The following is a 144,179-nucleotide window of genomic DNA, read 5'->3' as shown; positions in this document are numbered from 1 at the left end:
GTAGAAGGATGTCCAATCCTTTATTATTGAGGTATTTAGCTCACCAAACATTTTTTGTGCCATTTCTGGGGAAGGTTTCAATCTAATTAAACTCTAAAGTCATTATGTTAGATTAGATTTTGCATTACTTTGTATGCATAGAAGAAGAGACCCCTTTGGGAGATTTCTTCCCCATAATATTTGGGAAGACATTTTTAATCTTGAACCTAAAGAACCACATAGAAAGAATGAAGAAGAACCTTTTGAAAATCCATTTAGTGCTACTCAAGAGTGAATACCCTCATCCTCTGATGAATCCTTGTATATGAATGATCTCTTTTCTGAACCTAAATACCAAGATAATCCACTTTCTTTTGTCATATATCAAGCACTGTTAATAGTACCTCCTCCAGGAATGACTCAGCCTCAACCTCAACCAATGTTTCCCTTTCCTATCCCTCCTCAACAAAGCAACCAAAATTTGAAAAACATACTTGATATTATACTTCCTAAGTTTTATGGCTTGATCAATGAAGACCCTAAAACCTTTCTCTTTGAGTTTGACATACTATGTAAAAGCTATGTCTATACAACTGATACCCACAAATTGAAGTTGTTTCCTTCTACCTTTAAAGAAGCTGCTTTGAGATGGTTCATAGGGTTAGGTGCCAATTTTGTAGTAGATTGGCCTATAATGAGCAATTTATTTCTCACAAACTATAAGGAATAATGCAAGGATTGAGATTTAAAGGGGGGTTACATTTTCAAAATGTCCCAAAAGGATGATGAAACATTGGAAGACTATGTTTCTCAATTTATGTTTAACCTGTTGTGCAACACAAAACATCAATTGAATGAGAAATCAAAGAAACATCTTTTTCTAAGAGGTGCAAATGAAGGAAGCATTGAAGCTCTAGAGATTATGGTGGGAGGAGACATTACTCAAATGACTTGGACTAAGATCTAGAGTATATGTATGAATTATTCCAGAGGTACTATGAAGAAAGTTAGGGGACTTAGAGACTTACCACATAAATCTAATGGCAGTTCAAGAGTATCCAAGATGGAGTTAGTTAATTTTCTATCAAACTTCAAGAAAGATGTCATAAAAATGTAGCTACTTAGCTGGGAACCATGCAAGCCCAAAGAAAGAAAGATGAAGTTGATGCCATGTTGACTAAATATTGTTCACATTATAGAGAAAAGAAAAATCATTGTAGATGTAATTCTGTTGCAAGTATGGAGGCACAACCAATGCAATTGAGTTTAAAGCCACTGATGAAAATGGAGAGGTACTCTATGCCACTTAAAGAAGGTCATGGGATCAAAGACAAGGTATGCAACAAGATCCTCTTCAAAGTTTTCTTAATAATAATCAATGGCAAGATCCTCTTCAAAGTTTTCTTAATAATAATCAATGGCAAAATTTTCAAAATACTAGTTTTAGTGGTAACCATAGTTGGCAATAACTCTATTAGGGTTAGTGACAACCTCAATAGGTTTACAATAACCTCAATAGGGTTGGAAACAACCTCAATAGGGTTGGTATCAACCTCAAAATTGGATTCCCCAATCTAGTCAACCAACCTTATTGCTACCAACTCAACAACAAGTTGTAATGCCCCCTCATGTAGCCACTAATACTCCTTCCATGTAGACCCAACTACTAATTCAACCTAAACCAAATCCAAACAATACTAAATAGTAGACTCAACAAAAAAGCTATGCCATCTCATTGAATGATATTCACTTGAGATTAGGCACCACTCTTCTTGCACCCCAGAACCTACAATAATTGAAGTTGAGGATCATCCAATTAAGCATACAAATGAATCAAACTAGCATACCTCTCTTGTAGCCAAAGAACCTCTATTTCCCCATAGGCTAATAGAACAAGGCCAATCTAAAGAGAAGCATGCAGTCATTGATTTTCTTAATTAGCTAAAATAGATGACAATAAAAATACCATTGCTAGATGCTATTAAAGAAGTCCCTTCCTATACTAAAGCTATTAAGGAACCATGTAGCAAGAAACTAGGAAGGAAGAGGAAAGATGCACAAACCATTCATGTCCTAGGATAGTTTTCTGACTTAATGCTAGAGAAATTAGTTGTACCTAAATACTCTGACCCTAGGAGTCCTCTAGTTACAGTTACTATTTATGGCATCCAAGTTCAAAATTCTTTGGTTGACCTAGGAGAATCTATTAATGTCATGACAAAGGAGGTATTTTCTTGGTTGCATATTGTTGGCCACAAAGAGACACCAACCATCCTTTAACTTGCTGATAGTTGTACCATTAAACCATATGAAATGATAGAAGATGTTATAGTCACTTTAAATTACTAGGAATATCAAGTTAATTTTGTTGCTCCCCCCAAAAGCTAATATGGGAGGATATCCTTCAATCTTAGGGAGGCCATGTTTAGCCACTATAGATGCTTATATAGGTTGTTGATCTAAAAAAATGACAATATCTAATGGAGTTCATACCAAGAACCTGACTTTATACTCCCCTACTTAGCCATTACTACTAGATGATCAAGTAGTTTGGTCAAACTTGGGTGATGATGATCTAGAAGCCAATTCCATCCATCAATTGATGATGATAGGAAGAGAATTGTTCATAGCTAATCAAGAAGTTTGTGTGAAAAATGTGGAAAAATATGCAAACACACTTCTATGAATCCTTATAATTGAAATCCTTCAAAATAACACCACGAAAGCACAAGAATCTACTCATAGTGTCTTATCATCAATGCGCAAAGATCTTTAGAGGTTTGAAGTGTTGGCTCTCATATGAACATTAGCCTTGGTCTTCACAAGTACCTCCAATGAATGAAAGATTCAAATGATCATGAACATGCAAGATATCTCCAAGTCTCTAAGAAAGCTTCAAAAAATGTCTATCATAATGATAGCATAAGAAGTCATGATCTTCTCATAAGAATGCTCCAAGTCCTCAAGGAAATTGTAGGAAAACTCCAAATAATGGTGATAATAAAATTGCCTCTTTCCAAAATGAAGGAAGGAGGCCTCCTAATATACCAAAGCCAAGAGGCATTCCCAAATTGGAGGGAAAATGAAAATTAAATGAAAAGGTGTGACCCACATAAAAAAATGTGTAATTAGCATTTAATCAAGAGATGTGGAGGTAAACTCCATAAAAATGATAAGATGAGGAGTGTTTAATTTAATTTAAATGTAAAATAATCCCTTTTCTTATAAAATAAACTGTGTGACATTTATTTAATTATTTCTTTTTAAATAATAATTGTTGCACATAAAATTAAGTGAGGAGGGATTTTATATAATTAAAAGGGAGCAAATTCCTTTAATTAAATAATAGAAAAATCAAGATGATCCTACCATTTATTTAAAATTAATTAAATAAATTAACTCCAATTTAATCAAGGAAATTGATGTAATATAATAATGATTAATTAAATAATTCAAATAATTCAAATAATTTAATTTGCTCAAAGGAAATGGTGATGTAAATATGAATTTATCCTTGAGATAAATTATGAAATTGGGGCATATAGTCAAGGTGACCATTTTAGGGTGCATACAAGAAGAAGATGAAATAATTTCATCCATTATTATGAATGAATATGGAGCACAATCTCCAATGTGTCCTCAAGATGAGTGCATTTTAGAAACCATTGTGCCACCTTTGAATTCACCCAATCATTCAAAAGCTTCATATTTTCTCCACTCATTATTACTTCATGAAATGGATTCTTCTCCTATTTCTCCATTATTCATGCAAGATAAGGTTATTAAGATGGAAATTGGTCTAGTTAAGGAACTGAATGTAAACAATGCCTTATCACACTCCCAACAAGAAGAAATGTTGTAGTTACTGCAGGAAAATTAGAATGCATTTTCTTGGGATTACATGGACATGAAGATATTAGATCCTATCCTCTACACTCACAAGATCAATATCAGCTCTACCTTCAAACCAATTAGACACCCTTAGATGAGTGTCAATCCTATTTTAAAAGATATTGTTAAGAATGAATTGCAAAAACTAGTTTTACCCTTTTTGAACTTATTTATGGTAAGTTAGTTGTAATGCCTATTGAATTTGGATACAAAACATTGAAGACTACCTTGGAGCTCAGGATAGAACTCGATATTGTGCAACATGATAGAATCATGAGTTTAACCAATCTTGATGGATGGAGGAAATCTACATGGAACAATATTGAGCTTATTCAACACCAAAGGAAATAGTGGCATGATAAGTTTATCAAACAAAAAATGTTTCCTATAGGTGATTGGGCACTCCTTTATAACTCAAGATACCAACATAACATAGGAAAGTTCTAAACACACTAGTTAGAATCCTATGAGATTGTTTCTATATTTCTAAATGGTACAATTCAATTATCTACCATTGATCTTGTTCTCTTCAAACTACTTGTCAATGGGCATCGCCTCAAAATTTACCATAAACTAGCCAATCATGAAGAGTTCCTACAGAAATTCTAGCATAATGATGATATCATTATTCCTATAGCCACTGAGTTTGGGTCTTCTACACTAACTCCTAGTAGTTCTTGACTTCAATCAAGACATTCATAATAAAAACTTCTTTTTGAAGTAATTTCTTCGCATCCATTCCACTTTCACTTTTCTCTCTTCCATCTTACCATTTAATCCCATCACTCTGTCAATTTTGATGATCATTTTAGAACATCTTTATTGTACCAATTTCTAGGTACCTTTTGCATAACTCTACATTCATTTTATTTTATTCATGCTTTATTAAGATTTGGTATTGTTTATATTTTTTTCACTCTTGCTTCTCCTAGCCTAGTGGGACCTATGCCTTCATTTAGTTGGGGTGGGGAAACATTTAAATGGATGATTGATTTATTTTCTAAAAAGCATTTTTCAAATTGCATGTACCTTCAAAGTGCATTGAGATGACTAGAAATAAGTACATAATTAATATCACATGCTAGTTACTTGTCCTTCTAGGATTGCATCATTATACAATTAAGTACATTAAAAGAAGTTATTTAGCTTTTAATGATGATTTAGAATGTGTTCGGGTGATGAGCTTGCACACATGCAAAATTCATGAAATTTTATGTAAAGGATATATTATGAGATAAGGTGCATTTAACTCCAAATTGCACATGTCATTTTTCTGAAGCCATTTTTCTAAAAACCAAAGCTAATATTGTAAGCCTTGAACATCAGAGTTTTTCTACAATTCAACTATAATTGACCATGGGTAGAGGTATACAAAGAAATGATCTTGTTGATCATTGAGTTCTTTTGGGAGATGCAACCACCCATGAAATGTTTAGAAGAAGGGATGGTTGGATTATTGCCTCAATTTGAATGGATTTAATGAAGAAGTAGCTCTTCAATCTATGACCACCTTAAGAGATGGAGTTGCAGTGGTTAAAGGTTTGAGAATTGAGTTCTCAGAGGAGCTGATAGACAAAGTCATTAGGTTGCCACAAGAGGGAAAAAAACTAGGAGAGAGAGTTTGACTTGAAGATGGCTAGGGCATAATTCAGCCTACACTAGGCCCCTCCTTTGGACATTGATAAGAAACAAGGAACTTCAAGGCTATCCTTTTCAATGGAGTTTATTCAACCTAATACACTTATCATCTGATATTTCAGATGTGAGGGATGTTATAAATATCCACATGCCTTGCATTTCAAGTTGTTGGCTCACCTACGACATGATTACAGACAGGTAAACCTCCCCAACTCCCTATTCAATATTATTAAGAAACAAGCTTCTCTTAATTGAGTTCATACTTTATTGTATGTTTGTAAATACTTTAACAAGGTAGACCTCATAGTGCTTATTGCTCCTAATAGGTAAAATCACCAAAATTGTTAAATTGTAGGCTTTAACAGATTAACTTGATGCTACAATACTAAAGCTTGTGGGTATCATTCCCACCCTAGTTTTATTTTCTAATTGGAAGGTTTTTGGGGTACCATATCTTGTGTCAAATTTTTATGAATGTTTAAATGTGTTCCTTCTTTCATGCATGCAATTAGATCAGATTATTATATAATGGATTAATTGGAGAAGTAATATTAAGTTTTACTAGTTCCTAATTCACCCCCACCCCACCTCTCTTAGTAACCTTTCCTTCCTTATATTTCCAACACTTATTTTCTTAGAGAGGATAAATATTGATGGAGGTGAGTAGCTACAAAATTTAGAAGGTATTGAAGAGCTGAAAAGATTGAAATATCTACAAATTTCATCTCTAGGTCATGAAATAATAGAAAAATACATTTTTAAGTTGTAGGTAACAAAAATTTTCCTATTAGATGATTTATTAAGTATGTTTTCCATTTTAATGGAAGTGAGGATTTTTTTAATATGGACCTTGAGTTTTAGTTATTTCTTTTTCAAAATATTGATTATAACTAATATCCAACTCACACAATCTCAATTCTTTTTGCATCAATGGTGTTATGAATGTCTGTTCAAGGACTAAAATCTATTCTTTTTATTTTATTCAGAGATTGTTGTCAAAATTCACAAGTATTCCTAGTAGAGCAGCAAAGGAAGCCTCATTGACTTTGACAAGGAATTTTTTTTGTGACCTGATTAATGACGTAGGAGGCAAAATCAACATCTTTGAAAATGCCATGCTTGAAGAATCACTACAGATAATTGAACACTTGTGGAACAAAATCATTTTATGTGTTATAGTTCAAAGTAATTATGGGGAAACTATACATATTCCTCTTTTGGCTTCTAATTCAATGTAAAGTTATATTGGAGTGGGATAATGGATAGATATATTTGTAGTTACTACCATATTTGTTGGATCCCATGTATGTCATTTTCTAGGAAACTAAAGAAGGGTTGTCTAGTAATGGTAAATAATATTGAGTAAGGGACATCCTTACGTATAATGAAAAGAATTATTATTCAATTATATGATCCCTAATTTTCTTTTGTAGTATCCATTTTCAATTCATATTAAGGAGTGGAAAAATTGAGGGATGGTTTTGCAATCAAAATATAAAATTAATATGGATCAATCAATATATTGAGAATGAGGCTTTTGGACTTCTTTAATATTTTTGTAACATAGAATCATTATCCATTCCAAATTCTCTTATTCTCTTTAAATTTTGTATGTTAGGAGGTAGGCACCTTGCTTGCCCACCCATCCTTCATCATTCCCCAATAATTATTACCAGATTATGTGTTAGTCATTTCATAGTGACCAATGATGGCATCAATGTCTACTCCCTTAAGACACTTGATGAAATTAATATCCCAAGCCTCCAATTTTCATCATCCCTTGCTCTTTTTGGATTTTGTTTCCCTCCATATGGCTATTTGGATTGGTTCTTTTAGCATTTCTATCTAGGGATGTATTTTTGGTATAATTTGAGTTATCCTAGAAACTTGGAAACTTCTAGAACCCCATCCTTTGGCTTGCCATAAAATTAATGTTTGAGTTTTGATAACCCATTTGACTTCCATTCTCATGCGAACTTTCAATTTAAATTATTTAACACAAGCTTTATATGTTATGTTTCTATAATACATATATGCATCTTTATCCATGTTTTCATATTAATATTTAATATTTTTCCTATTGTTTATATAGTTGTCCTCATTGTTTTCCCCTTCTCTAGGAAGAGAATTCTATCTTAAAAACTTTTTTCCTTGTCCCCCTTGTTCCACAGACTTGGTTTAACATAGTTTTTAAACTACTTTATTTTGGTGATGCACTACTTCATTTTGTTTTTAGTGTTTTAGTTCTTTTATTTTAAATAATGATGTCAAGTTTTCATAGTCTATAATGGATTTGATTATGTTAGAGTTTTACATCAATGTTTTGGATCACACTACATGATCCATTAGAATAACAATGAGCTAAAGGTGAAGAAAAGATTAGTTGCAGATCAAAACAATCTAAAAAAAGAGAGGGGTGAGGGGGATGTTTGCACATGGTTTGAAGAAAAAGGATATGATTTGGAATAATAAAATAAATGCCAAAACATATGGAAAGGCAACAAAAGCCACATGAATTTTTTTGTTTCTTAGGATGCTTACTTCCTAGATTTCTCTTAACCACTTCTGTTAGTGTTGATCTACTTTCATTTTGTTTTTAGGAGTTTAGTTCCCTTATTTTGCTATCCTAGGATGCTCTCTTCCTAGAACTATATTAAACACTTTAAGCTACCTCATTTTTATCTTACTGCTTTACTTCCTTTATTCCTAGGATGTTTTCATTGTATAACTTCCTATTATCTAGCTATTTGTATTGGTTCCTTAACCAATTGTGTTGGTATTGCATTATTTATGTTTGTTCTTAGTTTCCTTTTAAAAAATACTCTCTTTCTATAATATTCTATTGTATGTACCATTTTCTTACAATGCTTTATTCCTAAAAATTTCTTAACCAATGTTACATTGCATCTTTTTTTTAATTTCCCATGGTTTACTTCCTTTATATTCCTTTTCTAGGATTATCTCATGCTATAACTTTCTTCTTATGCACAGATAGTGCCATTGAACTAACTTTAATTACCACTAAAAATTAGTATACCTATATGAGCACTCATCAAACCTTTTACTCAACTTTGGTGTAATTCATAACAATTGGCCCAACTTTTGACAAAGCATTGGCTCTAATCCTTTCCTTGATGATGGGATAGAAAAGAAAAAAAAATCAAAACCTTATTAAACTATAAAATTGGTCCCAAACAAAGAATTTAATAGAAAGCTTCCTCATGTTAACATTATCACCATACCTATGTGGAATTTGCAAGAAAAGAAAATGAATGTAATATAAATTTAATTCTTCGAGGAGAGCTTGCAACTTATAACTTTATCATTGAGTAATGTATACTTTCATGTTTAGTAAGTTGGTGGAGATGATTTGTCAAAAACATAACAATACTACTAAACGAAAAAAAATGCATTATTTGCAAAAACCTCAAGCACTTTGTGTCATCCTTACAGAGGAAAAATACTAGATTCATGGTTTCATTTGTTAAGAAATGTTGCTAATGTCAAGAAAAAAGTATGGCTTGCCTATGAACTTCTAGAATAAAATTCTATCTTATTTAAAACCACATGCAAAAACCTTCTTGTCATTCATTGCTACAAATTGGCCCTAATTTTCCTCTCCAATGTACTAGATTTAATCGCTTTTTAGGTTAATTCACAATAGACATTAGATGATATATAAGATGAGTTGTAGAAGAAAATTTAGCATTTAGTTTTTTGTCTTTTTGTTACTCTTTCCTCTAAATTTTCTACAAGATGCCCAAAAATAGCCTCCCACTATGGCATTTTTTGGGTTGTTGTTGGAGACTAAATGGGAATTATGAGATACAAGAATTATCAGGTGCTTCTTCATGTTAAGATTCAATATAATCTGTATATAAAACAAAATCAACCCACATTTTATGATATGTTGTTGGAAAATTAAACTTAGAACAATCACATAGAAGCTATGATAGGTACTGCACTAAGATACCCTCAACTTGTGCAAATACATCATGATTTAGAGATCTCCATGGAAAATGCTCAAAAAGATTATATCTAAGTATATAATGCTTTCTATGATGTTCTTTATGTTGATTCATGTTAATCAATGGAAAATTAAATATCCTATAATAGTTATAAGACAAAAGAACTCAAATGACTATACAATACAAATCATAGTTTTAAAACATAAAACTTGGTAAACCCAATTTTGTCATTGATTTAGCAACTAGGCAAAGCTCATCAAATTAAAAATTACTTATAGCTATTGATAAATGTAAATTTTGTGTAAAGTACATTTACAATAGATTGGAAACAAACTTTTGCAGTGTTGGAGAAGTGTTTGATATTAAATTTAAATTAAGAAAGAATTTTACAAAAAAATTGAAACAAACCTCTAGAGTGTTAGCCAAATATTTTATATTAAAATTTAATTAATAAATAATATAATCTCCTGTCATCATGTCAAAACAACAACCAATAGTATGTCATGAGTCCAATGAGGATAGGAAATCATTGTCAAAAAACACAATTTCATGCAATTTAGAACTTATATTTTTCTTTATCCCTATATAAATCTAACTAATAGTTGGGATCTTACTCAAAATTGGTTGCACCTCCACCCTCACAATAGATATCATCTAGTCCAATTCCACTTGCTTGTACTTAAATTTCTACTGCACCTTTCTCTACTTGCCTCTCAAATTACACAATCTTATCTTCTATAAACATAGGTCCCCATCAAGGACAGTCTAGTCAATGTATGGATTGATGAAATCCAAGTAAATCATCTCATAACTATATATACTTGAATGTTGATTTCATAGAGGTGACTTTGTGTCAATTTGTTTCATGGCATTAAATAAAGTCCAATAGTACTCAAATTCAAATTGAAGATCTTAAAATTCTACAACTCAATCTTGCCACCAACTGCAAAGACAAGATTTTGTTGCCAAGTTTTACTCTTTCCATTTAAAGGCTTAAAGTCATAGGTAGAAATGAGTGTGTGTCCAAGAGAGATGTGTCTAATTATTTTTTAGGCCACTTACTTCTCATCTTTCCCAAGTGCTCTACTTTCTTTATTTTTTGGGTCACCCTTGCATTACCTTTGCCTAATCTTTCTAAGCAAGTTTTTGGTTTTTCCAATGCGCATAGGGTTTAGGTGATCTAGGAATGGTTGGGGTGTGTTCTAGTGTTCTCTTGATGAGAAGTAAATTTTCCACATTTTATTCTCTGCTATCTTTCCTCAACATTCCATATCCCACAATTTTTGAGCTTTCAAGCTACTTTTTCATGTTGAGTGAACTCTATTAAGTGTGTATCCAAAGCATGAAGCCATGTCAATGATTAATAGGCTATGAAAATTATTATCTCATGTCCAAAGGCTTATGAAGATGAATCTCATTCTTATTCATGGAGGTAAGATCAAGTGAACACAAGTCTATGAAATATCTATTGCATATTCATGGAAGTGAAGTTGTTTTTCTCTACCTTTGATGTTGTATAAACTAGAGCCAAATCTTAGTCCCAATGATCAAATTGTGTGAGCACGAGGTTGAATGAACCATTTTTAGGTTTAAAATTAGTAAGACATGCTCAAGATCTGGCTTTGAGGCCATTACACTGAGGTAAAGGAATAAACTATTGTTTGCTATGCTTTAGTCTAGGAAATTTTACTAAGAAAAGAGTTTTCTACCCAAGGAAATAAAAAGGGCTACTTCTCTAGGGACTTTGAGAATAGAAAGTCAAGTTACTCTAGAATATGAATATTCTTCAGACATGCTCAAAAGATACTTCTAGAGATATTAGTGTTGGAGATGCAAACTTGTTATGGAGGATATGTAGTGTTAAAAGCTTTAAGTAGAAATTCAATGAACAAGGTGAACACGACATTTTAGGATAACTCCTAGTGCAACAATTGTAGATAGAAAGAAAATGGGTTTGCAGAAAAGGTAGCTCTCTCTCTCTCTCTCTCTCTCTCTCTCTCTCTCTCTCTCTCTCTCTCTCTCTCTAATGTGTTAAACTTATTAAGTATATTTTCATTCCAAACTTTGAAGAAAAGTAAGGTACGTCCCATAAAGCTAAAGCATTTGTGTTGTTTAGTGATTCTTAGTCATCTCATAATACTTTAAGTAAAGTAATAAATCTTTTGGGAATTTAAGATGTTACATGAAAATATAAAAAAAGTTTAAATAGTTCTTACTCATGGAATTAAATGCAAATCCCACCATTATAGTCATTGGTTGAACTTAATTTCGTTTGTGTGGCCCCAATGTTCTGATTCCTAAAGCCATTTCATCATAATTAGATGAAAGTAGTTTCTTCAAGTATATTTAAATGACTATTTATTGAGAACTACATCCTATGCAATCATAGTGGATGAGAATCAAAGATGTTGGTTGCGATTAGCTAATTGGCCTAGAGAGTTTGTTAAAAGAGCTTATAAAGACATCCTTCAAATTCTATGACCTAGGTGATTTTCAAGACTTAATTCTAGACCAATTCACCCAATCAATCAGAGACTTAAAGAGAGTGGACTAGTAAAAGTAGTCAATTTTCCAATGGAATCTCATGCACCTGATTTAGTGAAGCAATGCATAAAGAGATACAACCTAAAAACAAAGTATATTTTATTTCTTGACTACTCCATTCTCACATCAATTAACAATGCATTGATGTAGTCTACATTTGGTATCCATATGAAGGAGTATTATTGTGATGTTATTTTTAGTTTTTTGCATCCATTTTCAATGAGAGGAAGACCCTCAGATGGGAAGACATATAGAGGACACAGTTCCAGATTTTCTTGCTCAAAGAAGAGAAAAATTCTAAAGAATCTTTTTGTTACAAATCTATAAAGATAAATTGTAGATATCCTCACACTCCTTAGACTAAAATGAAAAGATGATAGTTTGGAATTAATTGAGCACCATTTCTTCTTAGTGTAAGAAATATCTTTTGAAGATATGTAGATTGACTACACATAAATTATTTGTGATGATCTCACCTCATGGTTGAATCGTGCCAGAGGATTTATGCAATTGTACATATCCTCTTATCTAATCTATGCTTTGGAAACTTGCCACTTGTGGTTCAACCTCCTTAGCATCCCAAATTATGATGAGTGCACCAAAGTCTATTAATTCTACCCACATCTACAACTACAATGAAGTTATGAGTACATAATTGTCAATGATGTTTTTACAATGATGCTATGCTGAGAATTGCAAGGATGCCCTAATAAGAGATTTTCATAAGAGGCAATTTTGGCCATAAGCCAATTTGGATGCTCATTCATCCAGTTTTTGAGTTTCTACTATTTGCAAATAAGATCTTATGATGGATTTCATAAGAGGTTACCAAGATATCTAGAGGACAAGGTGGTTGTAGTTGAGCTATGTCGATAGATACTTGAAGTGAACACCCTATTTTCTAGTGTAAAGAACATTGTAGGGATTCCATTTCCTATAGTATTTGTCATGTATTCGTGTACCTCTAGATAAGATGCACAAAATTTGGTAAAGAGCTTTGAGAGAAAGATTAAATTGTTAGACTATGAGATTCTTAGGCATTAATATGATCTAGTTAATTTTGTAAGGGATCATCTAAATATGGGATATGCTTACAGACATGCCTAGATATTGAAGACTTTAGGTTTGGGTGTCTGAATGAGTACTAGACTCAAGAGGGATTTTGGTCATAGCTAACCATTGATGAAATAAAATTATATAATGACTCTATTGATGTTTCTAACCTTGCAGATGATGGAGCCTATATGCACCCGACATCTTATGAGAAGATCAAAGGCACACCAATTTTGGCCATCCACCTATAGATCCAATCATTGACACAATGGAGGTTATTATATAGGGAATAATCAAGAGAATAGATAAATGGCTAGAGTGGACCTAAGAAAGGAAAAAGAGGATTGGGAATACTAGTTCTAAGTTGGTGGAGTATTAGTTGGGGCCACCCAGTCAACTACAACAACAACTATCACAACCACTACATCAACATTTGTAGAGTGATCGTAGTCTAGTGGGCAAAGAGGAGGCCAACCTCCATAAAAGAATGTGCCACTCAATCATACTTTTGAAGCTATCCCTCTTCCAAACATGAGGAAGACTAGCGAGAAGGAAGGTGACAAACATAAGGGGAAGGAACAAGAAAAATTAGTGGCCAAGCCATCTTCCCATGTTCAAGTCATCAATTTGGATGGTAATACTAACCACATGGATGGCTAGGAATAGGAAGAATCTCAAGAAGGGGATACTTTAGCCCTTTTCATAACCAAAATAGTTGCCATCCTAGTTGCTTCTTAGAGTAAGGCAAATCCACTAGTCTCGAGGAAGCTATTTGACTCTACTGCATTGTAATCTGTTATCAATGTTCTCTATACAAAGCCTTGGCTTAAAGAGATCATTGATAGGAATAAGAGAAGATACAAGGAAACATCCCCATCAAAGGACTTGATCACACAAGTCACCTCCTCTTAGCCATCCAAGAAGACAAATAAATATAAAACAATCACTACGCTAACCATGGATTCAATGACTAGCCACATGCTAGTTGAGATTTTTGAGCTACATAAAGAGGGTAAATTTCATAAGCTCTTAAAGGATGATTTCTAGATCAGGACAATGTATCTTTGCATCTCATTTCACAACTCCATGGTAAACATGTAGAAGTCTACCAATAAGAAATTCAAGAATATGCTAGAAGAGCTTAAAGAAAAGAAAGAGATATTGAAGACCTTGAATAGAGAGTTAGTAAAATACATAAGGTCTACACTTGGGAGCACTTATTTGAGTCAATTTGACTCAAATGTAGAGGAGAAAAAGAAAGTACTCTTGAAGCTACAACAAGAAAGGAAATTTGGGTAGGTAGGTCAAGCATGGGTAGGAAAGATGAAGGCTTAAGGTTCCCCACTAGATAAAAACTTTGGAAGCCTATTATTAGATGATCATAAGCTTAGGGAAGTGGTTCCACATCATTAGATAGTCACATAGAATAAAATAGAAAAGATGATAGAGCAATTGGCCCTTCTATAGGAAGTGATAGACATGAAGAAAAATGTGGCCATTGCTCACAGGATTCTAAAGGATGGCAAGGAGTCACTATTTTACTAGAAGAAATCCTTGGAGTGTGTCATATAAAGTTGTATGAGATCTAAAAATGAGCTTAAAGATGTGTAAAAGCTATCAAAAAAGGTAATTGAAAAGTTGTTTCAATAGTTGAAGACCTTTTACATAGAGTCCTTTGTGTCCACTAGGTTAGAAATAGATAATACTAAGAGTGGGGGATGGTGAATCAGTATATTACAAACTTTTTCCCACAACTGAATATTATTAATTGCTCTATATCTTGCATATGAAAGTAAACCAACAACATTGATTACTAAATATAACCATATACATAGAGAACTCATAACACCATTATTTTTTAACTAGGGAAACCTTGACCAAGGGAAAACCTCAGTGGGGATGATACCCACTAGATGATTCACTAGACAATAGGATCTTGTTAAGGATATTGACCCTATTAGGAGTTTATGAAGTACATATAATGTCTCAAGTCCTTGTTAGAGAACTAGGCCTTATTAGAAGCCTCAATCCTATTAGGAATCTCTATAACCCTATTAGGAGTTGTTAGATCAATTACAATGTATGCAAGAAGAGCCCACTGCCCTAACATGCAACTATATAATTTAATTCCTTGACAAGATAGATATAAATACAATACTTGCCTTGCTATTGTAACTCACTCTTTCTTTGATTTTACATCAAATTTCACATCACATATGGCTCATAGATGGCTCTCACAATATTTTATATGTAACATCTAGACAATATCTGCACATCACACGTATTCATTGTGCAACTCTCACACTTTATCTATGCAACATAAGATCTTTACTTATATCTTGTGCATTCACAAATTTTTTCTCAGTTAGCTTCCATGTCTTCACACACTTGACAAAATATAAAATAATATCCACATAGTTGGCTTAACATGACTTAGTAATTCTTTTGAAAACAAAGTAATTTCTAAAGTCATACAACTCTATTTTTTACTATACTATGTTCTGCATTGTTAAATATCCACACAATATGATTTACTCTAACTTGCATTATACTAACTATACACACATGTGCACTGGTACATGTCATCATGACAATGTCACAAACCTTTCCTCAACTATGCATAAGCTAACTCTCTACATGTTGTCCATACTATTAAAATATATTCACTGTACTATTATAAATTATCTAATAATTAAACAATTTTTTGTCTCTAAATGCATAAATAAAATACTAAGCATATGTTTCCATAAATGAAAACCATCAAGACATCTACTTGACCATATTATCAAATTCCTTTGTGTAGTAGGTGCTCCCACCTCTGACTACCTTCTTGCTTTCTCATAGCTTGCTTTTACATGTTGCACTTTTGCAACTATTGCATATGGTGCAATGGGAGCTTGTGCACATGGTTGTGCCATTGTTACTCCTTTTGAAGGTCCTACCATTGTAATAATTTTTTATTCCAACACTTATGTCTTCCCATTGGCCTTCATCTCTAGCACAATTCCCTTTAGCTCATTGAATTCTTTTCTAGTCATGCCAAATTCCTTGAGGATGGAATCTATCTCTTTCTCTACTTTATTCTTGCAACCTTGGTGTAGAGATTAGATTATACTATCCTTAACCTTTCATAATATGTCTCCCATCTTGGACATATTATGTCCTACTTAGATTTAAGTATAATATGCACATATGCTTCTATCAATTCTATGCTCATCTCATAGCCCATAGGCTGAATGAACTTTAATCTAGGTATCACTACTTCCATGCATGTGTTATCAGTATCCATAATGAAGCACAAATAATACTTATACTTTTCCACTATAGAGTGAGGTATCTTATACCTTAGTTTCATCTCAGACTGAATATTCTTCATCATCTTGTCAATTTCAATGTCTCTAACATTCTCAAGATTAGATCTATAGGTTTGAGTTACAATCTTCATTACACACTTGCTACTATCTAAATTTATCACTCTAGGAAACTTCCTTGTAACATAGAAGAACAAATGAGTCAATTGGGACTCAAATCTAAATATTGTTTTCCTTGTTTTCTTTATCTTTGCAATGGTATCCAATAGCTACACTTTGACAATATCTCACAAATTTACTTTTCTCCTTTCAATGACCATCACTTATGTTGTATGAAGGAATCTAGCTAGCCCAGAGTTTACACTTGATCCATGGTTCACTTGTACCCTAAGATTTTGGTCAATAGTTTGACTCCTTTATCCTAAATAGGATCAGTCCTCATATTCCTTTAGTCAAACTTGGTTTTTAGGTTTGTCTCCACTATTTTTCTGATGATTTTCTCATTAATAGGATTACAACCTTCATTGGTAAATCCTATGACCTTTTGGATTATGTCATTATCAATGACAATCTGTGCATCACCTAAGAAAAAAATATCATCATGTATTTTGCATAATATAATTTGTGTCCACTTAGGATTGTCAAATTCTACTTAGAACATATACTTCACAAATTCAAATCTTCAAGGTGTGCATACTCAAACTTCATGGATAAGTCATTATTACACATGACTCCTAAGTCCTTGTGAATATCCTCATCTCCTATACTCTCAATTTTGCAATGTATATAATTCCTTATATCTTCTACATGTAACTTTTCTAGAACTTGCAAAAATGTACCTATAGGATCATCTAGTAAAGAAACAAATGAATTTTTCTTAAAGTCATATCTTGGTCTATCACTAACATCATACACTCTTTGACTAGCCATTCCTTTATAATTATAAATACTTCAAGAAACTAAATTCAATATTCCATAAAATACCTCAAATTTGAGATTTTAGGGCTTCTACAACTTTCATCGTCACAAGATTGCTTAACACTTCAAGAACAAATGGTTTATCAAATCTTCTTCATTATCCTTAAATAATTTCAAATTGCACTACATAGTAAATGTGTCTACCAAAAACTTAGAATATTGTCTCTATTTACTAGTGACCTTGATCTTACAATTCCCACTTATTGCAATCACATCAAGACTTGTGCACTGAACCATAGATTTCTCTCTATGTCTCTACCTTCTCTTAATTGCACAATCTCTAACCCACTCTCTAACATTAGTTCTAACCATTGATGCTATTTTGTTTCTATAATAGCTTAATTCAAATAGATCAAGCCACAAACAATCTATGACTTCAACTTTCCATCAAGTACATCAAATAATTACTTGAATTCTTCCAATAATGTATGTGAACTCTGTAGATTACTAACCTTCACAAATGGTTCTTTGAATTCCTCAACATCCTCTTTAACTAGCTCTACCTAATTGTTATCACTTCCATTCTCATTCCTTCTATTATCTCTATTGTTGTTCCTCGTATGATTAGCATTCCTGTTAAAGTTCTTTCTATCCATTTTAAAAAATCTTGTTGTGTGTCCAAATTTATTGCATAATCGACATACATGTGCATTTTTCCTTTGATTATTTCCATTCTAAATTTTAGGTTCTCTACATTTTTTTGCAATATGTCCAAGATTGTTACATTTGTAACAAACAAAATACTTTCTCTCACCATTATGTTTCTCTCTATCACTAGATCTACTCTGAGATCTACCTCTTCCATTACCTATAGGGTTAGTATTCCTAAACATTCTACTATTCTTATAATCATCAAAAAACTCAAGTTTCTTACATTACACTACCTTATGTCCATAACCATGACAATTAGAACAATATAAATTCATAATAAATTTAAAAGACTTACTTTTACAATCTCTCTTCATAGGTCCAATTTTATTGCATATATAGTATCTACCTCTGAATTCATGTCTTACCTCTTTATATAAACCATCTTGCTTAAGTTCTTCAACTTGCTCTGTTGTTCTAGGATCATCAAATTTCTTTGTTACTTTAATTCTCTCAATTACAATGTACACAAGGAAAGCCCACTTCCCTAATGTGCAATTATACAATTCAGCTTCTTCACAAGATAGATATACATATAATACTTTATTTGCTACTGTAACTCACACTTTCTCTGATCTTACATTAGATTTTGCATCACATAAGGCTCGTAGGTGGTTCTCAAAATAGTTTTCATGTCACATCTAATCATGAAACTTCCACAATATTTGCACATCACACATATTCACTGTACAACTCTCACACTTTATCTAAGCAACATAAGATCTTTACTTATATCTTGTGCATTCACAAATTATTTCTCAATTAGATTCCATGTCTTCACATGCTTGACATAATATAAAATAATATCCACATAGTTAGCTTAACATGACTTAGTAATTATTTTGAAACCAAAATAATTCCTAAAGTTGTACAACTCTATTTCATGTTATGCTATGTTTTGCACTATTAAATACCAACATAGTTAGACTTACTATAACTTGCATCAAATTGATTGTACACACATGTACACTAGTACACATCATTATCAAAATGTCACAAACATTTCCTCAACTGTGCATAAGATAAATCTCTATGCATCACCCATATTGTTAAGATATGTTCACTATACTGCTACAAACTCTCTAATACTATAGTGCCTGCCCCTTAGTCGCTTTTTGCCGAACTCTTTCTCGAAGAATTTTCTATTAACTAAGCCTAATTAAAGGATTTAATTTAATAAAAAATTAATATGGTATTTTAATATTTATTTAATTGGGAAATTAATTAAATAAAATAATTAAATTTTGAGATAAAGCTATACGTTTAATTTTGGAACGAGACAATATTTATTTTAATAATAATATATTTAGTGTTCATTTTTAATAAATGATAAATAATATTATTATATATTTTAGCAATTAAGTCTCAAAAATGAATTTAAAGGTGGAAAAGATGTTAAAATTATTAAAAGATTCTAGATTTCATGTGATTAAAATTTAAATATATTAAGATTAAATAAGTGGAGTTATTAAAGTTAGTGCATGAGATTTAAAATAATAAATAAATTAAATTGGAAAGAGTAAAGTAAATATTAAATTAATTATGTGCATTATTTTAATATTTTCTCACATAGGAGTTTGCAAATTCTCAGGAGTTGTCATGTAGACAACACAGGAGTTTGCACTCTAAGTATGCACAAGTTGTCTATACTTAGGAGTTAGCGTATTATTTGAGCACATGGTGTCTACAACATTCTAGACACCTCATCATGTTCATCTTCTTATTGTGGAAATTAGATGCTTAGTTGTCATGCTCATCTCCTAGTTCTTTCTAGACACATTCTAGATGCATCTTAGAGGCCTTTAAATATAGACTCTCCTAGTGTGTTTACATAAGCTTATATGCATTCAAGAAGAACATATGCTTCTACAAGCACTTCTAGGCACTTGGAGGGAGGTTCGGATGCTGAAGGAATTGTGAATGTTGAAGAAGGAGGGGATTTACCTATGGACTCCAAAGGCATAGTGGTTTAGCATCAGAGTCCAGCTAAGTACCCATGATCATTCTACATATTCCATTACTCTCTCTCCTTCTACCTTCATCATGCCTTTTAGTGTTGGTAGAATAACTCTTTGTGAATGACTCTTCAGATTTCATGATATTGTTGGTTATAGGAAAATTAAAATATATATGTATCTATTATTTTATCCTTCCATGAGTAGAATTCAAATTGGCGAAATAAGTCAGAAATGAATTTAAGATAGAATTGAAAATTAAGTGATGAATTTCTTCTTTTTCCAACAACTCATTGAAACTTTATATCGCTGAATCTAGGATTGACCCGTAACTGTCATTAATCTTGATTGTTTATGGGAATGTAAGTGATTTCTTTAAATGATGTACTCAACAGTACTGCTCTACGATCCCAAATTAAGCAGAGACTAATGTAACAATAGACAGATTAATGAAGTTTATATGCTTCATTGTTTTATTTGATTTGAGGACTTAAGTGATACATTAGAACTAGCAGTGATGATAATAGATCAAGAAAGTTCCCATCCAAATTGTCGATAAACACATCTATGGTGAGGAACCTGTTATTAATATATCAAGATGTCAACTGAAATGATGTTGGGATTAAAATGTCCCACTCTCCTTTTTCCAAAGATATCTAGGATCTTCTCGCATGCTATAATACTAAATTTATATATATGAATATGAACTAGTTATCTCTGATGAATCACAAAATAACTTGAACAAAACAAAACTCACCTATACTGGATGAAACGGTTGAGCAGCGTCATGGTACATTCCACCGCTAGGAACCCTACTTGCGGGTGGCCCTGACTGTAGGTTTTGAATTTTATTTGGATAAGACTCTTCTACCACAATTTTATTGACTGCACAGAAACCCTTGGATGACAGTTTGGGCAGGTGAATGGATATCTTAAAACAAACTTTGAGGGTTAAATTCAGGCGAGTCATTTAGAAAAGCCTCAGATTATTTAATAGAAGAGGGGTATGGATATTCATATGGCAATAAGGTAGTTTCAAAAGGTGTCAGATAATTACTATGAACATATTCACTTTGAAGTTTTCTATAGCAATGACTGAGTAATAGAAATAAATGTCTGCACAGATCCAAGTTACATAATTGGCATTTTGAGGAAAAGGAAGCTGCAGTTGATTTCATGTTCTTTGTTAAGTAGGTGGAGAGAAAGATTCCTTGTGGACAGTGAATGGATAAATATGTTGATTAGCCAGCGGAAGCCCAACAAAATTTTGTGCTTGTTACCTTTGAGCTGATGACCATTTCATATATGAGATCCTCGAATGTGGTGACAAGTAGGTAGAGAGATTCGAACTGGTGACCATGAGATTACCTTTGACAGATTTGCTATTTTCATCTCCAAGTTTAACAACCATCAACTTTCTAAAGTCCATACAAAAATAAGTAAATTGAAATGGGATTTGGGAGGTTCAATTTCCAAGCCGCCCATAGAAGGAGGATCCCCATGTTCAGTAACATCAGATGGATGGCTGCAATTGGATGCGTTGTGGCCTTCCTTACTAGTGACATAAAGTTATGAGTCTCTGATGCCCGAGTGGGCCTTCCAATCTATACCTTCATCAGTTTCATCACTAAGAATTAGTGCTAGAGGAATACGAAATTGAGTTTATAAAGGAAAGAGGCAGGTGTCTAGTGGTGACATTGTTCTGCATTTATCTGTTATGGTCAGCACTCATATACCACTTGGTTGCATCATTTAGAAGGTTACCAGTGTATGTTTGGATTATACTCTCCCTGTTCCCACCACCATTTTCATCATTAGTTTTCATTCTGAGCAATTCTTTTCCTTTGGGACGAAAAGATACAAGATCTGGTTCGTACTACTATTTCTAGCAGCCTTCATCATCGGAATATGGAGATTCTGTGCGTTCCTCAATACAATCTGCAAGGTAAAGAAGAGGACGCCCTTTGGATCCTCTGTATAGATTCATTTAAGTTTCAATTGTATTCCAATTATCCAGTGTTCATGGTGCAATTATTGTTTTAAAATTGTATCCTTGAGATGCCAAGGGGTTGAGCAAAGATTAATATGCCATGCACCTTACATTAGCATATGAAATTCGGTTATCATATGAATGCGAACCATTTAATTATTTGAGTTGATAGGTTTCCTTTTTGATGGCACCAATTTATCAATACTGATGATTAATTATCGCTATCAGTTCATTGATTACCATTCTCATATTTAAAGATGTTTTTTTCATTAATTATCGCTAATCTTGTTAATAATTGAGAAGTCTAGAAGCTGTCTATAAGAGCTCATATGGGTCTAGGAATAATGTACAGCTATCTTAATAACATGAGGACCTGTGATTTTATCATTACTCGATGCCCTTGTAAGATCTCTACAAATCATTATTCTATAGAGGCTTTGATTTCAGTTGTTATAATACCTGGTAGATATACAAATAGTAGCTCTAGCATTATAAAACTTATTAGAGCATAATGAAAAGAAGTGATCGCACTTGTATTATCAGATGATGATACACAAGGATCAGCTTCACTCATCAGATACTTTAACACATTCACTCTTTGGACATTTTCCATCTCCAAAATCACTTCAATAAATAACATTCTGATGCCATAGAAATATACTCTGCACAGACTATTTGTTTTCGGGTTTGTTTCCATCATCAGTACATGAAGTGTCATTCATGATTTATTCTGATAATGGACTCCTATGAAATTTTGAATATACAACATTTACATTGGGAATTATCCCTACCATAAAACTTTGAATTGGCTTTTAAATCCGATATTGATATATGTTAAATACTGTTTGTTATTTAATGTATATGTTGGTATTACTATTATGACAACAAAGTTAAAATAAAGTATTAAGTAATAATAATTTGTTATTACTATCAAGAGAAGAAATATTAATAGAGTGATATATTTAGAATTTAATAATTAGCTTAATTAAGCGTAATTAAGTCTCAATTATTGTTATCAAAGCCTTTGGATTCATTAGATTTACAAATGGATTTATTTAATGGGATTGAATGAAAAGATAAGAGGTTAATAAGAAAGAACTCGATTTAACATAATCCATGATTACTCAGTGTTTTCATATATTGGTGAATACTCAGTGTTATTAGTTATTGATGATTATTCAGTATTTTTAGATGTTGATGATGACTAATTAGGTGGTTAATATCATATGTGTTTGTTTTGGATACTTACCCCACATTGCATGTGATTGTGTAAGAAAACTAAAACATGTATTTTTATCTTGCTTCTGCATGCTACCTGTATCTTGGGATTTGGGGTGGTCTTAGAGTATTCACAAGTTAGGATGTCTACCAGAGGCTTGGGAGTTATGCGAATGTGATGACATGTTGATCTTATTTGGTCTCGATCTTTCTAAACCCAACCATGGTTATGTGATGGAATGATCTATGAAATGTTTGTAATTACTGATTGTTATAGTTGAGATTCTTATGTATGAGACACTTGACTTAACCATTTTTGGGTCATCGATCAGTTATCCTTAGATTACTTTCTAGTCGCCATGATGGGACTGAAATATTGATATATTTCTTGATGATGTCATGTTGTGACATCTTTGACTCAACCATTTTGGAGTCTTCGATCAGTATGATTTTGAGATATATTTTGGTTATTGAGAACCAATGGATACTTTTGATTATCATTGATACCTTCAGTTGCCAATAGAGAACTGTTGTGGTCATGATTTTCTATGGATGCTTTTCAGATGCTCATGGAGATTTGATGCTTTTATTGTGGATATTTGATGATTCTTATTGTGGATTATCTTTTGGTATTTCTTTCTAGTCACTTGTATAGGACTGGGGTGATTTTATGATTCCATGAGCTTAGGGTAAGTTATCTACTTGTAGTGTCGGGAAGTGGCTTTCAATGGGGGTCGGGGCCCTAAGTGGCTGCCAGGGTAACTCATTGTAAGTTTTGTTAATAAGTGATAACATTTACACACTAAATGGGAATTAAATGAACCTAAAAAGATAATTGTTTTGGTTCGCACCCATGCCTCGAGTGCTTGTACAGACTAGGATGGGAGTAGAGAGAACACTTGGTTGCGACCTTACATTCCATAGTATGCCTCGTCAGTATGAGAGGATACTAGTAGCCACATGAGGATCAGTAGGGACCTGTGGAGTTTAGCTAACTGCCAGGGTAACTTCTACATGATATATGTGATGACACTTTCTCGCTTGCATAGTAGGTTTCCTACATGTCATTGTGTGCCTTTGGGATTAGATGTTGGTTTTGTAATTGGAACCTTTGAGTTCGTATAATTTTAGGATTCCTGGACTTAGAGAGTATCTTTGCTATGTGATTTTTGATAGCCTGTTTGGGACTTGAGATTATCTCCTTAGCATGGTGGGAGTGGACCACTTAGGTACCACACGATCAGGTGGTAGTGTTTATCCACTCTTATCATTTGTGATCTGTTCGAGACATCGTGGCTAGAGCATTCATGGTTGGTATTTATCTTCATTATGTTTTTGGATCATTATGATAGATGATATACCCTATGATGGATGTATTCACTGATATGTTTCCTCACATTGATGATTTTCATATGTTAGATGATGTTATCTTATGTTTCTTTTCTGCATATGATGTAGTATGATTTTAGGTGTGACATTCCTACTATGTTAAAAATGATGATCTCTTCGATGATTTGGAATGTTACGCACGGAGGGATGGCTAGGATCCACGATGGTCTAATGATGCTATTAACAATTGGGAGGAACCATGCACTTAGTTAATTATGTTTGATGGATGTTTATATCTTTTATGATGATGTATCATGTAATGTTTATGGTTTCATTTATGTTATTGCATCATGGATTAGAGTTAGTATGATGATGTAGTTTATTTATACGAATGTTTATTCTTTTAAGCCTTTCATACCTTGTAACATGTATAATGGATGATTGAGCTAAACTAAAATGTAATTACAAAAAGGACACTTGTATATTATTTAAGAACATTGGATGTATCATTGCTAAGGATGTGATGTTAGATGAATAGTTAAATTAGATGTGATACAACGTTAAGGGATTCATGAAGAATGTAATCTATTATGTATGTTATGTTTACTTTCAGTTGAATTGATGTTAATGCTTCCGTTACTATGTATAAGTTGTGAATGGTTTATCTTTCATGTTTTAAAAAAAAAATGCTACCAAACTCAGTGAAACTTTAGGTTAATTCTTTGGATCTCTTGGTGGGGCATTACAAATACTTAGACAACTTTATGTCTCTGAATGAGTAAATGAAATGCTGAGCATATGTTGCCATAAATGAAAACCATAAAGACATCTAACTAACCTTATCTCCAACACACTAATGATAAACTCATGGAAATTGAGAGAATGAAATCCAAGTTCTTATCATTTTTCGATGAAGCTGTTGACTTGCTCAACATCCAAGTGTCTTAGATTCAAGAACACTCAGTAATAGATGCAATAATATGGAGGGAAGTGCAGAAATTCTAGTCAAGGGTTGCCAAAATTGATGAATTGAAAAAGATACATGACTACTAGATGGTCTTAGCTAACAATATCATCATTTTAGATGTCGAAGAACTAGAAAAAGTAATCAAAGCTATGAAAACTTATAGAACTAAGTCAGTTACTTCTAAAAAGGCATGACGATTCTAATATTTTTCTAGACATTTTTCATTCTCCTTCTTCTCTTTCCTAATTTTAGCCAATGATTCAAGCTTTTCCTATTTTTAGTCTTTGAGTTTAGAGATGCTCTGTGATGCAATCATCCATGTAATCAACCATTTTGAGAATATCTATATATTAACCTTTTATGAAGTTAATAAGATTGGAGAAATTTACTTTGGGAAAACCCCCATAGCTAGAATATTATGCGTGACTTCAGCCTTGTTAAGCTTTTTTTATTTTTTCATTTAGTTCAAAGAATATTATATTGAATGAGTGTGAATGAACTTGGTTTTGTTTCCTTCATTCGATAGATTGTATGTCTTACTTTCTTTAGCATTAGCATTTCTTATGTTCTCTTTAATGTATGTCATAATTCATGTGATTAGAGTAGTTAGTTGCATTATAAGGAGGCTAAAAAAAAGTGTGTGAAGTAGTTGAGAGATAGATAATCTGAGTATTGTCAAAAAATTAGCTAGCTGTGTAATCTAGGAATTACTCACTTCATCATCTATCCCTTTATTCCTATTGTTGTAGCTAGTTATGCATGTTTCCAATCATTGCATTATAAGTCTAAATAGATTATATAGTGTGAGTTAGTCCCCCTTCATTTTCCTAGGTTGTTTGAAGTGTTGAACAACTTGGTTTTTGCCTCTTCTACTCTCTAGTTAAGAGCATACCCCCAAAAACCAAAAGACAAATTTATTGCATATCTTGCACTAATAAGGGAGCTATACCCTTCAATTCAGGGATGTTTGATAGATTACTATGCTAACTCATTCCTTTGTTGACTTCTTTATTTTCCAATAGCCATTGGGAAAGTCAAGAGTTAAGGTATAAACCAAAAATATCAAGACAAACTATTAACCAACACATTTTGACAACTCTTCTGGAGATTAAACTCATATGTCCTAAGTTATCTTAAGTAAGTTTATTCATGGCTTTATTAAGAAACTTAGAGATCATCACTGTGGATTCAAATAGTTGAGTCATGTATAACAACTCTTCAGGAGAAATGGTGATGACTCACGAGGAACAAATCCCAGTACTACAACCTAACCTTGGTTTCTAGGATGAACAAGAGGATATAATAAATTAGTTGAATAGCCTCACCTAGAAAAGTTGAAAGTTCCTTGACCAATATAGAAGAGTAAGCTTTGTCCTTAAAAGAGAGGAAGCCAATGTTGAATATTAAGAGGGAGTATTATGGAAATTAAGATTAAGAGAAGCACGCCCATTATGAGCTAAGATAGTTCATCCTAGGTTCTACATATACCTACAATGCTCATGGTAAAGGGCTAGTCAACCTTGTGTTTCAAGAATTGTAGAAAGCTAATTTCCCTATATTAGAAGATCCTATAGAAAGAGGGAGAACCCACTCTTGGGATCTAGTTTATCAAGGTATTTGTGCTGCTCTTTTTCTACCTCCTTGCCCTATTGCCTAGATACATAGCCATTCATCTCTACCTCCTATCTTCCACACTCAAATACCATCATTGTACAAAGCACTCACTCTTGATAGAGTAGTTACCCATACTGCTATCACTTTTTTGGGTTGTACTAGTAATCCTCCCTACCTCAATGATTTTTTATGTGGGGTAATGTTATTATCCCTTTGTGACTTGCTTGATGCAAAGGTAAGGGTTTAACAAGAACAATACTTAGTTATGCGAACACTAATCCAGTAGGACTGACAATTCTCCCAAACTTCTACACCTTTATACAAGAATGTCACTAAAGAACCATGACTAATCCATTCAACTTCAAACTTGGTAACCATGACTCTTACCCTCAAATGGTAGGTTCACACAATTTTAGATCCATCAGCATGTTAAGAGGTTGAATAAGTGTTTAAAAGAACAAATAACCAATGCCAATCAACAACCTAAACCCACTTTCACTATTCTATCCTTAAGCATAGTAGCCCTTCCCAAAGCAATTTGTGTTGTAAGTGAAAACTTCACCAAAAGACCCTAGGAAAAAATTAACATTATTGACACCCTTTATTGATTTTTTCATACTCCCAAAAATGTAGGTCCTGATGTCACCTTTTGACCCCCTAAGACAACAATGCTTAACAGACCTAATTGCTCCAATTAGGCCACCTTAACAAAGGAAGTACCAAAAATTCAATGAAATGGACCAAACCAATGCATGGAACATCTAGTTTAGGACAAGGAAAGAGGGATTCAAAGTGTTTACCGACTGGCTCAAACCCCAAGGCATGAAAAAAATCTCAAAATGTAGAAGAGTTGTCACATGAAGATGCCAACTCATTCTTGCTTGCATAGTACAACCACCATCTCTTCCTATCTTGAAACCTAAAAAATCCTATAGTACACTTGGTAATCTCCCATTCCACTAAAAATTAGATATTTTCAAGAGTGGAAATGTGAGATATTGCCATTTTCCTCCAAAACCCTAGGTATTTAGGGTTTGAAACCAAGTTTAGCAAAAATCCTTATACCTCCTATTTCTTGGTGATTCAAGAGCTCTAATTAGGCTCATTAGAAAGGAAACTCAACAAGCTTCAATAAAATCTAACTCTCTAGCCACCCTTATCTATATAGTCCATACAATGAATAAAAACTCAACATTTTCGTAGGAATAAATAGTAGTTTTATTGATTCAAAGGAAAAATATTACATTTTTGTCTTCCACCCACTTGTAAGGGCTTATTAAGACCTTCCCTCAACATTTCCAACCAAATTTTGAAGGTTGTGACTGTTGGAGGGAACCATTACAAAAGAAAATCATTAATATAGTGAAAATGTTGCATTATTGTTATTGTTATGCAACTTATTTTACTTTTATGACTTTATCATAACTTCTAAAAGACTCTAACACCTTCTAAGACTTCTAACAAGACCCTAGGAGACTACTAGACTCTTGTGACCTCATGAAACATCTAGTTTATACAAATACCAAAAGTTGTTCGAGGGTTCACACAATAGGATCATTAAGAAAGGAAACCTAAAGATATACTAGAATCAAAGATTGAAAAGGCCTAGAAGACATTAGACTACTTTGTTTGATGGGGTTCTCTTGCACCATGTTGCCTAGGCTATTTGAAACTCAAGTTCCCACTTGAGGCTAATTGATCCAAGGTGTAGCCACGCTTGATGATATCCTACTCTATCATCCAAGTGGCATCAATATTAGGAAGACCTTTCCACTAGACAAGGTATTGACAATAAGTTTTGTGCCTAGTCTTCTTGTAAATTTTAGTGTCAATGATCTTCTCAAATTGAAGGGGTTGGCTTGGTGGAAGTTCTTGAAACCAATCAACATGTGACTCTTCCTCATCATTGGTACCTATCATATCTTCATTTCCTTTAAAAGGAGTTAGATCAGCAATGTTAAAAATAGGAGAAATGGAAAGGGATGGTGGGAGAGTGATTTCATAAGCATTTTCACCAAACTTATGTAGTATTGTGCATGGTCCTATTTTCTTCATTTGAAGCTTGGTGTACTAATCCTTAGGAAGCTTCTCCTTTCTTAAGTAAGCCCACACTTTTTCACCTACCTTAAAATGAACCTCCCTCCTCTTCTTATATTTCATTGCCTTGTACTTTTGTGTTGATTACTCCAAACTATCCTTGACCTGTTCCTACTCCTATTTTATCATCTCTACCAATTCTTCCCCTTTGGCACTGATTTTAAAATCATTAGGTAGTTTTCTCAACTCCATAGGTACTTTAGGATGCATGCCATAGATTGTTTGGAAGGGTGTTTTACCTATGGATCTATTCAAGGAGTCATTGAAGGAAAATTTAGCTTGTGGTAACAAGAGATCCCAACTTTGAGTTTACTATTTTGTCAAGCACCTAAGGAGATTGCCAAAAGATCTGTTTATGACCTCTATCTACCCATCTATTTGAGGATGATAAGAAAAACCATATTACAAATTTTTTCCCAACTTCTTATGCAAGGTTCTCCAAAAATGCCCTTGGAACTTGGAATCCCTATCTGACACAATAGACTCAGGAAACCCTTGGATTCTAACAATTTCCATCAAAAATAATTGTGCAATATGTGATGCATCATGAGCATTCTTGTAGGTTATAAAGTGTGCCATTTTGCTAAAATAGTCCACAACCAGAAAAATGTTATTATAGCCCTATTTTGTCCTTGGAAGTCACATAGAAAAGTCAATTTTGATAGCTTTCCATGGCCTAGAAGGTATAGGAAGGGGTTGGTAAAGATCATGGTTAGTTGATGTTCCCTTTTCTTGTTGGCATATGACACAAGTTTCCACAAATTTTTTGACATCATTTTGCATCTTTGGCCAATGGTAATACCTTCTAACCACCTCTAATGTTTTAACCAAACCAAAATGGCCACTCATTCCCCCATAATTCATTTCTTTATCCCTCATTGAACACCTAGGGATACGTAACTGTTGTCCTTTGAAAAGTAAGCCATCTTAAATGAGATATTCAGAGAAATCAATGTTATACCTACCCACTAATGTAGCACATACCTAATAAATATTGCCAAAATCAATGTCATCTTTGTAAAGGTCCTTAAGGGAACTTATCCCAATGATTTTGAGTTGAATTTGTTGCACCAAAGTGATCCTCCTGTTCAATGTATTAGCCACCTTGTTGGCTTGACCCTTCTTATGTTTAATTCTGAAAGAATATGCTTGCAATCATTGCATCCATTTAAGGTGCCTAACATTTAACTTGTCTTGTGAGTTTAGGTAGCTTAATGCATGGTTATTAGTGAAAACTAAAAATTCTTTAGACAAGAGATAATGTCTCCATTTTCTAAGAGCTTGGACCATAGCATAAATTTTTGAGTCATAGGTGGAGTATTTCTTCTTGACATCATTTAGTTTATCTGAGAAAAATGCAACTAGTTTACCACCTTGAATTAGGAGTACCCCAATAGCTAGGTTGCTAGCATCTATTTCCACTATGAAAACCTTTTTGAAATCAAGGAGGGTTAGTATAGGATATTGTGCAATTCTAGATTTAAGGTATTCAAAGGCATCATTGCCTTGTTTTGTCCACACAAAATTAACCTTTCTTCCACCTTTAATGGTATCCAATGTTGGAGCACACACATGGTTAAAATTCTTCACAAACTTCCTATAAAATGTGGCTCACCCATGGAATCTTTTAACATCACTTTGAGTTTTAGGAGGAGGCCAATTAACTATTGCTTCAATCTTTGAAGGCTCAATTTTCAAGGTGCCTTGAGAGATCACAAATCCCAAGACTGTAAGTTCCTTTTCCAAGAAGGTATGCTTTTCAATATTGATAATCAATTTATGTTCCTACAACCTTTTGAATACCATGCTCAAACATTTAAGGTGCTCTTCTAAACTACAACTAAATATCAGTATATCATCAAGATAGATAACTAAGAACTTTCCATTATAGTCTTGAAAAATCTCATTCATTAACCTCATGAAGGTTAAAGGTACATTATTTAATCCAAATGGCATAACAAGCCATTCATACAAACCCTCTATTATTTTAAATGCTCTTTTCCATTCATCCCATGGCTTTGTCCTTATCTGATGATAACCTAATTTTAAATAAATTTTTGAGAAGTAAGAATCACTCCCTAGTTAGTCAAGAAAATCCTCTATTCTTGGGATTGGAAACCAATATTTCATAGTGATCTTATTGGCTTGCCTACTGTCAATAAAAAATCTCCATTTTCCATCCTTCTTTGGAGCCAAAACAACAAAAACTACACAAGGACTTAGACTTTTTTATATCAGGCCTTTTCCTAGCAGTTCACTGACTTGTTTAGCAATCTCAACATTTTGTGCAGGCTTCATTTTGTAAGGGACCTTATTGGGCAAAAAAAGCACTGGGTATAAAGTCTATTTGATGACTTAAATCCCTAATGGGTGGCAAGGAAGATGGTAAATAAATTGCTAATACCCCCTTGTACTCCTCCACAAGTTTTTGCACCTCTTTGGGGATTGGTTTAACTTTTTAAGAATTTTCTTCCTCTTTAGGCTTATGGATCAGTACATACCCCTAATCTAATTTAGTAATGGTTTCAAACATCTCCTTTTCATTCACCACAATAACTAAAGGCTCCTTTTCATGTTTTTGACTAGGCAAGGGTTTCAAGGTGTAAGTTTTGACATCCCTGCTTATGGTATAGGTATTCTTCCTGCAACTATAAGTGGCATCCATGTCATATTGCCAGGGTCTACCAAGTACTAGATGGCATGCATCCATCTCCACTATATCACATAGGACAGTATCCTTAAAGTCACCCAAAGAGAATTCCACCATGGTTTTTTTAGTCACAACGGTTTGTTGACCTTTAGTGTGCCATGAAACTTGATAGGGGAAAGGTTGAGGAGTCTTCACTAATTCTAACTTTTGCACCATTTCCTTAGAAACTAAATTTTTAGTAGAACTAGAATCTATTAATAGATTGCATACCTTCCCTTGGCATTTCAATCTTGTTCTAAACAAATTATTTCTTTGTGGAGGCTCTTGAGTATGTGGAAATTGATAAAATGCTTGTTTCATTATTGATGCTCTACCTTCTTCTGCTTCAAGGTCTCTTTCCTCATAGACAAGTTGACCGTTCCTTTTACATTCATTCTTGTTTTCTTTCTCTAAGAATTTGTTGGAGTAATGTCCTATTTGATTGTAGTTGTAACACTTTGGAGGCCTATCTAATCTTCCTCTACCCCTGCCAAAGGATCTTCTACCTCCTGCATATCCCTTTGAACTATATTCTCCTTGTTCCTTGGTCTCTTGATTAGAGGGCTTGTTTGATATATCTAACTTCCCTTTATTCCAAGAGTTTGTTCTTGATCTATCATTCCTTCCTCTACCTCTTCCACCTTGTTCACTCCTCCTTTTGAACCTCTCTTCTACCTTGGAAGCCAATATGAAACATTTTTGGATAGTGGTTATGGTGGTTAGGCTCAATTCATCTTGAATTGACAATTTCAATCCTCACAAATACCTTGCAACCTTCAAGTTTGCTGGTTCTATAATACCAGACTTCATCACAAGGTTGTTGAATTATTTAGTATATGTTGAGACATCCATGTCTTTTTGTCTGAATCCCATCCTCATTCTATGGAGTGCCACCTCATAATATGCAGTTATATAGACTTCTCAAAGAAAGGCCACCACTTTCTTCCATGCAAAGACTTAATTTTTGCCTTTCTTTGCCCTATCATCTTGGATAAAGTTCCACCATACCAATGCATACCCTCTTAGCCTTAAATTGGCTATCTTAACCTTCTAATTTTTTAGGGATAGTTTCACAATCAAAGAAACTAGTTAGGGCATTCACCCAATCCATGACAACATTAACATCCATCTTCCCATCATAAGTGGGCAAATCAAACTTAGCATCCAAGGATCTCTTTTCCATGGACTTTAGAGTCTTCACAAGCAACCTCTAATCTAGAGGGCATTCGTCTTCTTCTTCCTCCAAAGGGTTTCATCATCACTTCCTTGTTCAAGACCACCAAAGTTCCCACCACTCTTCCCAAGCTCTGCCTTAAGCTTGATTATCTCATCCCTCATCTGTGTTATCTAAGTAATTCTAACATCATCCTTGCTTCTTTTCTTAGTCTCCCTTTGTTTCTGCTCCCTCAAATACTTCACAATCTTAGCATTTTCATCCTTGATGACAATCCATCTCCTTCTTCTTTAGACATGATGAAAAACTTCAAGCCTTAGAGATATTAAGGATCTAATACCAATTGATGTAGAGGTAAGGGTTTAACAAGCATAATCCTTAGTTATGCTGACATCAATCTAGTAGGACTGACAATTCTCCCAAACTTCTACACCTTTATACAATAATGTCACTAAAGCAACTTCAAACTTGGCAACCATGAATCTTACCCCCAAATGGTAGGTTCACACAATTTTAGATCCATTAGCATATTAAGGGGTTGAAAAAGTGTTTAAAAGAATAAAAGACCAATGCCAATCAACAACCTAAACCCACATTCACTATTATGTCCTAATAATGTAGTAACAAGTCTAATAGCCCTTCACAAAGCAATTTGTGCCATAAATTAAAACTTCACCAAAGGACCCTAGGAAAAAATCAACATTCTTGAAACCCTTTATTGAGTTTTTTATACTCCCAAAAAGGGAGGTCTTGATGTCACCTTTTGACCTCTTAAAACAACAATGCTTAATAGGCCTAATTGCCCCAATTAAGTCACCCTAACAAAGGAAGTACCAAAAATTCAATGAAATGGACCAAACCAATGCATGAAACATCTAGATTAGGACAAGAAAAGAGGGATTCCAAGGTTTCATCCATTGGCTTTAACCCCAAGGCATGCAAATCAACAAATCTTAGAATGCAGAAGAGTTGTCACAGGAAAATGCCAACACATTCTTGCCCATACAATATGGCCACCAACTCCTCCTATCTTGAAACCTCCAAAATCCTATAGTACACTTGACAATATCTCATTCCATTGAAAATAAAAAATTTTCAATGGTGGAAATGGGAGATATTGCCATTTTCCTCTAAAACCCTAGGTAGTTAGGGTTTGAAACCAAGTTCAAAAAAATCCTTATATCTCCTATCTCCTAATGATTCAAGAGCTTTGAGTGGGCTCATTAGAAAGGTAAGTCAACAAGATTCAATAAAATTTGACTCTCTAGCCACCTTTATCTGTATAGTCTATACAATAAATAGAAAATTAGCATTTATATAGGAAAAAATGGTAGTTTTATTGATTCAAAGGCAAAATATTACATTGTTGTCTTCCAAACACTTGTAAGGGCTTATGAAGACCTTCTTCCAACTAGTCCAACTAGATTTTGAAGGTTGTGACTATTAGATGCAACCACTACAAACAAAAATCATTAATATAATGAAAATGTTGCAGTATTGTTATTTTTATGCAACTTATATTGCTTTTATGACTTCATCATAACTTCTAATATACTCTAACACCTCCTAAAACTTCTAACAAGAACCTAGGAGACAGTAGACCCCTATGACCTCATGAAAAAACTACTTTATAGAAATAACAAAATTTGTTCAAGGGTTCACACAATAGGATCATTAAGCAAGGAAGCCTAAAAATATGCTAGAATCAAATATTGAAAAGGCCAAGAATACCTTAGACTAATTGTTTTGATGGGGTGCTCCTATAACACTGCTTCCATATAATGACTTGCCTAGAGATTCTAGAAATTATTTCCCAAAATTCAATGGTGATGGGAATGTCTCTAGTTATGAGTACATTGCATCTTTCTTTGCTGCATGCAACGTCATTTTTCCTCAACATGAAGATGTAGTAGTTAGGATATTGTTGAAACCTTGGTTGACAATGTAGCTAATTACTTTTAGCACCTTATATTAGGATGTATCACAACCTAGAATGACATTCATAACTGATTTGAAGTGTGCTATAATAGTACAGAGGATAAGCATACTCTTTTGACACAACTTACTCAGATCAAGAAGGAACCTAGTGTTCCTATGTGGGATTTTACTATTAAATTCAATAAGTTGGTCAATAGCATCCCTACAACAAGAAAACCTATTGTTGACAACTAGAAGATGTTCTTCATTAGCTCCATGCACACTAACATAAGCTTTCAAGTTAGATGTGCATATGTGGCTAATGTATTGGTTACTTAGACCTTCATAATCAAGTTGGTAGATGATCTAATAACAGTCAAGAAACATAAAAGAGAGATTCATAGTGGAGCATCTACAAGCTCTATTCCTAGTATAACTAACAATAATAAAGAAATGCTTCAAAAAATCTCTAATTAAATGATTTCCATGAAGAGACAAATGGGAAAACTTGGCCCTTCACTCCAACAACCATATCAAGACATTCCTTGAAGGCTACATGAAGGTAGACCATTGCAATTTCCATCTACTTAGAAAAAGCTTGCCATTGAGGTCAAGAAGAAAAATATATGCATCTTTCATCTATGAGTAGATCATGATGATGATTCTTGCCCAAAAATGAATAGATATAAGAAGCTCAGTACTACTAACGAGCTAACCATCAAGTACCCTAAAAGTGAAGATGATTATGCTCTCCATGGCGACTTTGGAACATTATTTTTGGAGTATGAATTAAATTCAAAGGTTGGAGGTGACTACTTCACCACCTTACATGGAATTCAAATGACTTTGGCTATGAGAAGTCAAAGAGAAAAGAACTCATTGAACTCTATTTCTTCCTAGAATGCAGCCACTAGCCCTTCACCAAGTGTAGTCAGAGTATCCACTTCCTCATCCTGGAGGAAAGAGAAGTAAAGGTTTGACCCAAATGGTGAGTCTCATTCCTCATTTGATATAATACAATACTGTAAGAATTCTTGTATCCAAGTGTCTCCCCTTGATTATCTCAAAACTCATCCTATTGAATTACAAAATCTAGTAGATTATTGTAAAAGTGATGCTAATACCAAAACCTAGCCTAGTGTTGACTCTACCATTAGCAATGACCTACCTTAGTTGGATAGTGACCCATTAGCTGATGAAGAGCCTATTTTTTGTATTCTCTTCAAAGAAGAAGAAGCATCAATTTTAACTACCACCCCTTTTTAGAAGCTAGACCCATTCTATGTGTGCTTATACATAAATGTCCATAAGGTTAGTAACTACATTATTGTTTCTAAAGCCTCTTAAACATTATTTTTGGAGTATGAATTAGATTCAAAAGTTGGAGGTAACTACTTCACCACTTTAGATGGAATTCAAATGATCATGGCTATGAGAAGTCAAAGAGAGAACTTGTTGAACTTTATTCCTTCCCAGAATGTAGCCATTAGCCCTTCACTAGCTGCAACTGGAGCATCCACTTCCTCATCATGGAGGAAAGAGAATTCAAAGTTTGACCCAAATGATAAGCCTCATTCCCCATTTGATATAATATAAATATTGTAAGAATGCCTGTATCTAGGTGTCTCCCATTGAATATCTCAAAACTCATTCTATTGAATTACAAAAGCTAGCAAATTATTGTAAAAGTGATGCTTATTAGATTATAGTGACTGATTAGGAAAGTACTGTACATACTTCATAATTAGTGGGCCATGGCCAACATTGTAGCTAACATATGGCCGAAAAATGGTTGACATTATAGCCAACATATGGAAAACATATGGCTGACATGTTGTAACCCTAAAATGACATAAAATACTTGTAAATAAGGGTTTAGGGTTAGGTATTTTTCATTATGTTGTGATAAAAAATTGCTTCTTGCAATGGTATTGCACTGTAATAGATTAAACATTGTAATCACTAGATTGTAATAAGGTCAGACTTGTTGTTTGGTGGACATAGCCCAGGGATTGGGTGAACCACATTAAATCTTGGTGCCTTGTGTTCATTTCTGTGTGATCTATAATTTTCTATTATTGGTTATATTTGCATGTAGTTTTTATTTTTGTCTGTGGTTTTATCCTAACAAGTATTATCAGAGCAAGGTTGTCTTTAAGTTATCCTTTGCAAGAAAGTCTTACAGTTAAGTGGGAGTCTCATGATTGAGTGGAAGTGATGGCAGATGAGGGTAAGCTGAGAGTTGATAGGTTTAATGGGCAGAACTTCCAATTATGGAAGATGTAAATGGAAGACTATCTATATCAGAAGGATTTATGGAAGCCATTGGAAGGCAAAGCCAAGAATCAGGGAACTATGTCAAATGATGAATGGGATCTTTTGGATAGAAAGGCACTTGGAAGAATTCGATTATGCCTAGCACCATCAGTGGCATTTAATATTACAAAAGAAAAGACAATAGAAGACTTGATGAAAACCCTATTGACACTGTATGAAAAGCCCTCCACTTCAAACAAGGTATTTCTCATGAAGTGTTTATTTAATATGAAAATGACAGAAGGTGGATCTATTGCAGATCATTTAAATGAGTTTAATACTATTACAAGCCACTTATCTTCTGTGGGTATCAATTTTGATGAATAAATTAGGGCTCTCTTGATTTTGTGTTCTTTGCCTGAAAGCTGGAATGGCTTAGTAATGGCAGTGAGTAATTCTATTCTCGGATTTAGTACCCTAAAATATGATGATGTGATTGGTGGTTTTTTGAGTGAGGAAACTTGTAGGAAATCCTCCAGTGGATCTACATCAGGAAGTGCTTTGAATACAAAAAGTAGGGGCAGAACAACTGAGAGAGGAAATAACTCTAGAAATTGTGGGAAATCAAGAAGAAAGTCAAAGGGGAAGAGGTCTCAATCAAAAGGACTAAACGACTATTGGTACTATGGCAAACTAGGTCATAGAAAGAAAGATTGTTGGAATCAAAAGAAAAATGAAGGAGATAAATTAGATGGAGACAAGGAGGAAAATGTGGTAAGTAACAAATCTGAAGAGGATGCTTTGCTTTTGTCTTTAGAAAGTGTTGATGATTCATGGGTTTTAGATTCTGGTGCTTCATTTCATGCTACACCTCATAGAGGTTATTTCATTGATTATGTCCAAGGGGATTTTGGGGGATAATGAACCCTGTCAAATTGTTGGAAAGGGAAAAATTAAGATTAAGTTGTAGAATGGGAATTATTGTCTACTACATGAGGTAAGACATATTCCAAGGCTGAATAGGAATTTAATTTCAGTAGGGCAACTCGATGATGAGGGTTGTGTAGTTACTTTTAATGATAAAAATTGGAAGGTTTCAAAAGGTTCCCTTGTAGTAGCAAAAGGTGTGAAAGTAGGCACCTTATATCTTTGTACAGGTCATATTGTTCCTTCTACTTTGATTGTTTTAGAGAAAATTGAATGTTCAGGAACAATTGCTGCAGTTGAGCAGGGAGAATAAATAGCTGCTGTAGATTCTGATATAGGACTGTGGCACAATAGACTTGGGCACATGAGTGAGAAAGGTATGAAATTACTTCATTCAAAGAAAGTTTTACTAGGTTCGAAATGTGTTAATATGGATTTTTGTGAAAGTTGTGTGTATGGAAAACAAAAGAGAGTGAGTTTTGTAAACACTGGGAAGGAAAACAAAAAGGAGAAATTAGAGCTTGTGCATACAAACGTATGGGGACCAGCTTAGGTATATTCCCTTGGTGGCTCTCATTATTAGGTTACATTTATTGATGACACAATTAGAAAAGTATGGGTTGATTTCCTTAGACAAAAATATGATGTATTTCAAACTTTTAAGAAATGGAAATGCTTGGTTGAAAATGAGACTGGTATGAAATTAAAATGTCTCATATCTGATAATGGTGGTGAGTATTGCAGTCATGAATATGAAGATTATTTCTTCACTAATGGTATTCATAGACAAAATATTGTTCCAAGGACTCCACAGGAAAATGGAGTGGTTGAATGCATGAACAAGACTATAATGGAGTGCGCAAGGAGCATGAGGTTGCATGCTGGGTTGCCCTTACACATGTGGGCAGAGGCTATCAATACTATAGTATATTTGATTAATAGAGGTCCCTCTACTCCTTTGGGTTGTGGTATTCTAGAGGAAGCATGGACGAGTAAGAAGGTAAGTTATTCTTTTCTCAAGACCTTCGGTTGTGAAGCTTTATCTCATATAAACTCTGAAAGTAGAACCAAGCTAGAAGCTAAATCAAAGAAATGTGTCTTTGTTGGATGTGGCATTAATGAATTTGGTTATAGGCTTTGGGATTTTGAAAATCATAGAATTATTAGAAGACGGGATGTCATATTCAATGAGAAAGTGTTGTACAAAGATCTGTTGTAGCAACATGAGAAGAAAGAAGATGATTGTGTAGTGCTGGATGATAATCCAAAAGCTAATGTTTCAGCCATTCCTCATGATGTGCAACAACTGCAACAAAAAATACCACAAACACTAGTGAATGTTAGATGGTCAATGAGGCAAATTAGACCTCCACAAAGATTTTCTCCCTCTTTTTATTCTATTTTACTTACTGATGTTGTTGAACCTGAAAGTTATGATGAGCTGTGTAGGTGGATACTAAGATTTAGTGGGACTCTACAATGAAAGATGAAATGGACTCTTTGCTGAAAAATAAGACATGGGATTTGTGCAAGTTGCCTGGAGGTAAAAAGGCTTTACAGAATAAGTGGGTTTATAGGTTGAAAGAAGAGGAAGGAGGTAAGAAAATATTTAAGGCTAGATTAGTTGTAAAAGGATTTGTACAAAAAAAGGGAATTGATTTTGATGAGATATTTTCTCCTGCTGTTAAAATGACTTCTATCCGTATTGTTTTAAGTCTTGTGGCTACTAAAGATTTTCATTTAGAGTAGCTAGATGTTAAAATAGCCTTCCTTCATGGTGATTTGGATGAAGAAATATATATGGCTTAGCCACGGGGATTTGAGGTCAAAGGTAAGGAGAACTTAGTGTGCAAATTGAAGAAAAGTTTATATGGCTTGAAGCAAGCACCTCGGCAATGGTATCTAAAATTTAATAGGTTTATGCATGAGCATGGCTCTAATAGGTGTCATTCAGATTATGGTGTTTATTTTAAGAGGTTGGATGATGATAGCTACATTATTTTATGTTTATATGTTGATGATATGCTTGTAGCTGTGTCTAACATGGATCATATTATGAGGCTGAAGTGCCAGTTAGCACATGCATTTGCTATGAAGGATTTGGGGGCAGCAAAACAAATCCTTGGTATGAAGATTTGTAGAGATAAGAAGAATAGAACATTGATGCTATCTTAGGCTGATTATGTTGAGAAGGTGTTGCAACATTTCTCTATCGAGAATGCTAAAGCTGTCAGCACACCTTTACCTAGTCATTTGAAGTTGACTAAGGAGATGTGTCCCAAGACAAAAGAAGGGGAGGATAAGATGTCCAAGGTGCCCTATGCTTCAGCTGTAGGAAGCTTGATGTATGCTATGGTATGCACTAGGCTAGATATTGCACATGCAGTGGGGGTTGTTAGCAGGTATATGAGTCATCCAATATTTGAGCATTGGAATGTTGTCAAGTGGATTCTCAGATATTTGAGAGGAACATCTAATAAGTTTTTATACTTTGGGGGCTCTACTACTAATTTACAAGGCTATGTTGACTTAGATTTGGTAGGGGATATTGATACTAGGTGGAGCACTATAGGTTATGTCTTTATTGTTGGTGGGGCAGCCGTGAGCTAGGTTTCTAAGTTACAGAAGATTAATGGTCTATCCACTACAGAGGCAGAGTATGTTGCTGCTACAGAGGTAGCCAAGGAGATGATATGGGTTCAGTTCTTCTTGGAAGAATTGGGACATCCTCAGAAGGATAATTATTTGTTCACAAATAGTCAGAGTGCCATTCATCTTGCAAAGAATTTAGCTCTACATTCTAAGACCAAACACATACAATTGTGCTACCATTTCATTCGGTTAGTTTTGGAGGATGGATAGTTAAAGCTAGTGAAGATACGTACCAATGATAATCCAGCAGATATGTTGACAAACATTGTAACAAGGGAGAACCTAAACTCCTCTTCAGCTTTGGTTGGTCTTTTTTGAATGAACATGAATAAAACAACAACTGAGTCCAAGGTGGTTTAATCCAGTGGGAGCCCCATGTGGTAGTGGTATTGCTACAGGATTAGTCTCCAAGTGGGAGATTGTTGTTTAGTGTGGAGCCTGATCAGTCCCCAAGTGGGAGATTGTTAGATTATGGTGACTGATTAGGAAAGTATTGTACATACTTCATAATTAGTGGCCAACATTGTAGCTAACATATGGCCGACATGTTGTAACCCTAAAATGACATAAAATACTTGTATATAAGGGTTTAGGGTTAGGCATTTTTCATTATGTTGTGATGCAAAATTGCTTCTTGGGGCGGTATTGAGCTGTAAGGGATTATGGATTGTAATCACTGGATTGTAATAAGATCAGACTTATTGTTTGGTGGATGTAGCCTAGGGATTGGGTGAACCACATTAAATCTTGGTGCCTTGTGTTCATTTCTATGTGATCTATTATTTTCTCTTATTGGTTATATTTGCACGTAGTTTTTATTTCTGTCCGTGGTTTTATCCTAACAATGCTAATGCCAAACTTAACCCAATTTAACTCTACCATTAGCAATGACCAACCTTAGTTGGATAGTGACCCATTAGTTGATGAAAAGCCTATTTTTCCTATGCTTTTCAAAGAAGAAAAAGCATTAGTTTTAGCTACCTCCCCTAGTCAAAAGTCAGACTCGTTCTATGTGTCTTTGTACATAAATGGCCATAAGCTTAGTAATTGCATTATTGGTTCTAGAGCCTTTGATAATGTCATGCCCTCTTTACTTTCTCATGTCCTTGGCTTAACCCTTACCAAAACCTTCAAATGTTAGTATTCTATTGATGCAATGCAGGTCCCTCTAAGAGGTCAAGTGAAAGATGTACACGTAGCATTGGCTTCGCACCATACAAAGAGAATGAAGCTATTCATCCTGGTAGTAGACATTTTGGCTAGCTATGGTATGCTTTTAAGTAGAAGATTTTGTAGAGATATGGGAGGGGAAATCAAGATTGATTGGCCTCATGCCATAATTCTTGTGGGTAATTAAAAGATCAAATTGGAACTTGAGGAGAAGGTCAAGTTTACAGTTTTGAAATCTGATGACCCTAAGGCACAAGATTCTATATCAAGATATGGAGGTCATAAATTACATGATGTTCTCTAACTTTAATTATTCTAAGGAAAAATTAGTGCCTTCTAATTGTTAGGATGAAACCACAAACAAAAATAAAACTACATGCAAATATAACCAATAACAAAAAATAATAGATTACATAGAAATGAACACAAGGCACCAAGATTTAACATGGTTCACCCAATTCCTAGGCTACATACACCAAATTGCAAGTCCAATATTATTACAATCCAATGATTACAACCTGATTACAATCTGTAATCCCTTACAGCTCAATACCACTGTAAGAAGCAATTTTTCATCACACTATGATACAATCCCTAACCCTAAGCCCTTTTATAAGGGTATTAAACCACTTTAGTGAATAACATGTTGACCCAAATCTATGAATGGAAAATCTAAAAATCTTCACAAAATGATGGAGTATGTACAATACTTTCCTGATCAGTCACCACAATCTAACAATCTCCCACTTGGGGACTAATCAAGCTCCACACTAAACAACAATCTCCCACTTGGAGACTGATCCTATAGCAATACCACTACCACATGGGGCTCCCACTAGATCAAACCACCTTGGACTCTACTATTTTTTTATTTATGTTTAGTCTAGAAGACCAACTGAAATGAAAGAGGAGTTTAGCTTCTCCCTTCTGACAACCTTTGTCAACATATCTATTGGATTTTCATTTATATGTATCTTCTCAGCTTTAACTGTCCATCCTCCAAAATGGACCGAATGAAATGGTACCACAACTATATGTGTTTGGTCTTATAGTACAAAGCTGAATTCTTGGCAAGATGAATGGCACTCTAACTATCTGTGAGCAAATGATTATCCTTTCAAGGATGTCACAATTCTTCCAAGAAGAACTATAGCCATATCATCTCCTTGGCTGCCTCTATAGAAGCAACATACTCTACCTTTGTAGTGGATAGAGCATTAATCTTTTGTAACCTAGAAACCCAGCTCAGGGCTGCCCCACCAATAGTAAAGACATATCCTGTAGTACTTCACCTTGTATCAATATCCCCTGCAAAATTTGAGTCAACATAGCCCTATAAATCAGTAGTAGAGCCCCCAAAGTGTAAACACTTATTGGATGTTCCTCTCAAATATCTAAGAATCCACTTGACAGCATTCCAATGCTCAAATATTGGATGACTCATATACCTACTAACGACTCCCACTGCATGGGCAATATATGGCCTAGTGCATGCCATAGAATACATCAAGCTTCCTACAAGTAAAGCATAAGGTACCTTGGATGTCTTATCCTCCTCTTCTTATGTCTTGGGACACATCTCCTTAGTCAACTTCAAATGACCAGGTAAAGGTGTGTTGACAACTTTAGCATTCTCCATAGAGAAATGTTGCAACACCTTCTCAACATAATCAGCCTGAGATAGCGTCAATGTTCTATTCTTCCTATCTCTGCAAATCTTCATACCAAGGATTTTTTTTACTGCCCCCGAATCCTTCATAGCAAATGCATGTGCTAACTAGCATTTCAGCCCCTTAATATGGTCCATGTTAGACCTAGCTACAAGCATATCATCAACATATAAACATAAAATAATGTAGCTATCATCATCCAACCTCTTAAAATAAACACAATAATTAGAATGACACCTATTATAGCCATGCTCATGCATAAACCTATCAAATTTCTGATACCATTGTTGAGGTGCTTGCTTCAAGCCATAAGAACTTTTCTTCAATTTGCAAACTAAGTTCTCCTTACCTTTGACCTCAAAACCCCGTGGCTAAGCCATATATATTTCTTCATCCAAATCAGCATGAAGGAAGGCTATTTTAACATCCAGCTACTCTGAATGCAAATCTTCAGTAGCCACAAGACTTAAAATAGTATGGATAGAAGTCATCTTAACAATAGGAGAAAATATCTCATCAAAATAAATTATTTTTTTTCTGTGCAAATCCTTTTACAACTAACCTCACCTTAAAACTTTTCTTACCTATGTCCTCTTCTTTTAACTTGTAAACCCACTTATTCTATAAAGCCTATTTACCTACAAGCAACTTGCACAAATCCCATGTCTTATTCTTCAACAAAGAGTCCATTTCATCTTTCATTGTAGACTCTCACTGAATCTTAGTATCCACCTACATAGCTTCATCATAACTTTTAGGTTCACCAGCATCATTAAGTAAAATAGAATACAAAGAGGGAGAAAATCTTTGTGGAGGTCTAATTTGCTTCATTGATCATCTAACATTCACCGGTGTGTGTGGTATTTGTTGTTTCGGTTGTTGCACATCATGAGGAATGGCTAGAACATTAGGTTTTGGAGTATCATCGGGCACTACATAATCATCTTCTTTCTTCTCATGTTGCTACAACAGATCTTTGTACAACACTTTCTCATTGAATATGACATCTCGACTTCTAACAATTTTATGATTTTCAAAATCCCAAAGCCTATAACCAAATTTATTAATGCCATATCCAAAAAAGACACATTTCTTTGATTTAGCTTCTAGCTTGGTTCTATTTTTCAGAGTCTATATGAGCAAAAGCTTCACAACCGAAGGTCTTGAGAAAAGAATAAATCACCTTCTTACCAGTCCATGCCTCCGTAGGAATACCACAGCCCAAAGGAGTAGAGGGACCTCTTTTAATCAAATATACTATAGTGTTGATAGCTTCCATCCACATGTGTAAGGGAAACCCAACATGCAACCTCATGCTCCTTGTGCACTCCATTATAGTCATGTTCATGCGTTTAGCCACTCCATTTTCCTGTGGAGTCCTTGGAACAATTTTCTATCTACGAATACCATTAGTGGAGCAATAATCTTCAAATTCATGACTACAATACTCACCACCATTATCAGATCTAAGACATTTTAATTTCTTACCAGTCTCATTTTCAATCAAGCATTTCCATTTCTTAAAAGTTTGAAATACATCAAATTTTTGTCTAAGAAAATAAACCCATACTTTTCTAGTTGTTTCATGAATAAATGTAACATAATAATGAGAGCCACCAAGGGAAGATACCTGAGCTGGTCCCCATACATTTATATGTACAAGATCTAATTTCTCCTTTTTGTTTTCCTTCGGAGTCTTTACAAAACTCACTCTCTTTTGTTTTCTATACACACAACTTTCACAGAAATCCATATTAACACATTTTAGACCTGGTAAAACTTTCCTTGAATGAAGTACTTTCATACCTTTTACACTCATGTGCCCAAGTCTATTATGCCACAACACTGTATCAGAATCTATAGTAGCTATTTGTTCTCCCTGCTCAACTGTAGCAATTGTTCCTGAACATTCATTTTTCTCTGAAACAATCAAAGTAGAAGGAACAATATGACCTGTACAAATATATAAGGTGCCTACTTTCACACCTTTTTTTACTACAAGGGAACCTTTTGAAACCTTCCAATTTTTATCATTAAAAGTAACTACACAACCCTCATCACCGAGTTGCCCTACTAAAATTAAATTCCTACTCAGCCTTGAAACATGTCTTACCTCATGTAGTAGCCAATGATTCCTATTCTACAACTTAATCTTAATTTTTCCCTTTCCAACAATCTAATAGGGTTCATTATCCCCCAAATAAACATGCCCAAAATCCCCTTGGACATAATCAATGAAATAAATTTTATGAGGTGTAGCATGAAATGAAGCACTAGAATCTAAAACCCATGAATCATCAACACTTTCTAAAGACAAAAGAAAAACATCCTCTTTGGATTTCTTACTTACCACATTTGCCTCCTTGTCTCCATTTGATTTATCTCCTTCATTTTTCTTTTGATTCCAACAATCTTTTATTTTTATGACCTGGTTTTCCATTGTACCAATAGTCATTCAGTCCTCTTGATTGAGATCTCTTTCCCTTTGACTTTGTTCTTGATTTTCCACAATTTCTAGAGTTATTTCCTCTCTCAGTTGTTCTGCCCCTGCTTTGTGCATTCAAAGCACTTCCTAATGTAGATCCACCTAAGGATTTCCTACAAGTTTCCTCACTCAAAACAACACTAATAAAATCTTCACATTTTAGGGTACTAGATCCAAGAATATAATTACTCACAGCCATTACCAAGCCATTCCAGCTTTCAGGCAAAGAACACAAAATCAAGAGAGCCCAAATTTCTTCATCAAAATTGATACCCACAGAAGATAATTGACTAGTAATAGTATTAAACTCATTTAAATAATTTGTAACAGATCCACCTTCTACCATTTTCATATTAAATAAATGCTTAATGAGAAATAACTTGTTTGAAGTGGAGGACTTTTCATACAATGTCACTAGGGTTTTCATCAACTCTTCTGTCATCTTCACTTTTGTAATATTAAATGCAACTGATGGTGCTAGGCATAACAAAATTCTTCCAAGTGCCTTTCTATCTAAAAGATCTCATTCATCATTTGACATAGTTCCTTGATTCTTGGCTTTTCCTTCCAACGACTTCCATAAATCCTTTTGATAATGATAGTATTCCATTTGCATCTTCCATTACTGGAAGTTTTGCCCATTAAACCTATCAACGCTTAGCTTATCCTCGTCTACCATCGCTCCCACTCAACTATAAGACTCCCACTTAACCGTGAGACTTTCCTGTAGAGGATAACTAAAAGATAACCTCACTCTAATACCACTTGTTAGGATAAAACCATGGACAAAAATAAAACTACATGCAAATATAACCAATAACAAAAAATAATAGATCACACAGAAATGAACACAAGGCGCCAAGATTTAACGTGATTCACCCAATCCCTGGGCTACGTCCACCAAACTACAAGTTCAATATTATCACAATCCAGTGATTACAACCTAATTACAATAGGGCCCAAATTTTTTTTTCGGGGTGATGCCCCAAACCCCACAAAATGATGGAGTATGTATAGTACTTTCCTAATCAGTCACCACAATCTAACACTAATGACCTAGAGATTTAAATCCTAGATTTTGATGGAAGTTGTGCTACTACCAAGTTCAAAGCTGGTGTAATGCTTGTATCCCCAAGTGGAGATGTGACTAAGCTTGCCTACAAGCTACAATTCAAAAACACCAACAACACAATGGAGTGTGAAGCCTTGTTGTTAGGTATTACTATTGCAAAGTAGAGAAGAATAAAAGTTCTAAGAGCTCAAGGAGACACTAAGCTTATAGTGAAGCATGTTGGAGATTAGAATACTATAAAGAACACACAACTCAAGAATTAGAAAAATAGGGTTTGGAATGAGATTGAGCACATGGAAACCTTCTCAATTCAAGTTGTTCCAAGGGAGTAGAATGCAAGGGTGGACTTGTTAGCTATATCTTCCTCACTACTACTTCCCCATCTAGTTTTCATAGATAATTAGTATAAGGTTTAGGTCTTGTTCATCTCAAACATTCCTAAAAATGTTGAGACATGACAAGTGTTCAATGATGATAAGAAAATATAGTCTTTCTTAAAAGGATCTAAACCTTTTAGTGACCATTTTTTTGAAGGTATTGAAAATTCTTGCAAATATTTATCCCCTAACACCAAGAAAGAGATGGAGCTTGGAGTTGAACAACTAAAAGATAATAAAATCTCTCAACATCTTATTTCCCTTGAGAAACTATTTGATAGACACAATGCATTTATTATAAGGGAGAGGGGAAGAAAAGGTGGAACATCTGGAGAGTATGAAGGAATGAACATTGGCACTAAATATAAGCCTAAAATAATTAATATCGATAATTTTTTCTCAAAGGAAGAAAGAGAAAAAGAAAAATGACTATTAACATAATACCAAGATCTATTTTCTTGGGAATATGAAGACATAAATACCTTTAGGAATGGTGAGCTCAAGCACAAGATTTCCCTTAAGCCTAAAGCCACTCCCTTTAGGAAAAAGTAGCATAACTATAACCATATGGTCTTAGATGCCATCTTTAGAGAAGTTCAGAAGATGTTAGAAGCAATAATTATCTACCCCATACATCATTCCACATAGATAGCTAACATTGTCCCAGTCTAGAAAAGGAATGAGGAGATTAGAATTTATGTGGACTTCAAGAGTTTGAACCAAGAATCTCTAAAGGATAATTACACCTTACCCAATGTTGGTCTAATTTTTTATAGAATAAAATTCTCCCAATCTAGGTATAAAAAATTAGAATTTGAGTGGAAATTATAGCCCTAGTTTTGAGAATTTTGTAGATCAATCCCTATAAGCACTTTTAAATGAGTTTGTACCTAGCTGTACTTTTGAGGCCCAAGAGGTTTTTAATTCTTCTAGAACCTTTCATTTGACATATGCATGTGATCCACAATGTTATTTTTCCATCTTGAATCATTTAGTGAAGTACCATTTTGAGCTAATGTCAAAATTTGCAATTTTGCCCAAGTGTCAAATATTGATAGGAGCCTATGTTTGTAATTGAATATCTTGCATCCAATATTGTTTCATGACTCACCACTTTGGGAGTTTTTAGTTTCCATATCAGAGAGCCTATATTTCAGATTTCAAGTCATTTAAAATCCATTTGACTAGGTTTTGAATCCCTCAAAGTTGGTCATTTATTGTTGTCATGCTGATGCAAAATACTCAATTTTTGGGAAGCCCTGTATGACATGTTATAAATTTGACCTAGTTGACCAAAATGTGAAAATTATTTTTGTGTTGCATTTTAGACGTCAGAGACTTTGTATTTTTCAATTATGAGCTTATGAAAAATCCGTTTGATCAGTTTTCAAACATGATTCCAAATGTAATCGCTATCTTTTTACTGGTGTCAGCAAGTGTAGATTTGTTGGAACCTCTGTTCATGATATTATATCATGAGATCCATGATAGGTGAGATTGAATGGATTGTAGCACTATTTAGTACTTTAAAAATACTTTAAGTGTGCCAATTTTCAAATCCTAATGAATTTGTTTGCACACTTTCCCAAGTCCATTCCATTTGCAAAAAATATTTTTTTGACATTGTTTCTAGTCTACAAATTTGAGTAGTCCACTTTGACCACTTTCCATTTGCATCCAGTTATTCATAGTCAGACCAAATCCTATATCTCTACTCTCCTTATAATAGTGAACCAACACCCTAGTTTTTGTTTCCCTTACTGCTCATTTGCCCAGCTTTCAAAGCCAAATTTGAATGCAATTTATTGTTTTATGACATGTTTGTTTGTAGGCAATTCTAAGAGGGAAATTTTTTTCAACAAATATATTTTGATTAAGAATTTATCATGTGATGAGACTCATCAGGGTGCAAGTGTGCGAAACAAAGACTTAGTATCCTAGTTTACAAAGCTAGATCAGGTATTTTGTTCAGTTTTTAAGGCCAGTAAAAGGACCTTTTAGCACACATTTGATAGTTTGTAGATTAATAGTAAAATGAGTTTTAATGGCAGAGCAATGATTGAATTTGAATCCAGCTAATTTTAGATGACTTAGTAGGCCACTCTAAGATGTCAGTAATTTGGAAACAAATTTTTTTTTTAGCTGGACCTACTTTGGGGCCCAACTAATTATACCATATTGATAAGATTGATCAGATGTGAAATTGAAGATATTCAAAGATTAAAATGATATTGATCATTATAAGTGCCAACATTTATAAGGATTATCAAGAGAAGTGAAAATAGATAGCTTTAATGTTCTTTATATCATGTTGTTCTATATGATCAATGTAGGTTCATTTACTCCTAGGTGTCTTTGGATGTGTTTATTTGCAATTCCTTTTCTTATGTGGGGTGTCTTAGACGATGAAGATTCTGCAAAACTATGTTCTCACATATTGTCAATTCTCATAAATGATGCTCTTGGATTTCTCAATATTGTGACTGATCCTTTTTCTTACAGAGGCTACAATATTTAGAGCCTAGATGTGGGTCAAAAGGAAGACACCCATGCAGCTTGAATTTTTCAATTATATTGATTGATGCATTGACTTATCTTCATCAACTTCATTTGAGAATGGATTAGAGCTAACCATGTGGGAAGCATGCATCATCATTTGTAAAAATGTGTAGGAAACTTCAACTTTTGAGACTCCTAATGCATGCCAAGTCAACATGTAGGAGGTTGCTAATCTCCATGATATTTTTGTAGTTCATGATTCAACATCTTTATCCTTCGATTACTTAATGCTCTTTTGAATGAAATTCATCAAAACACGTTTCAATGATCTTTCATAATGTATTTTGGCAATGGTATGGTCATTTTATCAAACTCTTTGAAGTGTCATCCATCTTTATACACTTAGGTTAAAGCACATGAGAAGCAAGCCTCAATGAAAAAATGCATTCTCTTAGATAGTCAATGCGAGGTTAGAGCAAGGTGCACACACATTGTTTGGAGAAAGAGATAGTTAAGATGGTAAAGGAATATGCCATGAAAAATAGAGAAGTTGATTTCCAAGGAGACCAAGCCACTAAAAGTAACAAAGTCCATGCATTACAGAGAACATGCATATAAAAAAAGGTCTATTCTATTGAAAATATAGCTCGAGAATTGGGTTTATACTTTCACAAATATCAGTTTGGTCATTTGAAATACAAAAGGGAAAAACAAGTCTTTGTTTTATGCAAAGTTCCACTACCAAATTACCATGCAGACCTTGACATGCAACATGAAGTTCAAAGAGGTTACCTACATGGTTAGAGGGAGGCAACCCATGCTATGAAGGAAAGTACCCATGTAGTAGAGGCAAGGGAGATTGACGCCAAGTAGGGAGGATGCACCTTTAGGAAAGAAAATGTTGATTTAAACAATGAGCCATCGATTGAAGAATGAGAGTGGTTTTCTTTTTCAATCAGAGTTTAAAAAGGCCCAACCTAACAAAAAAGAAAGGAGAGTTCCAACAATTTGGATGCCAGGTAGATGCAAGGTAAGGGAGAATGAAGCATGTGGAAGAACAAGGCAATGAGAAAAGGAGCTCACACCATAGGTAGGGGATTTTGAAGGAACCTACAAGTAGAAACATTTCAAATGCTAGAGCTATGTGTTGGAGAAGGTGGTGGTTGGAAGGAGAAGGTCTAAATAAATCATGAATTTTACCTAATGCAATGTCAATCCACTAAGTTCAACAAGCTCAAGCTTCTTCCCCTTGGTAGCATAAGGATTGTGTATATGCTTGTCTATCCACACCTTCATCACATTCAATGCTTTCTCCAAAAGTTATTTTTGAATGATAGGGCCACCATTTTTTCCTCCTTAGATGTTTCATAGAAAGCATTACACAGATGGGTATTGTTGGTGTTGTCGAATGGTCTCATCTGTGAGACGGTTATGTGAACAAAGGGAGAGACTGGGAAAAGTATTTAGTCCCCCATTGAGTGGGTGTGGTCTTACTTAAGTCTTTAATTACTAATCAAGAAACCTCATATGATGTCTTAAAAACATCAAATTTTGCAAGCCAAGGAAGCTATACAATGCACAGTGGAGGATCCTAGTTGGCTACAGAGAAGGTAAAACTTTGAATAGGCAAGTGGATCGAGGTGCCCACATGGATGTGAGATACTGATGTGGAAGATGGAAATACTAGATTGTGCCATGTGTAAGATCTAATAAACATCACTACATCACTATAGGAAAGATGCACAATGGTTAGCAAAGGAGCATAGCGACTGCCCCGGTAGCACAATGAGATGGTGATGACATGGCTTCAGTAGACAGATGGAGTTTGCCAAAAAAGTTGCTAGAATTTAGTGGATGCCATGTCGCCACTAGAAAATGGTAGATTTTCTAGCAAGTGACATGGTAACTTATCAAAAAATCCAAAAATCTAGCAAAGTTTGTGAGAAGATATGTGGGTCTTGCTCGAGATTAGAGCCAATCTAAATGTGATGTGTGGCACTAGTTGTGTAAGTCAAAACCAGTAAAGAAGTGACACATGGCACTGTTCAAATGGTTTAAGGAGGAAAATGAGATTTTAAATATAAAATAATACGTGTGCATTCATTCAAGTAAAGATTTGAATTTTGTTTTAAAAATTTGAATGTTCTATAGTTTATACTATAGAGATTTTTTAATTTTTTCAAAATTTTCGCTTGTTAATGCAAACCATGGAGTTGGGAGCCCAAACTTCAAATGGGAATAACAAGGGCATTTTTTATGCAAAATGGGTGCTCCAATATACTGTCAAAATTTAGAGTATCTGAATTGTCTGAATATGAAGTCAATTTTTGCATAGGTTCTCACTAGTTTGCATTGTAAGCCTATTTGTGATTCCTAGGGCATTCTAAGCAGAATGAAAAAAAATTCATCAAGGAGCATCAAATTTGGTCATGAGGTAAATGTAAAGTCTTGTTGAAGTCTAAATGTGGACAAAATTGACTTTAATTAGTTTTCTTGCATTCTAGAGGCCATTTCAACTAATTTTCACTTTTTACCTTGAGTTCATTTTAACATCAAACATTAGTTATGTTCTTTCATCATCAATTTTTTGAGATATTTGATGCCTTTGAGAGCCAAAATGGAAAAAGATTTGATTCATCCATTGTAGAGAGAGATTACAAAGAGTCTTTTCATTGCTAGGAGAGGGAATATCAAGTGGACACATGTCAAATGCAGAACAGATCTAGGAATCCATTCTTCTATATCTTTCTCATCCTTTCTCATTGTATGGGTTCTAAGTTTTGGAAAAAAAAGGTTTCATTTCTATGATACCATTAGTGGTTCTAGTTTTTCATTGTGAGACCATTGGTTCTAGTTTTGAGAAGAAAATTAAGTCACTACTAAGACACCATACTTTAGCATTTCTTCTTGTATGAACATAAATTATGTGTTTATGTAGATAGTTTTCATTTGTTAGGTAATTTGTGAAATATTTCATACATCTTTTATGTATTTGGTTTCAAGGAAAAAAAATAAAGCACAGCAAAGGGATTTAAATTCAATTTGAATCTTGTCTCCTGTTCATGAATATATAATTTCTTCTAATTTGTGAAAGAAGAACATGAATTAGGTTGCATTCTATTTAAGGATGTAATTGACTAAAATGTCTTGCTTGTAGAAAAAAGAGACATGTAATTGCTTGGTGTTTATCATAGGGTTTTTAGATTTCATGAAAGGATAGTGTAAGTATGAGATTTATTATGATGCAGATGTCAATTCACAAGGTGAAAGATAGATTAGGGATCTTGATGTAGAAATATGCCAAAGATTTTTAGAAGATTTATTATTGTAATTCATTTAAATTTTCATAATAAATAAGGCACTAATTAGAGATAGGATCATTAGGTTTTGTTACTTATAATTGGGTCTTGTTGTTATCAACTTCATTAATCAAACAAATTCCCTATCATGTTGAAAGTTATTCAATGTTAACCCACACTTAGCTTACCAGTTTCATGGGTTATGTTCTTAGCTATTTTATGCTTGTGATTTTGTGGTTAAGTATAGAAGATTTAGGGGTTTCATCTACTATTCTAGATCTTGATTATGTTTATTGCATTGGTTACATAGTCAGATCTAAAGAGGTTTACCCACCTAGGTTTTGTAGAGCCTAAAGTAGAAGAAGGGTCAAGCCTTATAGTTGGCCCGATGTCTAAAAGGATATGTCAAAAATGGGAGTTAGCTGCCCCTAGACATGTCTTGTTCTCATCAGGGTAATTGGAAGCCTACAACATTTTCAAACACTAAAAAAATGGCAACTTTGCTAGGGACTTGTGTTGAGATTCATGATAGAAAAACCTTGAGAATTTAAAGGGATTCAATACAATAGAAGGAATGACATGGAGAAAATTTTTATATAGCAATAGGTTGATGTGTTTAGTCCATTTCCTTACTATATTTTCATGTTCCCTAGTAAGCTTTATTCTCTTATAGTGTAGTTCTTGAATTGGTTGTAAATTGTGCTAAAAAATGAGTATACCTTCAATCAGTTCAATTTTGTGAGTTGTTGTTGTAAAAATGAGAGTCAAGAATCTAAAAATGAAGTGTATCCTCTTTCCAAGGTGTTTGTGATCTGCAAGTTTTTCCATATTGAATGTCTAGTTCAGAATGTACAAGTGGTAAATTGTTTTAGATCTTTTCTCACTAAGCATGAGTGGTGATTCTAATCTAAATCTCTATTCTAGTGCATATTTTATTTTAAATATTAGAGGCTTTCAATATTTTTGAGTAGATATAGTTTTTTAGGAAAGAGGAGGAATAGATTTCTTAATTAATGGTTTATGTGGTTATTTTTATCTATTGAGGTAATTATTTTCAAAGGGTGAATCACTACTGTGATCTCATTTTCCTCTTCAAGGAGGTGGTGGCTCTACAAGGATTTTATTAGTGATGTGAAGGATTTCATATTTGCACCTATGCCAATCAATAGATCTGAGGTTTGAAATAGCAACACATAAAGGTATTTTTAAATTTTCATGTATTCTATGTTCATGAAAGTTGAATGGTAGAAATGGTTGCCTCCATCTAGTGTTTTAGCACTAAGAAAATAGAGGTAGGAGTTTTTAAAATTTCAACAGATGGATTTTGAGTCTAGATTTGAAAATGATGTACCAACTCTTGAAAGTGTTTGTGCAAATATTGCTTGGCTGAAAAGAGAAATTCATAATAAGATTGTCATTAGCATAAGAAATACAATTGGTAATATTAAGGGTCTTAATGGATTTCAAACTTACATGAAGTTTAAATTAGTAGTTATGAATCTTGATGAGTCCTTTAGACCTAAAAAGTCTTCATGGAAAATGGTACTCTTAAAAGTTTTTATGCCACATTCAATTGATTCGCTAGCCAAGTCAAGATTAGATAAGATTTGTGAAATCCAAGATTTTATTATGGAGGTTGAAAATGATTTGAATGCTAATGCATCTAATGATAGTAGAAATGAATATGCTACAAATTATAGTGAATGCAATGAGTCCATTGAAAGTGATATTGAATATGAAGATCCTTAGCTTTATAAATTAGAGGATAGTAATTAGTAATTTGATAACATGCATAATGTGGAACCATCCTTTTGTGATGGTGAGTATAAAGAAGAAGAAAAGAGTAACAATAGTAATAGCCTTTCTTCTAGTAATGAATGTGAATGTGTTATGATACTAGTTGTTGAGGTATTAACTAAGGAAGAAGATCTATGGGATGATCAAAATTTTGTTTTTTCACAATGTATTACTAACAAGTCTACTATCATAAATGTGCCAACGATCTAGAATATAATCATAGCCAAGGAGAAGAAACTAGGGATTAAATCTTTTTAAGTGTTGATGAGATTTCCTATTGTTGGCTCATGATTTTGAAAGGTATGCTAATCTATCCAAGGATGCTGGTGCTTTTCCACATTTTATAATTCCATATAGTAAAGTTAGTTCCCCTTAATTTGATGCTGAAGAGGATATAGTTTTAGAATATGTTATGTCAAATTTGGAAGGTGTATGTGATAGTAATTCATATATCAATGCACATGACAACTTCTATGTTGAGAATGAAAATCTAGAGATAAAGTCTGTTGCTAGTTCATGGTTTTCTTGTTTTCATGAGGTCAAGATACATTCAGATTGCTCATGTGATGAGGAAAGAAATAGTAATGAATTAATTCATTCTAGTGAGTTATTTGATGAAGAAATTGATACGTATTAGCATATTGTGAACATGCAATTATATGATGATTTTTGTGATTTGGTATCTAATCATTTGTTTGAATGTGAAGAAAATGTAGCATATGTTCAATCTAATTTATGGAGTACTAATATTGCAAATGAGGATAAATCAGATTTTACATTTTCTTCATATCTAGATGCACAAGGTGAGTTACCATCTGATTCATGTAACTTGTTGAATGAAGTAGAATACCTAGCTTTTGTGTTTTCAGTTGAAGGTGTTCATGAGTTAGTTAGTGATGATTAGTTTCACTTTGATATTAGTTTTAGGGACCATGCTGATTCATATTTTCATAGTGAACAAGACAAAGAAAATAATTCAAGTTTTTATATGCATTATGAGAATGATTTTGTTTGACTTAATTTGCTGATGAGAAAATCTAATATATGTAGTGAAACTAATGTAAATGAAAGTTTCAGTGTGCCTCAAGAATATGATAATGAAAATTAGGTGTATGAAAGAGGTAAGGAGTTTTGAAAACTTTTTAGTGGCTTGGGGCCATTGCTTCTACATAGTAGGAGTAGTTGTTTCCTTGCTTTCAATAAAGTTGTTTGAGAGAAGTTTTGGGACTGGTTTGCTTCTTCTAGACATTTGAATCCTTGCCATGCCCACAAGGGACATGCATCCCTAGAAAGATCCATTGTTGGTTTGATTTTTTATAGAATAAAATTCTCCCAATCCAAGTATAAAAATTAGAATTTGAGTGGAAATTGTAGCCCTAGTTTTGAAAATTTTGTGAATCAAGCCCTATAAGCACTTTTCAATGAGTTTGTACCTAGCTATAATTTTGAGCCCCAAGAGGTGCTTAATGCTTCTAGCACCTTTCATTTGACATATGCATGTGATCCAAAATTTTATTTTTCCATCCTGAATCATTTGGCAAAGTCCCATTTTGAGCTACTGTCAAAATTCACAATTCTACCAAAGTGTCAGACATTGATTTGAGCCTATGTTTGCAATTGAATATCTCACACCCAGTATTGTTTCATGACTAACCACTTTGGGAGTATTTAGTGTCCATAATAGAGAGCCTATGTTTCATATTTTGAGTTGTTTTGAATCCATTTGACTAGGTTTTGAATCCCCCAAAGTTGGTCATTTATTGTTCTCATGCTGATGCAAAATATTTAGAATTTTGGGAAGCCCTATTTGACATGTTATAACTTTGACCTAGTTGACCAAAATGTGAAAATTATTTTTACATTGCATTTCAGAGGTTAAATAATTTCTATATTTCAATTTTTAGCTTACGATGAATCCATTTGATCAGTTTTCAAATGCGATTCAAAATGTAATCTCTATCTTTTTATTGGTGTCAGCAAGTGCAGATTTGTCGGAACCTCTATTTGTGGTATTATATCTTGTAATCATGATAGGTGAGATTGAATGGATTGTACCATTATTTTAGTACTCTAAAAATACTTTAAGTTTTCCAATTTACAAATCTTGACAAATCCTTCTGCACACTTTCCTAGGTCCATTCCATTTGCAAAAAATGCTTTTCTGACATTGTTTCTAGCCTACAAATTTGAGTAGCCCGCTTTGACCGCTCACCATTTGCGACTAGTTATTTTTAATGAGCCCAAATCCTAGATTTATACTCTCCTTAGAACCAACACCCCAATTTTCATTTCTCCAAGGGCTCATTTGCCCAATTTTCAAAGCTAATTCTAAATGCAATTTATTGTTTTCTGACATGTTTGTGTGTAGGCAATTCTGAGAGGGAAAATTTGATAGGGAATATCATTTGATGAATAATTCATCATGAGATAAGATTAATCAAGGTACAAGTGTCTGAAATGAAGAATCAGTATGCCAATTTTTAGAGCCCGATTAGGTGTTTGTTCAGTTTTTAAGGCCAGTCAAAGGACCTTTTGGCACACATTTGACAGTTTGTAGATTAATAGTAAAATGAGTTTTAATGGCAGATAAGTGATCAAATTTAAATCTACTTAATGTCGAATGACTCAGTAGGCCACTCTAAGATGTCAATCATTTGGAAATGAAATTTTTTTAGCTGGCTTATCTTTGAGGCTGAACTAATTATACCATATTGATAAGATTGATCAGATGTGATATTGAAGATATTCAAAGATTAAAATGATATTGATCATTATGAGTGCCAACATTTATGAGTATTATCAAGTGAAGTGAAAAAAAATAGGTTTAATTTTCTTTATATTGTGTTGTTTTGTATGATCAATATAGGTTCATTTACTCCTAGGTGTCTTTGGATGTGTTTATCTATGATTCCTTTTTTTATTTTGGGTGTCTTAGAGGATGAAGACTCTACTGAACTATGTTCTCACATATTGTTAATTCTCATGAATGATGCTCCTAGAGTTCTCAATATTCTGACTGATGTTTTTAGTTGCAGAGGCTACAATATTAAGAGCCTAGATGTGGGTCAAGTAGGAGGAAAGAGAAGACACCCACGTAGCATAATTTTCTCAATTATATTTATTGATGCACTGACTTATCTTCGTCCACTTCATTTGAGAATGGATCAGAGCTAACCATGTGGGAAGTGTGTGTCATCATTTGTAAAAATGCATAGGGAACTTCAACTTTTGAGACTTCTAATGCATGCCAAGTCAACATGTAGGAGGTTGCCAATCTCCATGAGATTTTTGTAGTTCATGATTCAACATCTTTATCCTTTGATTACTTAATGATCTTTTGAATAAAATTCATCAAAACATGTTTCAATGATCTTTCATAATGTATGTTGGAAATGGTATGGTCATTTTATCAAACTCTTTGAATTGTCCTCCATCTTTATACACTTGGGTTCAGGCACATGAGAAATGAGCCTCAATTAAAAAATGCATTGTCTCAGACAGTCAACGCTAGGTTAGAGCAAGGTGCACACACATTGTTTGGAGAAAGAGATAATTAAGATAGTAAAGGAAGATGCCATTAAAAATATAGAAGCTGACCGCCAAGGAGACCAAGCCATTGCAAGCAATAGAGTCCATGCATTACGGAGAACATGCATATAAAAAAATAGGTCCATTCTATTGAAAATACAACATAAGAATTGGGTTTATACTTTCACAAATATCAATTTGGTCATTTGAAATACAAAAAGGAAAAACAAGTTTTTGTTCTAAGCAAAATTCCACTGCCAAATTACCATGCTAAACTTGACATGTAGCATGAAATTCAAAGGGGTTACATGCATACTTCGAGGCAGGCAATCCACACTATGAAGAAAAGTACCCATCTAACAAAGGCAAGGGAGATTCATGCCAAGTAGGGAGGATGCACCTTCAGGAAAGAAAATGGTGATTTAAACAATGAGCCATCAATTGAATAATGAGAGTGGTTTTCTTTTACAATCAAAGTTTAAAAAGGCCTAAGCTCACAAAAAAGGAAAGAGAGTTCCATCAATTTGGATGCCAAGTAGATGTTGTAATCACCTAAAAATAGTTACCTAGACCATAAACCCCCTTCTAGCATTTCTAGCTAATGTTATTAAGTGTTTGATCACAAAAGTTAAGTAAAATCAATTTATTTGATTTTAACCTATAATTTGACCATCATATTCTAAAAACATATTTGATTAAAAAAATTTTCTCCCTTTTATTTCAAATATAATTCTCCAAAATCCATCCCCACATTTCTTATTTCATAAATAAAAGAAATGCATTTTTTGTCTACAAATGAGCCCCCTATTTTGACAAAGTATTTTGTCTACACATGAAAGTGTAATTTTCCATGTGTAGAGCCTTCTATTTTGACAAAATATTTTGTCTACACATGAAAGTGCAATTTTCCATGTGTTGAGAAGCCTCCCATTTTGACAAAACAAAATCATTTTCTACAAAAATGCATAATTTTCTATGAGTGGAGCCTTTTATTTTCACTAAGGACATTTTAATGTCAAAAATTAGGCAAGGATTATTCTCCACCCTTGATTAACCATTTCTTGTCTTTTGATCTCAACCATCCAATTTTCTTTAAAATGAGGGTTCTCTCCTCATATGAGGACATACTCTTGAATATTGTTATGGTACAGGTTTTCTAATAGGTTTCTTGGAGCTTTGTGGAGAACTTCATTTTCTTGTCTTCATTCCTTCATACCATAGCATTTTAGCTTAGATTCATATTTGCATGCTAGTCTAGTTTCCAATTTGGAATAATTCTATCTCACATAGCTTAATAGTTGGTTTGTAATACTCTCATTATGGTTAGAGTAGTTGCTATTTGCATTCTCATCTTAGCTTAGTTTTTATCTTACATTGCATCTTTGAGGCATATTTGGTGGACATTTGCACTCTTGCATCTCATCTCTAAAAGAACCTCCCATTGAATGGTTTACTAGCAAGAAGCACATTTCTAAGACTCAGCTAAGAGCTTGCATATTCAAATTCTAACTTCTTGCACTCCATGGATAGGGAGCTCTAAGCTGGCATCTAAGTATTCCAATCTCATGGAATACCTTGGATAGAAGGGTTTAGAGTGTTACACAAATACAATGTACATTTTTGGCACCCACCGAGGCTAGAACAAATTTCTAGCTCCATGTTCTTGCTTGTATTTTGAGTAAATTATCATTTTTGGTTTTTTTTACAGCAACTTCTTGGATCTAACTAAGTGGTTTTGTAGGTTTTTTACTTTGTCTTTAAGGCTAACCTTTGTGTAGATTCATCTGAAGGCTAAAAACCTTGTTTTGAAAGATTCAAGCATATCTCCCAAACGACTTTGAGTTTGGATTTGAAATCTTTTCTACAGGTTGATGGTGCCTCACGCAGGTCTCACACAATTTTTGAGTTATTTTGACGCAATTTGTGTTAGTTATTATGTTTTCTTTGTTTTTCATAAAAACTCATTTTTTATCGCCAATCAAGGTCTTTTGAAAAAAAAATTACATTTCTAGAAATCTATTTAAATTTTAGAGGGGGTCCATTCTTTGTAGTTTAAATTTGGAAGTCATATTAGGGTCCAGTAATTTGATTTGATAAATCTAGCCTGTTTTGAAAAAATGGGTCCCTAGAGCACAAATGAAAAGATTTTTTTTAATTTCTTGCATTTTTGGAAAACTCTCTAGATTTTAGTAAGGGTCTATTCTTTTCACTTTCATTTTTTGATTCGAAATCATAGAAAACAAGTCCAATCTATTGACTAGGTCAAAAGAAAAGAGTGAAATTAAGGGCATTTGTGATTAACTTCCACTTTCTTTACATATACTTGGTTAGAGGATAACTTGGGTTTTATTGAGGCAACTAAACACTTTATGTTGTAGGTCTTACTTGGTTATTATGCTTTAACCTTGGTTTTTTTGTAAGGATTTTCTTGTTACTTTCTCGTTAAAAAAAAAACAAAGTGACGAAGAAAAAGGAATGCATGCCAAAGAAAAATTCTTAAACAAATTTGCTGAACATTCCTTGCAGAACACATGTCAAAGATTAAAAAAATAAACAAACAAGGTGAAGACCCTTAAAAATGCACCTAGCCTTTGCTAGCTTCGAACAAGGTAAGCCTAAACTTTTTTTTTTTGCTTACATTGCGGCATTCATTTTTGAAATCTAGCTTAAGTTAGGAGGGTTAATTCACTTTCATTTGTGGCACTCTACTAGTTTTTTTCATTTTTTAGGCACATAAAACTTGTGATTGAGGTTCTTTGGTGATAGGAGAGTATGCTCTTCACCCTTGTAGTGAATCAGAAATCTTGACCCATCTTTGGATTTTCAAAAGCAAGGGGATAATTGAATCTTTTTGACGTGTTTGGGAGAAACAATTGGAATAGGAGAGTATGTTCTTCCTCCTTGAGGTAAATTAAAAATTTTGACCTCCAAGAGTTGATCTGCTCAATGTTTAGTTAGAATTCTTTAGCGGGCCTGCTCTTGGACAACTTGAGAGGAATGACCCAAGTGGGGACAAGAAAATTACCTAGCTCTTCCAACCCACTATAAACTCAAGGCTACCAAGGACACAAAACTTTGGTAGATGTAGTATTTGTCTTCACCTAGTGTGATCACTTATGGGATTTTGACCATAGGGAGATCACTAGACAAGAAAGCTTAAGGTGTTCTTATGGCCGTGAGGCTTGTTACCCACCATGAGCTGGGGTGTCCCGTAATTGGGAGCAAGAGGAACACTATGAACGGAAGCCCTATCTAAACACCCTAGGCTAGTAGCTACCCTATTTATACACTCAACTCCCTGGTGCAAGGTTGATCCTAGGGGGTTACCTAGATCTCTCCAAGATTTTACACTTACCATGGGTTAATTTGTTGAGTAATGAGTCGTGACCTTTAGGTAGATCTAATTGGCATGCGTTTTCTATTGTGCATGACCTATGTAAATGTTCTTGAACATCAAACACAATGATAGCCTTCATAGGGTTTCATTATTTTCAAATATCACAACTGCATGTTGACAAGGTTGTTTTGTCCCTTGTTTAACTAATTGAGACATGTAATTATCCCTACTGTAAATTCTTGTTGATTACTGCTTGGTGTTACTATATGTCTTGATACAAAAACAAAACAACCTGCTAGAAAAATATCGTTCACAATATCATCCTACAAACTATTGCTTGGCTACTAAGTGTAGCCCTTCCATCGAGAAAAATATCACACCTTATGCAAATTTCTATCACGTGATACTTTATGCTGAACTTTTGTCACACGACCTCTAGGAAAATATCACCTAGTGTATTTTGGGTCAAAAACAGAGTCTGCAATTAGATTTTTTTGGTCTAAGGAGCATCACGTCGGTCACCCTTGATCCTAGCTATGTATCAGTGTGTGAAGAATTTTTCCTAGGTTGAGAAGATGGGTTCAGTCTGTCAAATGTAAGTCTTGAAACATCCTTGATGAATCACTTTTCAAAATCCAATTATTGTTCTATTCTAGCTATTCACCATTGAGCTTCTTGCTCACCCACTCAGCTCAAGTCACTAGTGCTGTAAGATCTTGAGCACTATTTGATAAGCCATCTATCACACTTTGACAAGTGACTATTCCTAGTTGTAAAAGCTTCAAATTTGGCTTGCTTTTTATCTAATCAATATAACACCCTTTTAGTTGCAGGATTGGACATCCCTTACCACCAAAGTACTATGCTGATTTTCATTAAATGTCAATCCGGGAGCGTGAACTTGAGATGATGTCTGCAAAGTATATGCTTTAGTTTTCAGTAAAAGTCACTACTACTTTGAATGCAATTACTATTAAGGAAATGTAGTTTATCAAAAGGAAAGACAACTATTAAATACTCAGAAGGAAATTCTAATTATTTAGCCATACATCTATGAACCTACTACTGCAAGAACAATGACTGGTTCTGTTTCCAGTGGCTGCAGGAACAACAGTTCTAACTTTAACTTAGAAAATTGAGTCTAACTTCTACTTACTAAAGTAAAACTCCACCTTCCACATGGGCCCCCATGGAAGAATGAAGGAAAGACAACTCAGATAAAAGTGTAGAAATTCAACAAAGGCATGCATTCATCAAATATGCAGTATTACAATAACTCAAGAAAAATAGTAAGATGTCTATCAACTCTGTCTATCTATTCACTACTACTTAACCTCATAGATACAGACAAGGTCTTATTTATAGAGAAGAACAAAAAACTCCTAAAACTATGACTTCCTCATGAAGGAAAGTTAGTTACAACTTTAAGACTGCAAACATGCAATTGGAAAGACATTAATTCTCCCTTAAATTCCCCACAAATATAGAGATCATAGCAAATGCTAGATTTTCTCATTTATCTATCTTCAAACAGCTTTCTAGGAATCCAAGTATCGTGCTTTGCATGTTTAACTAATTTCTTTTATGCTTACTTCCTTGCTCAGTTGATTTATCAAGTCCCACTTGGTTATTCATTAAAACAGGTCCCTTCTGACTTTGCCGCCAAGTCTTCTAGTTGCAACGGTGTCATAACGCTTCTCCTTAATGTCATCAATGCTTTAGCGCTATTCCTTCATAGTTTGTTTAACTTCCACTCAGCTTGTATCCTACGATCAACATTTAATACACACAAGACTTCTCGCAAACATTTATTTTCATTTATTAGTTTATAAAGAAAAGGCATTAATTATTCAACTAACAATTTTTGCAATCTCTTTGGCTGCAGGAAGATCTACCCATACCAAACATTCATGAAGAAAGATTTTTACCACAAAATGAATCCCTTTTTAAATATAATTTTGACTATCATTTTATACCCTATGTCCATACTTTATACATCAAAAGTTCAAAACATTTATACTAAAGGATGATAAAGTTTAGCATGTTATAAACAAATGTTCATAAAAAGCGCTAATAAAACTTCTATTTCTTCATGTCATCACTTTTCTTGTCCTACTAAAAAAAAAGACAACTCTTTACATGCCGGTCACAACTAGACATCAAGTTGGTAATGGTAACCACACACGTTTTGTTTTCAAACAATTGGGAACACCACCCAAATGACCTCGTAAGAAACATTGTGATCACAATCTTGAATCTGCCCAAACACAAACGGTCAATGTTTGACACAACCCACTTTATAGTTTTGAGAATCCATTTGGTACACCTTTTGAGACATCCAATGATACCAGCAGTATAGCCACTATGGTGCACCCTGATGAAATCAAATGTTGCTTAGAAGAACAAGGACATGAAACAAAAAGAATCTTGGATACTATGTATGCTACCAAAAGAGAAAACCAACATGTCAGCACTAAAAATCAAGCACACTGTGAAGGACATAATGGAACTTGTCCACACAATCCTTTTGGGAATGATGATGGCAACCATACACCACCAAGGACTCCTAGAGCCACCATGGGCACATATCCTTCACCACCTAAGCCTTCCCATCATGATAGTGATGAAGAAATAACCAGCGAAGATGTGATCAGGTTCCAACAAGATGGCCTTGCCAAAAAACTAATGCTTAGGGCCTTAGAAGAGAATGAAGATCAATAATTCTACTACATGGTAGAAAAGGGATGGAATCTACCCCAAGGTTTTGACGTAGAACCTATAATTCATAAACGGGAACCCACTAAAACTAAAATCTTGAGAAAACAAGTGCAAGAAATGATGAAAAAGTTTGCACAACTAAAAACATCAAAAAAGCCACCTAAGACTTCTTTCATTGATTTGATATGTGCTCTACCATTTGATAGGAGTTTATGCATGTAGCCCTTTCCTAGGGATATAGAGGTTCCAAAATATGACAAATATGATGGAGATGGTGATCCTCATGATCATGTGAGACATTTCTATGCTCTTAGCATGGACTTTATGCATGAAGACACCTTTCTTATGCATCTTTTTCCTAGAAGTTTGAGAGGACAAGCCATGTAATGGTTTACCAAATTGAGTCCCCCTCTTAAGACATTTGATGAACTTGCACAATGCTTTATCCAACAATATTCATACAACATCCAACATCTTGTGATTGTGTTGGACTTATGCCGAATCAAGAAAAAATTAGGGGAACCTTTTGCCATCTACCTCCAATAGTGGAGATCTCTATACTCATGGTACCCTTGGCAAGTTCTTGAAGCTAAAAAAATTAACATTTTTATCAACATGCTCGTACCTGAGCTATATTTCAATCTTAGAAAGAAACTATTCACATCCTTCAACACCATGGTTGAGAGTGCATATCGCATTGAGGATGTTGCTATCAAGAAAGGGGACATTGTCATAAACAAGGATAAAATTACCAATGGAAATGGTAAAGACAAAGGCAAACCTTGGAATAAAAACAAGTATGTTGTCAATAACAGAGTAGTGGACACTTGTAAGATGAAGGAGCCTACATTTAATCTTTCCAATGCCATCTATGCAATGAAACAACAAGAAGTTTCAAAGCCACAAACATTTGACAAAGGCTCTAAATTTGTAAGGAAGCGACATGTTTACACACCTATGGTTGAACCTTATGAAGTAATTTTAAAAACTCTAATTGAAAACAAGTTGGTTACATTGCTAGAAAACTCACATCCTTATGATCCACTAGTAAGACCTCCATGGTGGAGAGAAGATCATACTTGCAGCTATCACTAAAGTAAAGGGCATAACACAGAAAATTGCTTCAAGCTCAAAGATGTAGTTCAAGACCTCATTGAAGCTGGAAAAGTTGTCATAGATGGCCTTGTTAAAAATGTTGATCATAAGGCTTTCAAAAAACCATTACCTGAATACAAAAATGGTGAGAGCTCAAAAGCGACTGCCAAAAAGAATCATGATGTCAAAATCAATTATGCTTACACTGAGAATGATAATGTTATATGCATGCTTGAGCCCATTAAATACATATGTATGGTAAGCTCCAACAATGACAACTGGCCAAATTATGATGCTAAGGATGAATGACCAAAAGTGGTCTTAAGGACATGATATACTTCTCAAGACCATATTGATACTAGACCCAAGGTACTGCTCCAAGTGGCTAAGTCTTTGTCTTCTCAGAATGAACCACTTAACACTATTACTAGGGGGCAATCTAAGGTTTTCCTAAAATTTGCTCATGATCTTAAAAATGCTTCATCATCTAAGCAACCTATTACTTCCAAGATCTCTAACTATGATCTTGTTAGCCAACTACAATGCACACCAGCACAAATCTCCATTTTTGAGTTACTAGAGTTATCTCCTTTACACAAGGATATCCTAGAGAAAGCTTTATGCTCTGCCAACGTCCCCATAGACATTGATGCATAATGGTTCCAAGCTATGGTAAATCACATTTCATCACCTCACCACCTTACATTCTTTGAAGAATATGACCAAGCTCTCAGTCATCCCCATAACCTAGCTCTCCACATTGAAGTTCAAATCTTCCATACCTGTGTCCACCGAGTCCTGATAGACAATGGTGCAGGGTTAAATATTATCTCATTCCAGGTAATCCAATAGTTAGGCATGTAAAAATTCACCATTGACCCTAGGCGAAAGATCACCATCAAAGCCTATGATGAGGTTGAACACCCTTCTAAGGGTTTAATTGTGCTACCAATCTGAGTGGGTCTAGTGGAAAAGGATGTTGTCTTCCAGGTCCTAGACATACCTCTCACATATAACTTGTTGTTGGGATGACCATGGATTCATGACATGCAAGAGGTTCCCTCTACGTACCATAAATGCATCAAATTCCCATTTAATGGTACCAAGATGATTGTCCATGGTGACAACTTGATGTCAATCAACACATTGAACACTGCTGAAATGCTAATCCCACACAATCTCTCTTCTCATGAGCCAACATTATCTTTCATAGAGTGTGACCAAAAGCTAAAAATGATGAGACTTGGTATGGGCAAGTACACTTTGGACTCTATTGCTGCCTTACCAGTTTCCCCTTGGTCCTATGGGAAACAAACTACTACAAAGAAGCCTTCCGCTTCTGCTATGACACTTTTTGGAAATTTTGTACAATCTTTAGTACCTCTAGAATTAGAAAAGGAAGAACATGTCATTAAAGACTGGATCTACAAAGAAGAGGAAGATGAGGATGTTAAAATGACTACTCCTATCTCCCCCAAAAGATATGGAGAAGGCTATAAATTTTTGACAAAAATGGGCTATCAAGGCCATGGGTCCTTAACTGGTTGTAAAAATTCTCTAGTTGAACCTTTAAGTCATGTTCAAGGTCGTGATACTTGAGACACTGCTGGTCTAGGATTTGGGCTAGACAATGATATACCAACATGCGGTCAAAGACTGTCCACATCTAGTGAATCAAAGGATGACTACTCTCCCATGATTGCTACTAATTCACAAGATGAAGATTTTGTACCTCTCACTTCCCTCCTTGGGGGAGAAGAAATATTGACTATTGATAATGATGAGGAAGATTCCACTTCCCAACAATAGGAACCAATAGAATCTACTCCTGAGGACATGAACAGAGGACAAATTAGACAAAATATTACTTGTCTCATAACTAGGGATCAGAGTATAGATTCTCATGAGTATGAGTGGGAAAGTCTATCAAATGCATCTTGCAATTTAGGGGTGGATGTAATTCATGCCTGTACAACCAACCAAATGTATTTGAATGGTCTTGTGTCGGTTCAGATGAGTTTGACTCACAACATGTCTTAATGTATCATGCTAGTCCCTCTAGGTCTATTCTTGAGCTAGACTCCTTTGTGACATTCACTATAGGCTCAACTCCACAGGTCACCAAAGATGACTCCTTCCATATCAATCACATTGAAACTTCTTCCTCATTCTCACTAATTCACCCAAATCTCATAGATTGGTCTCTCCAAAATCAAAGACCTAAAATACAGTCTTTCCAGAATGACTATGAGATCGCTTGTTACCTGAATGCCATTGAACCTATCACTTCTTCCACCAGCAAACCTATGGTTAACATGACATAATCTAATATCAAGTACCTCAATCAAAAAATTAAAAGAAAAAATAAGCGGTCAGATGGTGAAAACCACATTGTGGTGATGTTTGATCCTTAAAAAGGTAAAAATAAAGATGTATCTAAGGGTGAAAACCTCCCTGAGGCACCTACAGATGAGGTACTTGGTAGTCTGCCAAGCTATTTTTAGGATAGATCTTTAGTTCTAATTGAACCTACACAGCCTATCAACTTGGGTACAGAAGAATGTCCTCAAATTATTCATGTAGCTCAATCCTTGTCAGACAAAGAAAAGACACAGTTTTCTCAATTCTTTCAAGACAAGAAGGTCAACTTTACATGGACATACTCTAATATGCCAGGGCTCTATACAAATCTCATCATGCATCACTTATCAATCTCACCCAATGTCAATCCTATCAAAAAGAAGCTAAGAAAAATGCATCCACATGTGGCTCTACTGGTCAAGGCTGAGTTGGAAAAATTATTGAGTACAAACTTTGTTAGGGCCATCGATTATGCAGAGTGGATTTCCAACATTGTGCTTGTCTCTAAACATGACAAATCCATCCAAGTTTGTACTGATTTTAGAGATCTCAACAAAGAATGCCCCAAGGATGACTTTCCACTACCAAACATCAATATGATAGTGGACATGACTTTGGGTTATGAGATGTAATTTGTCATGGATTGATTTTTTGGGTATAACCAAATCAAGATAGCCCCAACAAACCAAGAAAATACAACTTTTACATGTGCATGGGGTACCTTTTGCTGGAATGTCATTCCTTTTGGGCTTAAAAATGTCAATGCTACATATCAAAGAGCAATGAGAACCATCATTCATGATATGATGCATAAAAACATGGAAGACTATGTTGATGACACACTGGCTAAATCTAAAAAATGAGACACACATCTCGGAGACCTTAGTCTGATATTGAACCATATGGAACAATTTCAACTTAAGCTAAATTCAAAAAAATGTGCCTTTGGTGTCACTTCTAGGAAATTGCTAGGTTATATCATTTCAGCAAAAGGCACTGAGGTTGATCCTGAAAAATTCTAAGCTATCATGGATATGCCTCCACCAAAGAATATCAGCCAGCTTAGAAGTCTACAAGGGTGTCTAGAATCTATAAGAAGATTTATCTCTTAATTGTCCAATAAGGCTCAAGCTTTCAATAAAAATTTGCATAAAGGATCTACCCATGTTTGGAATAGTGACTGTCAATAGAGTTTACATCAAATCAAAGGCTACTTGGAAAAGACTCCAGTTTTGATGCCACCCATCTCGAGAAAACCTTTGATTCTGTATATTTCAGCTATGAATTCTTCTCTAGGAGCGCTCTTCACCCAAAGTGATGAGACAAGTAAAGAAAGAGCCATATACTATATCAGTCAAACTTTTGTAGCCTATGAACTAAACTATACAAGTATAGAGAAGGCATGCCTTGCTGTAGTATTTGTGTCTCAAAAACTCTGACATTATATGTTGGCACATACAATTCACTTGATTGCTAAGATAGATCCTTTGAAATATCTGTTAAACAAAGATGTACTTACTAGTCATCTCACTAAATGGATGATGATTCTTTCTGAATTTGACATTCAGTATGTCAAACGTAAGGCAATCAAAGGGCAAGCCATAGCTAACCAATTGGATGACTTTCCACTTGAAGATATAACACCTATGCAAATTGAACTTCCAGATGCCTTGATCATGTACATTATGGAGAGAACATGGAAGATGTTTTTTGATGGATCTCATACACAGAATGGAGCTAGAGTAGGGGTTTTGGTTGTTTCCCCTTATGGCTATACAATCCCAAAGTCCTACAAACTCTTGTTCCCATGTACAAACAATATGGTAGAATATGAAGCATTAACAAATGAGATCAAAATGGCTCTTGAATGGTGGATAACAGAGCTACACATCTATGGTGATTCTCAACTTGTTGTGAACCAAGTAAATAATGAATATCAAACAAAGGATGAGAAGTTGATCCCTTACAAAAGGTTGATAGATGCTCTAAGGAATTATTTTACCTTTTTAATATTCCAATAGATTCCTAGAGCAAAAAGAAAGGCTTCTGATGCTATGGCCACCCTAGCATCTATCCTCCAACTACAAGAACATGAATCACGATTTGAGTTCTTGGTGGAAGAACTATGTCATCCCACCTATGATTCCTCAGATAAACAGGTGATCTACACTATTGTAGGTCACAATTCCTCCCACTACACGGCTATCTTCTCCTAACTATGTGATCAGGTTATCCCTGAAACCCTCACACACAACCAAAAATGTCAACTCCTCCGTAATGCTTCACATTACACTTCGATCTCTGGTGACTTGTATAGAAAGGGTCTAGATGGAACATTGTTTAGATGTTGAGAGCTAGAAGAGTCTGAAAAGGTTCTTGCCAAAGTCCATGAAGGCATTCATGGGGCACATTCTAATGGCCTTTCACTTGCCCAAAAATTGCTTAGGATGGGTTATTACTGGCCCACCATGCAAGCTGATGATGTTCGCTATGTGATGTCCTGTCAAAAATGCTAGCTCTAGGGAAACTTGATACATGCTCTTGGGCGAGAATTAATCCCTTCTATGACATATTGGCCATTTTAGCAATGGGCCTTTGACTTGGGAGGAAAGATTCATCCAAACTCATCCAACGGTCATAAATTCATCATCACAGTGACAGAGTATTTCACTAAATGGGTTGAAGCTGTACCATTATTTGCTACTACGAGAAAACATGTTGCACTATTTATACTAAATGACATCATTTTCTGATATGGTATCCCATCCTCTATTGTTACGGATAATGGAGGGCAATTCAAGAATAAGGACCTAAAGCAATTGTGCAAAAGGTTTTGAATCAAACAACACCAGTCCTCTATTTACTATCCCCAAGGGAATGGACAAGTTGAGGCCTCCAACAAAGAATTACTAAAATTTTTGCATCGTACAGTTCATAAGTCTGGGAGAGATTGGCATCTACAAATAAATCTAGCACTTTGGGCCTATAGAACTACAATCTGTACTCCTACAGGGGCAATGCCTTTTTCTTTAGTCTATGGCACTGAGGCTGTTCTCCCATTAGAAGTAGAGATCCCCTCCTTGTGAGTCTCTTTACATGGGTTGATAACTGATGAAGACCATAGAGCTATGCAGATACATGAATTAGAGACTCTTGATGAGCGTCGTAAGGCAGCTTTTGATCACATGAGAGCTTATTAGAAGCGCATGTCTACTCAGTATAACAAGAAGGTTCATCCACATGAGTTTCAAGTTGGTGACCTCGTGCTTAGAGAAAATCCAAAAAATCAACAGCACAGGGAGCAGAAAGGAATGTTTGAACCTAATTGGTTAGGCCCATACATTATCACAACAACATTTGGGTTTGGGGCTTATCAGTTGTCTACTCCCGAAGGTGAAGAACTAGTAGAACCTATAAATGTTTTACACTTAAAGAAGTTTTATGCTTAAAGGTTCACTGCTCAACTATGTTTTACATATCTATGCTCCTGAAAAAATTCCTTAAAATTGCGAAAGGTCAAAAAAAAACTTAAAAATTGCCTAAAAATGCTAAAAAAAAAATTCAAAAATTGCCAAAAAATGTCAAAAAAATTCAAAAATCATCTAAGAACATCAAAAAATTCCACAAATAGCCCAATACATTCAAAAGGGGGTCAAAATTGCCAAGCATGGCCATAAAATCTTGAAACATTTCACACCCCTCCAAAATTCCTCTCAAATTTTGATATTAAGAAGAAGCATGGTAATGTCTTGAAACATAATTCTAGGCTTAGGAAAATCTAGCACAACTCAGATAGCAGAAGAGATGCCGCAAAGCTGACCATCACCTTCCTTCCATGTAGCCATTATCAATGTGAATCAAGAAGGATTTTTAGTCTTATTTAAGTTGTAGTAGCCACGATTAGTCTAACCACCTTCAACAAATATATGAATGCTATCTTGAAAGCCTCGATATCCATCAAATTCTTTCATCGTCATATAGTTGGGGGCACAAAATAAGTAGGCGTAAGTGTAAGAAGTTGGCTCCCCTTTTAGCGCCTTTTTAGGCCCAAAGCATTTTTTTCAAAGGCTCATGTGTCCTTTTTGGACCCCAAAGCACCTTTTTAAGCCCAAGCACCTTTTTCAAGGCCCATCAATTGCCTTTTTCAGCCCAAGTGCCTTTTTAGGCCCAAGCACCTTTTTCAAGGCCAGTCAATTGCCTTTTTAGGCCCAAGTGCCTTTTTGAGGGCCCATCAATTTCCTTTTTAGGCCCAAACACCTTTTTCAAGGCCCATCAATTGCCTTTTTAGGCCCAAGCGCCTTTTTCAAGGCCCATCAATTTCCTTTTTAGGCCCAAGCACCTTTTTCAAGGCCCATCAATTGCCTTTTTAAGCCCAAGTGCCTTTTTCATGGCCCATCAATTGCCTTTCTAAGCCATGTGCCTTTTTCAAGGCCCATCAAGTGCCTTTTTAGGCTCAAGTGCCCTTTTCAAGGCTCATCTAGGACAAAGCACCTTTTTCTAGGCCCTATTTCATCTTTCTCAAGGTCCTAGGCATCCTTTTGGGTCAAAGAACCTTTTTCAAGGCCCTATTTCATCTTTCTCAAGGCCCTAAGTGTCATTTTTGGATGAAAGCATCTTTTTCAAGACCTTATTTTTCCTTTTTCAGGGCCCAAGGCATCCCTCTTAGGCCCCCAAAACATCCTTTTTGGGTCAAAATACCTTTTCAAGGGCCTATTTTGTCTTTCTTGAGGCCCAAGTGTCCTTTTGGGCCCCCAAAATGCCTTTTTATAGAGCTTGAGAATGTTCATCTTGGTGCACACTTAGAGAAACATCCCAATGTTGGCCTTGTAATCATTTGTAAGGGCTATTAGTACATGTAGAATTATGCTTTACATACTATAGCTCTTCAAATGTTATGCAAATCTATAGACATTCAGTTCCCTACATACAAGTACAAGTTTTTTCATACTCTACGGATTGTATTACTCATACTTTTATGGAAATTACCTTTACAATAGTCTTAAAAAATTCCAAAAACATTTGCATATTCTTCAAAAATTTCAGAAACATTCACATATTCTTCAAAAATTTGAAAAAAATTTCCATATTTTTCAAAAATTCTAAGAACATCCATATATTCATAAAAATGCTTACAAAACATTTAAAACATTTTTCAATAACATCACAAGAACATCCACCTATAGCATGAGATTGCCACAATCCACTTGAACAAATACTTCCTATGACACGATACACAAAGTCACAACATCAGTACAATGCTCATCAATGTCCTCCTTATGGAGGTGGGGCATTTGGGTTTCTAGTTGGGGGTACTCCTATTTGTGTAATCCTAGATGATGAAGCTCTTGGTGTCGGTCTTGTACCTTCCCAGATTGTATCCATCAGAATCAAGATATGGCCACATCTCAACAAAGTATTCATCTGAGTAATAAACATCATATCCAAGAAGGATATTCCTCTCTTGTGCTCTGGAGGGACTACCTGATGGTACAATCCCATGTAGTACACTACCTCTCGTGCTAGATTCTCTAACTTCTCCCTCACTTCATTCATGTTTGCTTGCAATTTTTCTACCCCAACTACTATCATTCCCTATTGAGCAATTTCTCGTTCCGTCTTATATGTATTCGCGGTCATCTTCCATGATTCCCTCTCATGCTTTACTTCATGCATCTGGTTCATGAAGTGGGTGATCCTTGCATTGGCATCATTTAATTGATCCTATGATTGGTATGCTATGGCATTAGTCTTTGCCATGGTTTCTTTGAATGCTTCCACCTGAGCTTGTAGCAACACCATCTCATTGTGAATTTTCTCCAATGCTGCTCACTCTACTACCAAAGATGTCTCTGCAGTTTCTGCCCGTGCTTATTCTGCTGACAATGTTGCTTTCGCATGCTTTGCTTCCTCTCGTGCTCCATCTTCTCGAGCTCTTTCAATCAAACCTTGAAAGAACTCTGCATCCTTTTTTGCATTATCAGCCTGCTCTGTCTCCACTGCCAGTGCTTTCTTTAGCTCCACTTCTATTACCTTGGTTGCATTATGAACTAGTGGCAACAACACACTAGGTTGTGCTTCCTTAAATGGACGAAAGGCACACCTTAGAGCCCCACTTGTGTTCTCCTCGGGGATGTTTCTCATACCCCCTAAGATGTTTTTTTCCCACCTCCATGGTGATGCAATAGGCTTTAGCACTTTTCCTTGCTCCATATCTTGGGAAGGTTCCTCCATTGACATTTGCTCCTCTGCTTGGCTATCTATGAAATTGATATGCAGATTCACAGTATCACTAAGTCTCTTCGGGCTTGGTTATCTTATTTCCTCTGTTGGTTTCTCTTCCTCCACAAGTTGTGTTGCACTCTTCGCTAACAACTGAAGCAAGGTAGGGTCCTTTGCATTTTCCTCTACTAGACCCTAGACCGGTAGCTCCACTTGGCTTACTCCAACCACTTCTGGGTTGACTCTATGAACCCTTTGATGAGACGATGCTCCTCTTGGTTTTGACTACTTGCATTTTTCTCTTCTCTATCCCCTTCACCTTTTTCTGTCCATCAAGCTATCACTTTCCTCATCAATCCATCCCCCCTTTCCAGTGTCTACCATCTTTGGTTCTTGTTACACTTTATCTTGAGCGCTGACCATCACTATAAAAATTCACAAACTTTTTTTTTCACTCCAATTTCTCAAGACTGCTACTAATCTTGTAGACTTGTGAATTGGTTCACTCAATGTAGCTACTCATTTATAGAAAAACCTTCACATACATTGTTGCCTCTACATGTCATTTCACTCATCTTATCATTGCACTGTGTCAAAGTAATAATGGAAGTAGGTGAATTTTTCTATTGCTTTGTAAATATTAACTTGGGTAGTTGTGGATAGGTGTCTCATATATCCTTTGTTATTATACTTTTTGCTCAATTTGTCCATTGGATATTGAATTTTTCATGATACAACCTGATTTTTTGATTTCCACTATCCTTTAATGGTCCAAACCAACTCCCACTTTTGCTTTATTCAACAAGATAAGAACAACTTGCACTTTGTTAAATACTATCACACATTGTTTTACAATAAACAAAGACTATGTGATGTTTTTTTTTCTTTAGTCCCATGTCTCTTGCCCCTCAATGATGTTCAATACTAGAAGATGAGAGACTATGGGATATGATCTTTTATTTGTTTTTTTCTCCATGGTTTAGTTCCAATGATTTGATGCATCCATATAAAAGGGGTGTCTACTATAAGAGCCTCTATCTCATGTTGGATGGTTGTGTATACCTCAACTCATTTTGTATAGATGCTTTAGCGAGGTTGGTTCTTCTCCTTGTTTGTTGGAGTGAACTCTTCATGCTATAGTAAATATTGATACTCATCCTATTAAGTGAATGTATGGGTCACTACGAGTATCCTTCACAAACTTCTGTCTCAAGTGATGAACACAAGGGTCATTGCAGATAGAAAACTTCTTGATTACTTAGCATGAGAAGTATCTCTCATGTGTCTGGTGTGCTTGTCTAGAAGAAACATTCTAGTCATCCTAGCCTTTATGCTTTGATGCTTATGTTCCCTTGCTAAATTAAAAGGGATAGGTGTTCTAGTCATTCTGACTTCTTGTGCCTTAATGCTTACACCTCATCTCGACATCCAAATAAGGTCATATTCATATCTTCATAGCTCATGCTAGTGATGATTGTATGATCTTATAAAAGCTCAATGATGAAATTAGAGTCTACATGTTTTGTGCTCCTTGCTAGTAAACCAATTTTCATATTCATTTGTCTAGTCTTGCATTCCTTCATATGGGGAGAGCTCTCTCTTTATCTTTCTTTTAGACATCTTAGCTATCTCATCTTTTACTTTCTTCTTGATCATGTCTTTTCACTCTCTTGATCTTTGACTTTACCTCTTTGATATTCTGTCATCAAAAGGGTTAACCCTATCATCACATCTATCATCCCTTCTGTATCTCTTATTATTTTTTACCCTAGCTAATTTTTTCCATCCTAGATATGTTGTCAGGATCGAAATCAAAATTTGAGTTTATCTTTTGGGTCAAAATCACATTTTCATATTCTACCTTCTTCTCTGTAGTTAGCTAACTATTGGAGGTCTAGTCCTTGAATCTCTGCTATGGCATCTTCATTCCTCCATGAATTCACCATTACTATGCTTCATGTCTACTTCAATTCACAAATTTCGTGTCCACGTCATTATTTTTGATTCATTTGACCTCATTTTAATATTTCATCATTCATGGTCAACTCTTGTTAACTTGGGGCATTCCATCACTTCTTTATGGTCAAACTCTGCTTCTAATCACCTATCTATTGTTATGGACTCTGTTATATCTCAATTTTCTCATAGCTTGTTAGTTTTTGCACTTCCTCTCTACCATTTCAATTTCGATCCCGATGGGTCAGACATACTCTATCATTGCTATGCTTGACAAAATTTTCTCTTTTAGGGGCATATGCTTGACCATCTCCATTTGCTCTTGATCTATCTACTAGTGTTCTAGACTATTACTATTAGTCTGGTCAATCAATGCTTGCTACATCCATCGCTATTATAGTTTCTTTATTCTTTGACTGCATGTGTTGTCATATCTATCACACATTAGTTAGAGAATGGCTTCATTCTTTGAAGTTAGAACTATCTATCTATTTTCTATCATGGCTTCTTCATTTGATTTGTTCCCATATCGATCACATATTAGATAAATAATTTTAAGCTTTTTCTATTCTTTGACCACATGTGTTCCCACATCAATCACACATTAGTCAAAGAGGAGAAAATGTAATCACCTAAAAATGGTTACCTAGACCATAAACCCCCTTCTAGAATTTCCTGCTAATGTTATCAAGTGTTTGATCACAAAAATAAAGTAAAATCAATTTATTTGATTTTAACCTATAATTTGACCATCATATTCTAAAAACATATTTGATTAAAAGAATTTTCTCCCTTTTATTTCAAATATAATTCTCAAAAATCCATCCACACATTTCTTATTTCATAAATAAAAGAAATGCATTTTTTGTCTACAAATGAACCCCCTATTTTGACAAAGTATTTTGTCTACACATGAAAGTGTAATTTTCCATGTGTAGAGCCTTCTATTTTGACAAAATATTTTTTCTACACATGAAAGTGTAATTTTCCATGTGTAGAGCCTTCTATTTTGACAAAATATTTTGTCTACACATGAAAGGGTAATTTTCCATGTGTTGAGAAGCCTCCCATTTTGACAAAACAAAATCATTTTCTACAAAAATGCATAATTTTATATGAGTGGAGCCTTTTATTTTGACTAAGGACATTTTAATGTCAAAAATTAGGCAAGAATTATTCTCCACCCTTGATTAACCATTTCTTGTCTTTTGATCTCAACCATCCAATTTTCTTTAAAAAGAGGGCTCTCTCTGTTGCAATTATAGATGGAGTAACTGAGAGGGGAGGGGTGAATTAGTTACTACAAAAATAATACCACAGTTTCTTAAGATGTCTTAATATTTAATTATTGCTAAAACCTTGTAGATGTTCTATTAAGCATTTAAAGTGATCAATGTGCATAAATAAAAGGAAACACATGAACACAAGAGACACCAAATTTAATGTGAAAACTCAATATGGGAAAAACCACCAAGTAACTAGTCACCAATTTTCACTTTTCTAAAGTGATCCCTGTTAGAAGCCAACCCTATTAAAGGTTACAAAACACACTGTTAGGTGTGACCTTGTTAGAGGATTTAATCACCCTATTAGGAGTGGCCTTGCTAGAGGTCTTTTGAACAATTCAACTAAACTATCACCTTGTTAGAGGATTTACAAAATGGCTATTAAACCAACTCTGTAAAGAGATTCTGGATTCACTGTAACAATGATTAGAAAGCAAAAATGAAGTGATTTGAATGATATACAACTTATCTTTTTTTGATTACAGATCTCTTTTATGATTTACGAGATCCTCACTGATCGAATACAACTTTGCAGCTCCTCCAAGATATCTAATTCTTCATCAAATTTTGCCCAATATTCACTTCACACTTGAATTCACAACTTGAATATCTATATATACCTTTTAGATTATCAAGTTAGCTCAATTATAACAACTGGGAAAATCATTACATCAGTTGGCTATATTTAGAGATAATTCAACTTATTTTCAAAATAGAAAAATCCTTCGTTGGCCGACCCAGCTCAGTAACCACTACTCCAGAATGGTTTTCTAGTGTTAACCAAGTGAAGCTTGGTGAACACTGCAAACCCAGTAAAAGAATCCTTTGGAGACCGAGTCAACTCAGTTAGCACTAACCTTCCTTTGTGAGCTCAGCAGAAGCTAACTTTCTGCCACATTTCTTTTGATGACCGAGTGAGCTCGGTAGACATTAACTTTTCTTTGTTAACCTTGGAAGCTTGGTTAACACTAACTTTCTATTACAAAATCCTTTGATACCCGAGTGAGCTCGATAGACATTAACCTTTCTTTGCTAACCTTGGGAGCTTGATGAATACTATCTTTCTGCTACGAAATCCTTTGATACCAGAGTGAGCTCGGTAGATGTTAACTTTTCTGTATAATGTTTAGGAATGCTCGATAAATACTGTAAATTACTTTGCTGATTATTTGAGCTTAATAGACTCTGTCTAATGACTGATATGACTTTTGTGTAACATCAAAGACAATACACAATTAACAATTGTATCCAACAATCTCCCTCTTTGGCATTGATGGCAACACAACATGTCATAGTAGAATGAAATCTGAAAACAAGTTTTTTTCTGACAGAACAATTTCCTCTAATAGATAGAAAACTCTCCCTCTTTAAGTAATCTTCCTCTGTGAAAGAATTAGATAGAAAAATCTTCCTTTCAAACAAATTTCAGAAAGATATGACACTAAAACTCTCCCTCTTTGTCAACACATGCGAAAGACAACTCAAATGAATTTTAATGTACCTTTAGTACTAATTCGTATGCAATATTTCCTTATTATGTTGCATCAACTGATAGATCTTCAACTTGGTATGCATTGATGCATCACTAAAACTTTATTTTAGTGAACTTCAGATAGGGGAGTGACCCCTAACTTACCTCTTAGATACAAGAATGCATCTTTAGGTAATGGCTTTGTGAATATGTCAGCAATTTTTTCCTTTGTATGGACATATTCCAATCTGATCTCCTTATCTTGCACCAATTCTCTAACAAAATGATATTTTATTGCAATATGCTTGGTTTTGAAATGCATCACTGGATTCTTAGATATGTTGATTGCACTTGTATTATCACAGAACATAACAACTAGTTCTTTGATTTCTACCTTCATGCGTTCCAACAACTATTTGAACCAAACAATATTAGAATAGTTTACTACTAAAACAACATATTCTGCCTCTGCTGTAGATTGGGATGTACAATTCTGCTTTTTGCTTGTCCAAGAAACCAACCTCTTTCAAAGAAAGAATGCTCCTCCACTTGTACTCTTTCTATCATCAAGGTTTCCTACCCAATCAGCATCAGTAAACACTTTCAAATCTAGATTACCTCCAAATTTGTACCATAAACCATAGTCTTTAGTTCCTTTCAAATATCTCATTATTCTTTTGATTTCCATCATGTGATGTTCTATTGGTTTTGCTGAAAATCTTGCTACAATACTGACTGCAAGGACAATATCTGGCCTAGTATGAACTACATACTGCAACTTTCCAATCATGGATCTATACAATGTTTGATCTACTTCTTTTGATTCATCTTCCTGGGAAAGTTTTAATCCAGTACACATAGGAGTCCCAACTAGTTTGCAGTCTTCCATACCAAACTTTTTCAATATCTCCTTGATGTATTTTGATTGAGTGATGTAGATACCATTTTTATTCTGCTGAATTTGAAGACCAACAAAGAATTTGATCTCACCGAACATAGACATTTCAAATTCCTTGTTCATTTTCTCTAAAAATTCTTTGAAAAGATCATAATTCCCTATGAAAATAGTATCATCTACAAATATTTCTACCAAGAAAATGTTATTATCTGGTCCTTCCTTTATATACAAGCTATTATTAGCACTTGTTCTTTGAAAACCAATCTGAATAAGATAGTTATGCAATCTTTCATACCATGCTCTAGGGGCATGTTCCAGACCATGTTCTTCTTATCTAGATCAACAAAACCTTTAAGTTGTTCAATGCAAACCTCTTCATCCAATATACCATTGAGGAATACTGACTTGACATCCATCTGATAAACTTTGAATCCTTTGTGAGTAGCATATGCAAGTAAGGTTTTGACTCCTTCCAATCTTCCAATAGGAGAAAAAGTTTCTCCATAGTCTATTCCTTCTTCTTGAGCATATCCTTTGCATACTAGTCTAGCTTTGTTTCTTGATACCTTACCATCTTCAGTCAGCTTGTTTCTGAATACCCACTTAGTTCCAATCACATTTTTATCTTTAGGCCTAGGTACAAGAGTCCATGTATTGTTTTTCTCTATCTGCTCTATCTCTTCATTCATAGCCTCAATCGAACTATCATTTCCCAATGCATCTTTGATATTTCTATGTTCAAAATCAGCAAGTAAACAAGTACCTTTCAACTTACTTCCTATCATGGTTCCTTCATATTTGTCTCTAATGATTTGATCTGTTGAATGATGTCTCCTAACATATTTTTCTAATACAAGTTCCTTACCTTTTGAATGAATTTCATTGTTGTCCTCATGCACTTCAACATTAGGTTTTGGCTATTCTGTCTTAGTAGATATTGGCTTGGATCCTTTAGACTCAATAGACACTTGCTCAGTAGCATCTGAGTGTAACTCAGGTTGCTGTAGCTCAGTTTGAACTTCCTGTAACTCGGTTACTAATGACTCAAGAGTAGTAGATTTATGATTGACTGATGTGAGTAGTACTGTATTAGGTTCAATGAAAACAAACTTTCTATAATCTTCTAGTTCCCTTTTTCTTTCTTCTTCGGTCCTTTCTACAAACTCATCAACTTTCACATGTGCACTTTCTATGAGTTTGTAAGTAGACAAGTTCAAACATCTATATGCTTTACTTTTGCAAGAGTATCCCAAAAATATTCTTTCATCACCTTTCACATCAAATTTTCCTTTTCTAGATTCTTTCAAAATGTAACATTTACTTCCAAATACTTTTAGGTGATTTATATTAGGTTTGTAGCCATACCATAACTCATAGGGTGTTTTGAATGAGTCCTTTTTCAGCTATACTCGGTTCAGGGTATGAACTACAATGTTGATAGCTTCCTTCTAGTATTTGATAGCAATGTTTTTTTGCAATCATTAAGGTTCTTACACAATCTATGATAGATCTATTCTTCCTTTTAGCTATTCCATTTTTCTCAGGAGTTCCAAGGGTTGATACTTGTCTTTTCATTCCTCTTTCAATGTAAAATTTATTGAACTAATGTGAAATGAATTCTCCAACTCTATCTGACCTCAAGCATTTCAATTTTTTCCATGTTTCCTTTTCTACTCTAGCCAAATACCATTTTAATTTTTCAAATGTTTTTGATTTCTCTCTTAGGTACATGACAATCATCATTCTTGAATAATCATCAACAAATAGAATGAAAATTTTTTCACTAGTATAACTTTAAATGCCAATGAGTCCACACAAATCAGTATGCACAATTTCTAGAGCTTCTTCAGTCTGATAGTTCTTGCTTTTAAAGCTAGTCTTTCCCATTTTACCAATTTGACAATTCTTGCATAAACCAACCTCGGGTTTCTTTATGTCAGGAATACCTCTTACTTTTCTAAATTTACTAATCTTTATTAAGTTGTCAAAGTTTTTATGACACAACCTCCTATGCCATAACCAACTTTCTTCAATTTGAGCAATAAAATATGAACATTCACCAAGTTCTAGATAGAATAAGTTACCTTTAGTTTGAGTTCTTGATCCAATCAGCTTTTCTTTGTCATCCAATAATCTTTCTTTTCCATGCATAAATTCTACTTTGAATCCATTGTTGATTAACTATGCCACACTCAAAAAGTTGTGCTTTAGTCCTTCTACCCAGTATGTATTATCACATACAAGTTCCTTGGTTAGTGAGATTCTTCCTTTTCCTTTTATACAATAGGGTTCATTGTTACCAAATCTTACACTGCCACCATCATAGTCTTTGTAGTGTTCAAACTTAGTCTTATCACCAATCATGTGATGAGAACAACCACTATCTATAATCCATGTATCATTTTTTCTCATATGAGAAATAAGTGCCATTTCCTCATCATTATCAGACTCATCTTTCACAACAATGTAAACAATTTCATCTTCTTCTTCATCATCAGAATCATTAGAATCTTTGGCTATAAAACATGTTTTCTTACCTTTATCCTTGAATGATTTGAGGTCTCTTTTGCCATTTTACTTGTGACCTTTCTTTTCATCTTTGTTCTACTTATTTGGGCACCTAGCAGCAATATGTCCAACTTCTTCACAAGAAAAATAGATTAGAGGAACCTTACCTTTATACTTTCCTTTGCCTCTAGAATATTTCCTTGCTATTAGAGCTTCAACCACTTCAAGATCACTATCTAAACTTTGTTATGATTCTTCATCACTATCTGATGGTAGATCCTTCAACTTTTTCCCTTTTTCTTTGAGTGAAAGTTTGGCTTCAAATGCTGATTCAACGTTTTTAGTAGCTGGAACATAATTGTCAAAGTTGTCTAACTCAAATGTAGTCAATCTTCAAACTATGGCTTCTAGATTTATCTTATGATTTGCTTCACATCTTCTTTCTTGAATTGTAGAGATTCTGATTGCATAAATGGGAAGTAGAGTTCTAAGAATTTTACTTATAATTGTCTCTTCCTTGACATCTCCCCCAGATGCTTTGATTGCACTAACACATGCTTTGACTCTTTCAACATATTTGCAATGTTTTCATCTTCTTTCATCCTCATTTGATCAAATTGTCCTCTTAAACTTTCTTCTTTAGCTCTTCTTACATTATCATCTCCTCCATAGATTTCTTTTAGCTTTTCCCACATTTCAAAGGTAGTTTTGCAATCTTTGATGTCATCAAATTCTTCATAACTCAGGGCTAATGCTATATCTATCATCATGTTTTTGTGAGTCTTTTTTTTAGCAATGTCATTCACAGATAATGTACCAATAGATCTGCATATTTTTATCAAGATACTTTGTTCTTGTATCTCCAATAGAAGCTAGATGAAGTCTCTTCAATCCTTGCCATGCTAAGAAGTTGCCCCTGTTGAGTCTTGGAATTTCCCTCTTATAAGAAATCTTGACCTTTGGCTTAGATCCTTGAAATCTTTTCCTGCAAGCACCAAGATCTCTGATACCAATTGTTGCAATTATAGATAGAGTAACTAAGAGGGGAGGGGTGAATCAGTTACTACAAAAATAATACCATAGTTCCTTAAGATGTCTTAATATTTAATTATTGCTGAAACCTTGTAGATGTGTTGTTAAGAATATAAAGTGATCAACGTGCATGAATAAAAGGAAAAACATAAACACAAGAGACACCAAATATAACGTGGAAACCCAATATGGGAAAAACCACCAAGTAACTAGTCACCAATTTTCACTCTTCTGAAGTGAGCCCTATTAGAAGCCAACCCTGTTAAAGGTTACAAAACACACTATTAGGTGTGACCTTGTTAGAGGATTTAATCACCTTGTTAGGAGTGGCCTTGCTAGAGGTCTTTTGAACAATTCAACTAAACTATCACCTTGTGAGAGGATTTACAAAATGGTTGTTAAACCAACTCTGTAAAGAGGTTCTAGATTCACTGTTACAATAATTAAAAAGCAAAAATGAAGTGATTTGAATGATATACAACTTATCTTTTGCTGATTATAGATCTCTGTTATGCTTTACTGGATCCTTACTGATCAAATACAACTTTGCAGCTCCTCCAAGATATCTAATTATTCATCAAATTTTGCTCAATATTTGCTTATTCCATTCTCATCCCTATATTCACTCTCACACTTGAATTCACAACTTGAATATCTATATATACCTTTCAGATTATCAAGTTAGCTCAATTATAAGTTATAACAACTGGGAAAATCATTACATCAGTCGGCTATATTTATTGCATGAGACAATTGAACTTATTTTCAAAATAGAAAAATCCTTCACTGGTTGATCCTGCTCGGTAACCACTACTCCAAAATGGTTTTCTAGTGTTAACCAAGTGAAGTTTGGTAAACAATGCAAACCTAGCAAAATAATCCTTTGGAGATCGAGTGAACTTGGTTAGCACTGACCTTCCTTTGTGAGCTCGGTAGAAGCTAACTTTTTGCAACATTTCTTTTGATGACCGATTGAGCTCGGTAGACATTAAATTTTTTTTATTAACCTTGGGAGCTGGGTTAACACTAGCTTTCTGTTACAAAATCCTTTGATACCCAAGTGAGCTCTGTAGACATTAACATTTCTTTGTTAACCTTGGGAGCTCGATGAATACTATCTTTCTACTACAAAATCCTTTGATACTTGAGTGAGCTTGATAGACATTACCTTTTCTATGTAATGTTTAAGAACGCTTGGTAGACACTATAAATTACTTTGTTGATTATCTGAGCTTAGTAGACTCTATCTAATGACTGATATGACCTTTGTGTAACATCAAAGACAATACACAATTAACAATTGTATCCAACGCTCTCCTCATATAAGGACACATTCTTGAATATTGTTATGCTACAGGTTTTCTAAAAGGTTTCTTGGAGCTTTGTGGAGAACTTCATTTTCTTGTCTTCATTCCTTCATACCATAGCATTTGAGCTTAGATTCATATTTGCATGCTAGTCTAGTTTCCATTTTGCAATAATTCTATCTCACATAGCTTAATAGTTGGTTTGTAATACTCTCATTTATGCTTAGAGTAGTTGCATTTTGCATTCTCATCTTAGCTTAGTTTTCATCTTACATTGCATCATTGAGGCATATTTGGTGGACATTTGCACTCTTGCATCTCGTCTCTAAAAGAACCTCCCATTGCATGATTTACTAGCAAGAAGCACATTTCTAAGACTCAGCTAAGAGCTTGCATATTCAAATTCTAACTTCTTGCACTCCATGGATAGGGAGCTCTAAATTGGCATCTAAGAATTCTAATCTCATGGAATACCTTGGATAGAAGGGTTTAGAGTGTTACACAAATATAGTGTACAGATGTAAGGCAGGGGAGGATGAAGCATATGCAAGAAGAAGGCAATGAGAAAAGGAGCTCACGCCATAGGCATGGAATTTTTAAGGAACCCACAAGTAGCAACATTTCAAACACTAGAGCTATGTGTTGAGAAGGAGGTGGTTAGGAGGAGAAAATCTAGATAAATCATGAATTTTACATAATGTAGTGTCAATCCACTGAGTTCAATAAGCTCAAACTTCTTCCCCTTGGTAGCATAAGGATTGCGTATATGCTTGTCCATCCATGCCTTCATCACATTCACCACTTCCTTAGGAAGCTATTCTTGAATGATAGGGCCACCATTTTTCTTCCTTGGACATTTGATAGAAAGAATTGCATGAATGGAAATTGTTGGTATTGATGAATGGTCTCATATGTGAGACATTTATGTGAATAGAGGAAGAGACTAGGAAAAGTATTTAGTCCCACATTGAGTGGGTGTGGTCTTACTTAAGTCTTTAAATACTAATCAAGACATCTCATATGATGTCTTAAAGATATTGGCTTTTACAAGCCAAGGAAGCTATGCAATGCATGATGGAGGGTCCCAGTCAGCTAGAGGTAAGGTAAAATTTTGAACAGGCATGCCAATCAAGGCACCCACATGGATATTAGATGCTGAGGTGGAAGATGGAAATACTAGATCGTTCCACATGTAAGATCTAATGAACATCATTATATCACTAAAGGAAAGATGTACAGTGGTTAGCAAAGTGACATAATGATTGCCTAGGTGGCATAGTGAGGTGACAATAAGATGGTGATAATGTGGCTTTAGTGGACAAATGGAGTTTGCCAAAAAAAGTCGCCAAAATCCAATGGTTGCCATGTCTCCATCGAAAAATGGGAAATTTTTTGGCAAGAAACATGGAGACTTGCCAAAAAATCTAGAAATTTGGTGAAGTTTGTGAGAAGATATGTGGGTCCCACCTAAGATTAGAGCTAGTCTAAATGTGACATGTGGTGCCGATTGTGCAAGTTAGAACTAGTAAAGAAGTGACATGTGGTGCCATTCAAATGGTTTAAAGAGGAAAAGGAGATTTTAAATATAAAATAATACCTATGCATTCATTCAAGCAAAGATTTCAATTTTGTTTTAAAATGTTGAATGTTCTATAGTTTATACTATAGAGATCTTTTAAATTTTTCAAATTTTTGGCTTGTTAATGCATACCATGGAGTTGGGAGCCCAAACTTCAAATGGACATCATAGGGTCATTTTTTAATCCAAAATGGGCACTCCAATATACCGTTGGAAATGAGACAATATAAATTTTCCGAATATGAAGTCAAATTTTGCACAGGTTCTAACTAGTTTGTGCTATAAGCCAATTTGTGATTCCTGGGACATTCTCAGTAGAATGGGCAAAATTCTTCAAGGAGCATGAAATTTTTTCATGAGATAGATGTAAAGGCTTGTCAAAGTCTAAATGTGGAGAAAATCAACTTTAATTAGTTTTCTTGCATTCTAGAGGCCATTTTAACTAATTTTCACTCTTTACCTTGAGTTCATTTTAACATAAAAAATTAGTCATGTTCTTTCATCATCAAGTTTTGAGATATTTGATGCATTTGAGAGACAAAATGGAAAAATATTTGATTCACCCATTGCAAAGAGAGGGAATTTCAAGTGGACAAATGTCAGATGTAGAGTAGATCCGGGAATCTCTTCCTCTATATCTTTCTCATCCTTTCTCATTGTACATGTTCCAATTTTTGGAAAATAAAGGTTCCATTGCTATGATACCATTAGGGGTTCTAGTTTTTCACTATGAGACCATTTGTTCTAGTTTTGAGAAGAAAATTGAGTCACCCTTGAGACACCATTCTTTAGCATTTCTTCTTGTATGAACAATAATTAAGTTTTTATGGAGATATTTTTCATTTGTTAGGTGATTTGTGAAGTATTTCATACATCTTTCATGTATTTTTTTTCAAGGAAAACAAATAAAGCACAACAAAGGGATTTAAATTTAGTGTGAATATTGTTTCCTATTCATGGATATGTAATTTCTTCGAATTTGCAAACCAAGAGAATGAATTAGGTTGCATTCTATTTAAGGATGTATGTGATTGAAATGTATTGTTTGTGGAACAAAGAGCCATGTAATTACTTGGTGTTTATCATAGGGTTTTTAGATTTCAGGAAAGGATAGTCTAAGTATGAGATTCATTTTGATGTAGATGTCTATTCACAAGGTGAAAGATAGATCAGGGATCTTGATAGAGAAATATGTCAAAGATTTCCAAAAGATGTATGGCTGTAATTCATTTAAATTTTCCCAATAAATAAGGCACTGATCAGAGATAGGATTATTAGGTTTTGTTGCTTATACCTGGGTCTTGCTGTTATCAACATCATTAATCAAACATTTTTCCTTTCATGTTGAAAGTTATTCAATGTTATCCCACACTTAGCTTACTAGTTTCATGAGTTATGTTCTTAGCTATTTCATGCTTGTGATTTCATGGTTAAGTATAGAAGATTTAGGGGTTTCATCTACTATTTTAGTTCCTAATTATGTTTATTGCACTGGTCACATAGTCATATCTAAAGAGGTTCACCCACCTAGGTTTTGTAGAGCCTAAAGTAGAAAAAGGGTCAAACCTTATACTTGGCTCGATGTCTAAAAGGATATGTCAAAAATAGGAGTTAGTTACCCCTAAATATGTCTTGTTCTCATTGAGGTAATTGGAAGCTTGCAACATTTTCAAACACCAACACCCAACATTGATCATCAACTACAAATAGTGGCTGGTTCCAAAATGATGTTCGTGCTAGATGGATTTTCATGTTTCAACCAAATTGAGGTATATCCAGAAGATTGATTCAAAGTTGCATTCACCACTCCTTGGGGAATGATTACATATAACAGAATGCCCTTTGGGCTCATTAATGTTTGTGTCACCTTTCAAAGGGCTATGAATTCTTCTTTCACTAATCTAAAGGATAATATCATCGTTATCTACTGGACAATCTAACAGTCTTCTCAAAGAAAAGAGAAAAGCATCTAAGGGACTTGGAGAAAGTGTTGAAAAGATGTACATAGCATTGGATTTCACTCAATCCCAAGAAATCAATTTTTTTTGTTACAAAAGGCAAAATTCTGGGTCACATAGTTTCCCAGGAAGGCATCAAGATTGACCCAAAGAATTTTAGAGCCATCCAAAAAATGAATTTTCTAGGAAAAAAATATAAAGTCAAATCATTCTTTGGAAAGGTGAACTTTTTGATACATTTTATCCTTGATTTTTTTGGAATCACCAAGTGCATTGCTAACATGATGAAAGGAAGTCAAAGTTTCTAATGGAATGATTTTAGAAGAAAGGCTTTCGATCAATTTAAAGCTTCCATAGACAAAACACCTGTGTTGGTCCATCCATATTACACCAAGGAGTTCATACTATACCATTAGCCTCAACTCATATGCTATCTACCATACTTATGAAAGAGAACAAGAAAGGAATCCAAGTACTAATTATTTTCATGAGTAAATCTCTCTTGAGGAGCATGAGTTGAGATTCTCTCAAATGGAAAAATACACCTATGCAGTGATAAGAGTACTCAAAATGTTTTAGATTCTATGTATTGTAGTCTCATTTTGTTGTGTTTTTACCTGATTTGGTTGTCAAAATAATATTGATCCAACAAGAGATAGGCTACAACACTAGAGTTGTGTGGATAGCAAAGGTTCAAAAGTATGACATTGACCTAAAGCCAACAAAATTGGTACATGGGAATGGCTTGTGCAAGATGATTACAAAAATTCAAGACTTGAGCCAAGAAGATGAATCTTCAAGGGTGCTAATGGTTAGCCTTTAAAATCCTTGGTTCTCTAACATTTCCTATTTTCTAACTTATAGAGACTACCTTTATGGATTGACATACAAGAAAGAAAGAGAGCTCATAATCAAATCAACTAAGTATGTCATATATGATGACCAAATGTACAAGAGGGCAATGGATGGGACCTTCCTGAGATGTGTGGATAAACCTCAACAAGAGAGGTTTCTTCATAGTTTCCACAATGAGGCCTGTGGTGGTCATTTTTCAGTAATAGTTACAATATACAATATTTTGAGGCAATGATATTACTGGTGTAACATGTTCAAGGATGCTTATAAATGAGTAGCCATGTGCAAAAAGTGTAGGATGTTCTCTAGCAAGCCTCAATTAGTTTCTCTACCTTTAAAGAAAATTCTAATTAAAGACCCCTTTCAGTAGTGGGGAAATGATTTCATTGGACCAATTAGTCTGTCATCTTTTGCATGTCATTTGTATGTTATTACTGTTATGGACTACTTCATCAAATTAGTGGAGGCCAAGACAACTAAGAAGACTACTTCTAAGATCATCTATGAGTTCACCAAGGAAAATATTTTGATAAGGTTTGGAGTGCCAACAAAGCTTTTCATGGATAATACTTCTTATTTTTCTTTTGCAAAAATTATAGAATTTTTCCATGATAATAGTATACATCTTAGTCATTCATCTGACTACTTCCCTCAAGGAAATGGACAAGCAAAAGAAAGCAACAAGAACTTGATCAATAACATAAAGAAGTTCCTTTCTGAGAACCATAAGAACTGGCACAAGAAATTACACAATGTGGTCTAGGAAGATAGAGTCACACCTAAGAAGGTAATCCAAATTTCCCCATTCAAGTTGGTTTACATGGCTGAATGTAGTCTTCCTCTCCCACTAGAGCTATCCATTTCTAGACTACAACAAGTGATCAAGGATCTAGTATTCCAAGATGGATTGGAGAAGCACATTATGTACCCAACTAATTTGGAAGAATAATGCAAAAGGATGATTGTGTTAGAAATAGGGAATACTAGGGGGGGTGAATCAATATTCTACAAAATTTTGTCACCAAATAGATATTATTAATTAATTTTTAACATACATAAGAAAATTAAGAATTAATATTCAACAATAATAGTAACCGTGCACAAAGATAACTTATAACACCATATTTTGTTAACTAGGGAAACCCTAGCCAAAGGAAAACCCTAGTGGGGATGATACTCACTAGGTATATCTTTTTAGAGGATTGACCCTATTAGATTCAATGAGAAAATTTAGTATAGAGAGTCCCTATTAGGAGACTTTGAATCCTAATTAGGAGATTCCAACCTTGTTAGGAGTTGTAATACAGGAGATGCAAGATGAGCCCAGTGCCCAAACATGCACTTCCAATTACAAGAAGAGCTCAGTACCCAAACAAGTAATTAGTCTTCAAGTATATAGGTGTTGTAACTTATTTCTTGAATAATCTCTAACCTCATCTCCATCTCAAATCACAAAATTAGGTTCTCAAAAACTTTGCATATATCACTTCACAGAAAGTTCACATATCACTTATTACAATACAATTGCACACTTCTTATCAAAACATTTCTTTTTTATAAATATCAAGCCTTTTCAAAAAAAATTTCTAGATCAAATAAGACCATAATATACTTTTACAACTTAGAGTAAACATCTAGGATGTCATCCCTAATTGGTCAAGTAATTATTTTCTAAACAAAATAATTCCTTTACCTTTAATTTTTTTTTTTGTTTCACTAGTAAAATGTGAATACCTCTTTTCCATATTTTCATTACTGATGTTTGAGGTTATAAACATCATCATCAATATGTATACTATCACCATCTAATTTTTCTATTCATAATATGACATCAATAACAAGTTACATAGAAAACAATACACTATTATAAACTAATTTCATACTTAGACAATTTTCTGGGTACCAAAAGCTAAGTATCTTTATTTTTGAGGTTTTCTACAAGCATGTACATCATGTGTTTCTATAAATGAAAAAAATTACATATCTTCATTAACCAATTGTCAATAATCTCCACCTTTGGCATTCATGGCAATAAAATAGGGGAAATTGGCTAAGTATCAAAAACTTGTCCAAAGTATTAAAGTAACAATATATTAGTCATCTTTTACAATTGATCCATCTTACACATGCTCCTCCTTTCAGTATGATTTATGCCTTACCTTGACTATAGTTTTCTTATGCAACTTCTCCCCCTTTGACATAAATGACAAAGGTCAGAATGTCAAAACAAATAAAACTATAAAAAATGTTCATCTGCCTTAAGCTAATAACATCTTCATGCAACTATCAAAAGTTGCCTTGAGATTGTTCATACCTTGTACCCATGTATCTTTGGTTGTTTCAAAAAAAGTGAGAATTTCAAATAGAGCATATGATGCAATCTCAACTGCATTTAGATCAAAGTATAAGAAATTTGAATAGTTGTCCTTGGCTTTGAATCACTCCTCCAACTATCTCTCAATAGTTGATATCTTTAAAGCAATAGACTCTTTGATTTTTGATAATCTCTTCAAAGTTTGTTCTTTCTCAAGTTCCAATTTCCCAATATCACTATGAATATTGGCAACTTGTCCTTCAAAGTCATCAACTTTGCTAGAAGGTTATTGTATCTAGCTTGTTAGAGCTTCTAGCTCACTTAGCTTTCCTTCAATCTTGTTGTCAAAATTCTTGGTCAAATTATGAGATAAAGTATACTTAATGTAAAATACATTTCCATCTTGTTGACATCTCCACAGTTCCTTGATACAAGTTATTGGAAATAGATGGAGTAACCGGGGGGGGTTGGTGAATCAGTTACCACAAAACAAAATCCACAAATCCTTTAGATGTCTGATAAATCACTTACTATTTTTACTTAGTAAACATTCATAAAAATTTTGTAACTGGGTAAATGCAATGATTGTTAACATTAACAGATCTTAACATGCATAAAATAACTTGCAACCATAAAGGTAATAGCATGAACACATGAGACACTAGATTTAATGTGGAAACCCAATATGGGAAAAACAGTAATGTAACTCGCTATTGATTTTCACTTTTTTTGAAGTGAGCCTTATTAGGAGCCAACCCTATTAAAGGTCATAAAAACACACTGTTAGGTGTGATCCTGTTAGAGGATTTAATCACCTTGTTAGGAGTGGCCTTGTTAGAGGTCTTTAGAACAATTTAGTAGAACTATCACCATGTTAGAGGATTTATAAAATAGTTGTTAGACCAACTTTGTTAAGAGATTTTGAAATCACTACCATAATGATTAGAAGGTAACAATGAAATGACCTCAATGAGATGCAACTAAAATTTCTAATTATAGATCTATTTTCTACACCACTAGATCCTTCTTGATCAAATATAACTTTGTTTCTCTTCAAGGATATCTAACCATTCTTTAGAATTTTCTCTCACAAAAAATTAGTTCACTTGCATGCATGTTCATTCATTCATCTATTCCATCCATAGAATTCATAATTTGAACTTTCATATATACCATTCAGATTATCAAGTCACCCCATTTACAAGTTATAATCACCTATAATCATTACCATAGACAACTAGAAATAATAATTAAAACAACTAAGCCTTAATTCATAAATTAACAAATTCTTTCATTGGCTGACCTTGCTTGGTAAACACTATTCTATAAATGTTTTCCTAAGTTAACCATCAGAAGCTCAGCTAACATTGCAAACCATGAAAAATTCTTTGGTTACTGAGTGAACTCGGTAAACACTAACTTTCCTTTGCTAACCTTGAGAGCTTGGTAAGAACTATCTTCTGTCATAAAATCCTTTGACAACTGAGTGAACATGGTAGACATTGTCTGCGCAAGGTAATGTCTACGAATGCTCGATAGACATTGAAAATTATCTTGCAAACCAACTAAGCTCGGTAAATGGTAATAGATAACTAGTATGAAATTTGTGTAACATCAAAGACAACACACACTTGGTTAATTGTATCCAACAATCTCCCTCTTTGGCATTAATGACAACACAACATGTCATAGCATGATGAAATTTGAAAATAATACTTTCTCTAATAGAAAGTTCCTCCCTCTTAGATTTTATACCTTAGTCTTCAATTATCTTTATCTTCAAACAAATTTTAGAAAGGTATGATAGTAAATTCTCCCTCTTTGACAACACATGCCAAAGACAACATATATCAAAAAAATTCCAATGTACCTTAAGTACTGATTCATATGCAATATTTCCTTGACTATTCTGCATGAACTTATAGATCTTCAAATTTAGTACCTATTGATGCATTATTAAAACTTTAATTTAGTGAGCTTCAGATAGGGGAATCAACCCTAACTTACCTCTTAGATACAAGAATGCATCCTTAGGTAGTGGTTTTGTGAATATGTTAGCAATCTATTCTTTGTATGGACATATTCCAATCTAATTTCCTTGTCCTGCACCAATTCTATGACAAAGTGATACTTTATAGCAATATGCCTTGTTTTGGAATACATCACTAGATTTTTTGAAATGTTAATTGCACTTGTGTTATCATAGAACATGAAAACTGGTTCTTTGATCTCTACATTCATGCCTTCCAACAATTATTTAAACCAAACAATGTTAGAATAGTTCACTACTATTGCAACATACTTTGCCTTTGCTGTAGATTGGGATGTGCAATTTTGTTTTTTACTTGTCCAAGATACCAATATTTTGTGAAGAAAAAATACACTAATACTTGTACTCTTTCTATCATCAATGTTTCCTACCCAATCAACATTAGTAAATACTTTCAAATCCAGGTTTCCTCCAAGTTTATACCATAATCCATAATCTTTAGTTCCTTTCAAGTATCTCGAGATCCTTTTTACTGCCATCATTTGATTTTCTCTTGGTTTAGCTAAGAATCTTGCAACTATACCAATTTCTAAGGAAATATTAGGCCTTGTATGAACAATATATTGCAATTTTCTAATCATTGATCTATATAAGATCTGATCTACCTCTTTTGAATCATTATCTTTTGTAAGCTTTAGTCCTATACACATGGGAGTTCCAACTGGTTTAGAATCTTCGATACCAAATTTATTGAGTGTCTCCTTGATATATTTTGATTGAGTGATGTAGATACCATTCTTTCTTTCTTTTATCTAAAGACCAACAAAGAATTTAATCTCTCCAAACATAGATATTTCAAATTCTTTGTTCATTTTCTCTAAGAATCCTTTACATTGATCATCATTCCTTGTAAAAAAAGTGTCATCTACAAAGAATTCTACCAAAAAAATCTTGTTATCTGGTCCTTGCTTGATATACAAACTATTGTTATCATTAATAGTTCTTTGAAAACCAATCTAAATAAGGTAGTTATGATATCTTTCATACCATTATCTAGGAGCTTGTTTCAGACCATACAATTCTTTGTGTAACTTGCAGACCATGTCCTTCTTTTTTGGATCAATAAAGTCTTCAGGCTACTCAATGTAGACTTCTTCATAAAAAAAAAAACCATTGAGAAATCCAAATTTGACATCCATTTGATATACTTCAAATCCTTTATGTGTTGCATATGCAAGTAATGTCCTAACTCCTTCCAATCTTGCAATAGGAGCAAAAGTCTCTCCATAATCTACACCTTCTTCTTGAGAATACCCTTTGCATACCAATCTGGATTTGTTCCTTGATACCTGTCCATCTTTACTCAACTTATTTTTGAATACCCACTTAGTTCCAATCACATTTTTATATTTAGGCCTAGGTACAAGAGTCCAAGTTTTGTTCTTCTCTATTTGCTCTATCTCTTCATTCATAGCCTTAATCCAACTTTCATTTTCCAATGCATCTTTTACATGTACCTTTTAGCTTACTTCTTGTCATGGTACCTACTAATTTGTCTCGAATGGTCTAATCTGGTGTATGATGCCTCTTGACATATTTGGCTAGCAAAGGTTCTTTGCCTTTTGAATGAATTGCATTGTTATCTTCTTGAATATCAACTTTAGGTTTTGGTTGCTTTAGGTTGATAGCTATTGGCTCGGTAGCTTTAAACTGTGACTTGGGTCTATGTGACTTAGTTAGAACTTCTTACAACTCAATAGCTATGTTGGGTTTGGTAGATGCAATCTTTATGTTAACACATGTATTTGGAAAAGTATCATTGAAAACAAATATCCTATAATCTTTAGGTTCCCTCTTTCTTTCTTCTTCTATCTTTTATGCAAACTAATCAACTTTCACATGTGCACTTTCTATAACTTTTTGAGTAGTCAAATTCAAACATCTATATGCCTTTCTTTTGAAAAAATATCCTAAGAATAATCCTTCATCACCTTAGCATAAATTTTTTCTTTTATAGATTCTCTCATAATGTAACATTTACTTTCAAATACTTTAAGATAGCTTACATTAGGTTTATAGCCACACCATAACTCATAAGGGGTTTTGAATGTGTCCATCTTCAACTATACTTGGTTTAAGGTATGAATTGCAGTGTTGATAGCTTCCTTCTAGTATTTGATAGAAATGTTCTTTTCAATCATCAGAGTCCTTGCACAATCCATAATAAATCTATTCCTCCTTTTAGCTATTCTATTCTACTTGGAAGTTCTAGGAGCTAATGGCTACCTTTTGATTCCTCTTTCAATGAAAAATTTATTGAATTCATTAGAGATGAATTTACCACCTTTTTCTAATCTCAAACATTTCAATCTTTTCCCTATTTTCTTTTCAACTCTTGCTAAATACCATTTGAACTTTTCAAATGCCTCTGACTTCTCTCTTAAGTACATAATAGTCATCATTCTAGAATAGTCATCAACAAAAAGAATAAAGATTTTTTCTATAGTATAACTTTATACTCCAATGGGTCCACATAAATCAGTATGCACAATTTCTAAAATATCTTTAGATTGATAGTTTTTACTTTTAAAACTAGTCTTTCCCATCTTACCAATCTGACAATTCTTGAATAGACCAACATCAAGTTTCCTCAAATTAGGAATGCTTGATACTTTTTTGAATCTGCTTACTTTTACCATGTTGTCAAAGTTTATATGAGATAACCTTCTATGCCATAACCAAATTTCTTCAACTTGAGCAATAAAGCATGAGCATTCACCAAGTTCAAGATAGAATAAGTTATCTTTTATTTATTTACATGATCCAATTAGCTTTCCTTTGTCATCCAGCAATCTTATTTTTCTATGCATGAATTTCACCCTGAATCTAATGTTAATTAGCTATGCTACACTCAAAAAATTGTGCTTTAGTTCTTCAACCCAATATGCATTATCACACACAAGTTCTTTGGTTAAAGAAATTTTGCCTCTTCCTTTTATACAACAAGGTTCATTATTACCAAACCTTACACTTCCAACATCATAGTCTTCAAAATTTTCAAATTTTTCTTTGTCACCAGTCATATGATGTGAACATTCACTGTCTATATTCCATGTATCATTTTTTCTCACATGAGATATAAGTGCCATCTCATTTTCTTCATCATTATCAGATTCATCTTTTACAGGAATGTAAACAATTTCATCTTCACTACTATTAGAATCATTAGAATATTTAGCCATAAAGCATGTCTTCTTACCTTTTTCTTTGAAATATTTGTGACTTCTGAAATTCTTCTTGTCATTGCACTTGTGACCTTTCTTTCCATCCTTTTTTCTTTCTTGTTTGGGCACCTAGCTACAATATGACCTATTTCTTCACATGAAAAATAGATTAAAGGAACTTTACCTTTGTATTTTCCTCTTCTTCTTGAATATTTCTTTATGAGAAATGCTTCAACCACTTCAAGATTGCTATCAAAACTTTCTTCTGATTCTTCTTCACTATCTAACTAAATGTCCTTAATCTTCTTGCCTTTCTCCTTGATTGAAAGCTTGGCTTCAAATACAGGTTCAATGTTCTTTGAGGCTAGAACATAATTGGCAACATTATCTAATTCAAATTTTGTTATTCTTCCCACTATGGCATCCAAATTTATCTTATGATTTTCTTCACATCTCCTTTCTTGAATGGTAGATACTCTTATTGCATAAATAGGAAGTATTGTTTTGAGAACTTTACTTATAATAGTCTCTTCTTTGATTTCTCCTCTAGAGGCTTTGATTGAACTAACACTTGCTTTGATCCTTTCAACATATCTGGAAATGTTTTCATCCTCTCTCATTCTCATTTAATCAAACTATCCTCTCAGGCTTTTTTCTTTAGCTCTCCTCAAATTTTCATCTCCTCCATAGATTTCCTTTAGCTTTTCCCACATTACATGAGTAGTCTTGTAGTCCTTGATTTCATCAAATTCTTCATAGCTTAAGATAGGTGCAATATCTATCATAATGTTATTATGAGTCTTCTTTTCAACAATGTCATTAAAAAATAATGTGCCAATAGGTTTTACATATTCTGCATCAAGGTATTTCATTCCTATATCACCAATGGAAGCCAGATGAAGTATCATAAGTCTCTACCATGCTAAAAAGTTATCCCTATTAATCCTTGGAATTTCTTTATTGGAAGACATATTAATATTTAGCATAGGTCCTTGAAATCCTTTGTGCAAGAACCAAATGGTTTGATACCAATTGTTGGAAATAAATGGAGTAACTAAGAGGGGGGCTGAACTAGTTACCACAAAAATGAATCCACAGATCCCTTAGATGTCTAATAAATCACTTATTATTGTCACTTTATAAAAATTCATAAAAATGTTGTAACTCAATAAATGCAATGAATGTTAACTTTAACAAATCTTAACATGCATAAAATAATTTGCAACCATAAAGGTAATAGCATGAACACATGAGACACCAAATTTAACGTGGAAACCCAATATGGGAAAAACTCCCAATGTAACTAGCTATTGATTTTCACTCTTTTGAAATGAGCCCTATTAGGAGCCAACCCTATTAAAGGTTGCAAAAAAACTTTGTTAGGTGTGACCCTATTGGAGGATTTAATCACATTGTTAGGAGTGGCTTTGTTAGAAGCCTTTAGAACAATTCAATAGAACTATCACTGTCTTAGAGGATTTACAAAATGGCTATTAGAGAAACTCTGTTAAGAGATTTTGAAATCACTACTAAAATGATTAAAAAGTAACAATGAAATGACCTAAATGAGATGCAATTAAAATTACTGATTATAGATCTCTATTTTGCACCACTAGATCCTTCTTGATTGAATATAGCTTTGTTGTTGCTCAAGGATATCTGATCATCCTTTAGAATTCACTCTCACAAACAATTAGTTCACTTGCATTCTTGTTCATTCTTTCATCTATTCCATCCATAGAATTTTCAATTTGATCTTTTATATATACCATTCAGATTATCAAGTCCTGCATAAAAACACAAACCTGTGTCACCTTTTATAAAGAAACGTGATATCAGAATGTGACAGTTCAACATTAACGACAAAAAAATGGTATTTGTGTTTAAAATATGAAGATGATGTAAACTAATGAGATGTGTAGAATTGTATAAATTTTATGCTTATAATTTTTTAAATTTTTTGACTAAAAATTTATTCATTTTATTTTATTTTGAAGTCCCTTTTTAACTGTAAAAAATATAGGATGTAGTTCTCGTCAAACAAGTATGTGCAAATCATCTTTTTTTGTTCTGATTTGAAAATATTTTATAGATGACATATATAGCTAGTGAACAAAAAAAGAAATAATTATTTTTGATGTATATTTACTTTGTTACAAGTACTCAAGTTTGACCTTGTCAGAATCCAATAGTTTTTTCCTCCTGTCAAAACTTCCCTATCAAATCTATACCTTCTTGAAAAAAAATTACATATTCGTGAAGAGAATTCTCTCCTCTAGTGATAAATATTATTTTTTTATTTTTTTGATATGATTTACTATTTTTTTTCCTTTTTTGAGGGAGCATCTTTTGAAATGTTGAAATATCAACTTATAATATTTTGAGATTATAACATATTATAACTAATCAAAACACTCAAAAATTTATATAATGATGATATTGAATCTAAGATCTATAAAAGGGTATTTTTAGTTTTTGAAAAAAATTGAGTTTTGATAGAGAAATGAGATTTGACCAAAATAGGTTTTTGTATCACAAATAGTGACATAGATCTGTGCTTTTACCCTCCTCTCATTTACAAGTTATAATCACCTATAATCATTACCACAGTGAGCTAGAAATAATACTTAAAATAATTAAGCTTTAATTCACAAATTAACAAATTCCTTCATTGGCCGACCCTACTCGGTAAACATTATTATAGAAATGATTTATTTAGTTAACCATCAAAAGCTCAGTTAACACTATGAACCATGGAAAATCCTTTGGTTATCGAGTGAACTTGGTAAACACTAACTTTCCTTTGCTAACCTTGAGAGCTTGGTAACAACTGTCTTCTATCATAAAATCCTTTGATGACTGAGTGAACTCATAGACATTGTCTGTACAAGATAATGTCTAGGAATGCTCGGTAGACACTAAAAATCATCTTACAAACCAACTAAACTCGATAAATGTTGATAGATACAAAGTATCCCATGTTTGTAGCATCAAAGACAATACACAATTGGATAATTGTATACAACACAAGTATCAAGACTTGGCAAATAATTTTTGATATTTTGACAAATGATTCTAAATAGAATAGCATCATGAGAAATTTGGGCCTTTTACTTTGGAACATTCAACAAATTTGTAAATTCCTCATCAAAAAACTTTAACACTGCTTGTTCCCTTTGTTCAAGATCTGCCTCTATATGCTTGACTGCCAGAGTACTGTGCAATCTGTTTGTTACCTCCATTAAAATTATTTGTAAGCTCTTTACTTTTTTGTTCTTCTCAATCAATTTTGTCAAAGTTGAGATTAAGTTAGTTTGATCATCATCATCACTTGTTAGGCTAGCAAGCAAAAGTGAAGTAGATGAATTAGATGGTTTAGTTTCATCTTCCTTTTGCTTCTTCTCTGCTACCTCCTTAGCTTTTCTCTCTTATTCTCTTTCTCCTCCTTTTATTTTCTTTCCTTCTCTTTATTTTATTCCTCCTCCACTCTTTTCTTTTTTTCTTCCTCTACTCTCCTTTCCATTTCTTCTTCAAGCAATTTATGCTTGGCTTCTTTGATCTTTCTCTTTTCTACCTCTAATTGCCTCTTTTATTCTTCAATTTTTTTCAATTGATCTTGAATGACCTCGGCCTAAGATTTAGGCTGATTGAAATTTTCAAAAGGGTTAGTGTCATCAATGTTGATAGTAACATTGATCTAGTAAATCTACATAGTGTCACCACTTACTGACACTTTTGAGGTTGTAGGTGCTAGTGTAAGTATTTCCTTTGACTTTTTCATCATCTAACTAATAGTTACACCTATTTCACTCCTTAATGTATTATTCTCACCCACCATAAATAGAAATGGTCTAATACTATTTCTCAAGTAGGGTGCTAGCTTATTCAACAATTTCTTAATTTCTTCCTCATCATCTATTTTGCATATGGTCCTTAACATAGACTTTCAAAGTTTCATATTCTCTTCCTTAGCTAGTGCTTTCTTCTCTATAAGTCTATCATAGACTTTCTAATTTAATGTACCTTTAGTATCCTCAAATTTGATTTTTTTAGCAATCATATATTTCACAATAGAGATATCAATCTAATCTTTCTCAATATCAATATATAAATCATAGAATTTTTTCATCTAAACAAAGTTCCCTTCATTTGCAATGTCTAAGTTGATCTTCTCAATCTTTGGCTTCCAAGGTAGCCTTACTTTTCCTATTGTCTATTTATAAACACTAACTTTTTTGGTCTATTTTACTTCTTGTTCTTATTCTTCTTCTTCCCTGGATTCTATAATTGTCAACAATGATTTTTTTCTTTTTCCTAGTCTAGTAGCTTTTTGCTTGATTCTTTTAGTCTTGGTAGTCACAATATCTACTGATCTTTAGATTTTCTCTTCGGCTCACATACTTGTTCAGTTCATACTATAGCATCTTGAATGCTCTATTTTGAAGAAGTTTCTACAATTGACACACCAGATAGTTACCCAACTAATTATGGATGCACATACATTATTCCTTGTTTCATTGGTTTCTTAACTACCTATGACTCACTTTCTATCATACCAACCTTAGTTAGAGCTTTCTTCATTATTGTCTCAATCTTTTTGTGAGATGATTTCTCTAAGGATGCTTGATAGACTGAGTAGGTAATCTTTTTGTATGTCCCAAATCCTCCTGTATAGAGTTCAACAATAGGTCAATATATCAAATTGTTATATCATCACTTAATTCATAACCTAAGGGATCAAGGAATTTTTCGTAAGGTTCTACTGCTTGAATAGTTAAATCTATATCAACCATAACACACATATCATTTTTGAATCTTTCTACAATTATAGGTGAAATTCTAAATCTTTGTTTCATACCATTCTGAAATGTTTTCATGATCAATCTTCCATTGTCCAAGATTTTATCTACAAGATGTCTTCTACATACATTTGTAATCTTTTCCATGGTACATCTCTAACTACTCATAATATTTGTAATTGATAAGTATGGAAATCTCTTAAGTACATGAAAGAATATATGATTAATTAATGATTTGAATCTAACACACCATTCTTGGTCCTTTTGATTTTCTCTAAGTTTTCAAGGAGTTGCATTTTCATAATTTCAATTAGGTTAACTTGTTCTTTCTCAACACAAATCTTATAAGCTTCATAGGTGAATCTTGCTGATAATTCATCAATCTTAAAACTTGCACAAATAGAATAGGCAATGATTCTACTTAGGAATCTTGCATCATCATGCTTAATGATGCTAATCACCATGGCCTTCCCATTATAACCTACCTTATTGTAGCTTTCAACCTTCTTCTTAACTGGTTTCTCACCTATAGGTACACTTCCTTATTTTCTAAGACCAATCAACCCATGAGTAAGATGCTCAAATGCCAACTATATGTCTTCCATCCATAATTTTCCATCATAAATTCTACTTAGTATGATCTAAGTCCATTCTTCATTGTCCAATTCTTTGTAGAAGTGATATTTGAATAGGTATAGTTCTTTCAAATGTTCAAATCTAGGCTTTATTGAAATATCATGGTTAAAGAAAATTTCCATATCTTTGTTCATATACTCACTCCCATTAGTTTCAAAATTTCTATTAAGATAACTTCCTACATCTTCCAAATACACTACATTGTTTAGAGTAATAGATAATGTTAAATTTAGGGTTTCTTTCTATGGGTTTCATAGAAACAACCTTCAATTTTGGCCTTTCCTCATTCTCAACATTATGGATTACTAACATATCCATGATTTTATCAAATATAAACTTTATTAAATAAATTGTGATGAGAAATGACAAAATACACATTCTAAATCACCTTGTCAATTTGTTTCTGATTTCTATATTCTTCTTATGTGATAATAATGAAGTGGTAATCAAGTATGTACTCCATTTTATCAATTGAAATCAAACTTACATTAATTACATACTTTGCAAACACAAAAAAGCTGCCAATTACATTCTGAAATCAAATATCTACTCAAAATCTTTGTTCAATCTTCAAATGCTACTTGAAGTTTACCATAGTTTTCTTGTATCATGAAAATGCTCCAAAGAACTTTTCTCCATGAGATTCATTGCAAAAACATATTTTTCATCTTCTACTATAGAATTAACTTTCTATGCTATAATAGTAACTTTTAATTCCTTTGTAACAAGTTTTGATAAGATCCATATTGCAAGTGAGCTTAGCTATAGTCTAAACTTATCTTGATAAACTTTTTCCCAACTTCACTACCCATAGTTTGATCTCTAAATGAATTTTCAAATTCTAGTGTAGTGATTAATTCAACTTAGTTGAATCAAGCTCAATTACTAACTTCAATTTTCCTATCTCTAAATTATCTAAATTGTCTTCAAAAATATTTGATCCCTTCACAAATGCCTCATTAAGTTCTTCTCAAAGTTCACTAACTATATTTCTTTGATCTTCATTATCTTTGCTTGTTCTTGAGTTCTTTTGATGGTTCCTTCTAACATTTTTGATGTTTCTTCCATTGTTCTTTCTATTTTTGAAGTTTCTTCCAATTGTTCCTTCTATCTTTGAAGTTTCTATCCATTCTACAATACTTTGTTTGATGTCCAAAGTTGTTGTGTAACTAACATATTGGAGTTATGGTTCTAGGATTCTACTGATCAATAGGTGCATGACAATTATATGCTATGTGTACAAATTTGTTACACTTATAATACATGATCTTCCTTCTTTCTTCAAAAGGTCTTCCTTCTCTTGATGTCCTCTCATTAGATCTTCTTCTATCTATAGGATTAGTAATTCTAGACATTCTACTATTCCTTCTATCATTATCATATTTAGGTTTCCTACAATCAATTACTTTATAATCCATACCATGACAATTATGATAATAAAAAAATATAACATGATCAAATGAATTATTTGTACAATCTCTTATCATATGACCTATTTAATTACATGAAAAACACTTACCTCTAAATTCATTCTTGGTTTCCTTGGGGTATTCTACTTGCTTTGGTTCATCTAATAACTCACCTTCCTTGTCTTGTCCAATGTCTTTAGGTTTATCAGAATATTGACTAGATTCAATCTTATCATCAGATTTATCTTTTCCTTTTGGGTCTGATTTACTTTTAGGTTTCTTTGTAGACATATTAAATAGATAACCAAGACTAGTCTTATCATAGGTACATCTTTGTATTGACATTGAATCATCAAGATTTTATTTTCTAGAATAAAGCTTTTCAAGCTATTGTTTTCACTGAGTTAGTTCACCTTTCACAATAGTGTTGTACTTATGAAGTTCTTCGTGATCTTCTTTCAGTATTTCAAATTCATATGACTTCTTAGCTAGATGTGCTCTAAGACCAAAATTTTTAGTCTTCAAATCAAATTCAATTTTTCAAGGATCATTCTTCAAAGTCAACTTTAGATTGGTAATCTTCAATTCATGCTTCAAGATCTTGTACTATGTTTTCATCTTTGAATATTCATCATCACTAGTTTCAGATTCAATAGATTCAAGCTTGGATTGGAGATGTTCAATCTTGTCCTTCAATTATCTAATGTATACTTTGGAGTCTTCATCTCTATCTTTCAACTTATCTTTTTCTTTAGTAAGGAGATCAATTTGTTCAAGTGCCTCATTAAGGTTCTTCATCAATTGTACCATATCCATAGGGATCTTACTCAATCTATTAAGCCTCTTCTAAGTAAATGTACTATGATAACAATTGTTAGAAATAGGGAATATTGAGGGGAGTGTGAATCAATATCCTAGAAACTTTTTTTTTTCCAATTGAATATTATTAATTACTTTGAACCATACATAAGAAAATATGTTCTTGTTTCTCTTACAAGGTGTTCGACAAGTGGGAGAATGTTAGGAATAAGGTGTCTCAACCTTGTATAATTCCTATTCTTATTCTTATTTATTTTGTAAAATATATTTTTGCAAATAATATGTAATGTGAGTGTACATGTCTAGTTGGCATGTTGATCACTTACATGTGTCGGCATCTTGAAGTGTGTGAAGGAGATCATGGCTGAAATGGTTATGACGGATTCCTATGATGTGTAAGAGCTATTTAAGGAATATGCTATGATAGGTGTCAGAGCATCTTATGACATGAGGCCTATTTGGGTGCCCAAGAAAGAGTGGTTGGTGTGTGTAAGAGAATATGCCAAAAATAGGTTGGTATGATAGATTCTCTTACACTTCTCTTGTGACTGCTATTTTTGGTGGATTCTATGACAAGATGTCATTGCCTATTCAAGGGATAGATGCCCTTTTCTTGGTATGGGATGTACATGTTGCATTGTGCATGTTTCTTGGTGGTTGAGCCATGAAAAATTCCCAATTTCTTTGTGGGTATTTTATTTGGTCTTAAGATGTTCATTGCATGTTGTAATGTAATAGAGTGATAGATGAAAGTTTGCAGGTACTGAGGTGCTGCTGGAATTTTCTATCATTGATGTTGAACTTGCATTGCAAGTGTATTGTAATCTTGTGTTGAAGATAATACATTGTGTAGGTTTTGGAGGGGTGGGGTTGTTTTACCGAAAGGTTTTTGCCCACCGAAAAATCTTTGTGTTATGTGTTTCTTTCTCTATCTATTTTCTGTATGCATGGTTGGTTGCTATAATGTTGTTTACATGATATTGAATCTGTACGTGTAGAAGATTTTAAAAAGGATTTGCACCATACTTTCCTTATGAGATTAGTGTAGGAAGCTATTTCCGCACCTGAGTTTCCTTACAAATTACATATCTTTATTAGCTAATTGTCAATAGGCTGATCATATTATAGAACATCAAAAGTACATGAAGACATTTTTTGATAAGAAGGCCAAACCATGGAAGTTTGTGAATGGCAACCTAGTCCTACTATGGGATAGAAGGCACAAGCACAAAGGTATATATCACAAGTTTGACTCCCTTCTAAAGGCCCTTTCAAGATTATGCAAGTAAACTAGAATAATTCTTTTATTCTGGCATATCCTTTTGGAGAGATTTTTCCATTTTCCTATAATGGCTAGGATCTAAAGTTGTATCAAGTTTACCATTAAAAGCAGGTAACCCTTGCAGTTGGTAGATTTTCTTTGTATCTTTCCTAGATTTTTTTTTTTTGCTTTCCTAGATTTTTTTTTCTCTTCTATTGCATACTTACCTTAGTTTCCCATGGAAGTTTTCCATTTTGGTTAAGAGAAACCAAAGATTTCAGGTCCCTTCCTAGACATTTTTCAATACCTAAGTCCCCAATCAGAGCCAGCTATTGCCAAGTTTTATTCTTATCCTTTAAAAGCTTGAGATAATTGGTAGAAGTGAGTGCATGTCCAAGAAAGATGTGTCTAAGTGTGTTTTAGATCACTTACTTCTCATCTTTATTGAGTGCTCCACTTCCTTTATTTTTTGGGTCTCCCTTGCATTACCTTTACCCTATCTTTCGAAGAAAGTTTTCTATTTTTTTGGTGCGCATAGGGTTTAGCTAATCTAAGCATGGTTGGGATGTTTTCTAGAATCCTCCTAATGAGAAGTAAGTTTTTTTTTAAAATTTCATTCTCTTCTATCTTTCCCTAGCATTCCATATCCCATATTTTTTCCTCTTGAGAAAACTCTATCAAGTGCATATTTGAAGCATGAAGCTATGATTGTAATTAATATGCTATGAAAATGATTATCAGATTCCCAAAGGCCTATGAAGCTATGAATCAAAGCAAGGATGAATTTCATTCATACTCATGGAGGTAAGATCAAGTGAACATGAGTCTGTAGAGTATTTGTTGCATATTTGTGGAAGTGAAGTTGTTTTTCTCTACCTCTAATGTTGTATAAATTAGAGCCAAATCTTAGTCCCAATGATCATGTAGTGTGAGCACAAGGTTGAGCGAATTATTTTTGAGCTTACAATTAGTAAGGCATGCTCAAGATATAGCTTCAAGGCCATTAGATTGAGGTAAAGGAATAAAGTGTTGTTTTCTATGCTTGAATTAGAAAAATGTTATTGAGTAAGGATTTTTCCACCCCAAGGAAATAAAAAGGGCTACTTATATGGGGGCTTTGAGACTAGAAATTCAAGTTACTATAGAATGAAAATATCGTTTAGAGATTCTTAAAAGATACATCTGAAGAAGTTAGTGTTGGAGATGTGAACTTGTTATGAAGGAGATGTAGTGGTAAAAGCTATGTGTCTCTCTCCCTCTTCTACATGCATTAAACTTATTAAGTAGCATTCCAAACTCTAAGGAAAATAAGGGTACTTCCTATCAAGCTAAAGAATTTATGTTCTTTAGTGATTCTTAGTCATCTCATGTTGATTTAAGTAAAGTAATAAAGCTTTTGGGAAGTTAGGATGTTACATGAGAATGAATGGAAAGTTTAAATAGTTTTTATTTACAAAATTAAATGAAGATCTCGTCATTATAATCATTGACCAAACTTAATTTCATTTCTGTGGTACCAATATTCTAATTCCTAAAGCTATTTCATTAGAATTGCATGTAATTAGATTGTTCAAGTATATTTAAATGGCTATTTATTGAGAATTGCATCTTATGCAATAATAGAAAATGGAAATCAAATATGTTAGTTATGATAAGCTAACTAGCCTAGAGAGTAAGTTAAAAGAGCTTATAGATACATCCTTCAAATTCTACAATATGGGTGATCTTCGTAGAAGACTTAATTCTCAAACCATTAACCTAATCAATCAAAAACTTAAAGAGAGTAGATTGTTAGAAGCAACTAGTTTTCCAATGGTAGTTCATGCATTGGAGTTAGAGAAGGAATGCATAGGGAGATAAAACTTAGAAACAAAGTAGATTGTGTTTCTTGATGAGTCCATTATCATATCAATTAACAAGCACTAGTGTAATCCACATTTGGCATCCTATGAAGGAGTAGTATTGTGATGTCAATTTTGGGTCTTTTGTGTCCATATTCAATAAGAACAAGACCTTAGATGGAAAGATATGTAGAGGACATGGTTCTAGACTGCTTGCTCAAAGAAGAGAAAAATTCCAAATGCTCTTTTTGGCACAAGTCTGAAAAGAAAAATCATGGATATCCTTGTACTCCTCCTCAGACTAAAATGAAAAGAGGAGATTTTTGAGTTTATCAAGCACCATTTCTTCCTACTATAAGAAACCTATGTTGAAGATATGTAGATTGACTGGTGATGCAGAGCCCTCTGTATTTATCTTCAAGGAATCTTAATTAAACTCAAAGGATTCACAATAGGCTGGTACACCCTCAAGGAACCAAGAACATCTCAAAGATTACAACAAAGAACCCTGACATTATACACCGATAAAGACAACATCTTCACTCACACAATCAGATTGCTATGTCTGATTTCATTGTTCATAAATCCAGTTCTAAATATCTTCTTGAAATTTTTTTTGGAGGAATTGTTCTAAATTAGTAATTATAAAACATATCCAAATATGAGACCAATCCAATAAGCATATTATAAATTATGTACTCTGAACCAAGACCCATATTTTCTGTCATAAATCAGAAACAAAATTGGTAACCCTTCCTAGGGCATCAGATATCTTACTCAAAATAAATCTAAATTAAACAAAACCAATTCCATATTATCCATTCTTGAGTCTAGTTTCCAAATATGTAAGCCATTAATTTTTCTCATTCATATATAAAGTTTCAAGCACAAATCACTGTCTGTAACTCCAATGAAAATTGTTAAAAACCAGTTTTCACTCAAATGCCCATAACTTCATAAAAATATATAAAAACAACCCAAAACAAAAGGAAATGAAATTTAATTCATGTATCTTTCCAATGAATAATTTTAGAGGTCTTTATTTTCCAAAATATTCCTGTACCAAACGTTTCAATCTGACTGTAGTTGGTCATTCTCAAATCTGCAATTTACAAGCTTTGCCAAAACCTGCATAACTTCTTCATTTCTAAATGAAAAAAATCCAAACCAAAGCCAAAAGAAATATTATTCACTTCTCTATCAAAATATACAAAATTTACATGGTTTCCAGGCTGTACATGGTTGTACAAGACCTGGAACCAACACTAAAATAGAAAACCAATCAAAATAACAACTCAGAATATTACCAAATTTGCTTCAAAATGTATCTATTCCTTTCCTTCATTAATGCTTTGGTTCAACCTTAAATCAATTTTTATAGATTTTTTAGTTGGTTATAACTTCCAAACCACCCTTTAAACCAACCCATTACATTCTTTTGACCCTTTTGCATTCTTGACAATGTTTTATGCATTTTTTTTTTACATTACAACTTTCATACAAACCCAACCTAGACCAACATTATGACTCAAATGACTTTAGATGGATGTCAATAGATCCATTCACCAATTAAATAAATATTTTTACATTATTTATCATATTAAGACCTCCTTTGACAACTTATTACAAATGGCTTCTCTAGCTTTTATATCTTTGTCTTCTTGAGATTTAGGTGCCTCTGCACCAACTGGACATAGATCATCTATGATGAAATTTACTTGTGGTTGAATTCTAGTAGAGGATTGAAGCAATTCTATGTGTCCTACTATTTGATCTATGCTTTGGCAACTCACCACTTGTGTTTCAAACTCCCTAGCATCCCAAATTATGATGAGTGCACCAAAGTTTATGAATTCTACCCACATCTATAGCTACAAAGAAGCTATGAAGAATTCATAGATATCAATGATTCTTTTATAATGAGGCTATGTTGAGAATTGCAAAGATTCCCTAAAAGGAGATTCTCACTAGAAAATTCACCCATAAGACAATTTAGATGCACATTCATCAAGTTTCCAATTTTCTCCTACTTGTGAATATGAGCTTATGATGGATTTCTTGATAGGTTACCCAGATATCCAAAGGACAAGGTGGTTTTAGTCGAGTTGTGTCAATAGATACTTGAAGTGAATACCCTATTTTCTAATGTAATGATGATTGTCTCGATTCCATTCCCTATAGTGGTTGGCCTATATTCATGTGCCTCTAGATCAAATGCTCAAAATTTGGTAAAGAGGTTTGAGAGCAAGATTATGTTGTTAGACTATGAGGTGCTCAGGCCTCAATATAATCTAGTTAATTTTATAAGGGATCATCTAAAGTTGAGATATGCCTACAGGCATGCCCCAGATATTAAGGAATTCTAGTCTAGGTGTCTCAATGAGTACCAAACTCAGGAGAGATTTTGGTCATGGCTAACCACTAAAGACAATAAAAAAATGGGTAGAATAAACCCAAGTGAAGAAAAAGAGGATTAGAAGTACTAGTTCTATAGGTGGAGTGTCAGCTACAATCACTCAATCATAAGCAACAACATCCACCATAGCCACTACATCAACATTTGTAGGGCTATCATAGTCCATTAGATAAGGAGGAGACCAACCTCAATAAAAGAATGTATCATTCACTCCTACATGCAAAGTAGGCCCTCTTCCAAACATTGGGAAGGTTGGGGAGAAGGAAGATGACAAGGATAAGGGGAAGGAGCAAGAAAAATTAGTGCTCAAGCCATCTTCCCCTATTCAAGTCATGAATTTGGATGACAATAGTAATACCATGGATGGCAAGGAAAATGAACCATCTTAGCAAGGGGATACTTTAACCCTTTTGGTAACCAAATTAGGTGCCTTCCCTGTTTCTTCCCATAGCAAGCCAACTCCATTAATCTTAAGGAAGTTGTTTGACCCCACCACATTGCAATTTTCTATTAATGTTCTCTATAAAGAGTCTTGGCTCAAAGAGACCATTGATAGGAAGAAGAGGAATGTATCCCCATCAAAGGCCTTGATCACATAAGTTGCATCCTCTTAGCCATCCAAGAAGACAAAGAAATAGAAGATAATCATTGTACTAGCTATAGATTCAACTACTAGTCATATGCTAGTTGAGATTACTAAGCTGCAAAAAGAGGGTAAATTTAATGAGCTCTCAAAAGATGATTTCTAGATCAAGATAGTGGATCTTGGCATCTCAGTTCACAACTTCATGGTGAACATATAGAATTCCACCAATGAGGAAATTGAGGACAAGCTAGAAGAGCTTAGAGTAGAGAAAGAGTTATTGAGGGCCTTGAACAAAGACTTAGTAGAATACATAAGGTTTGCACTCTAGAGCACTTCTTGAGTCAATTTGAGAGAAAAAGAACTTATTCCTAAAGCTACTACAAGAGGGGAAATTTAGGTAGATCAGCCAAGCATGGATAGATCAAATGAAGGTTCAAGGTCCCCAATTGGTTGAAAACTTGAGAAGCCTAGTATTGGATGCTCATAAGCTTAATAAAGCAGCTTCAAACCATTAGACAACCATACACAAGGTAATAGAAGTGTTGATAGAGAAATTAGCCATTCTACAAGAAGTGATAGACATGAAGACAAATGTGTTCATTGCTCAAGGGATTTTGAAGACTATCAAGGAGTCACTATTTCATTGCGAGAAATCCTTGGAGTTTTTCATAGAAAGCTCCATGAGATTTGTAAATAAGATTAAGGATGTCTATGAGATGGTCCAAAAGGTCATTGAAAATTTGTTTCAATATTTGAAGACCTTGCACATAGAGTCCTTTGTGTCCACTAATGGTAAACTAGTGGATATTAAGAGAATAAAATCCATGTTCTTGGCATTTTTTGATTAAGTCATTGACCCACTCAACTTGCAAGTGTCCAAGATTTAGGATTTCTTAGTAGTAGATGGAATTATAAGGAGGGAAATGGAGAAATTCCAGTCAAGGGTGGTTAGAATTTATAAAGTGATAGAGATTCATGACTACTAGATGGTCTGAGCTGATAATATCATCATTCTACATGTAGAAGAACTAGACAAAGTAATTGAATCTATGAATTATTATAGATCTAAGTCAGTTACTTCTAAAAAGGCATGATTATTATGATGCTTTTCTAGAAAAATTCCATTCTCCTTCTTCTCTTTCCTAATTTTAGCCATTCTTGGCATTTTTCCAATCTCTATAACAGACAATGACATAAACTTGTCCTATTTTTAGTCTTTCTATTTAGATATTCTCTATGATGGAATCATCCATGTAATTGACTATTTTGAGAAGGCCTATAAATGCAACCTTTTATGATGTTATTAAGATTGAAAAATTTTACTTTGGCCAAACCCCTATAGTTGAGACTATTGTGTGTGACTTTGAGTTGATTTTAAGCTTTTTTGTTCATTTAATTTAAAGTAGAGTATTTGGAATGAATCTATTAGTGTTGAAATTTGAATGAATGTGAAAGAACTTGGTTTTTTTTCCTTCATTTGATAGATTGTATGTTTTACTTTCTTTAGCATAAGCATGTCTTTTGTTCTTTGTATTGTATGTCATAGTTCATGAGTTTTGAGTAGTTAGTTTCATAAGGAGGACAAAAATTGGTGTATAGAGTAGTTGAGAGATAGGAAACTTAGGTATTGTTAAAACATCAGCTAGTTGTGTACTCTGAGAATTACTCACTTCATTATCTCTCCCTTTATTCCTATTGTCATAGCTAGTTATGCATGTTTTCATTCATTACATTGTAAGTCTAAATAGATTGTATAGTGTGAGTTAGTCCCCCTTCATTTTCCTAGGTTGTTTCAAGTGTTGAACAACTTGGTTTTTGCTTCTTTTTCTCTCTAGTTAAGAGCATACCATCGAAACCCAAAAGACAAATTCATTGCATATCTTACACTTATTAGGGAGTCATAATTTTCAATTTAGGGGTCTTTGATAAATTAATACACTGAACCATTCTATTGTTGACTTATTTTTTTTCCATAAGGGTTAAGCTATAAACCAAAATATCAAGGAAGACAAACTGTTAACCAACACATTCAAAAGTTACAACTTAACCTATAACTACACATACTGTATATTTTCATATAGATGTTGAAGGTTTTAGATTTTGGTTGCCATTGCACCAAAAGAGGGATATTCAATGCTTGATACAACTACTCAACAATAGCACACACAAGGTAGTTAATCCCTTGTCTTGAATCCTAAAGGGAGCTATGAACAAACTTCTAACACAATGCATCCTTATATTATCCCAAAGTTTTTTTGTGTGTGCACAAATGTGCATGTGTGTGAGTGTGCATCTATGTGTTCTATGTGCATGTGGATGTGTGTGTGCATATTCATGTGCATGTGCAAGTGTGTGAATGGGTGTGTGTGTGGGTATGGGTGTGTACATGCAGTTGTGTGGGTGTGGGTGAATGTATTTTTGTATATGTTTTTTGTGTGTGTACCTACCTACCTAAATAGATACCTATCTAAGAGATTTTAGGCTCTACTACATGCATGTAATGTAGTAAAATAATTAACTAAACATAGAAATAAAATAATACACCAACACCCCTACTACAAGCATAGCTCAAGAGCAAAGTTGGATGCAGTTTGAATGAATATGTTTTACTATTAATTACCCATGACCACTATATGTCCCTCAATGGAGTAGAAAGTATAAAAAATCATATACAAGAAGCCTCCACAAATAAAGAGACAAGAAGAGAGAGCTATATATCTAATTTAAAAATGCATTCTCATGTTAATGTTAAATGCTTGATCATGAATGTTGATCTGTGTTGAAGTTAGGTAGTTGTAGGAGCTATCTACATACTTTATGTTGATAGCATCAATATCTCAATTCTTTTCTTTCATGCCATGTTTTATTTATTTCCTTGGAGATGGTCACTTCTCTACTAACCTTCCTATCCTATTAATGTAATTTGTCTCCTATCATGTTGGATAGCTGAAAGATATGTTACAACAGAGGCGACAAAGTGTATTAACTACATTTAATTGAACAACCACATGTGTATGTGACTACTAAGTCAGCCAACTAATATATAGTGTATCCATTAGTGTAATTGAAGATGTCCATGTCTATTTTTTAACTTTATGTTGAATGGTTCATACATGTTAGATTTCATCCTTTGATGTCATTCATTAACATCAATAAAGAAAACAAAACAACATAATTTGGGAACTTCTATCAGGTCCTGCACATAAGAATTAGAGATGTAGCAGCTTTCATTCTTTTACTATAAAATTATGAATAAATAGATTATGTAAATGTGATGTGACTCTAATGGTTGAAAACATGTGGTCATTCATTGTGTTTTGGTTATTTTTGTTTGAGTTTAGGATCATTCTAAGTTTTTTAAGCAATAATTTTTTGTGACTATTATTTTAAAAGGAAGTGATTGTAATAGTGCACCTTGACTTATGAGCATGGGTTATCATTCTATAGCACCAATTTGATGTTCTCTATGATAGGTATCCTTGGAGGATGGTTTTGTGTGTTTTGTTACAAGTGTTGAAGTTGTAGCAATCGATGTTGAATATTATTGTGCTAAATTTTTGAAGCAATCATTTTTTGTGACTATTGTTTTTAAAAGGAAGTAATTGTAATAGTTCACCCTGAATTACAAGCATGGGTGATCATTCTATAGCATCAATTTGATGTTCTCTATGATAGGTATCCTTGGAGGACACTTTTTTGTGTTTTATTACAAGCGTTGAAGTTGTAGCATTCCATGTTGAATATTATTGTTTTGCATAGCATATGATTATTTTTTGTTGGAGATAGTGTGAAGGTTATTCATTATTACTTATGTAGCACTCATTTTGAGTGTTTTATCAAGTTCATTATTTTTGTAAAGGGATTTCTATGAATTCTTTAGTGTTGTGAAAGTTCAAGAGTTTGTAATTTGTATTCTTGGACTCTATTATTCTTATTCAATAAAGGATAACTTTTTTGGTACTGTTAAGTTTTTTCCTTGAGTAGAGGGGTTTTCCCAGGGTATCTCTATGTTCTTGTATTTTTTGATTTTTTTTGTTTTTTGTTTTTGTGTTATTCTAGTTCTAAAATTAACATGGTATTAGAGCAGGTTCAAGAAAAAGTCTAGAACTAGATCTATTCAAGCATTGAAGTATTTTTTTTCTTCTCTTCTAGTTTGATTCTTTCAAGATTCAAAATGGAAAATGGAATCAAGATTGAAGATAGGCTAGATGATGCATCAAATTTCACATCATTGAAATTTAGAGTTCTAATTACATTGGAAGGAAATGACCTTTTGAGCTATGTGAATGAGGATGTGCTTGAGACAACTGATAATGTTGAGAAAGATCAATGAAAGAAGAATAACATTATGGTAAGGAAGATACTGATTGATGTTGTAAAGTATGGTCAAGTGCCTATTATATCCAAATTTAATTTAGCTAAATAAATGTTTGGGCTTCTTTAAATCTTATATGAGTTCAACAATACCAAAACTGCTTTGGCCTTGAGACACCAACTCGTCCATATAATAATGGCTAGAGAAGAAACAATTATCTCCTTCTTCATGAATACTACAAGAGTGAAAATCATCTTAATGCCATTCAAGATTAAATTGAAGATAAAGGCCTAGTTATGTTGGCCATGAATGGTCTCCCTCATTCTTGGGATTCTTTTATTCAAGGAATTAATGGAAGAGATGAATTACCCAAGTTTTATCATTTGAGAGATGATTGCATTCAAGATAAATTTAGTTTAGAAGAAAGAGTAAATAGATGGAAACCTCATGTTAAAGATGATCATGTTCTTGTATTTCATACATCTAAATGGAAAGGAAGAGAAGAGAGAAGAAAACTTCAAGAGGATTAAAGATAGGAATTGAGATTCAACTCTTGAACCAAAGAACAAGAAGGATATGTATAGAATCCAATGTTTCAAATGTGACAAGTATGGTCACTTTTCTAGAGATTGTTTAACAAGTTGTTGCTACTTCCCCTTGTTGGTGCTCAAAATTGCAGCCCAAAATTTTGAGCACCATTGAAGAAATTGAGCCCTATAGATGCCTATGCCTGGGAGGCACCAAAGGAGAAAAGAGCAGTTGATTTTTAAAGAAGAAGTCCCAAGAAAAATGAAAGACAACCAGCTAGCATTAATGAATAGAGGAGCTCATAGTTTTGACTTCCATGGATAGGCAGAGATTCACATGAAGCTACAAATGAAGTTAGAAGCACACACAATAGCAGGAGGAGGCAGAGCAATTTAAAGAAATAAGACAACCCATGCACAGGTCATGAATGCAGAACAAGCAAAAAAAAAAAAAAAAAAAATCAAGGCATTAATCCCACATTGCTCATGTGAAGGCCTCTTTCATGGTTTAAATACAAATGAGCACAACACACTTAAGTGTTTTCAAAGACACACTGGCTCAAGGAGTCACGTTTAATATGTGGAGGGGTTTGAGGTCAACAAGTTTTAACTCACCTAATTTTAGAGCATGCATATTATAAAAAAAAAAGTTGCAAAGGCCTCCAATATTATGCTGACCGCATGTGGGTGTAAGAAATTTTTGAAGACCTTGTAGGCCCGAGAAGTGATTTTTTAAATATTTCTAGGGATACACTTAGGTTGTGAGAGTGTAAAGGTAAAGTGAAAGGCTTATAATCCCATATAGTCATAAAGAAATTTCCAAAGCTCTCTGATGGTATGCGAGTTGAGGATTCCATATGGATGTGAATGGAATTATAAAGCTCTACGGTGGCACAAGAATTGTAAGAGTGGGAGGTGGGATGCAAAGTCCTCACATTCTCACAACCAGCATAAGAGTGTAAGGCAAAAGAGGATGGCTTTTCATGTACATGCCCAGGATGAATTTTGTACGAGAAAAAGTCAAATTTTCACGTCTCACGGTGCTATAAGATTCACCGTGAGAACATAAAGGCATATGCACAAAAAGGAGAATATGGGAGCATCCAGAGTTATGAAAATTAAGTGTGAGTGGATGCACATAAGAGAAATTTCTAGAGTTTTTGGTCTTATGTTCCAAAGGTAACATGTAGGTGTAAATAGGAATGTGAATGCCTTCTGATGCTATGGGAAATGATGAAAGTGTATGAATGTAAGATAAAATTTTGAAGCCTGCAGTGGTCTGAAATTGGAGTTCCCGTATGAGCATAAAGGCAAGGTTGAGCACAAGAACGTAAAGGGACATGGAGGTGAAAGAATTTAGAAAATTAATTAATATTAAAATATTAATTAATCTAAAGTGTCTCAAATGGTGAGCCAATCAGATTGCAACAAGTGGCAAGGTGTAGAGATAAATGAATTTAAAATAAAAATTTAGAAAAGTTTTTCAAGTGTACAGAATGAAAGATTTGAAATAAATCTAAAGTTTTATATAGTTCAGACTATAATTTTTTAAAATTTTCATTTTTAATGCCTATTCATTGCTTGGGAGCCTATTTTTCAAAATGCTACCAGGGGGCATTTTTTGTCCAAACTAGGTAGTACAGTATACCATTGGAACTAGGACAAGATGAATTTTCCAAATATGGAGTCAGATTTTGCACAACAGTTCATTGGTTTGTGCTGCAAGAAATTTTGTAATTCCCAGGGCATTCTAAGTGCAATGACCAAATTTCATCATGAGACATCAAAGTTTGTGATAATGCAGTTTTGAAGGTTTGGTAAAGTCTGGATGTGAAGAAAATCAGTTCTAGAGTGTTTCCTTGGCTTTTAGAAGTCATTTTTAAAACTAATTTTCATTTTACTGTGGGTGAAAATTAGGAATCAAATTAATTGTTGGTTCAATCATACATTTTAGATATTTGATGCTTTTGGAGCCATAACTGATTGAAGATTTGATTTAGTAGTTGAGGGAAAAGGTTTGAAGAATGTTTTAACCTATTGAGAAGGTTTCTCCAAGTGGACAAATGTCATGTTTTGATCAAATCAGGGAATTAACTCTTCTCCTATATCTTCTTTTCTTTTCCTCATTGTAAGGGGTTCCAATTTTTTCACTGTGAGACCATTGTTGGTAGGAAATTTTTAGTCATTTTGTGAGACCATTTGATTGGATCCAGAACTGTGATTCCACCTTCATCCTTTAGCATATTCTTTCTTGTATAAATAGTAGTAGGAAGGAATACATAGATAGTTCAAATATGTTAGGTTGTTTCATGATTTTCATTTCATGCATATGATTGTATAATTTCAAGGAAATAATACAAAGAGTAGCAAATGATTGAGTTTCAATTGGATCTTGTCTCCATTCTTAGTGAGTTGTAATGTTTTATGACCTTTGAACAAAGAGCCTAGGTTATAGTTGTAGTCCCTTAAGGTTGTATGTTGTTTCATTATTGCTGATAATTTAAAGAATTTTGTAAATGCTTCATAGAAATCAACAGGGTTGCAAATTTATTAAGGAGGATATTAGGTAAGAATGAGATTTAAACCGAACATAGATGTTTATTTACAAGTTGAGTAGATAGATCAGATATCTGAAGATGCACATATGTCTCAGATATTCATATGTATGTTTGTGATTCATGGATTTTCCCAATGGTTAAGGAACTGATCAATTATAGGATCATTAGGTCTTACTGCTACATATCTAAGGTTTTGTTGAATTCAACATTATTAATTAAATGATCTTTACATTTTATGTTGAAGAGCTATAATAGAATGCCCTCACTTAGCTTATGAATGTCATGGATTTGCATTTAGCTAGTGTAGATATATGTTATTGCATGAATCTTTACGAGAAATAAGGGTTTGATCTACTTTGAATAGATTCATGAATATTTTTTGCACTGGTATGATATTGATTGAATCTCAGGTCCACCCACCTAGCTTTAGCAAAGCCTAAAGTAAAAGAAGGGTCATGCCTTATAGTTGGCCTTGTGTCTGAAATAGCATGTTGAAAATGGGAGTTAGTTGCCCCTAGATGTGTTATATTCTCATTAGGATAATTGAAAACCCTCTAGTGTTTTCAAACACCAACAAACTGGTGACTCTGTTGAGGAGTTTGTGAAGTAATTCACTGTTAAAAGGACAAGAATTTTTGGTGTAAGTTGAATATTTTAATTCTACTCTCAGTTGGGTTTTTCTCATCTAAGTCACCAACAAGATGGCGACTCCACTGGGGAAGTTGTGTTGAGATTCATGATAGACAAACCTTGAGAATTCAAAGGGATTCAACACAACAGAAGGAGAGACATAGAGAAAGTTTTCATACAGTAGTAAGTTGATGTGTTCAGTCCAATTCCTTGCTACATTTTCATGTTTCCTAGTAAGCTTTATTCTATTACAACAGTAGTTCTTGAATTGGATGTAAATTGTGCTAAGAAATGAGTGTACCTTCAATCAGATCAATTTTGTGGGTTGCTATTGTAAAAATCAGAGTCTAGAATCTTAAAATGAAGAGTATCTTGTTCTCTTTTCAAAATGTTTGAGGATTTGGAAGTTATTTCATGTTGAGAGTCTAGTTCAGAATTCAATTAGTAATAATCTATGTTTCAAAATCTTTTCTCACAATTGTGGGTGGCGACTCTATCTCTGTAACTAGTGGCATTTAATTGTACATGTATTTTGTTGAGGGCTTTCAACACATTGTTGGGCAGATCTAAATTTTTTGTTGAATTTTTGTTCGAAAAGAGGAGTGTACTTTGGATCTGATAGTCTGGAAGAGTTATGTTTCAGCTTTGTTTGGGAATTTCAAAATTGAGATAAATCTGAAGAGGTTTCTTCTACATGTTGTTTTTTCAAAGCCATTTAAAATTCTATTCAAATCTAATTCAATCCATGTCTCACTTAATGTGAGTGGTGACTCGAAGGTAATCTCTATACCAATGTAGTTTTATGCATGAATTGTGATTAGTTATTGTAGGAGAAGAATAGATCTAATGAGGTTGAAACATTTAAGTGGTTGCAAGATTTGTGGTGTGTTGATTCAAAAGGTTCAATAAGGATTTGGTAAGACTTGGGGTCTGCTATTGTAGATGGTAGACAAAGAACTTTCAGCCATTCGAATCTTGAGGTATTCTCATTTTCATGTTTTGTTGTTTCATGAAAATTGATTGTGAAAAATGTTCTCCATCAAGTGAGTTTCAACACAAATGGGAGAAGAATAGTTTCAAAGTTTTATACACTTCATTAGATCAAGTTTTAGTTAGTTGTATTTAAGTTTGTCAAGTGTGTTTGAATGTTGAGATTGGTAGAAGGATATTAGATCTGCTGCAATTAATGAATACTAAAAGTAATCTTGGTGATTGAACTTTAAGTTTAAAGGATGTAAAGATTCATTTCACCTAAGATGTAACCTATCAGTGAAATTCCTAGGTCCATTTCTACCAAGCGGTATATGCCATTATGTTTTAATGTTATTCATGGTATCCCAAATGTCATCCCTAGTGATGTTAGAAAAGGTTTGCCTAAGTTTAATGGGAACCATCTTGTTTCAACTAGTATAATGTCTATGGCTCTTTATCCCTTAGTAGATAATTCATTTTCTTGTCAAATGCATCAAAATACATTGCTAAACACATTTGATCATCGGATCTGTAACTCTCAAGGATTTCATTTAAAATTCTTGCAAATCTGATGTTAAATTGAGGAACAAGTTCATTACACTCAATATGGATCTTCAAGAACTTATCATAAGAATTAGATATGCTTACCCGTTCTCCAAATTGCTACATGAATGTAGAATGCAACTCACTCCAAGATGAAATAGAACACGCTAGTAGAAAAGAAAACTAGTCTCTAGCATCACTTTTAAGGTTTAAATGAATAACTTCATGTCTACGTCCTCATGAGCAATTTCATAGTCACCCATTAAATCAGTAAATAGCTCAACATGATAACTAGCTGAAACAAGATGGTTCCCATTAAACTTAGGCAAACTTTTTCTAACATCACTAGGGATGAAATTTGGGAAACCATGAATACCATTAAAACATAATGGCATATAAGGGATCATAAGCCTTTCACTTTACCTTTACACTCTCACAGCCTGAGCATATCCCTAGAAATGTTTAAAAAATTGCTTCTCGGGCCTGCAGGGTTTTCACATATGATAGGAGAGCTTTGAAAATAGTCTGATGCCCACACATGATAAGCATAACATCGGAGGCCTTTGCAACTTTGTTTTCAATCATAGGCATGCTCTAAACTTGGGTGAGTCAAAACTTGTTGACCTCAGACCCCTCCATATATGAAACATGACTCCTTGAGCTAGTGTGTCTTTGAAGACACTTAAGTGTGTTGTGCTCATTTGTATTTAAACCATGAAAGAAGCCTTCACATGAGCAATATGGGATTAATGCCTTGAGTTTTTTGTTTTTTTTTTCCTATTCTGCTTTCATGGCATGTGCATGGGATGTCTTATTTCTTTAAATTTCTTTACCCCCTCCTGCTATTGTGTGCACTTCTAATTTTTTTTGCATCTTCACATGAATCTCTGCTTATCCATGGAAGTCAAAACCATGAGCTCTTCTATTCATTAATGTTGGCACCAATAGTGGCTCTATCTTGGGGTGCATGCCCCTTGTAGGCATGGCAAGATTTTAGATCTCTGGGGGAAGCAAACCACACACTGATAGCAAAAAATCTCTCGAACAACTTTATTGAAAATAGGAAAACTACTATGACTAAGATTATGTACAAACGATGGCCCTAGGCCACCAAACTTCAACAAAACTATTTACCTCTATTATAAATATAATTTTCATCCCTTTCCTCATGAGGTAAACTGAAATTACTTCCCCTATCAGTTTCACCAATCATATTATCACCATGAAATGAATCACTTAGTAAAACTGAATCTCCATTCTTACTTCCATAATGCATATAAAAACTAGATTCATCTTCTACAACTTGCTCATTATGAAAGTTCCAATCAGCATGCTCAAACATATCAGACTGAAACTCAAACTCTTCTTTATTAAATTAATCATGCATGCTATCAACTTCAAATATGAATGCATCATATTCAACATGCTGAAAAGGATCACTCATACCTTCGAATTGTATATCATTTTGCATGCTTGGAGAGTATTTATATGAGAAATCTAACTTGTATTCACACATGTCATCCATATCAGAATCTAAAACTAATCCATAATCTTCAGATGGTTCCTCACAATCAACAAATAGATTAGTCTTTGCATTAAAATATTCATCATAAAATTTAGTACAAGGTGCATGCAGATTTTCAAGAACAACTTCATCAAACACCTTGTCATCTATTTCATCAGATGCAATATCATAATCATTTTCTCTATCAAACTCAGAAGAAGAACATTCTAATCTCTTACAGTAGTAAGACAAAGTATCATCATCAAACTCATTCTCAACGAAATCTGAATTTTCCATGTGCTCTTTAAATAAAGGATTGATAACTCCATGCAATGACCCTCTTTGAACATTTTGACAAAAAATGGGCTGATTATCATCAGGATTCTCATCATATAAAGTGTTAGTATATACTTTAAAACCATTGTCCATCTCATCTTCATGGAGACTTTCAGCATGTGAAGAAAAATTAGAACTACATGTGGACTCACTTTCTACTCTATCAATGAAGCATGTAGAATATAAATCAAGGTTACTTTCATTGTCTTCATGTAGGTGATACAAATGTCTTGCAAGAAAATCATCATTTATCTTACCCATAGGTGTTGATGCATTAGCCTTAGGATCACTCATATACTGATCATCACTGCATTCATTCTAAAGACATTTATCTACACAATTAGGTAATCTATTCCTATAAACAACCTCTTTATCCTTGTATTGTGTAGACAAATCTTCATAGCTACCAACATCTAGCTGACTTGTGTAACTCTAAACTAGAAATTCACTTTCAGATTTAGAAATATAACTCATACCTTTACTGACATAAGAGCACTCACTCCAATCATTGCTTTCTTCTTCTCAACTAGCATCAGATTCATGTGAAGATGAACATACACTATGACTATCCTCTCCTTGGCTCGAGTAATAAATCTCATCATCATATTCATATGACACCTCTTGATAATATATGGGATTAGAAACTTTATTATCAACAGTTGAAAAATGACTTTCAGCTTCTCCATACTCACATTGAGATGATTGTCTTTCAAATTTAGATTTAATAACATTCTCAACATGATGCAATCTCTCAATAAGATGATTCATTTCTTGCCTATCCTGCTGATCAAGTAAATCCATCTCTACTGCTGAAACATTATCAACATATGAACTTAGTTCTTTTGATTGTGATTGAGATAAGTGTAACTTACATTCTTCATCCTATGTTATCTCTCCATTACATGTCAGATCAACAAAATTAAGTTTATGATCAGAGAGGCAACATTGAATTTTCTCACTTGCACAAAATTGAGATCTAGTTTTAGCAACTTCAAATTTTGAAACATTAGTTACATCATCATACATATAATAATCATGAGAAGAACTTACTACTATAACTAAACCTTGATTCGTAAAATCAATATAATACTGAACCATATAAAAATTTGAGATATATCCTACTATTGTAGCACCAGAAACATATGTGTCTCTATTTGCAATAAACTCACTCTTCTCTACACACACATTCTGATCTGAATTTTCAATCTGATCATACATTATAGTAGGGGTGTTCACATTATGATTTGAGACTGAAACGTCAACACTATGTTCATCCTTTCTTTCATAACCATTATACTAGCAATCATACATAGAAAAATGACCTCTAGTCAATATGTATTTCAAATTATTTTCAATATCTCTAGTAGTCATAAAAGCCTAGTATAATGTCTGTGGTTCTTTATCCCTTAGTAGATAATTCATTTTCTTGTAAAATGCATCAAAATACACTGCTAAACACATTTGATCATTGGGTCTATAACTCTTAGGGATTTTATTTCAAATTCTTGCAAATCTAATGTTAAATTGAGGAACAAGTTCATTACACTCAATATGGATCTTCAAGAACTTATCATAAGAATCAGATATGCTTACCAATTCTCCAAATTGCTCCATGAATGTGGAATGCAATTCACTCCAAGATGAAATAGAACAAGCTAGTAGAAAATAAAACCAGTCTCTAGCATCATCTTCCAAGGTTTGAACGAATAACTTCATGTGCATGTCCTCATGAGAAATTTCATAGTCACCCATTAAATCAGTAAATAGCTCAACATGATAACTAGTTGAAACAAGATGGTTCACATTAAACTTAGGCAAACCTTTTCTAACATCACTAGGGATGACATTTGGGATACCATGAATACCATTAAAACATAATGGCATATACCGCTTGGTAGAAATGGACCTAGGAATTTCACTGATAGGTTACATCTTAGGTGAAATGAATCTTTACATCCTTTAAACTTAAAGCTCAATCACCAAGATTACTTTTAGTATTCATTAATTGCAGTAGATCTAATATCCTTCTACCAATCTCAACATTCAAACACACTTGACAAACTTAAATACAACTGACTAAAACTTGATCTAATGAAGTGTATAAAACTTTGAAACTATTCTTCTCCCATTTGTGTTGAAACTCACTTGATGGAGAACATTTTTCACAATCAATTTTCATGAAACAACAAAACATGAAAATGAGAATACCTCAAGATTCAAATGGCTGAAAGTTCTTTGTCTACCATCTACAATAGCAGACCCCAAGTCTTAACAAATCCTTATTGAACCTTTTGAATCAACACACCACAAATCTTGCAACCACTTAAATGTTTCAACCTCATTAGATCTATTCTTCTCCTACAATAACTAATCACAATTCATGCATAAAACTACACTGGTATAGAGATTACCTTCGAGTCACCACTCACATTAAGTGAGACATGGATTGAATTAGATTTGAATAGAATTATAAATGGCTTTGAAAAAACAACATGTAGAAGAAACCTCTTCAGATTTATCTCAATTTTGAAATTCCCAAACAAAGCTGAAACATAACTCTTCCAGACTATCAGATCCAAAGTACACTCCTCTTTTCGAACAAAAATTCAACAAAAAATTTAGATCTGCCCAACAATGTGTTGAAAGCCCTCAACAAAATACATGTACAATTAAATGCCACTAGTTACAGAGATAGAGTCACCACCCACAATTGTGAGAAAAGATTTTGAAACACAGATTATTACTAATTGAATTCTGAACTAGACTCTCAACATGAAATAACTTCCAAATCCTCAAACATTTTGAAAAGAGAACAAGATACTCTTCATTTTAAGATTCTAGACTCTGATTTTTACAATAGCAACCCACAAAATTGATCTGATTGAAGGTACACTCATTTCTTAGCACAATTTACATCCAATTCAAGAACTACTATTGTAATAGAATAAAGCTTACTAGGAAACATGAAAATGTAGCAAGAAATTGGACTGAACACATCAACTTACTACTGTATGAAAACTTTCTCTATGTCTCTCCTTCTGTTGTGTTGAATCCCTTTGAATTCTCAAGGTTTTATCATGAATCTCAACACAACTTCCCCAGTGGAGTCACCATCTTGTTGGTGACTTAGATGAGAAAAACCCAACTGAGAGTAGGATTAAAATATTCAACTTACACCAAAAATTCTTGTCCTTTTAACAGTGAATTACTTCACAAACTCCTCAACAGAGTCACCAGTTTGTTGGTGTTTGAAAACACTAGAGGGTTTTCAATTATCCTAATGAGAATATAACACATCTAGGGCCAACTAACTCCCATTTTCAACATGCTATTTCAGACACAAGGCCAACTATAAGGCATGACCCTTCTTTTACTTTAGGCTTTGCTAAAGCTAGGTGGGTGGACCTGAGATTCAATCAATATCATACCAGTGCAAAAAATATTCATGAATCTATTTAAAGTAGATCAAACCCTTATTTCTCGTAAAGATTCATGCAATAACATATATCTATACTAGCTAAATGCAAATCCATGACATTCATAAGCTGAGTGAGGGCATTCTATTATAGCTCTTCAACATAAAATGTAAAGATCATTTAATTAATAATGTTGAATTCAACAAAACCTTAGATATGTAGCAGTAAGACCTAATGATCCTATAATTGATCAGTTCCTTAACCATTGGGAAAATCCATGAATCACAAACATACATATGAATATCTGAGACATATGTGCATCTTCAGATATCTGATCTATCTACTCAACTTGTAAATAAACATCTATGTTCGGTTTAAATCTCATTCTTACCTAATATCCTCCTTAATAAATTTGCAACCCTGTTGATTTCTATGAAGCATTTACAAAATTCTTTAAATTATCAACAACAATGAAACAACATACAACCTTAAGGGACTACAACTATAACCTAGGCTCTTTGTTCAAAGGTCATAAACTATTACAACTCACTGAGAATGGAGACAAGATCCAATTGAAACTCAATCATTTGCTACTCTTTGTATTATTTCCTTGAAATTATACAATCATATGCATGAAATGAAAATCATGAAACAACCTAACATATTTGAACTATCTATGTATTCCTTCCTACTGCTATTTATACAAGAAAGAATATGCTAAAGGATGAAGGTGGAATCACAGTTCTGGATCCAATCAAATGGTCTCACAAAATGACTAAAAATTTCCTACCAACAATGGTCTCACAGTGAAAAAACTGGAACCCCTTACAATGAGGAAAAGAAAAGAAGATATAGGAGAAGAGTTAATTCCCTGATTTGATCAAAACATGACATTTGTCCACTTGGAAAAACCTTCTCAATAGGTTAAAACATTCTTCAAACCTTTTCCCTCAACTACTAAATCAAATCTTCAATCAGTTATGGCTCCAAAAGCATCAAATATCTATAATGTATGATTGAACCAACAATTAATTTGATTCCTAATTTTCACCCACAGTAAAATGAAAATTAGTTTTAAAAATGACTTCTAAAAGCCAAGGAAACACTCTAGAACTGATTTTCTTCACATCCAGACTTTACCAAACCTTCAAAACTGCATTATCACAAACTTTGATGCCTCATGATGAAATCTGGTCATTGCACTTAGAATGCCCTGGGAATTACAAAATTTCTTGCAGCACAAACCAATGAACTGTTGTGCAAAATCTGACTCCATATTTGGAAAATTCATCTTGTCCTAGTTCCAATAGTATACTGTACTGCCTAGTTTGGACAAAAAATGACCCCTGGTAGCATTTTGAAAAATAGGCTCCCAAGCAATGAATAGGCATTAAAAATGAAAATTTTAAAAAATTATAGTCTGAACTATATAAAACTTTAGATTTATTTCAAATCTTTCATTCTGTGCACTTGAAAAACTTTTCTAAATTTTTATTTTAAATTCATTTATCTCTACACCTTGCCACTTGTTGCAATCTGATTGGCTCACCATTTGAGACACTTTAGATTAATTAATATTTTAATATTAATTAATTTTCTAAATTCTTTCACCTCCATCTCCCTTTACGTTCTTGTGCTCAACCTTGCCTTTATGCTCATACGGGAACTCCAATTTCAGACCACTGCAGGCTTCAAAATTTTATCCTACATTCATACACTTTCATCATTTCCCATAGCATCAGAAGGCATTCACATTCCTATTTACACCTACATGTTACCTTTGGAACATAAGACCAAAAACTCTAGAAATTTCTCTTATGTGCATCCACTCACACTTAATTTTCATAACTCTGGATGCTCCCATATTCTCCTTTTTGTGCATATGCCTTTATGTTCTCACGGTGAATCTTATAGCACCGTGAGACATGAAAATTTGACTTTTTCTCGTACAAAATTCATCCTGGGCATGTACATGAAAAGCCATCCTCTTTTGCCTTACACTCTTCTGCTGGTTGTGAGAATGTGAGGACTTTGCATCCCACCTCCCGCTCTTACAATTCTTGTGCCACCGTAGAGCTTTATAATTCCATTCACATCCATATGGGATCCTCAACTCGCATACCATCAGAGAGCTTTGGAAATTTCTTTATGACTATATGGGATTATAAGCCTTTCACTTTAGCTTTACACTCTCACAACCTAAGTGTATCCCTAGAAATGTTTAAAAAATCACTTCTCGGGCCTACAAGGTCTTCAAACATTTCTTACACCCACATGCGGTCAGCATAATATTGGAGGCCTTTGCAACTTTTTTTTTTATCATATGCATGCTCTAAACTTAGGTGAGTCAAAACTTGTTGACCTCAAACCCCTCCACATATTAAACGTGACTCCTTGAGCCAGTGTGTCTTTGAAAACACTTAAGTGTGTTGTGCTCATTTGTATTTAAACCATGAAAGAGGCCTTCACATGAGCAATGTGGGATTAATGCCTTGAGTTTTTTTTTTTTTTTTTTTGCTTGTTCTGCTTTCATGACCTGTGCATGGGATGTCTTATTTCTTTAAATTGCTCTGCCTCCTCCTGCTATTGTGTGTTCTTCTAACTTCATTTGCAGCTTCATGTGAATCTCTGCCTATCCATGGAAGTCAAAACTATGAGCTCCTCTATTCATTAATGCTAGCTGGTTGTCTTTCATTTTTCTTGGGACTTCTTCTTTAAAAATCAACTGCTCTTTTCTCCTTTGGTGCCTCCCAGGCATAGGCATCTATAGGTTTCAATTTCTTCAATGGTGCTCAAAATTTTGGGCTGCAATTTTGACCACCAACAAGGGGAAGTAGCAACAACTTGTTAAACAATCTCTAGAAAAGTGACCATACTTGTCACATTTGAAACATTGGATTCTATACATATCCTTCTTGTTCTTTGGTTCAAGAGTTCAATCTCAATTCCTATCTTTAATCCTCTTGAAGTTTTCTTCTCTCTTCTCTTCCTTTCCATTTAGATGTATGAAAGACAAGAACATCTGACACAGGATGAAGAATGTAAGTTACGCTCATCTTGGTCATAGTCAGAAGAACTAAGTTCATATGTTGATAATGTTTTAGTAGTAGAGATGGATTTTCTTGATCAACAGGATAAGCAAGAAATGAATTATCTTATTGGGAGATTTCATCATGTTGAGAACATTATTAAATATGAATTTGAAAGACATTCATCTCAATGTGAGTATGGAGAAGCTGAAAGTCATTTTTCAAGTGGTGATAATAAAGTTGCTGATCCGATATATTATCAAGAGGTGTCATATGAAGCTAATGATGAGATTTGTTACTCGAGCCAAGGAGAGGACACTCATAGTGTATGTTCATCTTCACATGAATTTGATCCTATTTGGGAAGAAGAAAGCAATGACAAGAGTGAGTGCTCTTTTCTATTCATTCTTTAATCACTTCATGTTGACTCTAAAATTCTATAAATTGAGCCTTATTGTTCTGAGTTGGCTAACTATTTTTTGAAGGATCTACACTTTTAAGAATTTCTTCCTAGTATTCTCATTATTCTTTTTTTCTTTCATTGCATAGTGTGTGTGGTCAATGTCAAGAGAAACACCAACATTATGTCAATGGAGAAGAAAGGAGAACATAGGAGCTAAACTTACAATTGAATTTCAAGTGACTTTTATAATAGGAGTAGACATATTGCATGTATTTTTGAGATTTTTGATTGTCTCCAACATGCAAGGATGACATTTTTTGGTCCTAGAGGTACAAGATCAAGAAAGAACAATAATGTGGATTGTAAGGAATATTAAACAATCATTGAGATGAGAATTTTATTAGCATGATATTCAAGTTACTTCATACAAAATTATTTACTCTTTAATGCTGAGTAGTTAAAGTTTAGCATTGTTCTTTAAGTAAGGATATATTCAATATTATATGAATAATTGATTATGTCTACTTAATTTTTTGTTTAAGAAGGCATGTTGTCTTAATATTATCATATTGATGCATAATAAATGTGAACACCAGTGTTTTCAATTGTTGAAAATTATTTCTATCAATTGTAGAGAACATGAAGTAAAGATATGAACTAAGTCAATTGTTGTGTTGTAGAGAACCTAATTTCAAAATCAATCTATGTTGACATTTGTAGCTCTACAAAATTTTAGTATAGGGTGATCTAGGATGAGATCAAGGAGGACAACTTTGGACTTTAGTACATTAGAAGTTATAGAGTTGTGTGTTTAATAAACAATTTCTCTAAGGAAAGTATTGCTAGAAACCTTCGAAACATGAGATTAGGAGGTTGATGTAAGTGCTTAAAGATTTAGAGAGTTCTTGATCAAGATATGGAGATAATTTATTGTGATAATCAAAGTTGTGAGGATATTTCCCTTTCTTTGTTGAGAGGGAGTCTCAACATTCAATTATTCTTATTATGTGCTATTATGAAAGTTTTTGCGAGATGGAAAATTTTGAGGTGAAAACCCTTGTAACATATTTTTTCATGGGACATAAAAATTTGATGTGAAAGCCCTTGTAATTCAATTTTCTTTAAGATAGAGACATTTGAGGTGAAATCACTTGTAATGCATTTTTCTCTAGGATAGAGAAATTTAGGTTAAAGTCCTTGTTTCTCTTTCCACTCATGGGAGTAACCATAGTGATATCATGTTGAGAGACTCTGTGACAATGTCACATTGAGTAAACCTATGATGGGAGCTTTTGTTTATTTCACACATGGGGATAGCCGTGGTAAACATCACATTGAGTGACTTCATGATGCTATCACGTCTAGAGACATGGCGATAAAGCTTTGGTTATTTTCACAATGTGTGTAGCCATTGTAACTGTTAGGTTGAGAGAAGGTATTTACTTTGGTAGGAGGTAGTGTTGAAGTTAGATAGCTATAGGTATGCATACCTATGTTCAAATATAGGTGTTTGATTGATTTCCTTGGAGACAATTTTTTCTTTGCTAATTTTCTTGTCATGTAACCAAAATTTCTCTCCTATCATACTAATTGGCTGAAAGGTATATTATGAAAAAGGCAGCAAAGATTCTTAACTCATTGTAACTACAGAACCACATATATGTGTGGTTGTTGAGTCAGACAACTAATATATAGCATCTCCATTATTATAACTAAATATTTTCATGGCTATTGTTATCCTCTATGCTAAATGGTCCATACAAATGTTAGATTCCATCCTTTGATGTCATTCATTAACATCAACAAAGAAAATGAAACAACATCTTGAGAATTGTTATTAAGTCATGCAAACAGAAATTAGAGATCTAGATGCTTTCGTTTGTTTGATGAAATTTTAAGTATCATAGGTTATGTAAATATAACATGATTTTGATGTTCAAAATAATGTGGTCGTTCATCACATTTTGGTTATTATCATTTGAGATTGTATGATTGTGCTTGGCTATTAAAATGATCATTTTTCTATGACTATTATTTTTAAAAGGAATTGACTATGATAGTGTGCCTTGACTTACAAGCACGGGTGATCATCTGTAGTATTGATTTGATGTTCTCTATGATACATACTCTTGGAGGATATTTTTGTGTGTTCTATTACAAGTGTTAAAGTTGCAGCATTTGGTGTTGAATATTATTATTCTAAATTGGCTAGACTAGTAGGTAGAGAGACTCCATCTCTTTTCATGTAGCAAGAGCCTTCTCTTATAGAGGGATGGTCATAGGAGGGACATAGACAAGATGTATAACAAGAAATAGGGTTAGAGAAATTAGAAATAATGTCCACTACAAAAATTAAAGAATATGATAAGGAGGGATTAAGCAATGGTAATATATCATATCCATCCTACCTTCTCTTGGCTAGCCAAGTTATGGACGCAAGTGTTGTAATTGCAGTTACAAGAAGAAAAATGGGAGGAAAAAGAAAATGTAATGAAACTTGATATAGAGATTTAGAGGACGAGTAAAAAAGTAAGCCAACTAAAGGAAAAATTCGCCATATAGATCTCAGGATGCCAAAATTTATCCTATGGCTATAAGAGAGCAGTTTTCAAGTTTTGACTTTATGTAAATGTATGATTTCCCATTCTCCTAGGTTACTCTTAACATTTATTTGATATTTTATAAACATCTACCATAGAACTACATAATTCCATCTATGAATTTAAGTAGTTTCCAAAGAAATCATTTTGATCTTTGTATGCTCGTATTTTGAAGAATGGACGATATCTTGCATATACTTTTATGTTTGTTTCTTCCTAAGAAGGGACCATTACATGACATTCATAGTGTTAATTTTAGAACTAGAATTGCATTAAAAAAATAGAACACTATAGATAACATGGGAAAACCTTCCTACTCAAGGGAGAAACCCCACAACAAAAAGTACTTCTTTATTGAATAATAATAACAAAGTTCAAGAATGCAGTTCATAAACTCTTGAGCTTTCACACTGAAAAAGAATTCACAAAACTTCCTTTACAAAATATTGAACTTGTTGCAACACTCAGAATGAATGCTATAGAAATAATAATGAACAACCTTCACTTTATCTCCAACAACATGATAATAAAATGATTAAGTAGAAAAAAAATATTGAATATCATGTGTTAAAAAGAATGAATGGGATGAAAATATGATTTGAGTGTTAAATGAAAATTATGGATACAAAACTTCCCAATTTAGTGTTAAAAAAAACTCACACAATCTTGAATGCCTTAAAGAAAAAAATTCTCTTATTCCCATCATTTTCAAAGCTTTCATCCAAATTATTTATTATGTTGACTCAATTTACTATGTTGACTATCATTGTCAAGTTGGAATAAACCTTTCATGTTAATCATGAGTATTTTCAAGTAGCTAAAAGGAAGGACACATTAAAAAATTCAAAAAAAGAATGAATCAAGCATCTTGCATATAGTGAGATTGTTCCTTTTAGCACATCTTTGACTTCTCTAATTTTTGCAAGCTAGGATGTTTTAAATATGTGACGCATGTACCAAAATTTGTTAGCAAGATAATCTGCAACAACCTAGGAGTGCTTCTAGTGAATTCAACATCCTATGGGGAGTGAATCCTCTTTGGATAGAAGCTGAAAATAGTAAAATACTATAGATAGTATATAAATGAGAAGAAATGTAAACTTTTTTCTCCATTAGACAAGTTGAGCCAGTGCATTTCTAGGGGTAGCCTGAGGTGGGAAAACTTTCCCATGATTTAAGCATGTAAAAATAGATTCTTAAGTGAATCACATACATAACAACTGATTGGTTGACTCCATAGATCTAATTATGAACCAACTTAGTAGCTACCCTTTCAACCTCACATTAAATCCAAATTGACCATGGGATAAAACATTCTTGAATTGTCTTATTTTTGATTGACAACATGGAAAATATTTGTTGAAAATACATATCTATCAAAGCTATTTATCAAATGTCCTTTTTTCCAAAAAGAGATCCATTATTTATCACCCTCAAAGTTTCTTTTTCCTTTGAGGGATTTCTTGTTCACTTGATCCAAAAACATTTCTCAAAGTTAAAATAGGGCATACTTAGCATAGTCACTCCCTCATCAAAGATTAATCCAAGATTTCAAAACAATGTCATTCTGATCACACCCATCCTATGTTGTTTTCCTCTAGTATCATAATTTATAAAAGTCTTCCCTTAAAATCCTCCTTTCCTCTCCATAGCCTAACTAGCTAAGTTTTCTTCATCATTTCCCACCCCATTTCCATCTTCCTTGGAGTCAGTCCTTCCTCATATTATGAGCTTCATCTAAATCCCATTATGATCTTACTTCTTATCCTAATTCAAGATTTAGTGTTCATCCAAATTCATCCTTCATCCCTACCCAACTCATCATCAAAATATGATGTCACAATATTATTATGATGAGTTTGGTTGTCCCACCTATTCTCTTACTCCATCCTATTCCAATGATGATGGAGGTCTTATTAACCATGATGGCTATATTGAAAGCCTTAGAGGTATTCCTTCAAACATCCTGCAAAATCCAAACATTCCTCCAACCTGCTCCATCATATTACCATGCATACCTAATAGTACTCTTATCATACCTTTGACAAGGGAAATCCATTATTACACTCATCCACACCTCCTTCCTATATTGTGCCCACATATTTAGGTAAAATTACAAAGTTGTGCCAAATTTTAGGCTAACTTATCAGAATGACTAAATTTGAGTATTTCTATCCAAAAATTACTTTTTCTCAAGCATGTGATCTAGATAAATTAATTCTTGCTAAGTTATATATAGTCTCACACTTTTCCAATTTGAAATGTCTATTAAATGCATGTTTTAAACTAGTTTGCATCCAATTACTAAAGAAACAAACTTATTTCAGAAAAATGATGTTTCAATAACTCTTACTATTGTTTTATGATATATTTTTAGTAACATATAAACACCATTCTATAGAGTTGAAAATAAAAAATATTCTTATGTAGAATTTATAATGTTTTAGTTATATATAATATATTGTAATTAAAAAATTCTACAAGATCATGTTTTAAAACTAAAAAATATGTCATTTTTGAGAAAGAAAAAAATATTAAATCATATCAAAAAAATTTTAAAATTATATGGTGTTCTAGAGGAGAGTGTGCTCTTTTAAAATGTATAATTTTTCTTCTGCTTAGAACAATTTTTTTTTTTAAAATGTGGTGGGAGATGAAAGTTATTGATTTCGTGCAAGTTGAAATTTGAATCTTTATAAAAGACAAAATCTAGGTCTAAAGTCAATTCTTATTTTTTATTGTTCTAGATATTTGAGTTTAAATGAAAATAAGTTTATTTCCATATCATTTTTTGTGCGAACTAAACCCTTAATTTTTAGCATTTTTTAGCAACTAAAAATTTATCTATAAAAATAAGAAAAATATATCTATTTTTATTCCAAATAATTTTTAAAAATTATTATCCTAAACTTCATTCATTTCTACACATTTCATTAGTTTACTTCATTGTCAAATTCTAAATAATAATACCAATTTTATGTCATTGAACGCAAATAGTTATACTTTTGTTAGCCTTTTCCTTTAAAAAAGGGTGACATAGGTTTGTGCTTTTACCCACTCCCCTCATACATTAGTCATGTCTACATCTTCCTCCACCTTTATAGCTCAATCTCCACCCTTCCAAAACAATCCTAGTAGCAACATCCCTATTTCAAACCCACCATCTCAATATCCTCCTAACAACATTTGAAATCCTCCAACCAATCCTAGTTATAAAATGCATCACCCTAATCCTCTTACCCTCCTAATATAACACACGTTTCTTTAAAGAGTTTTACAAGGAAACCAAAATAAAATCCATCTCCCATACCCATCATTCCTCTTCCATCATCCCTATTTCATCCATCCCACTTGTTTATCCACTTCCATCTCCTACCTCCCATCCATCGAATCCCTCCAAATCCCATCCACCTCTCCTCCTCCTAGAATTACCCAAATCCCATGTAATAAACCCAATGATTCCCTCCCCCATTAGCACATCTTATTGTAGAACCTTCCACCCTTCCATCCACCTCACTTAAAGAAACCATTCATACATGATGTATCACACCACTCACTCCAATCTAATCCTATCAAGATATTGTCCAAAAGCATGTTGAAATATCCACTAGCTTAAATCATGATCCTACCATTATACCTATTCCATCTCAATAGCAATTATCCTCCCTCCATCCAAATCAAGATCCTATCCTTCCATATCCTCTACTTCATGATCATCCATCTCCTATAATCCATGATGATATATCTATAGAAGAAAATCTCACAATCATATCTAAAACTTCAAGTCCTTCACCTACTGATGGACTCACAACTTTTGTTCTAAATATTGAAGATCATATCGAATAAATAAATAAAAGTGTATCTCTAGATTTCAGTATCCCTTGATGGTCCCAAATCCTTCCATCTTCCCATCCATCTTATTCCCCATCTATTTTGGGCTCTTATCCTACTACATTTTTCCATACCTTCATTTTGGGTCATTATTCCTTATCTAAATCCTCCACCCTTTCCATCCATTTAGGGTCCTTATATACCTAATATGAATCCTTTATCTCCTCCATCTATTTTGAGACCTCCTCCTTCCTCACTTCCATATATTTTATGCCCTTATCCTTCATTTCCTCCGTCCATTTTGGGCATGTATAGAATCCATATCTTGTATTCCAATCCATCACTCCATACCCTCAAATACAAAAGCTAGATCATCAAAGGCACTCATCCTTGAATTCCTTCCAACCTTCAACCTTTATAATTCCATCCATGATCCCATCATATTCTCCATGCTCTTTTCATACCATGGCTAATAGAAGAAAATTGGAAGCTAGTATTAACAAGCAGAAATCAAAACATCCACAAAAATCCAAGTATCAACATGTCCCATCTAAAGTATATGTTCAAAAAAAGAAACATTTTATTCAAAAAAAAGAAAAATTCAAATGGACACAAAGGCCCAAGCTAAAAAAGTCAAAAATCATGTGGATACTTAGGATGCACATAAAATAAATGTGTTTGAAAGAAAAATATCAATTGGCGTCCAATCCTGCTACTCAAAAAGCCTCATCCTTTCATACTTTATCTAGATCTCCATATACACATCCACCATCCCCCCAATCCACTTTTATTCCATATGCTTCTTATCCTAGATTTTCATTCCTTAATCTTCCAACTTTACTTTTAGTCCTTATATTTCTCTTTCTCCATTTTCTCCTATCATCTTTCTTCTTATTCCATCACCTTTTAGGGTGTGTGACAATGATAATATTTCAAAATTCCTCATCCTTTTACCCACAAGTCTTATGTCTTCCCATCCATTATTTTCCAAGTCCAACCCATCATTCCAATCAGTTAATCCAATATTTTTTAGGCTTTATAATCCACCCATCCTACCAACATCTATGAGTAAAAATGAACTAAAAAAAGTGAAAAAAGAGAGCAAAAAAGAAAGTAAAGAAAAATATGCATCCAGTGCTAAAAACTTGGCAATTCAAGCATCTTGGATAGGTACTATGATGAAAAGTTGGCATACAAACATCAAGTGTAATCCCTCTATCTAAATTCTCTACACACTTATGGGTATGTTCCAACACTCACCATACCCATCTCATCCCACCATACCAACCACATCTTATCTATTTCACCTGCCATCCTCCTTCCAATCTTGATAAAAGTAAAGTCCACCACCAGATGCATGCTTTTCTTCACATCTTTGACATGCATTTCCCCATCACAACTTGTATCCACCTATTCTTTCTTCCATATAATCCCTCCATCAACCTCATCCACTCATCATAGCTACCCTCCACCTCATTCATCTTTACCTTCCTGGCTTTCATTTGCCTCACCATCCTCTTCTTGACCAATCTTCCATCCTATCACACCCCTCATAAAACCTCCTCTTGAATAACATATAATAATTGGGGTCACTCCTTGGAGACATGTTGTGTCCATCTTTCCATCCCCACATTCTAGTCTTATTTCCATCTACTCATCCCCAAATCAATTCATCTCTCACTACCTATCTTTTGCATTCCTTTGCCCAAACCTTCTATCAATTATACCATTTTCTTTTATCCTTACACTATCTTCCTTGGAGACCATGTCATTTCCATCTTTCTACCCCCTCATTCTAGTCCTATTTCATCTATCCATACTTCAATCCATTCATCTCTCACTCCCTATCTTTTCACATTCATCTACTGAAACCTTCTACCAATTGTACCCATTTCTTCTATCCTTGTAGTTCACACCATCTCTCCATCTTTTGATCACATAGTACATCACTTTTCATTGGCATCTAGCTCTAGGATATCCCCATATAGCCCAATTTTATCCACTCATATCCTAATGCTCCTATAAATCTACCATCAAATTGCACCATCTCATTAAACATCTTTTAACTCAACCAATCACATTCTTAAATCTTCTACTTAGCCTTAGTCATAATCTAATCATCATCATTGGGATACATCCTTCTTGCTCCTTGTCTTAAAGTATATCATTTCCTTCTCCACACCACCCTATACAGCCTCAATCCCCTATCTCCTTATGTTGATCTTTTCATCCACTATCTTCTTATCCTAATACTTTCTTCCACTACCTCCTCATATTGATATTTTCATCCACTATCTCCTTATCTTGAGATTTTCATCCACTACCTCCTCATCTTGAGCTTTGCATCCACTATGTCCTCATCTTGATCTTTTCATCCACTATCTCCTTACCCTAAGCTTTTCTCCTATTATCTCCTCATCCTAATCTTTTCTCCTGCTATCTCCTCATCCTAAGATTTTCATGCTATCTCCTTATCCTAATATTTTTATCCCCTCTATCTACTCATCCTTAGCTATTTTTCTATCTTCTCATCTTTATCTTTTCACATCCATTCTGCTATCCTATCATGTTAAGATTTGTATAGTGATCCTTGTATATATCTTGATCAACTTGTTGTATATTCCTTAAGCATCAATTATTAGCTTAGTCCTATTGTACATAAGCCAACTTTGTCTATCAATTCAAATCTAACTAGAACATGTAGTTCTCCTAGCTATTCATTTCAAACAATCCTCATGTGAGATCCTCTATCATCCAAGTGTTTTCCTTAAAGTTTTAGTTTTCCTAAATCCCATCACTACTTTAGATACCATCAATAGATCCTTGTAGGATACAACTTTCCTTTCATCTGATGTTGGCATGTGTGTCTCTCATCCTATCAATCTCTTTGGTAAAAGATTATTTTCTATGGATTTACTCTTCCTTTCAATATTGTATTTCAATTTTAGTTCTTGATTATCTTTTCTAGTCACTTTGGTTTTTCCCTCCTCAAGGTCACCACTATCCTTTATATAATGGTGTTCTATGAATGGGTCGATTCAAGAGAAGGGTTTTGATGAAGTATTTTTCTCTTTCATTTTTTACTTGTGAGTCAGTCAGATGTGACCCTTGCATATTCCAAATATGTGATCACTTGTGGTACATTATTCACTTGTGGTACATGATGCACTTGGGAAATATCACTTGCTTGTGGGTTATCTAGTCTCAATTCCACTCTGATTCCTTTGATATTCATGTTTAATTCTTGGGCAATCATTGCATGTTTATTTTGAGTTAGTCCTATTTATAATAGGGTGTAAAGGCCTTGATGTTCTTTGTAACCTTGGCATGTCTTCAATATTCTTGTATCAAAATAAGTTCTCAACTACATGGTGGTTCTCTCCTTTGGAACACCCCCATGCTCAAGCTTCAATGGATTCCATCACCCCTCCATTCCACAAACTTACATTCATTTTCGAACATACTATCCAAGCATCCAATCTAATTAGTTCTACAATCATGATATAGCCACTCTATCAATCCATAGTATTCAAAGTTTCCCATCTCCTTTCCATCTCTCGCATTGCTCCACCCCTTGGTTCATTTTATAAAGCCAATCTCCCCATCTTAAACCAAAGTTCTTAACCTATGGTTATTCTTGTGCCATGGTTCTCCTTGTCTCATTCTCCCATAGTAAGAGTTTGAATCCTTGTTAATCCTCTCTTAGCTAATCTAAGTCCTCCCTCTTGCCCCAGATTCTCTTACATTTCAAGAATTCATTGGGCCTGATCTTCTCTCCTCACCACATTACTTGAAGGCTCACCACATATTGTAGTCTCTCCTCCTTCTATTCAAGACTTGGGAAACTTTTTTGCTCTAAAAATATTCTTTATGTCATCTATCTTCAAACTTGTTTGAAATAATGTTGTCCCAACACTATCTTAGAAAGGGACAAAATGTAGACACCTAAATCTAATTACATCACTTAAGTAGTCCTATTTAGTCATCTCTTAAGGCATTATTGATTAAGTATTTAATATTTAATTAATTAATTGTCATCCCCTAGCTAATTCATTCATTTAATTAGCTATACCCCAATTGATAAAATTAAATGACAAATTAGAAGTATAAATTATCAATCAAATCCTATTCTCCTATTAAATTAAATAAATGCACAATATATATTTAATTAAATCCTAAAATCCTTTTTGATCTAATAAATAAATTTAAATCAAATTCACAACCTCTAACTATTCCTAAATCCCTATCATTAGCTAAATCTATCACATTCATCCATGCTAACCTTTGTTAGCCAACTAATTAACCCACCTCACAATTGCTAGCCCACTTGCATCCCTCATGTCACTCACATCCTAAATCCCCTCCTAAGACAAGCTTAGTCTCCCTCCTAAACATGTGCACAACTTTAAACAAGGTTTAAGACTTTCTAACTGAAGCTAAAGTCAAAGTCCTACCCCATCCTCTTGCATTCCTATCCAAGGACTTTAAGGTTCTTACATGCCTTAATGACCCTTTAATGTGTCTTACATCCCTCTACCACACTCCTCCTCCATCATAACTCCCTTTGACCCTTCATTTTGACCCGCTTCCCTATCCAATCCCCTTGTGACACTTGTCACAAGGATATGGATTTGAAGAAGCACAATCCATATGCTTCCCCTTCCTTCCATCCTAGCCCTTCCTCATCAAACCTCCATCTTTGCATCTTGGCCCTCCATCTCAGGACCCCTTGGCTTATAAATTGGACCTTTCCCTATCAAAAATCATCCACTTTTTCATGCAAACTTATAATGCTCCATTATTTACACCTCCATTGTTAAATCCTTCATCCATCTCCACACTTGATCACAAACCTATCACCTGAAGCTTGAGCACACTTGAGCATACATCCTTCATCACTTGGACACATCAAAGTATCAAGTTTGTACTTGGGGAGCTCACAATTCTTGGTTTTCCTTCCCCTATAGTGGTTCCTTTTTCCTATCATACAGATTTTTGTTCAATGTAGATTTTGAATGTTAGATTAGCTTTTATGTTCTTTATAGACTAAATTTTATAGCATATAGCAATAGCCAAGTAATGAACCTATTTCTATTGATGACACATTCCCCGATGAACACCTATTTTCTATTTCTACAAAGAGTTTTTGGTATGCTATCAATATGAAAATTCCATTGTATTTTTCTCCTAGAGAATGTTAGAACCTAGTTAATGTCAGTGGACAATATAGCTAGATAAATGGTCTTCTTTTCTAGATTGACATTAACAACATCATGCATCAATGTATTCCTAAGGAGGATATCTTTGATATTCTTTACACCTATCATACTAAACCTTGTTGTAGACACTCTTTTGCTCAAAATATTCTTACTATAGGACATTATTGGCCTATGCTCTGTAAGGATTGCAAGTGTTATGTTCATCATCACAATTAGTGCTAGTGAATGAGTCATCCTACATGATCTAATTAAATGTCACTCCACCCTTAGCTCTCTATTGAAACATTTGAAAATTGGGATCTTGATTTGAGGACCTATTAACCTAGCTTCTAAAAATAAGAAATACATTCTTGTTTGTATAGATTATGTTACAAAATGGGTTGAAGTGGTTGCACTTAAGCATGCTCATGATACCAAGGTTGTTGACTTCCTATACTATGAGATATTCACTTTCTTTGGTGTTCCTCAGGAGATTACTACATATCACGGACCCCAATTCAATTCAAATCTCATTGCTACATTACTCAAAGATTATGAAATCCACCACCAATAATTATCACCCAATCACCCTCAAGAAAATGGACAAGTAGAGGTCACCAATCGAGAATTGGAGAATATTTTTACCAAGAATCTTGTGCTTCATAAGTTTGATTGGGCCACATAGCTTCTTGAAGCTATGTGGGCCTATCAGATCATATGGAAGACCACCACTAGTTTGACCCCCTGTGATATAGTTTATGGTAAGAAGGTCATTCTTCCTCTTGAGTTCAAGATTAAGACTCTTCAAACCACACTTCAACTTAGTTTGAGTCACACTGATGCTCAATGGGAATGACCCAACTCTATTCTTTGGATGAACATCATTAGGAGGAACTACTCCATACCAAACTTATTTAGAATTAGTGAGAAATGTGGCATGAAAAAAACATTCACCAACATTCCTTATACCTAGGGGATTTGGTGCTTTGGTATGATTCTTGGTTTTAGGATTTCAAAGAGTAAATTTCATACTCGATGGTTGGGTCCCTATGAAATTGCACATGCATTTGATAATGGTGTTGTTTAGCTCTACACTATGGACTTTAAATGTCATAAGCTCCTTGTAAATGGTCATCATCTCAAATTATTCTAGAGGCCTCTTTCGAAATAATCTCTCTTTCTTACTAATGCCAAAGAATTAACTATGGTTCCTTTTGGCTTCCTCCAATTTTAACCTTTTAGAAAAAATGCAATAAAAGTTTCAACAATGCAAATTGAACTCCTAATACTTTTGACAAACTATGAGTTTAAAAATGGATTGCTAGTGACTCCTAGTCGCAATAAGTCCTAATTATGAAAACTAGTGTTCCAACATAATTGAGTGGTATGGGGTTGAAAACTGAGTCCTTGATGACCTCTTATCATTATCAAAAAAATCCCCCTTCATCCACAGTCCTTTTTTCTCTCACCATCTTTTCTCAATGTGATAGGATGTCTTCTTTCTCCACACATCTTTCTTTGTGTCATCCATTTTACATTGAATTTGCATCCTCTATCACTCTCTAAACTTTTGGGAGTTGTGGTATGATGATTATTCTCTCCTCTCATCCTCTTCCACTCCACTCTTCATTTTTATGTCTCAAATGTGTGGGGTCCACTTCTTACTTTGTTCTCTTCTTCTTCGCCTTGCATGTGGACCCCAAGTACCACTTTAATTTTTATTCTTCTCGGTAATCATGCTAATACTATTTGATGTGCAACTTTATTGTGTGGTTTAAGAAATATGTTGACATCCACCACACACCTATTTCACATGATTATTCTTTGTTGTCTATCGATCACCATTACCATAGGAAGTACTCCTTTGCATTGAATACTTAATTACATTTTATTTAATTTTTTCTTTCTACATTACTTAGTGACCCAAGGGATGTGTCATGTTGTAGTTGGTGGGAGGCCTGATTTGTATCTTACCATTATTAGTTTGTAATTGTTTGCTTGTTATATGAGCATTTCCTTGTCATTTTGTTATTGTGCTTACCCATATCTTTCTACATGTTATGGTTATTGTGTTAAGTAGTTTCCGTTGTGGCATTATTTTTGTGGGTTTTCCTATATCTTTCTACCATGGGAGGATCCCACAAGTGTTTGAACCTGGGGACATGATTAAGTTAAGAAATAGTGGAGATGATTTCAAAATATTTAAGTATTTCATATGCTATCAAAATGAGGGGTTTTGAATTTTTGTTTTCATTGTAGATAGTGGCTCATGTTATAGGGCTTCCTTAAGTATAAGACAACTTCTTTTTGAAGGCTAGCCCATGTGCAACCAACCTTTAGACCCACAAAAGCTGATTTTTATAGTAGGGGGAGAAAGTCACTATTGTCGAAGGATAAGGAATGGCATGGACATCCCTTCATTTTCCATATGATGAGGTAGAATTTTTTTTAGTATAATATATCACTTGTCAAGGAAGGTATGTCTTTGCCTTTGGCCATAATTTTTTATTATTGCTACATCTTCTCTAACATGACTTGGTTAATAAACCTTATTACCTATACCATTCCCTATACTAGTCCTATAAATATTTTTGTGAAAGACATAACCAATATTTATCCCATTATGGTCTCATTAAGCTTCTTGTTATCTGTGGTCTTCAATCTATAAAACTAGAGATTAACTAAGATAGCTTTGTTGACCACTTAGCTCTTGAAGAAAACAAACCTCCTCTTTAGGATGAAGAGGAAAAGAAGCTATTTGAAAACAATTTATTGCTTTTTATTATGGAACCTGATAAAATACTATTACCCACTCATAAGACAAAATTTATGAGGTCCTCTGGTGATGTAATATATAAAAGGCCAAAAGTTAGTCCTTATTCATCTACTCATCATTCTACTAGGTAAAGCCATGATCTCCTTGATGAATTAGCCCATGTTTTCCATAGTGTCCAAGCCACAAATGCTAAAACTCTAAGTCTACAAGTTGTAGCCAAAAAGTCTCCCGATCCTAGCAAAAAGAATAAATTTGACTACAATTTTTGAAGCCTAAAGAAGTCCTAGAAGATGAATAAAATGTAGCAATTGACTAGTCTGAACAATCAGTGGCTATCAAAAGTCTACTTATGCTAGAGTCTCTGGTAACTCAAGGATTACCTCCAAAGAGCCCTATAGAAAAAAATACTCTCTGTAATTTAAAAAAACCCTCAAGATGTAGAACACCATGGAAACCCTATTGATTCTAACACTATCAAGGAAGAAAAAAACCTTGACTTAATGGTCCTAATGCTGATGATATTACTAAGGCAAAAATATTGTTAGAAAAAGAAGGATATTATATAATACATGAGGAGAATCCTCAAGTTTTTACTAAACCTTTACAAATGGAGTTAGAGATTACCACAAGGGATGATAATGACTAGTTTAATAACCCTCAAACCATGTAGAGTATGGAGGTTGTGTCTTTGTAAGAATTAGATACATATATTATTACAAGCCCCACTAAAGACATGTTCCAAGCTCTTGTATTTTATAAGGAACCAATTTCACAACAAAATTTATATCTTCTGCAAATCTCTTCTTATTAGTTGTTTCAAATGATGATGCAACTCTAGCAAAAAAATGAATAGTTGTAGACAAGGTTGTAATAAGTTGAATAGGGGAATTTGTTACTACATCCATCTAGGTTGTACTATACTCTTTCCATGAGGACATGAAAAGGACTTCTATTGGGGGCAAATAATGAGAGTT

The sequence above is a fragment of the Cupressus sempervirens genome, chromosome 7 (genome assembly GCF_028749045.1).
Source record: "Cupressus sempervirens isolate cs-2001-9-10 chromosome 7, ASM2874904v1, whole genome shotgun sequence".
Lineage (NCBI taxonomy): Eukaryota > Viridiplantae > Streptophyta > Pinopsida > Cupressales > Cupressaceae > Cupressus > Cupressus sempervirens.
The sequence above is the reverse complement of the archived record's forward strand: the minus strand, read 5'-3'. Positions refer to the sequence as shown.